This window comes from Amblyomma maculatum, chromosome 4, assembly GCF_055883805.1.
Source record: "Amblyomma maculatum isolate TAMU_Amacu chromosome 4, ASM5588380v1, whole genome shotgun sequence".
Classification (NCBI taxonomy): domain Eukaryota; kingdom Metazoa; phylum Arthropoda; class Arachnida; order Ixodida; family Ixodidae; genus Amblyomma; species Amblyomma maculatum.
This window is the reverse complement of record NC_139347.1, coordinates 181,671,775-181,815,953: the sequence shown is the minus strand read 5'-3', so window position 1 is coordinate 181,815,953 and position 144,179 is coordinate 181,671,775. Positions and strand designations below refer to the sequence as shown.

The window sequence follows — 144,179 nt, the reverse complement described above, 5'->3', positions numbered from 1 at the left end:
AGCAGATTGCTGGCACCATATCGCACCTGATTAGCAAAGAGTGAAGCACAGAGGAATGAAAGAACGCGACTTAGGTCGCCTCGTTCAAGCATTTGCCCTTAGTCGGGTGCTCTACACAACTACCTCTTCCGCTATCAAATCACGATATCAACGCTCTAAATAAACTCATTCGGAAAGCCTATAAGACCGCCCTCAAACTACTCAGAAACAGGCCTAACGAACGTTTCGCAGCTCTAGGCATGCACAAAAGCATTGAGGAGCTCATTGAAGCCGGCAAATATGGCAGTACATACGAATCAAACGCACATAAATGGGTCGCCTAATACCCGTCAATGAACCAGACCTCTTCCCTACCCCAAGCACATCCACAATGATCTTATTATCAGGCCCCTTTAGCGAAATATGCATCCCCATCTCCACAAACAGCGCCGCATAGCCCGTGCTAAGGCACTCCACCGACAGTACGGCTCCGACTGCGAAACCGCATGGGTGGATGCAGCATGCAGAGGCAAACGCGCCGCGGCTGCTGCAGTAAACTCCTCTCTCTCTACCCACTTTTTGAGCTGTCACTTCTACCAAACCTCACTTCCGACGAAGCCGAGGAAGCTGCAATAGCTACTGTCATAACGTGTACGAAAGCAAATTACATTCTCAGCGCCTCCAAACTGCTATTCAAAAATTTTGGCGATGCTGAGTCCATAGTCTAGCCTTTGACATTCTTAGCTCTTCTGCTGTGCAAAACCCTTCCCGCCAATTGGGACTGATTTGGGTGCTGGCGCACTCCGGGAACACCGGCATTGATGCTGCCAACGTTATAGCCCGAGGTACCACAGAACGGGCACAGGAAGCCCCCAACCTGGGATTCACGAGGGAGCGCATGTACACTTTCAGCGAGCTGACCAAGGCCTTTAGAGCTACACAGCAGCTATACCGTCCGCCTCACTCATCTCTAGACAATTGACCAGCCACCCTTTGGAGACGTTTCCAAACGCACACCTTCCCAAGTTCCCATACCTTCCATTACTTTCTTACCATCATCCCTTCTAACCTACACCCTCATGCACCCTCTGTCCCGAATCACACGATAATTCTCTTCACATCTTAATTTCTGCCAGGCCGACCCTCAACTGCGGGGCCTGGAGCACCTTATCCCCTAGGAGGACAGGGAGGCCCTGCTGCGCTCTACGGACCCTGCTGAGTAGAAAATTGTCACAAGCCGGGCTACCAGCGGTATGGACCTTCGGGGAATGAACGCTTGAGTGCAGCGAGGCCGTGCGGGGACCCAGGGATCTGCGAGTCCCAAACCTCTTTGCATAAATAAAGTTTTATCCATCCGTCCGTCCGTCCGTCCGTCCGTCCGTCCGTCCGTCCGTCCGTCCCTCCCTCCCTCCCTCCCTCCATCCATCCATCCATCCATCCATCCATCCATCCATCCATCCATCCATCCATCCATCCATCCATCCATCCATAATACGCACGAAGGATCCACTAAAAAGCGATCGACCACCTGCTTACTGTTGAACGTTATTTCTAATCGCAAAACACCGAAGTCCTGCACATAACTGAGCTCCGATTTGCTAAGCCTCTTCACGAGGTCCTCACAAAAGTAACGTTGGTAGCACCTTTCGGCGCAAGACAGAAAAGAAGACGTACGACTGAAGGCGCGCAGACGAGGGGGTTCCATAGCGGCAGCGCCGTCAGGCACCGCGCGCCCGCCGCACGAGATGTTTGCTACCTTTCTGCCAGAACCAAAGGGCGACAAGCTTACCGAGACAGCGTCTCTATCGGCAGCGATGAAACTCCGAGTAATCAGAAGAATCCAAGGAGGGTCTACCAACAGACATAAAAAAAAAATGGGAAGTGTCTCAGCTCGCTTATGCTAGGATATACGTAGCCGGAGGAACGTTTTTCCTGGCTGAGCTTGTGGTGGTCACTGTATGTTTAGCAACGAGAGATATCGGATATGCACACCTTTTATTCATTTTGCTTGACAGTGACGAAGACTGCCTGATGATCAGAGAAGTAGCATGCAGCGGTCTCAATTTTGCCTGTACTGTGTCTCCAATACTGTCTTTGGCTTCTTACACTCATTCTCTCTTTTTGAGCAGCCAGTGCTGGCGGCAAGCGCAGGATTTGAAAGAGTTAATCTTTTTTTGTCTATACTAGAGTTTAGCAGCGGCTGGGGCCTCCTTCTCTGAATCTATATCAAATGTTGTGATACAGCCGCCTATTTCACATCCGCCTTTTATGCGTAATGCTGCGCGTATCAAGTGCGGTTCGAGTGATAGACCGCGGCGCGGCGATTAAGCGAAACCTATAGTGCACAAGTAGGGTCTCCATGGTTACCGTGGTATCGGTGCATACGCACAGCTGCTCGTTATCGGAGCTTTATTTCTCTGCAAATACAAGCGTTTAGAATCATGACCTCTTCTTTTTTCAACGACACATCTGCAACATTATTCCAGTTATTCCACTTCCTTCCTCTCGAGAGATTACACCAATTTCAGGTCCTGGTCCTTCTTTTCAAGGACGTCAATAAATGTATATCCTTGGAGTTCTTCATTAAAATATAATCATAAATAATAGCGAAACGTGTGTTGCTCTGTTTCCTCTTACAGAAAACACGCGCTAATTTCGGAAAGCGAGAGACTTCTTTCCTTGCCATCTTAGCTTGGAATAACTTACATCCTTCACCGTAATCAGCCATGTCATTCCACACACCCCCCCCCCCAAAAAAAAAAAAAAAATATTAAAACAGCCCAAGTTTAAATCTTGACGTTTTTATGATTATTTTTGCTCCATCTATTCCTTAACCTACTGCTATGCTCTTTGTATATTCTGCTCCTCGTTCCTTTTTTTCCCTTTCTCTCCACATTTTCTGCTTTGCCTATCTTACGCCCTCCCAGTGCTGCGATCGGGTTTGTGCATTCGCTTATCACACTTTTTCAGACATTGCTTGGCGCGTCACTTCTTGTTATATTTATTTGAAAATGCCCTCAGGTGTTCTAATGCGTATGCATGTATTCTTTGGGTGCATCCACGCCCTGTTTCCGGGGCGCTGAAACTGCGCCCTGTATACACCCGCATTTTCGCGCACTGCGCGCTTCACCGCGATACTTTCCGAATTTTCCACCTTGAACTGTTGTGCTTGCCATCGTTTATTGTGCATATTTATGTAGCTATAAGAAGCCCTATTTACCGTTTCGATTTTTGGGCCTCCTGCAGTATAATAAAAAGAGCAATAAAAGCTACTCCTAAAAAAAAAAGACAAAATATGGCGCTACAAAGAAAGCGATAATGCCGCATCTCGCGACAACGATCATGAACAATACAACCCGTGCGCTACAATCAGGGATAAGGCCGCCTGCTGGCGCATGTTACAAACAACAACAAATAATGATTTCAGTGGTTCACGGCAAAAAGTTGCTTCTATTAAACTGAAAATGAGTATTTTTGAGTGTGCAGATAAATATGAAGTTTCAATAAGCTATGTTAAATGTTCCCACGGGAAGCACTGTTTGCATCGTTTCACGTTGTCACGATATGATATATGCATATAAAACGCTCCATGTGTTCGGAAACATTTTGGTCCTATTTCTGAAATTGTTTTAGCGTGCAAACGTCGGTCCTAGCTCGAATCTCGCTGTTAAGTCAGTTTCTCCCGTCTAAAGTATTCACCATTTCATCGAGGGATTCGTGTGCGAGTTAAAGGAAAAAAAAGAATTCATTATTGACTCTAGTTTCCGTTACAACACAGAATCGCTTTTTTTTTTTTCACAGCTTTTCCTGTTGCGTATGCTTGACCGTAAAACTACGTAGTTTGGACGTGAAGTAATGCTTTCGTTGTAATCTAAGGCTTGTGTTGTTCTAGAAGCCTTACAGGTGGACAGAGAATGTAAATAAGCTAGGAATAAAGAAAACATTATAGAGCGGCATAAAATATCTGTAGCTGCCTGTGCAACATCAACAAAACGTTATTTCAATTATATAGCGTTTCTAGCTTTAACGTTATAGTGGTCCTTACCAGCCAGAGTGGCAAACCATCATGTTCTAAAGACGCCGGTCTATACTTCCTGAGGCAAACTTTGTTCTACAAGTTCGCTGCTGGCGATGTCGAGAAGGCATGTCTTTGCCTTACCTACCGTTTTAATTTCCGCGTTTCGGATTTAAAATAGGCTCCTTTTCTTTTCTTTCTTTGCAGGCCCATCCCGTAGACTTGCTCTTCAGTTCAGTTCAGTCGTTCAGTCGTGTCCGACTCTGTGACCCTATGGACCATGCTCCTCATAGTCTTACTTTACCTGATTTAGTGATTTTATCTTGCAGCAAAGCTTGTGGACTCGATCAGCTTATTTTGACCTCGCTTTTATTTTGTTCTCCAAAGATGCTTCTGCTCAAATGTGAATGCTTTTGTTGATTTGTGAATATCAAAATTTTTGTCGAGCTAGAGCCTTCGTGATGCTGCTCTTGGTTTTTTTTTTAGATTCATTAGACCTGGAGAGAACAACAGGTAAATTATACGCGAGGAATAAATATTGCTCATTACGACCTCACTTTATACAGTGATGGGTATGGCTAAGAGAGTTTTTGTTGCTGGAAAAAATTCCCTTTGGGGGAAGTGTCACTATTTTTATTTACAAAGCGTCAAAATCTCCGAAAAAAGAAGCTTAAAAAGGAATTTATAACTTTGTATAAGACAAAATATATGTGTAAAATAAGCCAGAAAAGGAACTACTGAATAGCACAACATTGAGCTAGCAGCATATCTGTTAGAAAACTACTTCACCATCTTCAACAAAGAAAGGCGAAATGCTGCAATTTTATAAAAACAGCAACTAACAATCTCAATAGAAATAAATTTAAGCCGGTTAGTCCAGCAAAAAAACTGCAGTAAACAATCGTTATTTTGATATTGAAGAGTAAAGAAAAAACGCGCTATTTAGTGGATACTTCGAATTGTCGAATGAGCCTCAATAAACATTGCAAATTATTTTCAAGACGCTAATTTTATTTAATGCCCGCTTGTATATTGTTTTCCTACATTTGAAATGAAGGCCAAGTGAGAATGACGGTTTTTCTCGTTTCGTCAGCCGCTTTACTCTAGATAGGGAAAGTTGAAGGGCTCCAAAACAACCAAGGTCTTCCTTTTCTCAATGTGATGCAGTGCGAGCATACTGACGTGTTCCAAAACAGCTCCGTCGTAGGGGAAATTCCGGTAGTCTTCGTGCTTGCTATAGCGCGCAATTACCACACACTGCTCCAAGCAACTGAGGTTCGGGAATGCCTTTCCTATGATTGCGATGGCTACGCGGATTGTTTATTGACGCGATAGGTCGTTCTAGCTACCCGGAACGAACTCGCTCATGTACAGATTATTGAGCGCCCGACATTATAGAATAAAACAATAAGGCGTCATCGGCCAGGCCCGCGCTCCCAGTACGAGTTGTCCGAAAGTCGAATCAACGGGGTTAAAATTAATGAGATTGGACTGTATTAAAAACACTGCACCGTACAATTGTACAGTTATGCACTAGATAGCATAATAAAGCACCACGGTGACAGAACTGGAGAAAAAATCTTGCCCGCCGAAGGCCGGGTATAAATAAATAGTTATATTCAGATTATTTATTGCGGAAATGCAAGATTGCTGATAGGCGGAAAAATGTACAGGTACAAACATAGTCCCTTTCATGGATCACTGCCTTGTCGTGGCGGAGGGGCTTGCGAAACTCGATGAAGTCGTGAGCTCTGCTGTGTAGGGCCACCCAAGATAGACAGGTCACGGCAGAGAGTTCTGACAAAATGTGATTCACTGGAGAAGGTAATGGCAACCCACTCCAGTATTTCCTGCCAAGAAAACCCTATGGCCAGTCACAATGCCATTATCGATATGGCGCCGGAAGATGAGCCCCCCAGGTTGGAAGGCGTCTCACATGTTACTGGGGATGAACAAAGGGCGATTCCTAGTAGCTCCAGGACGAATGAAGGGGCTGGGCTAAAGCCAAAAGGACGCTCAGTTGTGGATGTGTCGGGAAGCGACCGGAAAGTCCGATGTTGCAAGGAGATATATCACATAGCAACATGGAATGTAAGATCTATGACGCAAGGTAAACTGGATATCGTCAAGCGAGAAATGGACAGATTGAACATTGATATCTTGGGTATCATCGAGCTGAAGTGGGCCGGAATGGGAGAATTTAACTCCGGCGACCATTATGTCTTTTATTGTGGACACGAATCCAAGAGAAGGAATGGGGTCGCTCTCATAGTAAACGGAAGAATGGGCAAAGCAGTGCTAGGATACAACCCCAAAAACGACCGAATGATTTCACTTCGGATCCAAGGTCACCCTTTCAACATAACAGTTATCCAAGTCTATGCACCGACCACTGCTGCTGAAGAAGCTGACGTTGAGAGATTTTATGCGGACCTACAATGCCTTTTAGACCGCACCCCATCATCAGACGTCGTTTTTCTCATAGGAGACTGGAATGCTAAGGTCGGGAGTGAAGAAATATCCGGAATTACAGGCAAGTTCGGTCTTGGTGAGCCAAATGAAGCTGGGCAGAGGCTAGTAGAGTTCTGTCAAGAAAACAACCTGACCATAGCGAATACTCATTTTCAACAGCACAAGAGGCGCCTTTACACATGGATTTCACCGGACGGTCTGTACAGGAATCAGATCGATTATATTATTTGCCGGCAGAGATGGAGAAGCGCTATACAAGCAGTAAAAACAAGGCCTGGGGCCGATTGTGGCACCGTTCATCAGCTTCTTGTTGCCAAAATTAAGCTTCGATTGAGGAAAACGCAGAAAACTAGAAGGCCTTTCAGGAATGATCTGGATCAGATTCCATTAGAATATGCTGTGGAAGTGAGGAATCGATTTCAAGAATTAGATCTCGAAGACAAAGAGCCCGAAGAGATGTGGACTGATGTTCATGATATAATACAAGAAGTTACTACTAAGGTAGTTCCAAAGCAAAAGAAATGCAAAAAAGCAAAATGGTTATCTGAAGAGGCTTTGCAAATAGCTGAGGAAAGGAGGATGGCAAAAAATATGGGGGAAAGAGAAAGATACGAGGTTCTCAATGCGGATTTTCAGAAAATAGCCAGGAGAGATAAGAATGCCTTCCTGAACATACAGTGTCAAGCAGTTGAGGACAACAGCCAATTAAGGAACACAAGAGCTCTGTATAAGAGAATCAAAGATATCAAAGGAAGCTTCTGTGCTAAGCTGGGCGTGATAAAGGACAAACGAGGCAAGGACCTCGCTGAAGCCTCAGAGATAAAGAAGAGGTGGCAGGAATACACAGAAGAACTGTACAAGAAGGACCCGGATGTGCAAACCCAACATAGGACGGTTGTGATTACTGATCTCGAGCCGGGTATCCTGAAAAGTGAAGTTGAATGGGCCTTAGCCAGCCTTGCTAAGAACAAAGCTAGCGGAATTGATGGTATTCCAGCTGAGCTGCTTCAAAACCTCAACCACGACGCTGTTAACACACTGCATACATTATGTCAAAAGATTTGGACAACCCTGCAGTGGCCACAGGATTGGAGGAGGTCAGTTTACATCCCCATTCCAAAGAAAGGCAGTGCCAAAGATTGTTCCAACTACCGCACGATCGCGCTTATTTCGCATGCTAGCAAGGTGATGTTAAAAATCCTGCAAGGTAGGCTGCAGCAGTATGTCAGTATGTGGATCGGGAGCTTCCGGACGTGCAAGCTGGGTTTCGCAAGGGCAGAGGAACTAGAGACCAAACTGCCAACCTTCGCTGGATCATGGAAAAAGCAAGAGAGTTCCAGAAACCCATTTACTTCTGCTTTATTGATTATGCGAAAGCGTTTGACTGCGTAGATCACAGCAGATTGTGGCAAGCTCTCCAAGAGATGGGAGTTCCAATTCACCTCATCTGTCTCCTCAGGAACCTTTATGAAGGGCAAGAGGCCACAGTCAGAACTGGGCATGGCCTTACTGATTGGTTTCCGATTGAGAAAGGGGTGAGGCAAGGCTGCATACTGTCGCCCTGCCTATTTAACCTATATGCAGAGTGCATCATGAGGAAGGCCGGTCTGGACGAGTCTTCAGCTGGAGTGAAGATTGCTGGAAAACGTAGCAACAACCTTAGATATGCGGATGATACCACTTTAATGGCAGAAAGTGAAGTGGAACTCAAGAGACTTCTGATGCGCGTACAAGAAGAGAGTGAGAAGTTTGGGCTTAAACTGAACATTAAAAAGACGAAGATCATGGCGTCTTGCCCTATCTAGTCCTGGAGCATCAATGGACAAGAAGTGGAAGCTTTGACAGATTTTCTGTTCTTGGGCGCCAAGATTACCTCGGAAGGAGACTGCAGCCATGAAATTAGGAGACGCCTGCTTCTGGGAAAGAGAGCAATGGTTAGCCTTGACCGCCTAGTAAAGAGCAGAGACATTAGTCTACCAACCAAGATCCGTATAACCCGTGCTATGGTCTTTCCAGTTGTGATGTATGGATGCGAGAGTTGGACTGTGAAAAAGGCTGACCGCCGAAGAATTGACGCGTTTGAATTGTGGTGCTGGCGAAGACTCTTAAGAGTTCCTTGGACTGCCAGAAGATCAAATCAGTCGATATTGTCGACCATAAACCCTGACTGCTCATTGGAGGGTCAAATTCTAAAGTTAAAGTTCAGCTACTTTGGTCATCTGATGAGAAGAGAGGAGTCGCTGGAGAAAGATTTGATGTTGGGAAAGGTTGAGGGTCGCCGGAGAAGGGGGTAGGCAGCGAACGCGATGGTTAGATGGCATTCTCGAGGCATTGCAGATGAAGCTATGTGATGTTAAGAAGATAGTGAGAGACCGGAAAGCGTGGCGTGACATGGTCGATAGGGTCACGAAGAGTCGGACACGACTGAAGGCCTGAACTGACAAACAAAGTATCTTCTAGAGCATTGTATCCCCATTTAGTCATTATCCCATATTAGGCGAAGACAGAACTGGATCGGTCTGTATTTTATTGGCTATTCTCTCAATGTTCAGCGTCTGACAACAGCCGTTAAAATACATTTCGCCCAGGGCAGCAACTCCCGGCACCTAACATTGGTGACGGCTCCTCATGGCACAGTTTTGCCGCCATCTCACAAAATAAGGCTCTGTTTGGAGCAGCATCAACAGCTTTAGGGAAACGGTGGAGATAGGTGCTTTTGGTTGCGCAAGAAAAAGTGCGCAATTATTATGTAAAAGCCGACAAATTTTCGGAGTAATCTTGCGATGCCCCAGCCAGGGCCGCGTAAATACTTTTATTCACCTGGTTGCTAAGGTTTTTACATTCATTCTGGAGACGTGAGCAGCCCATGTAGATAAGTTGAATGTCCGCTGTGATATTCTGACGGAGTATGGAGGTTCTGGCAGAGATAAATAAGCAATCTATTGCGATATGAAACCCATGCCGCGAGACAAAAGATCTGGGTGGATTAGCGGTGTTAAATAATGCGTGTTGCAATCCCTTCTTTTCTTAGCCTTGGATATGGGAGAGAGGCGCCACCTTGGCATGAGCTGCAAGAACGAACATTTGGGGTTGTGTCGTCCCTCGCTAGATGGCTATGCCCTTTAGCTCGCTAGAAACCCCGCAAATAGGAATTTTGGAGCGATGGGAAACGGGAGATGTGTTGCCTCGCTCTTCCCTGCCTGTTTCGGGAGCGTGATTTGGAGAAGTAAACAAATGAAATATGTGTCTAATTTCCAGTGTTTCATTTCCTCGATGAAGACGATGCGCGGTACCGGCACCGTGCCAAATATGGTTCGCTTGGAGAAAGCATCATGCTATGCTTAACAGATAATTGATGCATTTGAAGATATAACGTATAGAGGCCGCTCCGCTGAAGCACGGTGTAGTAGTAGGTATTTGTCGGCTCTGCGGTCGGAAATAATCGGAGGCTGTGTAAGAAATCGTATCGTGGTAATTTGGGCTTTTAGTGGCAATGAGGCAATGAAGGCATTGTATACACACACACACACACACATATATATATATATATATATATATATATATATATATATATATATATATATATATATATATATATATATATATATATATACATATATATTTATATACATATGATAAATAAAAAATAGAAAAATTGGGAAAGGAGGTACAAAGGTGTCAAAATGCTCAGAATGAATAGGTTATGCTAGTCGATGCTAACACAGATTACGGAGAGTGTGTAATTGAGCTATCTTTATTGGCTTGGTCTGTGGTGTTTAACGTCCCAAAGCAACTCAGGCTATGGGAGACGCCGTATTGGAGGACTCCGCAAATTTCGTCCACCTGGGGTTCTTTAACGTGCACTCACATCGCACAGAATACGGGCGCCTTGCTTTTCGACTCCATATAAAAGCGGCCGCCGAGGCAGGGATTCGATGCCGCGTCCTTGGGAACAGTAGTCGAGCGCTGTAACCCCTGCGCCACATGGCGGGGTCTATCTTTATTGAAATATGTAAAAAATGAAAATGCGAAAAAGGGGAAATAATAGGTGTCTGAATCTGAATATACTTTGAATCAGAACCACGTGATTGATATTGCTGATTAAGTAAAAAGAAAAATATGTAGTGAACCAATTAAGTGAAATAATTAAAGAAATAAAACATTCGAAAAGTAGGGTACAAATGTGTGAACATGCTCAGAATGGAAATCCATTGTTTCATAATGCTGAGTACCGATGTATAGAATATTTAAATCATAAAACATAAATAGAAGCATTCTCCCTGTGTGGGAAAAGCTATTGCGTCATACCTTTAGATGGGTTTCCAGGGGTTGATTCGACAGCACGTTCCGCTGAACGCGCACAGGGACATATCGAGAGTTCAAGAAGTGGCGTGCGAGCATATCGCTGGCTGGCTATCAGTGAAAAAATTATTAAATGAATAAACGAAAAACATTCCGAGGGCACTGTGGATTCTGAACTGCAGAAATTCGAAAGCCGAACCATTGCTGCACATAATCACGTTTGCTCTCATTATCATTATAAACTAAATGCACCGTAATTATCGTCGCTACTGTGATCCTTGTCATTACCACTAACTGCAGCTTCACTGACATCGCTACTATCATCCTCACCGTCGACAAGGAGAATAATAATGTGCGTTTCACGATGCAGGTCGTGATTGAAGATTGACCTTTCATTCATTTCTTATTTTCTGCGTTAATATTGACCGCCCGACATGACCATGAACCATTTGCCATGACTTTCCTACTTGAACTGCACGCATATGGAGAACGCGTATGCTTTGCCGTAATGCTAAACCTCTAGTTTCTTCTACTATACTCATTTCAGTCAGATTGTGCACCACCTGAAGACACAAACAGGATTTCTTCCCATTTTTGATGTGGTGTTTTCCTGTTCTACCGTTTTAGTGTAGTGTTGTTAAGATATGTTTTAATTGTGTGATGTAGTATATTGATACTGGTGTTGTCTATTGATGTGTTGTTTTCATTCTCACCGCTTTAGTTTTGGGTTAAGACATGTTTTAGGTGCGTGCTGTTGTATATGTCAACAGAACTTGTTCGGCTACAGGCTGAGTACTTTTAAATAATGCATACATAGTAATGAGTTTAATAAATACCATGCTGAAAAAAAAACCGTGCATGGGGAAGTTAGGTAAAGCGCTTGGCTGTGGATCCGAGGGGCGGAGGTTCGTTTCCCTGTGGAGAAAGGACTTTTATTTTTGTAATGACGTTGTCAGGATAATTGACAGCATTACATCGCGCCCAGCTCTGATGCACAGATCCCACCCACAACTCTCGCGCACGGGATTTCGTTCCATGAGCATTGAAAGGCTTTCACCCTATTAAAAAAAAATGAAGGGAGCAAGCATCATTCGTGAGCGCTTGCTATCGTGCCACGCCCTTATTGGTAGAGCTTGAGTCCTCTTAATTTTCGAAGTGCCATTAAGACGAACGCCTTTGATGCCTCTTGCGGTGCTGTCAATCATCCTGACAGCTACGCCGGGTACGTGACAAACGTATTTTAGTTTTCCTTGTTAGCGTCATGCCAGCGCAGTTGCCATAGGGACCGCCACCTCTAGTTAGTCGTAGATAGCAATTGATAGTGATAGTTAGTGGTAGTTACAGTGATGATAATGACAGAAAAGACTGACCACGAGGTGGTCACGCGGTGACGCAATGACAAGTGGTAACTTCATGACCAGATGTGACGTCTTCATGACGTCACATCCAGCCATGCCTAATAGTCGAAATTGACGTCATGATGAGATCTCAGCCGGTCATGACGTCACGATTGGTCATGACGGCACCAGGCGTTTCATGACTATACGAAGCTGTTCCCGACGGGCGTCCGATCCAGGCGTCCGTGTGGCGCGTTTCATTTGGCGAGCAGGTATCAGCGGCATTTCAAATTGGCTTACAGCAAAAAATGCACAATATCTGTGACAAATTTTACGCAGTAGCCAAGTAACTAGTTGGGATTGTGGTGAAAACTTTTATTGTCCGAAAGCGGTGACACCGGAGTTCCGGTACCGCTCGCAGGAGTCCAGGGAGCCCATAGTCACTCTAAGGGGCAGGGGTTAGTAGACGAATCGGTCTGCCGCTTCGGCTGCCTGACGGACAATATTGGCATGTGTCACCGGGTCTTCGCTATGAAGCGCGGTTTCCCATGCTTCTGCGTCCTTCAATAAATTGTACCCCGGAGAGTGACTGCACTCCTAGAGGATATATCGTACAGTTCCTATGTCATTACAGAATCTGCAGAATTTGTCCTCCTTATTTCCTGTTTGCGTGCGGAATCTCCATCTGGGAGACATGTGGTTCTTGGCTTGCAGGCTGCGTCAGGTGACTGCCTCTGCAAGTCACTAGTACCCAGTAGTCACAACAGCGGCGATTTCTCACTGCGCATTCCAGGCATCTGCGCGATGCCGTTCATTTAGCTCTTCCTAGAACGCTGCCCTACACAGTATACAGCATCAAACGCAGTACAGCATGCGTCAGCGGCGTTTCAAATCGGTTTGCAGTAAAGAAAATGCGCAGTATCTGTCACTATCCTCCACGGCCACCTTAGCTGAGCCGTAAAGGAAAGGAGGAAGTTCGGAGTCCAAAACGAGAGAAAGAATCGCCGTATTTGAGGCCTTTGGACCATCCCGCAATAGCGGCTTTCCCCTCATCGCAGTGTAGTGGTCAAAATGCCCCCTAGATTTTTTTTGCGGTTAAGAACATAGCTGACGTTAAGAGGCCGATATATTAAAATTATCGTGTTAAGACTCCAGCATACTCTGACTGAGTTAAAAGACTGCTAACAGCGCGTAAGCACACATAGTTCGTTTTATTTATCTCGTCTCCATTTGTCTTCGTTTCATTCCACACATGGTAGATGTATAGGTGGATGGATGGCCGGGCGGACTGGTGGATAGCTGGAAGGGAAGATGGATGAATGGATGGATATATGAATGGATTGTTAGGTGGGCTCACAGATGAATAGACTGACGAACGCACAGGTGAGTGGATAGATGGATGAATGCACGGTTAGGTGGGTGGATGGATTCTTACTTTCGCGTACTCAAAGTCCCGTTCACTCTACGTTCTAGCCTCTCTAACAACACAGCTCTCTTCATGTGCACTTATTTATTTACTTAATTCTATTGCTGCAGCCTTGGTGAGGTCGCTACAAACGTGAATTATATGAAGAAAATGCAGAAATCTCGAACAGAACAGAGCCACAAAAGTCGGAATATCGGATTAACAACAAGGAATAGCTTTAAAGCATATTGCATGAGTAACGGCAATTGTTTTCAGGCAGCGAATTTCGGAATTGTTATTCGTAATGAAGAATCTGCTTTTTACATATCAGTTCAATAATAAATAAAAAGCAAGGTAAATGTTTTGCGACCTTCAGTTGAAGGCTGGTTTGTTAAGTGTAGTTGCCTTTTTAAGGCCCAAATCGTTGAAAGCAAACCAAAATGTTCTTGGCTACAAACTAATTCTAGGGATTATGTGTGGTGGCTGTATGATAGTTGTCTTAGACCTGAAACCTCATCAGTCGTTAGAAGATGCCGCCTTGCAATGTACGGAAGTCTAAACTGTCGGGAGCAAAAGAAGTATAGAAGACTGAGTCGCAGACAGACCTCGGAAAAACTGCATTGAATGGACATCTGAAGAAGTCGTCTGGGAGTGAAAGAGCTACTATATAATCGTTTTAGAAAAACCAGAATGAACATTTTAGCTTTATTTGACATGTAATGCTACACTTTGTCAAAATGCTTCAACGTAATAGCACTTCCGCGTAGAGATGGTACTTATTATTATTCTTTTTTTAATTTGTGGTCTAGGCATGACGCGGCAACTGGCACTCGACGCACAGCCGTTTTACTAGTGCCACATGCTAAGCGCTGCTGCCGCACATTGCTGCAGTTCACTAAAGAGAAGCTCCACGCTTGAAAAGGAGCAATTGATACGACTGACGAAAAAAAAGGGTAAATTATTAGTTGTCTCGACGCCAGAGGCGATCGGGAGATGGCGCTGCGATGCACGTTTCGCGTTGCAGTTTTGGGATCCGTTAAACCGGACTCCATCTGTGTGACCAAAGGTCTTCGATATGGTTGTTCCCTATCACCTTACCCGTCTCGTGGGAGATCTTATCAGTTGAGCCATTGCTTTCAGCCTAAGATATACTACCGATAGGGTGTATAAAAGACGCCGCCTGCCAGACCAGCATTGGCATCTGATTTAATACTGACAGCGGCACGTCGACGTTACCTACAGATTCCGTCGGATATTTACGACAAAGAAATTACAATTCTTTGGCACATGCTCAGCGCCAAAAAATCGTCCGTCGTCCAACTAGCAGGTGGAAGTGAGGGCGACGCTTACCTCACCTACGGTGGAGTGACACCGAAGGTATGCACGGAATAAAAGTACCTCCCCTAACGAAAACATCATGCTAAGATTTATGTGTCTCATATTAATTTATGTGTTTCGCATATGTTCATATGCGATGACACGTGTACATATTGCTCGTATAAGATTATAAGTACTTTTCTATCAGTTGTATGAGCCGATATGCTTCTATCCTATCATTCATATGCGAGGATACGGGCCTCTTATACTACTCGTATGCTATAATATTCTCTCATGTCACTCGTAAGGGCTCATACAGGCCTGTTGCATCACTCGTATGAATATGGTTCCGGTGTCAAACACATGGAACCATATGAGCAGTGGGTGTTAACTTATTTCAGTCCCATTTCAGATTACTGTGCAGTTTGTATGACTTCTTGAGACATGACCACCACATTTCATTTCGCATCTTTCTATCAAGCTGTTCATTTGAGCTCACAAACATCCCCAAGTGGTTGAAATCGATGCCTCCACTGTGGTATCCTTGCGACATGAATCTTTTGGATATTAAATGCCACGCATATTGCCAGGGGGAGCTCGGAGCGAAAGACGTTGAAGTGGCACTTGGAGCGAAAGACGTCTCGGCCTATGCAGGACCTATCTGAAACTGTGACCGTGGACTTTCTCGTGTACCGGCTCTCTTAATCTAGCCCAGTCACCAACGCCGTGACAAATCTGGTGGAGGTGAGTTCTGATGTCCCGTACCCCTCCGCTAAGCAGTAGTGCTAGTCCTATATTCGAGGAAACGCCTGTTCACCGCACCAGCTACATGCAATGAGGTCTACCACTTGAGTCTTCCCCATCTAGCATGACTACCGGAAGACACGACGTCGTCGCAATGCCTGGCGCGACCGCCACCTACGTGGCGTTTCACAACCCCCGCGTCCCAAAGGCCTTACACAGGGACACCTACGAAGACGTCAACGACTGATTGAAGCCCTACGAAAGGGTAGCTGGGTTAAACCTCTTGGATGACGCTGCCCGGCTTCGAAACGTCTACATCAACCTTGACGACGGCACTCGGACGTGGTTCGAGAACCATGAAGAGCAGCTGTCTTCTTGGAGTGAGTTCAAGCGTCATCTTGCGGCAAATTACGGCAGCTCAGATCGCCGCGAAAGGGTTAAACGCGCTCTCCAATCTCGGGTCCAAATGCCTAACGAAACTGTCACGCCGTATATCAAAGACATGACGCGCCTCTTGAAGAGCGCGGACCCTACGATGTCCGAGGACAAAAAGCTGCGCTACCTCATGTGTGGCGTCAAAGAGCAACATTTTACTGGCCTGGTCCGCAACCGTCCCAAAAGTGCCGCAGAATTTCTTGTGACAACATCCACAGTGGAAACATCCTCCGTTTCTGCCGAGTTACTATCGCATGGCATTGACGCATCTGCGCTACGGAAGCTCGTACGTTTGATTGTGTGCGACGAACTCAGACTGCTGTATGGCGCACCTCAATCAGCCTCCGACACAGAATGCGCTAACATCTTCAATACGGCGTTCTCGTCAGTTTTTACCCAGGAGCGCCACCCGCCTACAAGTATACTTCCTACTAATGCCACCTCACCGATGGACGCAACAACTTTGTCTTCAACTGTCATCTCGTCAATAATTGAGAAAATGAAACTTTCCTCGTCAGCCGGCCTCGACGAGATAAACATTAAACTACTAAAAAACACGAAGTGCATTAGTGCACTGTATCTAGAATTATTGTTTTCGCGATCACTCTCTACAGGTCTCATTCCGGAAAACTGGAAACTTGGGAAGGTCGTTCCACTCTACAAATCACGTGACAAAAATTCCCCCCTAAACTACCGTCCAATTTCTCTAACTAGTGTCCCCTGCAAGATCATGGAGCATGTCATATACCCTCAGGTAATGGACTTCTTACACTCTAACAATTCCTTCCATCCATCCCAACATGGTTTTCGCAAGGGGTATTCATGCGAAACACAACTAGCCATGTTCCTCAACGACTTACATGCTGACCTGGACGCTAACCTTCAAGTTGACGCCATCTTTCTGGATTGTGCTAAAGCATATTTGATAAAGCTCCACATCAGCGATTAATACAAAAACTTTCTATTCTAAACTTACATCCTAATGTGCAAAACTGGATCAAGGCCTTCTTAACAAATCGTTTTCAGTCAGTCAGTGTGAACAACCACTCTTCCAACCCTCTCCCAGTAACATCCGGCGTCCCACAAGGCTCCGTTCTTGCGCCCCTGCTGTTTTTAATATATATTAACGATTTCCCACAGCATGTATTCTGCCAAATTCGAATGTTCGCTGACAACTGCGTAATTTACCTCCAAATAAGAAACACAACTGAGGCCATCCAGCAGGACCTTAACCAAATTGAACAGTGGTGCAAAAATTGGCTTATGACCCTGAATCCTAGCAAATGCAAGCTTCTTTCCATTACCCGTCGCAAAAAGAGTCATGCCTTCCATTACAAAATCACTAGCGAGTCCATAGAATCTGTATCATCTTTCAAGTACTTAGGCGCCACATTATCTAATGACCTAACATGGAATGCACATGTTGCTAACGTGATATCATCTGCCAACAAGACTCTGGGATTTCTTAAACGTCACCTTCGCCTCACCTCGCATCACGTGGAATTGCTCGCCTACAAGTCACGCATTAGACCTAAACTTGAATATGCATCCGCCATATGGGACCCGCATCATATTAACCTCATAAACGATCTAGAAGCCGTTCAAAACCGCGCTACAAGGTTCATTCATTCTTCTTACTCGTACGACGTCAGTGTTTCAGCCCTAAAAGCTAAATCAGCACTATCGCCTCTTTCCGTTCGTCGTCGCATAGCCACGCTATCACAGTACCACAAATTCTTTCACTTATCACTTAACCGTGCCCCCTACATCACGCCAGCATCTTACATTTCCCACCGCACTAGCCACACGCTTCAAGTGTTTCGCCACGTGCCCACGTGCCACTTTTTGAGCCTCCTTCTTTCCACGTGCAGCTAAATATTGGAACGGCCTTCCCCAGCATATCGTCGACATCACCTGCCCTTTATCGTTTGTTAGCAATCTAAACAACATTTTTTGTATATGATCACATAATTGCATTGTCTTGTACCTTTTCTGCTCATCCCACCTCTTATGTAATACCCCGCGAGGGGTCTTTAAGGTAATAAAATGAAATGAAACTCTAGATCTGAGTCGAGAACCTACCACCTCGTGGTACCCACAGCTCTGCGAGAGGGAATACTCTCCGCATGCCACGATGAACCAACTTCTGACCACTTGGGCTATTCTCACACACTTGCTAGAATACGACCGACATTCTACTGGCCCAACCTTGCCACTGTTGTTAAGCGCTCCTCATGCCCATAATACCACCACGTGCACCGTTTGATCAAGTCGGCCTGGATCGTATTGGTCCTTTTTCTCGGTCCTCCGATGGCAACCGTTGGATAATCATCACCACAAAGATTATCTGACTCGCTATTCCAAGATCAAAGTGCTACCTGGTGGTACAGCATCTGAAGTTGCCCATTTCTTTGTACAGCAGATCATACTGTGGCATGGTGCTCCTACCTGTGTTAATACCGATGGAGGGACTGCCCTTACTTCGCAAATGATGGCAGAAGTTTTTCATCTCAGTGGTACCCCTTACGGAAATGCCATATCTGGACTTATAAAAAAAAATCCAGATCAGGTATATCAGGAATTGGGCAGACATGGTATATTAGGACAGATCTAGGCCAGATAAGGCATATCTGCCCAATTCCTGATTTCGGGTACCAGATAAGGCAAATCTGGTTGTATATGCCTGATCTGCCCAATTCCTGATTTCGAGTACCAGATAAGGCATATCTGGTCAGATATGCCTTATCAACCCAATTCTTGATTTAAAGATCTAGCCCGCATGGCATATAGGTTTTGAACTATAGGTCTATATATCTGCATATCAACATAACACTTTATTACAACACACACAAGACAATTTCAGTATTCCAGCTAAACGCACGCTCAATCAAGTTTGGCAAGGGAAACCTGAATTTCCCCTTTTATTTCAAACCTTACAGGAAAATAGCTTTGAAACCACAGGTTTTCTTTTTTCCCTGCCTATATGGAATCACTCAAAGACGGACCTGAATTACGTGTGTATACCGAGGGTCAAAGACATGCTCATCCGTTAGTAAATATTGAGATTCTACTCATTTAGGCGCGATAATATAACAAACTAATGGGATATCTGAACAGAATAATGTCTACACGAGAAGCTAAAGTGAAAGACATTAACCTATTAAAGTAAATATTACATTTTTATTCTACTCTATTACACACAGAGCTTTAACCAGTAAATGCTTTTAGTTTGAGCTGGTTTACTTGCGCAGCGAAATAAAATAAACGGCTAATAATTGAACTAGACTATTGAAAGGGAATTTAAAGGTTTGTCGATACCCGGAAAAGGTACCGCTAAACCGCAGGGCGATAAAACACACACTGCTGGGACTGCTGATAATACCTAAACCTTAGCCAAGTACATATAGGCTGTCAGGAATTACTGGTGTTACCTTAAGCAGAGACTGCAGTGCAAAATGAGCGAACGCGCCTAACTCGTGGTTGCTTTTGAAATTAAGAGAGAAAAAAAAAGAAAAAAGCATGTCCGATAGCATTTTTCATGACATCGACAGCTCTGCCCCTAAACCAAATCAAGCATGAAGCTACTTAGGTAGTGCAAATATTAATAATGATAAACAACGAAGGACCCTATCCACCCACTGAAATTTGTTAAAATTGCTAGAGCGAAAGACAAATTAGCAACGAAATGTACAGGAAAAATATCACATGCTGGCAATTACCATCCAATTTACTGATTGGAAAATTTTTCCATCAAAATAATAAAGTGAACAATATCCTGAGGCTGGCAAGTGCTATTTCCCGACAAGAAGTCTCACGCTCACGGTTTTGGTGATCGGGCGTGAAGATGAGGCGGCACGTTGAGGGTGCGATCCGACGCAATGATGAAGATTTGGCTGGGCCACCCAGGGCAGAAGCCTCGAAAAGCTCAATCGACCATCAGGTTCGCTGCCAAGGCTGGGGAGGCAGCTTCCACCCGCAGTCGGACACAGTAATTTCCTCTGTGCCGACAGTCAGACTGAAGCTCTTGTAGGTTTGCTGTCGCATTTTTGTTGCATGCACACAGCTAATAGCGAACAGGCGCTGGCACACACACACCAGCATACACAACATGCAGCACGCCCGCCAGCCGCACCGAACTCCGATGTTTGCCACCGCGAAAGAAACGAGACAAGTGCTTAGGCGCACGGAGTTGAAAGGGGGAGGGGAAAAAGCCTTGATGTTAACACACAAAACGGAGAGCTCGCGGCCTACGGGTATAGAGCGTGGCAGCGAGGAGGAGAGATGAAATGCGAGCCCGCGACGCAGGGGCCGCCACTGTTTGATAGGGAAGCGGGGAACGCGGGAGAGGAGGAGTCGCTGTCTAGCCAGTGCGGCCCTCCACGTAGCAACCGCCAGCTGTCTCTGAGGGTGAGTCACCATCTAGACAGCTCGGAGGGGGCCGTATACTGAACTGCCATCATTTTCTTGATATTTTGAATCGCTCAACTTAACCGATCATGCGTTTGTGCACCGGACTGCCGCCGCATTTTAAATGAAAATGCGAGTTAGCAGACGGAAAGAGGAGCATGTAGCCATAACCCAGCGCCCTCCTGGATTAAGGAACACATGGTGTAATAATTATAGTGCAGCGAAATCTGCAGAATATTTGAAATATTAGGAGTCGTAGCTATTTTCTAAATTAGATACAATTAACACTAAGCATGCAGGCCATGCTGAGTGTAAAAAAATTGAAGCTCGACCACATGATGCCAATATTGAATATTTGCAGAAGGTAGACGAAAGCCATATATTGCTAATATACAATCACTATGGCGCATACATAATTAAGGCCCTGATGAGGTTATATAAAGTCCTGTTGATGCCAGGCATATATGGCCCTGGTCTGTCTATATAAGGTCATGACGATGCCATATATGCCCTTTATCAGGCCACATAAGGTCGCGAGGATACCATATATGCCCCTGATCAAGCCATATAAGGTCCCGTCAACCGTTCAGATGTGGATTATATGTTGCATGATATGGCCAAATCTGAGCCATATAAGGGCAACATTTTGCGCGTATATGATCTTATCTGGCCCAGATAAGGTCTTATTTGCTGCTTTATATATTTGTATCTGGCAGCATATGTTCCATATCTGCGCAGATATGGGATTTCCGTAAGGGACGGCGCATCAAAAAGTTACTGCTTACCATCCGCAGACAAACGGGCAAACGGAAAGGCTTAATAAGACTATAGCTGACATGCTGGCGATGTATGTCGACGCTGAGCAAAAGACTTGGAATGCTCTCCTACCATATGTGACATTCGCGTACAATACGGCAGTCCAAGAGGCGACAGGTTTCACGCCGTTTCACCTCGTTTACGGCAGAGAGGTTCGGACGATGCTCGACGGAACGCTCCCTTGCGATACAGATAGCGAGCTTTCTACTGACGCCGAGCAGTTGGCTCAAGATGCTGAGCAAGCACGCCAACTAGCACGCGTACACATCGCCCAGCAACAGGACTCATGCTGGTACAACCTCTGCCACAAACAAGCTTCCTACAACATAGGGGACCAGGTGTGAGAGTGGACTCCTGTACGACTCCTATCAGAAAAGCTAACTTGCAGCGACCATATAAAATCTTGCGGCGCCTCAGCGACGTCAACACCGAGGTGCTTCCGGATAGCCCAGAGCAAAGAGGCCGTCGGCTACCCTGAGACAGTTCATATCTTGCAAATGAAGCCGTATTTTGCTGGTAAGTAAAAGACGGCATCTGCTAACTTTATTTTTTCGTTTGCTTTTGTCCACTTGCGTGCACGTGTGCCTGAGTGCATCACGCTTAAGGAGGGAGGAATACAAGAGGGCGGCGAAAGACTTTGAAGTGGCGCTTGGAGCGAAAGACGTTGAAGTGAATCGGCTCCTCCTTCACAGGACCTATCTAAAACTGTGACCACGTACTTTCACGTGTACCAGCTCTCTTAATCTAGCCCAGTCACCAACGCCGTGACAACATATTTCATTTATAATCCTGATAGAGGATTTGTGCATGGCTATTTGGGTCTGCCATAGGGTTTCCTTGGCAGGAAATACTGGAGTCGGACACGACTGAACGACTGAACTGAACTGATTTAGTTCTGCTGTTTCGAAGCTTCATTTTGGATTGCATACATTCCTAAAACTATTTATGTATTAGGCACGTGTCACTAAATAAAAAAACAGTATGCTGTGGTATAGCTTATGGTTAAGCCCGGTGTTACGCAAAAGCAGTCTGCATGCCTACTTTTAGGTTCAGCTTCAAAGTAAACACATGACTTTTGCGTATAGAAGTTTACTCTATACATTCAGCTTCATCTCTGGCCTAGGGGAATCACTTCACGTATAAGCACCCCTTGCCTTTCGTCGTTGATCATTCTCATTCGGGTGTAGAAAACTCCTAGTGGTGTCACATCCTCTCTAAACCGAGCGCCTGTGCACACAGCAGCGTTCGAACGAACCTTCTGTCCTAGCAACTCGCTGTTGTCGTTCGCCTCTACAAACTACCGAGTCTTATCTGTCTTCTTCTTCTTCTTCTTTATCCTCTCACGGTCAGGCACCGACAGGCACGACGAGATGGCGAAACTGTGGCCAATGTAGCTCTCGCTACAAAACAGTAATCTATGGAGTGCAGAACATAAAATGACACCTGGAAAATGTGTCCACTGTAATCACGAACTAAACCATCGAACAAGAAAATAATAGAGGGACTCAGCGGTCGCTTAAGAGGATAATGGTGAAAGCTTACCCTTCGCGCTTATCATTTGCTTCCCATCGTTTATATCTTACAGGCCTTCGTTAGGAAAGGAAAGGCGAAGTATCTGTCACACTTTCTCCGACAAGTGTGCGTTTGGACTATACACCATCGCTCCTGCCGAGTGGCGTTCCTTGGCGCGCGTTCAAGTGTGGGATTGCAGACGGAAAAAACGCTAGACAAGAACACATCGCGGAATCTCGCTGAATTTGGTAGATCTGGCGCACTACTCTCGTGCATGAATTTCGTTTCATGAGCCTGGTCGTTTCAGCGACGGTGGCGTCGCCGCGCGGCCTGTTTTTGAAGCAGCGAGCCGGTAGTCGCTCTTCGCGGCGCGGGCGTCCGCATTGGTTTGAAGCGTGGAGATGCGAGCAAAGAACGAATATTTTTCCTATTCCGAGATGTACAAATCAATAAACTCGTTGACAATTGGTACATAGTCAGAGAATAAAAACCAGCCAAGGGACGAGGACGAAGAAAGACGATGTACACACGGAAGCTGGATCCGTGTGTACATCGTCTTTCTTGGTCCTCGTCCCTTGGCTGGTTTTTATTCTCGTTGACAAAGCAGATATGTCGTTCCTTCCACGGAGCAAATGTGTAAAAAGCAGAGTTTCGGTTCGCTGGGCCGGTTGATAAGGCATCTTGATTTGGCGCCCCATATGGATTCTGAGCGACGCATTTTGTTGACGCAAAAAGCCGCGCCGTCAGTGCATTCATGCTCGCGAATCGCATTAAATTTGGGCTTAATATCATGTCATTGCAGCTGCACGAAAGCGCTGCACTGTTTACACACCAAGTTGATATCAAATATATTGCGATATCTATTAAGGCGGACGAGCAAAAGAGAGAGCTTTTTATCTCATTAATAACCGCCTATATTCCTTCGCGCGTAGCTCTTCGTTACGGCCATTGTTCAGATTTGGTTTATTATGATTCGTCACCACTGGATTAATTGAAAAAAAAAGAAAAACGAATGACAATATTTGTAAGGAGGGCTTCCTAGCCATACCGCGTCGACATAACGACCGAACGATATGAAATGCGTACTTTTTTTTTTCAGATGTATTTTCATTTTCTCGACAAGGTGAGTAACGGGAGCGATATATTTGAAATGCGGTAACATTTCAGTTGTAATTAAATTTTTTGGGCGGGGGGAGCAATAGGTCTGAACAAACGCAATCGTTTATTTGCAGATATGTTCTCCCTAATTGATCGCGCGCTTTTCTTCCGACAATGCAAAGAGCAGAGATCGAGTGTTAATATCGGCTGTTCTATTAAGCTCAAATAGCTGTTTAGCTACTGTTTCGAGCATTAGTATACAGTAGCCTCTTAGACTGCCTCATGATATACGCTGAAGACAAAGCTGTTATATACTCGATATATGAGCACGTGACCAATATTTACACTCAATCGCCGCTCTAAAATATGCCATAAAACAAAAGACGACAATAATAAAAACTGGCGCTTAAAGAGTTTGTCACCCTTTAATGCGGCATGTTTGGTACGTGCGGAAATACTAACGGAGTTTTCACTTGCGAGCTAGCGAATCCACGCGCACTCGTATCAATGAACGTTTACTTTAAAACAAGTGTGAATAAACTCATAGATAGCTTTGTATTTATGACTGATATGACTTACTGCTGCTTATCTAAACGCCAAATCTCACACGAACGACGCCACAACATCAAGAAGCAGGCCGGCTTGTCAAAATATGCGCTATACGGCAGCGGCGCTATCACCGACTTAGCCGCCAGGTCGTGCTGCCGCCGCGCCACCTATAGGAGCTAAAGCGACCGAATAGAGAGGCTTTCACCTTAAGATTATTTGAAGGTCTAGTTAGCGAGGGTTCATAGAATTGGCTGAAGCACTTTGCCTTCGAAGAACACCCATTTGTGCGAGATATGCGTGTTCACTGATTTCATATTTTGTTTGCTTAGCCAGAAAACAAGCGCCGGAAATACTCAACGTGAACAAGGTGCCCGTGATCGGAACAGGTGTTTATATTACAATGCGGCGTGCCATACGAGCGCACGAACACGCCGCGTCCATTTTGCTGGCGGAATTTAGCAAAAACAACCCTCACAAAGATTGAGGGTCAACGGAGAAGGGGTAGGCAGCGAACGCAATGGTTAGATGGCATCCTCGAGGCACTGCAGATTAAGTTATGTGATATTAGGAAGATAGTGAGAGAGCGGAAAGCGTGGCGTGATATGGTCCATATGGTCACGGAGTCGGACAAAACTGAACGACTGAACTGAACTGACCCTAACATTAAGCAAATACCTATCCTAACGGGATGATGATGATGATGAAAAATATGTTTTTATATATACAGGGAGGGCACGAGAGTGGTCCTTAAGGGTCCGGCCCTTACAATTACAAGGTTGGCTTCCTCTTATGTGAGCCCATTGGCTTCGGCCCGGCCCGATCCCGCTCGACCAAGGTTCTTTGCGCCGTCAGGTCAGAACAGACGAGCAGGGCCGCCTCCCAGTTCTCCCGGGGGGTAGATTGGGGTTTTTTGACATACCCATACCATGCGGAAAATGTCCGAGAACCTTTCCTCAGAGTTCTGGCATTTCTCTGTACAAGCGGGATCCAGTTATTTTAATACAGTCGGGAACAGTAAAGTTTTGTTGTAAGCGCGAAGGATAATGCGCCCCTCCGCCTTTGACAGGCCCTTGCAGGGCTTGGGATAGATTGAATGTGTATGTGGATTAATACTGAAATATCAGCTGTGTTAAAAAAAGGACAAAGGGTATCGCAAATCGAAGTAGTGTAGACGAAACTAATGCTATCTGAACCAGTTTTATAACTAACTGTAACCTTTCTGTATTTTTGATGAGAAAAAGAATATAGAAATATTCGTTGTCTCCGGGACTGCGCGCCGTAAAAATATTATTAGTCACTGGTGAAACAGGCGTATGATAATACAACACATTTGGGACATAATGAACGACGCAATTGGCCAGCGGCCTAATGCCGCTACACTTTCTGAGACAGTTGAAGATACTGCTGAGTCATTCAGTGCCTATTTTGCCTCCATAGAGCGTACGATTGCTGCGCAGGTATACATTCAAAGTAAAGCACCTACCGCGAGATGCCGAAGCGGGTTAACAACACATTTGCACTGCCTGATATTGAAATGAAAGAAATAATCACAGCAGTCAGCAGTCCTTCAGCTGGCAAGACGTCAGGACCTGATGGAATGCCCGCCTGCCCCCCAACCGCCCGCCCGTTTGTTCGTCCGCACGTTTGTTCGCCTTTGGTCTCTTCGCTAACGCTGAGATGACTCTTTTGTAGACGCAGGTGCGCCCATTAAAGTATTTGTAGGCTCTTCAGATAACCTTTTTAGTGCCGCCATAGCCTCTTCTTTTACCTTGGGTATGGTCGCCGCCACGTGAGAGCGTTGAATAGCATGTTGACAAACAAGCGTATGATTGTTTCTGTTGCTCAATTGATTAGCGTTTTGCCTTGAAATAATACAGCAGTAAGTCGATTCATTGTAGTACTAAAACACACCTGTTTCTATTTTTTGTTTCGTTTGAAAACTGTTAGGTAACTGCATCTCAGTGATTTCTCATTTTGTTCCTTACGTATATTAGGGTTCATTCCCAAACCCTTATAGAAGATAATTACACCTTAATACTCACTGAAATATTTATTTTTTTGTCGTTTTCTTGTCATGAACGAAGAGTCATCTCCCGCTATTTTCCTTCCAGGTGGTATACTGAAATGCATTAGAGGCCGAACCGGCCTCGATTAGACTATGAAATATGCTGCGGGTTCAAACTATGTCTTAAGAAAAGAAATTACTCTGTAATCAGGCTAAACATGACCCTTTCTGACAAAACTATAAGCACGAGTACCTCTAAGGTTAACGGGCTCTAACTCAACGATTTGCAACTGCTGAGTAGATCCCCTCTTTAAGCCATTTAATCGCTCCCTTTATTGCAAAATTTGTCCGGCTAAACTAAAGTTGGGAAAAGTTGTTCCAACTTTTAAAGAGCGGTTCGTTCCAATCCATAAGGTTGCTATGAGTTGTTATGGAATCAATAGATTTCTTGAAAACGTATTTGGAGCACTCATAAAAACATTCATATCCATATATAACATCCTGAGACGCCCCCCCCCCCCCCCCGCGTACGCGCACGCGCACGCACGCACACAAACACACACACACACACACACACACACACACACACACACACACACACACACACACACACACACACACACACACACACACACACACACACACACACACGGTTTCTGACGTCATAACTCTCCCTCCACCGCTGTTTTTCCGATTACCGAAATGCTGATTAGGGCTCTGCACTAGGAAAAAGTGCGATCATTGTGTGTCTAGATATAAAAAAAGCCTTTGACACAGCTAACCAACAGATAATACAAAAGCATACAGTGCAAAAAAAAATTTACGCCGACATTTAAAAGTGATTTAACTGGCATACCACACGGTTCAGTTCTTGGCCCATACTCTTCTCACCTTACATAAATGATTTTGGCGCACTTTTGAAGTACTGTAAAACATATTTTAGTTCGACCACACGGCTCTTGCATTTGCTGGCGAGATTCTGCGTGAAATTTGATATAAAATCACCGCTGAGTTTGACAATGTTGTTATGTGGCTCACGTCTAACGTAGTAATTTTGAATATTATTAACACTAAGCACATAGTTTTTCATTACAGGACAGAACAGTTGGATACTGAAGAACGGAATGTATGATTACGCGGAATGAAACTACAAGTTGTCTTATACAAGCATTTAGATGTTTCCTTTAAACCTGACACGCTTAGGAAAACATAAATTACTCATATTTCATCGAAGCTGTCATACAGAAGTTGCATTTTACTTAAGGCTGGTGAATGTGTCGAATACACTATACTAGGTATACTTTACTTTTCCTTTATCCAGGATAACCTAAACTACTGTATAGAGGCAGGGGAAAGATATCTTTACGACTTACCTGGAACCTGTATCCCTTCTACAAAAACACACATTAAGAATTATTTCCTTTTCAGGGATATCCCAATGTAAAATGTACACGTATAATTCTCCTCATGTTCAGCCACTAAACGTACTGCAAGTATTCAAAATTGCTCATATAATTTGCAAAATCAGAGTAACTAATGATTCACTTCCCACCACTTTTATAAAATTTCGTTACTAAACACAAGAGCTGCCTGCAACAAAAAGTGTAATGCACCTCCATGTCCGAACTTATATGAAAATCAGCTCGTAGATTTTAAGGGCGCTCTTATTTGGAGTTTCTTGCCACTAACATTAAACCAGGCCCGCTGAAAAGAGGTTTCTTTTTTAACAAATATTGCAAATGAAAGGATAATCAGAAACTTTATATTCAGCTTTTTTATAACATGTCCTCAGCAACTGTGTTATGGATTGTGTTTGTTGTTTCATTTCCTTGCATACTGCGTTTGATTTCCTATGTTGTCTTGAGCTGATTACTAGCTAATGGCTATGATTCAGACAGTGTTATTTTTATTTCGCAAGGAATGCACTACATAATGAATGAATGAATGAATGAATGAATGAATGAATGAATGAATGAATGAATGAATGAATGAAATAAACTGCATTCATGTGAGACCTAGGATTAGTGTGTTTGGCTGAGGACCCAAGGGCCTAGGAGTGTCTGTTTGAATCCCATCTCATATATGCTGAAAGCTCCTGCTAATTTTGTTATGCTGGTTGCTTGGTTTGTTGCACAACTTTTATTTCGATAGGAAATGGGCATCCTTCATCTCCCCCCCCTCCCCCCCGGCACGCGTGCCGGGGAAGACGGGGAGTCATGCGCCCACGTATTAGAGGCTGGCAGGTAGCCCTTGGCTTGTTGCGGCCTCTTCCGCCTGATGGACGGTGCGCAAGGTAGCGCTATCGCAACTTCCTCCGCAGTCTCTATGTTGCGCCCTCTGATTGCTGCCGCGGATACCGGCACCCCTTGGCCACCGACTACCGAAGCTACCACCGCACCTGTTCTGCCACTTGCCGCATCAACATAGACCACTTCCATCGCTCCAATGTTTATGAACAGTCGCTCTAGAGCTTCGGCTCGTTTGGCCCTTCTTTCGACATTAAATTCTGGATGCATGTTTCTAGAGAAGGGGGGCACCCCCAAGGCATTCCTGCTTTCCCTACTAATTGTTACGTTTTTTTTAACTCCTCTGTTTGAGTTGAGGCCCACTTTTGCAAGGATTACCCTGCCCGTCTCGGTCGTGCTTGGTCTCTCTAATTGGGAGACTCGCACTGCCTCCGCCAATTCTGCCCACGTGTTATGCACCCCGAGTTCGAGCAGTCGTTCGCTCGAGGCACCCATGGGCAGTCCTAGTGCCTTCTGAACGCATCTTCGGATCAGGCAGTCTACTTTCTCTTTTTCGCCGACATTGATGTCCAGGTAGGGCGTGGCGTAGCTGATTCTGCTTGTTACGTACACCTGGATTAGTTTTAGTAAATTTCTCTCCGTGAGGCCTCTTCCTTTAGTGGTGACCTTCCTCAAGAGTCCGAGGGTTTGCATCGCGTAACTTTCTAATTTTTTCAGGACCTCTCCGTTATGACCGTGAGTTTGGATGATCATCCCCAGAATCTTGATCTGATCTACGTTTGGCACCGTTTTGCTCTCTACCTGAATATGAAACTCCCCGCTATTCTGGCAGCGGAGGTACTTCGGGTTATATACGAACAACTCAGAATTTTGCGGGAGCAAGAAAGTCCCCTTTCAGCCGCGTAATCGACAATGATGTCGGTCGCTGCCTGCTGGCGTTCCTCCGTACTCGCATCGCTCTCCTGGTTAATTCAGAGGTTGATATCGTCCGCATACATGCTTAAATTTAGCCCCTTGATTTGGTTAGGTTTACCCGGGAAACCTGTCATTGCCACGTTCAATAGAAAAGGCGATAGCACTGAGCCCTGCGGTGTGCCTTTGCTTCCTAACTCTATCGTAGGAGATTCTAACTTTTGAAATATCATGTAGGCTTTCTGCCCGATAAGAAGTCTTTTATGTAGTACGTTCTCTCCCCTAATCCGAGCACTTCGAGCCCTTCGAGGATAGCCTCTTGTCTGACATTGTCGAAGGCCTTAGTGAAGTCTAGGCCCAGAATCACTTTAGCGTCTCTCGATGGCAAGTCTATGATATCATGCTTTAGTCGGAGCATTACGCCCTGCGTGCACAAGTGTGGTCGGAAACCGACCATTTCGTGCGGCGACAAGTTGTTTTGCTCCATGAAGCACGTTAATCTCGTCTGTATTACGTGTTTAAGCAACTTCCCTACGCATGAGTTTAGGGAAATTGGTCTCACATTTTCCAATCGCAGGGGTTTGCCCGGTTTCTATATTAGTATTATGTTTGCCATTTCCATTGATCTGGCAACTGGCTCGTTATCCAAACTTTTCCAATTAAGAAGACTAATGGAGTTATCATCTAGATTCCTTATCATTTTATTGGTGATCCCATCGAGGCCCGGGGCTGATTTAGTTTTAGTCACGATTTCCGCCCTTACCTCTGCCTCCGTGATGGTAGAGCGCCTCGTTGAGCGTGCCACCGTAGCTCGGGAAGAGGGAACGCTGGTTGTCTGCAACGTACGTTTTTACTAACTGATTCATAAACGCCGCATCGTCTCCTTCAAAGCCGTGTTTGACTTTTGCCAATGTTATTCCCGATTGAGTTCTTGAATTTGTGGGGTCCAGCAGATGCCGAAGCATGCCTCACGTTTTGGGGACATTCATGCCTCCCTCCATTTCGTCGCATCTGCTGAACCAGTTTTGTTCGCACTATTTGATCGCGTAGCTTTCAATCTCCTTGATATGCCTCGCGAATCGTCTTCTAAGATTCTTGTCCCATTTTGCTTTTTCAGCCTGCGTTTTATGCTTTGTTTAGCATCCCACATGTGGAGCCGTCGGCTATCTGCTGTACTAGGAGCGTCGTCTCCTACCAGCGTCTCGCCAAACGCAGCCGCATGTCGTCACACCATCCACCGACCGAGCGGAGAAATGTGGCACTCACAAAGATGGACCATATCAAGCATTGACTTTCAAATGCCAGAGACATGATCGGGATGTTTTTTTCTCGCAAAGCCTACAGATTTACCAGGGAATGGTAACTTTTAGTCCGTATCTTGAAAAGCGATAAAAAATGTGCGCATTTGCGGTCTTGCCACGTCGACTGAAAGGAAAGACATACATTATTTACACCCGCGTGGCTAGGGCTGTAGTCTACTGAAGGTCGAGCACAATCGTTCTATACGGGTCCGGTTTGGAAAAGAGGAAACTCAAGGCGCTCTTATTTATTCATTTATTTATTCTTTTACCCACAGGCCACATGTGGCATTACAGTGGGGGGTACAGTTCTACAAAGCATAAGACAAAAACAGTTACAGAGATGATTCAAACACTTCATTGTCAGATATATGAACGCAGGATGAAGACAGAGAATTGTAACGACTGCTTTCACAAAAGTAAAACAGCTCCGATCATTGCGTTGTATGAAAGAAGATCCATGCTTTGTTCTCTTTCCACAATGCATGAATGCTTACTATCGCTCAGGATGACCTTTCTGGAACGGCGCGATTCAATACAAGAATTACGAAGAACGTATATCACAAGCATACCATATGTATCAGGTGACGTGACGTCCTCCGCTGATAAGAAGAATTGTAAAGTACAAAGCGAGTTATACACCATCGCCAAATGCCTAAAGAATATATTACATACGTCACTTTCAATTACCAATGAAGAAACACTTGTGGGAGTAGGAATTCAAGTGATTAAACATGACATGCGCTATGTTTCGCCTAATTTGGTAGTACATATAAGAAACTGCAAGGGTGAAAATAAACAGCACATGTGACTTCAAAAGCCGTTAGTGCGTTCTGTGCACTTTTATTCCGGCCGTGTATTTTCTAGCGGAAGAAATACCTTTACCATATTTCTGTTTATAAAGCAGTCCGTGTTCACTGTTTTGAATCATCTGATGGCTGTGGAATGCATTGAGTTCATGAAGCGCATATGTATATATATGATGGCTGTTTGTGGTAAAAGTGCCACCCACTGCATTTTGGTTTGCTATCAAAAACAAAAGTCTATAATATGCGTCTGGTGGTATTGGACTTGAGCCTTCCATTAACTTGGCGCCGAGCACACATGACAGAACTCAACACCAACTTTAATATCCATAACTACGGTCCGAGGCTATCCCGTGCTTCGGCAAATTATGTCCCTTATGGCATTATTCAAGCCAAAGAGTAGCTGAAATTATTTACAACGCTGAAAACGATACGTAAAAAAATGATGAAGGAATCGGTGTTCGGGTGAGCGGTTCGCTTTAGTGAACCATTACTTTCATGCCATTTCGGTCTTGCCTCGTATTTCCCTCAACCAGCCGTCCATTAAATACGAGCCACGAAGACTTTTTTTGTGATCGTAAACAGGCGAAACCCACTCGTCTGAATTTCGCTGTGTCTCAAATGACGCTATCATTCAGGCTCAAAGGATGGAAATACGGGCATACGGCCGTATTGAAAGCACTCCTTCTTTGAAAAATGCATGAAAGTCGTTTAACGGGGCTAGAAGCTGAATTCGAAACAGTGTACGTTGCATGTCCTTGAAGTCATCTTTATTCTCCCTTTTATGGTCAGTAAAATATATATAGCCTCAGAATGAAACAACCATTTAGCGAATGATCGAAGTAAGCTTCCACTTGAAGTGTAGTTAATGCGGTTCATTAATCGATTTGATATGGATCTTCATTGCAGAAAGTAGTTCGATCCTTGCAGCTCGGGATAGTTGTGAACATTTATGAAGCGGCGGGAGTCGTATTACTGTATTTGCGCCATCAAGTGCCGAAGCGCACAAAATTATCCAAAGCGTTCAACCTTCAGCTTTTTCGTTTTGGTGAAATGTAATGCGAGGCAATACGGGCTGTATCTTTTTTTTTTTTCAGTGTGCACCAATAAAATAAGGCTACACTGATAAAGACAGAGCAAGAGATGTTGAGCGGAATTATAACAGGTTTTCGCAACGTCAGAATTATGAATGGCTAGGTCGTAGACGGTGATGACATGACAGTACCTTCTGTGACAATGTAGTGTAGTGTCAGGCCAGAGCTTTGAGGCTACAGAACGCTCTGAACTGTATGCACCTACCCCAGCACTTCGACATGAATCATACAGGTAAGCAGGCCTACACTTAAGGTCACGTTGAATTTAAAATTGCAATTGAGGCTTTCTGACAATAACAGTACTTTGCCTGTTGAATGTCAACAAATTTAGGTTAAAGTTGGAATCAAGAAAATAGTGCACTTTGTCGTGACCTAAACTGATGCAGTTTTGCAGAAAGATGGGAATGCCTGCTTGTGTTTATAGGCATCGTTTTGCATAGTTTTATATAATAGATGCTAGTGTCTATTCCCATACTTATACAAAAATTAACTTCTGAAAAGAATTAGGGAAGACGATGACACTAGGGGCCATTCTAGGGGCAGCAAGGAAAAGAAAGCTACGACTAAGTAGTCACTGAAAATAAAACAAAATACAATCCTTGTGCCCGTTTGGATAGATATCTGTCGTGGAGTCTCACTTGAACGTTAAGAAAAGTACAGTTGCTAAGCTGATTTTACGGCTTCCTTGTGCGTACTCAAGAGGGTAAAGGTATTTAATTCATTTCGATTCCTGGTCAACGAATTCCTTAAAAATTAGCTATGTACCGCCTTTATTGATGGGAAAGAGCGCGCCAATTAGAGAAGTGAAATAAAGTAGACGAAAGTGCTTCAAAAATATAAACACCGAACTTTGTTATGGGGAATTATATTACACAAGTGTAGTGGGTGCACTGCGCACGGTTTCTCTTTTCTTTTTCCCCAGCTTTCGAGGATTTTGGACGGAGCAAGGATTGATGTCCATTTAGTTGGGCAAATGCCACATATCTCGTCCCTACCACTTCCACAAAACGGTGGGCGAAATTATTCAGATCGTCTTATGCACGCTATTCATGCTGAACTCAAGATTTCTTTCGGGAATAAGGCGTGAGCAGCCCATTAAACTTCGCTTCAGAGGTGCGCGCAAATGGAAGAAAGCGCGCCATGCTGATGTTCGCTTCGTTGCAAATTATGACACCAGCATGGTGGTTTGGTATATCAAAGAGAGGTTAAGGGTTTTTTTGGGAGGAAACTAAGATATTTATGAACGCCTGTTAGAAAGCATGGGCTGCATTGGGCCTCTGCACTGCTCTCCTCTGTTCTCACCACTCCCCTGTATTTTCCTTATGAAGTCCAACAATAATGTTAAGGAAAAGTACACAGTAGTAGACGCTAGTTCACTGTTAGATGCACACGATACACCGCACACCACAAAACGAAGTCAGCTAGCCTGATCGTCGTCTTCTTCCCAACTTCACATCAGCACGTCGTCGTCGTCTCCATACTGTGCTCCGTAACAGTACTCCCCGCGCCGAAGAAGCAGCTTCCCGGTGCGTCCTGCACAGGAGAACTCGAATGATTACGGTTAGACGGGCGACATGCACGAGTTCTGGATGAGGGGTTGTGGAAGGATTCTTGGGCTGTAAAGGGGCGATCTCATAGGTCACATCGGTGACTTGCCGCAAGACGGAGTAAGGGCCCACGTAACGAGGCAAAAGTTTCTCACACATACCTACGCGGCGAGCCGGGTGCCAAGGAGTACGAGGGAACCAGGAGGATAGTCGACGTCTCGGTGATGAAGATCATAACGACGTTTTTGAGAGCGCTGAGACGCTCCAAGACGCTCTCGAGCAATGTGGCGGGCGGCATCAGCGCGGGCGATGGCATCCGAAGCGTAGCTGCAGGAAGAGTCGTCAAGAGACAGCAAGGTGTCGAATGGGAGTAAAGGGTAACGGCCGAAGAGTAGATAAAAGGGAGAGTATCCGGCGGTATCATGGCGTGAGGAGTTATAGGCGAACGTGACGAAAGGTAAGGAGACGTCCCAGTCACGATGGTGATCGGACACACATAGAAAGCATGTCGGTCAGTGTGCGATTGAGGCGCTCAGTAAAACCGTTCGTTTGCGGATGGTAGGCCGTGGTGAACTGGTGACGAGTAGCGCATGAGCGGAGAAGGTCATGAACCACTTGAGAGAGAAAACAGCCGTCACGATCTGCGAGCAGTTGACGAGGAGCGCCATGAATCAAGATGACATCATGCAGGAGAAAGTCGGCAACGTCGGAGGCGCTGCTGGTGGGGATAGCCCTGGTTACAGCATATCGGGTGGTATAATCAGTCGCCAAAGCGATCCATTTGTTTCCAAAAGTCGATGTCGGAAAAGCCCTCAGAAGATAGAGGCTCACACGAGACAACGGCTCAGTCGGCACTGGAATTGGTTGCAAGGGCCCACTAGGTGGAAGCGAGGGTGTCTTACGGTGCTGACACAGCTCACAAGCGGCGATGTAGCGACGGACAGAGCGGTATAAAGCAGGCCAGAAAAATCTGCGTCGAACACTGTCATATGTGCGTGATACTCCCAAGTGTCCTGCTGTAGGAACGTCGTGAAGTTGGGCGAGGACACTAGAGCGTAGAGAAAGCATTTGACGCAGTTGAAACCTCGGCGGTGATGCAGGCATTGCGAAATCAGGGGGTAGACGAGCCGTACGTGAAAGTGCTGGAAGATATATATAGTGGCTGCACAGCAACCATAGTTCTGCATAAAGTAACAAAATCACCATAAAGAAAGGTGTTAGGCAAGGAGACACAATCTCCCCAGTACTATTCACAGCTTGTTTAGAGGAAGTATTCAGAGACTTGGAATGGGAGCAGTTAGGGATAAGGGTAGATGGAGAATACCTCAGTAATCTGCGATTTGCTCATGACATTGCCTTGCTAAGCAACTCGGGGGATGAACTGCAAATAATGATTGATGACCTAGACAGGAAAAGTAGAAAGGTAGGCTTGAAAATCAATATGCAGAAGACTAAGGTAATGTTCAACAGCCTCGGGAAAAAACAGCAGTTTACATTAGGTAGCGAAATACTGGAAGTAGTAGGCGACTACGTCTACTAAGGACAGGTAGTAACCGCAGATCCGGACCATGAAAAGGAAATAACAAGAAGAAGAAGATTGGGATGGAGCGCATTTGGCAAGCACTCGCAGATTATGACTAGCAGCTTACCGGTATCGCTCAAGAGAAAAGTATGCAACAGTTGCATCTTGCCTGTACTCACCTATGGGGCTGAAACGTGGAGGCTAACCAAGAGAGTTCTACTTAAGTTGAGGACAACCCAGATGGCTATGGAACGAAAAATGGTAGGGGTAACATTAAGAGATAGAAAGCGTGCAGAGTGGGTCAGAGAAATAACTCAAGTTGCCGACATTCTAGTAGAAATTAAGAAGAAGAAATGGACATGGGCAGGACATGTAGTGCGAAGAGAGGATAACCGATGGTCGCTGAGGGTAACAAACTGGATTGCAAGGGAAGGAAAGCGTAGCAGGGGGCGGCAGAAAGTTAGGTGGGCGGATGAGATTAAGAAGTTCGCAGGGGTCAAGTGGATGCAGCTAGCACAGAACCGGGTTAGGTGGAGAAATATGGGAGAGGCCTTCACCCTGCAGTGGGTATAATCAGGCTGATGATGATGATGACTAGAGCGTAGATGAGCCGGAACGACCAGTAAAAGGTCCGCGCTGTCTGGACGCATATTGCGTCTGTATAATGTCTCGTTATGGAGTACAAACATGCTGGCGAAAAGATCGGGGATGTTGCGCAGCTGGTCAAAGAGAACAGTATAGAAGGTCCAGTACTCAATGACATTTGAATGGCATAGTAGCGGATGCACAGGACCGCGTAATGTTTGTAATTTCTTAGAAGTGAATGGTAAATATAAAGCGATAGTTTACAGAATGTTCGTATTTTCATCATAACCACTTTTCTGCCGCCCAGCTTGCAGAAAATAACCATGTCTTTTCTTTCCGATAGGAAAACCTTTCTCTGGAACACACATACGAGTTTCTGCTATCAATGTAAGTTGCAAATCACTGTTATTTTGTGTATAACTGTAGTACCCCGTTCGTCACAGTAATTTCGACCTGTACAGAAAAATTCCTTTTTTACGTCCTCATGCGGAATAATTTGGTACATATGCTATGATATACGGGGTAATATTTAAATTTTAGATTACCTCATACAGGGTGTATCAGTGAAGGCTTATGGGAATTCGGGAAAATAAGCGTTTAGACAAAAAACTTCCTAATGTGCTGATTACCCGCGGTCACAGAGGTGTTAGAATAGAGCCTCCAAGTGCTAATAAGTGGCCATATAATCAGCGTCAGTTATAAAAGTTTTAATTAGGTTAGTACAGTGTTTCTTTCCAAAGAGCAAATTGCAGCGCCACACCGGCTGAGCTGGCCAACTCTTCGCGTACCGCATATCCCCCATGCGTTGCGCTGGGTGCAGTGTGGGTCAAACGCTAAACCTATTGGAAGCTTCATGTCATGGCCACTGTCTGATTAAAACTCCTCGCCCTCACAAATGTTACTTCACATCAAGAGCGTGAATTTCAGACGCGAGCCCCAAAATATAAGGAAGTGATTATTTTGATAGGTGTGGGAACCCGCTATTTGAAATTGTTTTGCGGAGTTCTGTGGCATTGGCAACCTTATCTTTTTCAAAGATTATCATGGCTGCAGCGGTGTTTGAGGCTTGTCGTGGACTATAGAAAATGCACTCGACACTTGAACTCGAAAGAGAGTCCAGTTGTAGCCGATATTCTTGTAGGTGACAGAACACCCGGACGGTGCATGTCGTCGCTTCTATTTTTCCAGTGTTTATTTTTTATTTATGGCTTGCTGCGCAAGTATTTATGAATATAGCGACATAGCGCCAAAATAGGACATCAGGGCTCAATGGCGCATCAAATATCAGCAGCACGCGGACGCCTGGCGGTACAGCTTGCGACAACGCGACGCAGAGTACAGTCCGGGCGACCAAGTGTGGGTTTGGACGCCGATACGCTGCCGTGGACATAGTGAAAGTCTCTTACAGCGGTACTTGCGGCCCTTACGAAGTTCTTCAGGGCATCAAACCGCCTCATTATAAAGTCATCCCCGACGGCACGACCACGTGTCAGCGGCCCCGGACGCGCCCATAAATCGTACTTATTTTGCGCCTAAAGCCTTATTACGAGCGCTAAAGACCCTAGCTATTTTAATTTCTCGTATTTTGTTTACTGTGTGAGAATCGAGGCGATGCTTTTTTGAGGGGGGAGCAATGCCGCGAATCATTCAAATCTTTGTTCTTTTTAGACAGCCGCTGGCACGCGGCCTTATCAATGCGAATCTAGCGCGTATCTATTCTGTGTTGTTTGCCTGTTGTCCCGAGACGATGCTGTATCATTTCATTGTCTCGCAAGATGCGCCGAGATGTTTCTCGAAGATTCCGACCACTCGCGTGTGTTTCTGCAATGTTCCAGGTTGTGCTAATCACCGTTTGCGGCTTTTTCTCGATGTTTCTTCACAGCCTTTAAATTGAGCGCTGATGAGTGGAACAGACATTCTTAGTTTGGCGACCGACGAGCAAGTTTGCTGTTATCGCCGCCACCGATTCGCTTAGTTCTTTTGTGGTCGCAACTCAGTTCACTACAGAGTTTCATTCAAGTGCAACACCAGTGTCTTCGTTTCTGGCGACCGGGCTTGTCACCACTACGTGACAATATACAGGCGGCTGGCAGGTGCAAGGCAATCGGCTACAGCGCCTTGTCAACAGATGAACTCAAATGGCTTGAAAGCTTCTGCCCTGCTTGCAGTGCATCTGTTCTTTCACAGTTATATAGTTTTGTGACAAATAAAAGAACAGGAAACATATTGCAGCAATACATGTGGAATGCTATAAAAAGTCAATATTTTTTTAGTATTTTTGTAATTCCATCTAATGGCAGTTAAAAACAATATAATTTTGTTTAGTACCTAATTACTCTGCTTTAAAACCCCAATAAGCCGTGTTTCACGCCCAAATTAGCATGTTCATAACCAAACGTCATATATACGTGAGCTTATGACGCTTTTTTACTAAATATAGATGTGGCATTTTATTTGCGTCTTCAAACAAATATTTATTAATTCCATGCAAATACACAAGTACAGGTTTCTAGGTATGCTGAACGCATGAATTGGAGAGCAGTTTTGGTTTCTGTAGCATAAATGAAAGTAAACAGTGATGTCTACGCTCCTCCGCATGCTGTACAATGCGACATTAGAACTGGGAGAAGATAGCACGGGAAAACATCGGCAGAATTATATCTGGAACCAGAAATTGCGCTTTCGTAGGAATTTATGTGCGCCAAAAACTGAGCATAAAAAAAAAGAACAACATGGAAGCATTAAACACTTCCTCAAGGCTCTGTCACGTGCAAGTGAACACGCTCGCCATTTTTGCTGCTATGTCGCAAAAACTTTTTCTGAGTAATTGCAGCGACTCAAGCTGGAAGAACGACAAGTTTCAAACAAGTTTGAAACATTTTACCATATCGCTGCCAGTTGTTGCGAAATTTGCTCACTTGCCTGTGAAATAGAAGTTACTGACTGGCTGCATCGACATAGAAAGCGCTTTGTATTTCTCTTGTGAACGAACGGTCCATCACCAACGTGCACAACAGATGACAGACGAAATGGTAAAAGTGGTCAAAGTTTCTAGAGTCAATATCAACAAAAATGATAGATGAAATCTTTACCCTCACTCGCTCAGCAGTGTTTTGCGCATGACGTCAAGCTAGAAAATTCGCCAAAAGAGTTGCTTTTAAAACGTTTTCCCAGCTTTTTGTTGCATTCTCTATTCATTGCGAACAAAACCCAACTGGCATATACTACATTCATTTCAGAACGACTGACAACGTAAAATGGCGGAAGGAAGTTGATACAAATAGGGCCTTGCAAGCCGGGTTTCTGAGGATACGCTGGAGCGGTAATGACGTGTCAAATGTGACTTTTGCTTCCGCAGACTATGAACAGCGTCATATATGAGGTCAATCGTGCGACCATGAATCTCTCTGGGAGATGCACTGACGACACGGGGACATGCTCGTTAACACAAAACAAACAAAACAAAAAAAGCTAACATTTCAATTACAGAAGGGGTAGTTGGCCAGAGACACGCACGCAGACTCAGCTTCTTTCTGCCGAAAACTCCCGACTGCTCGAGCTTCGAGGAGCAAAGGAGGGTTTCGGCGAGCTGCTCCATTTCCCTTTCTCTCTAGCGCCGCAGGCAGCGACAAACAAGCCCGATCTTGGGTTAGCAGCAGTAGCAGAGGCATGGTTCCCGATTCTCGTTCTGTTTCCCAACGGCCTTGAAGCCGCGCTCACGTGCAGAGGAAAACCATCGACGGTAGGGGAGAAGAGATAGAGGGCAAACAGACCACGAGCACACAGTGCGCTGAAAACACCAAGTTTGAACAGAATTCACAAAGCCATTCTCTTCCCTCACTCCCCCATCTCGTTCCAATGAAAAGAAAAATCGCATACACAATACGAATGGAGAAGGGTGAACGCGCGCGGAGAGGCGCACAGTTAGGCGACAGTGAAAACAGGTTCCGCCTCACACGGTGGAAGCTAGAACTCTTGTGGGAAAGGAGACCGGGAAAAAAAATGGGGAGGCAAAGTGTATGTGGCGGGCGTCTTTCCCCCATCCCCACTGCCATTGCTGGCATCTCAACAGCAGTGGCGGAGGAAAACCCGCGCTTTTAGCTCCTACTCATAGTCACAAGCAGTGAAAACATTGCGGGTGGTGGTCGCGCTAGTGTACAGAGTTTAATATTAATTTTACCCTTGTACACCCCCTATCACTCATCTATTTCATCTTACTGTCCAGTACCTCCTTCTTACTGCCGGCCGCGGATCGTGTGTTTGAGGCCGCAGCTCGCACAAACCTTTTCATTGCTGTTTCTCTTATCTTGAAATATATAACTGCTTGCAGCATCCACTTTCCGATGAAAAACGTGCAACTCAGCCACCTGTTTCTCCAAAACTGCTCCAAACACTCGCATATATGTGCGGCGGTGTGCTATGGCCTGTTCGTTCATTGAGGAATAAAAAAGCAACTAAGAGATAACAACACATAAAAAACCATGACTAAAATAATAATACAGATGCAGCCTCTCTGATAAACTATTACGTCACCCACTGACAACAAATCATTTCAATCTATTCATTTTCTTGCAGCTTGAACAAATTCTACCCTTCTGTACGCAAAACGTTTTGCAGGGCGGCCGAGTCCATCTGCCCAGTGGTGATCTGGGCTAGCTAGAAATAAGGCGAAGTGCTGTACGAGGCATTGATTCTAAATGTGCTGCAACACCACGTAAGAATAAGCAACAAAAAACCAAAATGACTAGAATTATAACTGATAACTACTTCACATTATTTATTCAATAATTAACATCTTTACAATTCAAGAAGTTCACACAAAAATAAAAAAATGCATGTTACAATGACATATGAATAAAAATTCCGCAAGAGTGTAATGATTTAGGCTGAAAAAAGATTTATTACATCGCCGTCGGCAGGAAAGGGAGGAAATGATTCACCAAAGAATGCAGGAATATGGGTTGTTACATACCGTGTATGTCTAGATAGAATTTTTTGCGCGTCACTGATCAGGTGTACAACTTTCCGTGCCTATACGCGTATTGCATGAAAGGCGCCAGTAAGTATAACTCGCTCTGTAGTTTGGTTGATTTGTGGGGTTTAACGTCCCAAAGCGACTCAGGCTATGAGAGATGCCGTAGGGGAGACCTCAGGAAATTTCGACCACCTGGGGTTCTTTAACGTGCACTTACATCGCACAGCCCACGGACGCCACTCTGTTTCGCCTCCATTGAAACGCAGCCACCGAGGCCGGGATTCGATCCCGCTTCCTTTGGGCAAAGTAGTCGAGCGCCGTAACCACTGCGCCATCCCGTAGGGGCCCCTTTGTAGTTTGAGCAATGTAGAACGCTAAATTAATTCGCTATCAACCGACTGACTGCTAATGTCATTGCGTGCGCAGTACACGTTTCAAATGTCGTCTCATTTATCGGACAGAAAAAGCTGCGAGCACCAAATTTCAGTCAGTTATGTAGTTCAGTCCCAGTTAATAGTAGATTGAAATTTGTGATATAAATTTCGCTGGGCACCACTATGCAAAAAACTTCTGAATCATAGCAGGTTTTAAAACTGTTTTTTTTTTTTAGATTCGGTATACGGACGTCTTGCGCGCTTTTCTCAGGAACCAAAGTGTAATAATTAAGGAAGCATATGAATATCAGCTGTACAACAAATTATGTGGCGCAGAACCGAAGCTCGGCGAGTACAGCAATGCTGTAAATGCATAGAATGCCATTCAGCTCAAATATTATTGTCACAAATGTGCAATGGCTTCTATATGCATGTTACAATCGTTACACAATATTAATTTTGTAACCAGTCATAGTCAGGTCTTTAACGTGGCGCTTACAATAGGGGGACAACTTGGCCAATCGTCTCCGGTTTTTAAAACAGCATGGTTGGTATCAGAAGAACACGAAGCAAGCTGTTCTATTGTATCTCGTTTCTAGAAACGGCACATCCGATATCGGGAGAACACGAGTAAGGTTAGTCCAATATCACCGATTTCTAAAGCGGATGTTAAGATATCTGGAGGACCCAGGACAAACTGGTCCTGTGTTGCCAGTTTCTAAATACGGCTACTCCAATATCGGGAGGACACAGGACAAACTGATCCGGTGTTGCTAGTTTCTAGTTATGGTGTTGCTAGTTATATATCGAGAGGGCACAGAACAAACTGGTCCAACGTTGCCAGTTTCTAAGTACGGCGAGTCCAATATCGGGAGGGCACAGGGCAAACCTATCGAACGGTGCCAGTTTTTTAAATACGATGAGTGCAATATCGGGACAGCACTGGGTAAGTTGGTTCAATGATGCCCGCATTTGAAAATGTTGGTACAGCATAGGGGGAACGTGTTAAAATTGGTCCATTATTAGATGCGTTGCATGCGTACTGAACTATGTCTGTCGGGAAAACGTCGGCGATCCTGGACCAGTGTAGGCCCATCGTTTGGTGATGAATTTCTGATATTGGCCCATTGTTTTGTTCTGCCTGAGCATTTAGGCTCGAGCTTGTTGCCATCTACTCCCCCTTCCAGCATTACCACCACTTTTGGAAAACCAGACATTTTACGTTATAACAGATCATAAGCCTTGGGGTCTTATCATAGGAGGTAGCGGCCAATTACTGCACCAGACCCCAGTTCGCAGGGGTCAAGTGGATGCAGCTAGCACAGAACCGGGTTAAGTGGAAAAATATGGGAGAGGCCTTCGCCCTGCAGTGGGTATAATCAGGCTGATGATGATGAGATCATAAGCCTTGGGGTCTTATCATAGGAGGTTGCGGCCAATTACTGCACCAGAGTGGCCAACTCCTGTTCTGGTGAGGGAGTGCGTTGCCGGAGGTGTTCACTGGCATTAGGTCGCACCCCAAACCGGGTTAAGTAGAGAAATATGGGAGAGGCCTTCGCCCTGCAGTGGGTATAATCAGGCTGATGATGATGATGAAGAAGCCTTTGGGTGAATGCGTTCTGTACAAATTCTTCCAAGTACGACGCCCGCGAGCTTCGTCACCTAGCCTACATACCGGAGTTCGCCACAGATATCCTGCACATCAAAGGCATCGACAATGAGGCAGCTGATGCACTTTCACGCATTGACCCAATTGGTATATCTACATCTGCTGGGGACGGAAAATGTCTTGCCAGGGCGCAGCTAGCAGACCCTGAGCTTCAAGCCCTGTGTGACCATCCCCGTGTCCTCTGTCTGCAGCTCGTGCCTCATCCGCTGGTGCTCGGATTGCTCTGGTGCGATTGTCATTGGCACTACCGCGCCCATTCATCCCGGAGGCCTTTCTTCGTGCTATTTGCAATTTACTTCACAATAGCAGCCATCCTAGTCACACAGAGCCTTGTTACCCAGCGGTACGTCTGGCCGAACATTAACACCAACGTTCGCCAGTGGGCCCGCTATTTCCTTGCTTGCCAGGACATCAAAGTGATACGCCATACAGACTCCACCCCAGTCTTTCCTGCCATCTGGTTGTCGCTTTTACCATGTTCATGCTGACTTGGTTGGTCCGCTACCTCCCTCTCATGGCTGCCGGTACATCCTGATTGATGATCGACCGCTTCACTCGTCGGCCCGAAGCTGTGCCCATTACGGACATCACTGCTGAAACAGTTACCAAAGCCATCGTTTCAGCATGGCCTTCCCGCTTCAGCTGCCCCGGCATTGTTACCAGGAACGCGGCCGCCAGTTCGAATGCACTTTTCACTGTCCTCACTCATCTGATCGGCACTAAACACTGCCGCACCACAGCATAGCATCCCAGTGCCTACGGCATGGTCGAGCGGCTCCATCGTCAGCTCAAAACTGCCCTCACTGCTCACCTGGATAGCGAGCACTGGATTGACCGCCTTCCTTTGGTGCTTCTTGGCCTATGCGCCGTTCTTCGTCGTGACCTTGTCTGTTCGGCGGTCGAACTCGTCTCCGGTGCACCCCCGCGTCTTCTCGGAGAGCTTGTGTCCCTTCGGCTTCCTCGTCCCAGTCCCTGCAGTACCTTCAATGCCTTCAGGACTGCATTCAACACCTGCGCCCAGTTCCGCCTCAATCATCTGATCCTCGGGTCTTTGTGCACCCAGACCTTGCATCCTCACGAATATTTTTATAAGGTGAGATGCTGTAAAGGTGCCTCTTACTCCCTGATACGACGGCCCGTACCTCGGCCTCAACAAGACGGCAAACTCGACGACTATCCTGCTGGACGATCGTGAAGAGGTGGTCTTGGATCGGTTCAAACCTGCATACCTGGAAACACTTGCCCAGGAGCTCTCCTCGTATGTTGCTTGCTTACCTGCGGATCTACTTGCCGCCGAGGCACTCTCATTTTCTCCATCGGCGCGTACACTTCGCCGTTCTGTCTGGGCGGGGGACCCTGTAGCGCACAGTGAAGCTTTAAAGCGGAGGCTATAAGATCGACGTTTCCAGCCAGCGAAAGACGATAATAAAGTCGAACGGCGCGTGCTCGAGGAGAAAAGCCGTCACAGGCTGTTCGGTTTGAGAAGCCTGCCACGCTGGTCCTCTTGCTTTGGTGCTCCGCTGCCACCGCGCAAATTCTTTAACGTAGTAACAAATTCTGACCAATTACCAAGCTAGATAGAACTCAGAATCTCTGAATCAACGCTTTATAGGGAGAGTCTGGTATTACCTGACTTGCTATGGAAATAAAAACAGTAGATGTAACGTTAATAGACAGGAAGCGTGCAGAGTCGGTGAGAGAGATAACTCAAGTTTCTGGTATTCTAGACGAAATGAAGAAGAAAGGGGCTTGGGCGGGGCATGTAGTGCGAAGAGGGGATAACCGATGGTCGCTAATAGTAACCAATTGGATTCCAAGGGAAGAAATGCTTAGCAGGGAGAGGCAGAAGATTAGGCAGTTGGAGGAGGTTAAGAAGTTCGTAGGGGTGAAAGGATTCAGCTAGCTTAGGGCTGAGTTAAATGGAGTAAAATTGGAGAAGGCTCGCCCTACTGTGGGTACTGTCAGGCTACTGATGCGGAGGACGATGAGTTTCTATCACGGGATTACGTATGTTGTGCGAGAGTTGACTCTAGTTAATCGGAGTGTTTTCTCTATATATAAAAACTAAAGTTGCTTTGACTTTAATGATTGAAACCACCAAGTAGTGGCGGTCCTCCTCCATCACGGCGGAACGCACATTTTTAGTGTTGAGCGTAGATGGTCAAAAGGGCAGATAGGTTCTTCTGTAACTGTACTCGCAGAGTGGTGCATGCTAACGACCATGAACTGTCTCTAATTGGTCTTTACCAGATCAAGGTTAGGCACATTTAGAATGGAGAAAATACCTTGGATTTCCATTGATGAATAAAAATAGCCCTGGAGGCAAGAAATAATATAGAAGCCCTGATAATAAAATAAATATTTCATGTCTGCGAAAAAAAGATTATACAAAACAAAGTTGTGTGTTTATGTAATGGGTGCGTATTCTCGCACACACCGCGTGTTCTCTGTATAACTCCTCTGAAACATTCATGAAGAATGCAGCCCGTCTTCGTAAAATATACGAACAACACGAAACTTTAAAGCCCTCGGTGTAGTAGCACTCACATCATATGTAAATGATGTGAGACTACATGATAAACAGAACAATAAAACAATACATCTCCTGGAATACACGGATTTGCTATAAAATTCTGCGAAAACAGCAGTATAACTAAATATTAGAGAAGCCGTCACAGAAACAAAGCGACGTGTCCAGTAGTAGCGCTTGAAGACTTTAATCGCTTTCTCAGAATTCGGAGCCCAAGGGATTTGCTCCTGAGGCACATCGTGAGGGTCGTAATGAATTTTCGATGTTGTATATTTCTTGAATGTAATATAACTTTTGTGCCCCCCCTCCAACAGGTACGCCTTTCCCGATCATAGCAGAGTCCATTACATGGTGTCTAAGCGAACAACCTTGAGTCTAAATCTTTGAGCAAGAATATGTCAACTTCAACGACTCTAGTGAGACCGCAATCTTTCTCACGAGAAAGGAATGTGGATCACAGTGCTCTCGCACTTTTGCAGTGGGCGCCATGGGCCATCCTAGATTTCTCTGGTGGAAAGGGAGGCCTGCGCATGTCAGGAATTATGGCAAAGCTGATCGACGTCCTCTCCGACGAAGCTGGATTCACGTGAGTGAGAATAAATGGAAAACACTGAAGGAGTGTGAGGAATTCCAACGTTTTTTTGTTGCTAAAATTTACTCTTACTATTACATTCACCTATCCGTACAAATGGTGTGAAATGCAACTAGAATGGTTCATTCCAGGTGGTGCCAAAATGTAGCCTCGTAGAGAAGTATTTTATTCGGCAAATATAAAGCCTGCGATGTTTAGAAAATAATGCGCAAAATTGTGCTCTGCGCCGCCTCACGTGCCCAATTACAGAGTTGGGCGATTCCATTAGCGATGAAACTCTACGTATTTCTGAATTTGAAGGTTTCATTACATATATTAGGTGGCGATGCTTAGATGGCCTACATGTGGTTGGTTTTGTGACATTATTATTATTGACAAGAACTTTCATTAACTTCGTCCCCATCTGTGATTATCACCTTTCGTTTGACGTGAACTTAAACGCATTTGTGATTGATCATCATCAGAGCAGAAGGAACTTGTGCACATTTATTGTTTCAATTTTTCAAAAACCTATAGGATCCAGATGTACAGGTCACGAGGAAAATATTTTATTTGGAGTACAAAGAAGAGTTAGGTAGACATATTTGTGATGTGCTGAGAAAGTCACAGGTTCCAAGAAGAAATGTTATAAACAGCTAATCTCCAATTAAACATATTGTGAGCCTTCTGTGGACCTTCTTTCATTTGTACTTGCCATCATCATCTTCTTTCATTTGTACATACCATCATCATCGTCCCGCGGCGCCGGCTCCGGCGTGCCTGGGTTGGTGATCGGATTAAAACGCTAGACAAGGCTTCGCTGTCCTTGCCGCCACGACCTCGCCGTCTTGACCTAGCCTTCTTCCACAATATTATTACTTTTTATTAGCAGCTGTGAGGCGCACGAGCTTTAAATGGAAGAAATGTTAAAACAGGGGCTAGCATCGCTACCTTGCTACATGTAAAGTTAAAGCGGAAGACTCACAGTTCTGAATATGACGTGCTTGAGCGTATCAAAAATCAAGGAAAAAATGTTCATTGCCAAATTTTTTAAAAGTTTGAGGAACAAGCGCAGACACAGTTACGATTTGCGTTCGCTATGCCCGAGTTGTTGGCTGAAGTAGATGATGCGAAACTGAAAACAGCCCCGACCCGGATAATATTCAGTATGAGGTATTTAAGAACTTTACTACCTCTGCACTACCTCAATACTAGACACCTTAAACAAAGCGTGGCTGGAAATCCGGCTGGAATCCTGGGGGCTGTAAATCCGTTGTCGTGATCCCTATTCCGTTAGCACGGAACCCTTCAACGGGCCTTGCCAACTTACGGCCTATCTTCTTAACACCAACAATCTGCAAGCTGGCAGAGAAAATGCTAGCTACATGACTGTCGTAGTGGATTGAGCAGCACAGCTTCTGTTACCCCGCTCAAATTGGCGTTCGTCCAGAGGATGGGTTGGCTTTCCTGGTATCAGCAGTTGTCATCTACCTGCACGCACAATGTGCATACTGTCGTAGCAATATATATTGAAAAGGCATAAGACTTCAGTCATACTGCCATCCTGAACTCGAGTGACATGCTCCAACTCATTCTGAGAGTTCCCCGCGGTGTATGGAATCAATCTTGAAAGTAAGAAAATTGGCAGTATGCCTCAGTGGTTAAGCGGCTTGATCATTTATTTCGCTAGGCGGCGTGCCCCAGGGATCGGTGTCATCACTGACATTACATAGCATCGCTTTCGTCCTGTTAGCATGACGCTTACAAGAAATCGCTAAAACAGAGATTTTACAATACGCAGATATGATATCGAGGTGGGAGCACTCATGAAGATCTGCTCACTGAGGACGCTACCTTGCCGATCAGCATTGTATAGTACCCCTAATCACGCTTCATGAATTGGCCACCATCATTTCAGCAGTAAAACAATATACACGTCGGTCGGGAGTGGCTGGGGACGTCTAAAAATTGCAGCAAGTCCGTTTCCCCTCTGTCGATCAGCCATCCCAGTAAATTAAAGTACCAGGATAAATATGATGGGTTTGACGATTCTCCGATCGCGGTCAGAAACTGCTCTGCTTGGCTTTCTGAAGCAAAAAAGCAAGCTGTTCAGACCTTGGGCTTGATTAGAATTCCTGGTTCGTTTGTTGCACGGCGATTGGTGAGGGCCATTTCAGCCACGTATTATTGTTTATCAAGCCAAGTTTCAGCTATAACAAGAGCACAGTGGGATCGCATTGAGATAATGACTGAGCCCGAGAGGCAATGAGGTCCATTACACGCCTTCAACACGTCAGACCAGTGGTGGAATTACAAGAGAGTGCGCAAAAGCTCAACTCCATCTATGACCGAGTGCAGCATGGTGTGAGGCTCACAGACCTAAAGGGGCGCCGGGAAGTTCGCCAGACCGCTAATTCCAGCCCGCCTTCTATAGGTTCGTTATATCTCCCCGATGCTCCAAAGCAATCATAACGGCAAAATCATAGCGCCTGATATTTTAATCCGTTGTTTAGGGTGTTGTACTGATGTGAGTGACACAAGACGGCGAAGCAGCAAAATGAAGGTGAAATGAGGGTAGTCGTTATAATACATGAAGGAAATAAGCCAGTAGTCGGCGAGGCCAAGTCTTTTTTTTTATTTTACTTCGGTAACCACATAAATTAATTATGTAATCTGTTTAGGGGAAAGATAAACACTAAGTAGAAGGAAAAACAACGTGCCGATGGTGGGGACCGAACCCACGACCTCCGAATATCGCGTCCGGTGCTCTTCCAACTGAGCTACATCGGGCGCTGTCCTACCTGCTACTTTCTTGGATATTAATGTTATCTGTATACGAACCTTGAGAGTGTTCACCAGCGCCGCCCTCAACCATAGCGGTGAACGTGGAACGTCCTGTGTTACCGCCAGCGTCACGTAGGACGTGATCAAGAGCGAGGGCGAAAGCTGTGCTAGAACCCTCTTACGCTACCTATGGCTTCAAGACTGCCACATCCGAGACCCCCGTAGGCTTCGGTAATCATATATGTGATTACCGAAGTAAAATAAACAAAAAGACAAAGTACAATCCCCAATGCTTTCCCTGGCCTCGCCAACTGTTGGCTTCTTTCCTACAAGACGGCGAAGTTAATTAACGGATGCGAGGTACGTTTCCTTCTCGCTGGGGCGCTGTTTCGCTCATTGATTGAGCACGCACATTAGATTTTACAATCGAGTGTTCGTCAAGTTTCTGTGCAGAGAACAACTAAAGGGTGTTTTAGTTTCACGTGTGTTCTTGAAGTGCTTGTAAAGATAGCTCCACTCCGGCAGGCTCCTTACATCCCAGAGCAGCTGACAATGTTCAGATCTCGGAGGTCGGCAAAATTGCTGGATAGTTTAAAACCACGTCGGTTGTCGTTTCTGCCGACACTCCACAGATGGCGCAAGCTGTGTCGAGATCGTGAAGAGCGCTCGCTACAGCACAGTCCGCAGCACTCCACAGCAGGCTTGCAGCGCACTGCCAGGGAGTTGCCATATAGTCGTTCCCGGCAGATGACCTCCTTGCTGCCCCTGTACATGTACATGGTAGGCTTCGCCTTAGTTCCTGTACGCCACTCATCCGTCTCCGCCTTCGCACTCGTCCTCGAACTTTCGCACAAGTAGCATTCGAGTGATTCGCGGTAGCACCTGCGGTGGACGCCAGCGGAAAGCCAGAACGGTGTTGCGGCCAGTTCCGCCGTAATGGCGAAATGGTCGATGTAAACAAAGGCTGGAATGCTAAACCCAACACCTCAGCAGTCATGCAATACACGTTATTGTTGTCACCATGGTAACGACGCTGCCAAAAAGTGCGGCTACAGGTCGAGTTGGACAGGCAACGATGGTGGAAAGCTTCCGATACGTCAGCAGAAAGCTGTTTTGATCATAGGTTCTGTCCAAGTCGGGCGCTGGACGAGCGAAATCGGGGAGGGGCTCCCTCTCACGCCAGCTCATACGCGCTGTTATTTCTTGATGGATTTAGAATTTTCAAAACCGAAAAACTATCTTTTTCGAGCGTCGATTTCTGTAATTATTTTTGAACTGACATCGGCATGGTGCAAAGAACCTAGAGGTTGGCTGGAATTAGTGGCTTGATGAACGTCACTGTGCCCCTTTAAAGCCAGTCTATCGCTGTCCACGCAAGCACTGATAGCTTATGCAGCTACACACTGCATTCTTTAGCCATATGTGTTATTTCTTCCTCACTGGAAGTTTGTGCAGCTAAGTGAATCCAAGCGAACAGGTAATCGCAGGCCTACGTCTACCATCTCGCTGTCGTCGCTTGGGCAGATATTGGGTGAACAAGAGGCTAACCTGCCTGAAGGGTGAATAGTTTGCGCAGTGAGGACATCAGTCTTCTCTCCGTGCCAGCTTAGCCTTAATCCGACCTCCACGTTTCAACTAACAGAACTACCTTCGTTGTTTTGTGCTGAGCTCTTTGAATTACAAATGCATTCCGCTCCGTGGCCACCACAACTATGCCTCCTGGGGCCAACGCTCTCATTCGTACTGACGTCCTGCAAGCAGTGTGGTTCCTTCCACATGTCAGCCACTGCCCACACAATATGCCAGGATATCCACCAGCTCGCGGCACGTTTCGCACAGCCTATGCGTATTGATTTGGTTTCACGGCAACTAATATCGTTTGAAACATATGCAGATTTAGTTTCCGGCGTCGTGCTCCCTGAGTCGTCATTACCTCGGTTCCGCAATCTGGACAACATTTCTCTCCTCCCCTCAAGAAAGGAACAGCTCCGGCTATGCATGTGTGCTCTTATCCCACCGTGTGCGGTAACTCTACCCATTGGTCTCACCCGTCAGATGAGGTTGCGCTTCGGATTATCCACACACACTCCTGCCATCACTCTGACGTGTCTTAATTTCCGGCATATCTATCCCCGCCCATGGTGTCCGATATGCAATTGCGAAAACAGTGAAGCCGACATTCCCCACTTGCTGTGCGGCTGCCCAGCACTGAAGGCCGAGAAGAACCAGGCACTCGACGGTAGCAGGTCTTTCAAGTAGGAATCCTGATGCATGTATGTCCCGCAGAGATCGCATCATCGGTCACTCTTGGACTTCATAAGATCAGCGAACCTTTTTCCGCTAATTAATTCATTTTATTGTCCTTCATTGGATAACACTGTGGTGTCCAGGGGCGATTATTATCGTTCATAAAATACCCAGGAGCGGATGAAAATATACAGAACTCTGTATTGTATTGTCTGTAAAATTGTTATCAAAGCTGAAACCCGTAGGTTCTCAAATATATTGACTAGTATCTGAATTAAGCTCCAGAAGTAGATACTGAAATATTCATTGTTCAAAATGTTTTTCGCATGAGATCTGCAGCGCGAAGTGCCAGAATTCAAGTTCACAATATTACAGGTTAATGCTTGTCTCTGACGTAAGCAGGCTTCAGCGCCCTATAGTTGGTGCGAGTGGCAGGTTGAGGAGACATCGGTAGGAATGTTTGTACATGTCCGTAGGACAGTTTGCATTGCAATTTTCTCATTTCGGGCAGAAACTATAAACGTTTCTTCGTTTAGCATCACTGAGTGCATTCTAAAAAAATAGGCTTAATTTATACGTTATTTGACAAAAATAAATATTTTTAAACCGCTCTAATATGTGCTTGCCAGAGCTGTGTTGGAGCTCCACATTTTGCTGTAGAATCTGTTGAAGGTTTCGTAAGAAAATCAAACTTGTTTATATTATTTTGTAGCACTTCTGGCAAGCAACATTGAATAGAAAATTAAGGACAACAAAGAAGCAAATAGCCTTAGTTTCTCGGCGAATATTAATGAGGGTGGTTATGGACGGACGAAAACACAAAGGTATGATCTTAAATACATTTTAGAAGCATGCCCACGAAGTATTTGAAGTCAGCTTGGTAGTTTTGGGATAGGAATCGGGCGAGCTTCCATGGCAATCACTGATATTTAAGTGTATATGGCTGGTTTCAACTATGAATGCGAACAAAAATGCTTCTGTCAGGTGAACGGCCGCATTATTGGAGCCTAAGCCTGGCGTACAAATGCCATAAATTATGCTAGATTTTCAGCGCCTGCTTTGGATGACGTGCATGCCTGATTACAGCGGAATGAATTAGAATGTATCGGTTTTAAACTCACCGGCGACTCAAAAGTACCAGGTTTTGCATAACTTAAACCAATGTCGCACTCAGGTATGTATAAGCGGAAAAATTGTATACCTCGAAGTCGCATTAATTAGTGGAGGTCTGAGCCAATATTTTTTTATTGGCCCGTTACGACAGGCGTTCTATATTGCTTTAGTAATACAGAAACACAAAACGTAGTTTTCGCAAGCTTGGCCTAAACCTCATTGTGTTTGGCTAGCTTCTGGCGAAAGAAAATGATGCAACGCTCTTAGAGATACGTCCTGGATGACGTCCCCGACATCAGATATGCGAGGAATACTTATTCTGAGTTACTAGAGCACGACTATGAAAACGATGCCGGTTTCTAAATAAGTATAGCCGAACCAAGCAATCACATAAAAAAAACGGCATTGGAAGTTGTGGATTGTCGCTGCTATCCGGGCAAAACTTGAGTGCAGATAAAAAAGCGCTTTAAAAGAAAGAACTTTGTGGTTGACATTTAGCTTTGCAACACTCGGTGTGTATAAGCGAATGGGAGTGAAACGTTCGGCTGTTTAAGCGATGTTAATAAAGAACACGAACACACAACAAAGATGCACAGGCGTACTGGACTGGAAATGCGAATGGGAGGCATCTGTTGAGATTTTGTAAATGAATGTAATGGCAATAATGAAGAGAGTGAGCCAATTTTTCGCTATGCAGGGGAAGTTTTTTATCAAAAAGATTGTTGTTGTCTCGCAATCAGTAAAGTCTGCCTTAGAAAAACAACAGGCAGCTTATTGCACGTTAGAAATATCATTAAATGAGTTTAGACACAAAATTTCATTGTGAATCATGCACGTAGAACGATATGCAGCACAGTACTAAACCTGAAAAGTCTAGTAGTTTGCATAACAAAGTGGTGGAAAATTATACCTGAAAATTTTCCCATGCACTGGTTAGGTCTCAGTTTCACCTACCGAACGACGGCAGGGTGGTCAATGACACGCATAGGCCTTGGAAGATGTACAAAATTGCAGTGAGCATGGTCACGACTTCCGATTCTTATGCATGCCTGCAAAAAATTGAAATTGTGAAGCGATGAGTAGACAGCGGTTATAATGCTTTTCAGATGACTTCAGTGATCTAAGCACGTCAATAAGGTCCCAGTCGTCGTTCGCGGCCTGAAGCCTAAGCCGATAGTGCAGGAGAAAATATTTATTATGTAATAGAATTGAAATTATCCATTTCTTCTGGGTAAATTCCACGGACACACTGCGCAACGTTTTAGAGAAGAAACAAGCATACAAATGTTGTTGTTGCACTCCTTACAGCCACAAAAGGTGGGCTTCCGCCAGGAGATCTCAGAATATAATGGTTGCTGCAGTAGCAATTCACATATAGGCAGAAAGTTCGTTCACAAGCAATTGCCATTGAAAAAAGTGGTAGGGCTAAGTTAGTGCCTTAGCGCATCAGCAAGCGTTGCGTGAGTCACATTGTAGGAGAAAGGTGTGGAATGTTAGAAGGTTCTGGATCTAGGCCGGGAGCGCAGGCAGCAGGATTCGCTAGCTATTCCTGCTCCTTACCGCAGAAACAACGCAGAGATGACCTCCCGCCCAACTAGCCTGAGGCAGAGCAGTCCAAAAAGTCGTTATGACCAGGGGAACGGTGCGGCTGTCTAAGCGAATTTGGTTACAGCTTGATCGATGGATGTCCACGATGCCTCCGCTCCTCTGACCTGTCAGGTTACTTGTGAAGGGAGTAATAAATCTTAAGCATCCATGCCAACACAACCATAGGAGATACAAAGCAAAGCTGCGCCACTTCATTAAAAAATTATTAGTTGAGAAAGCTACTTAAATCTACTTGTAGTCGTACGGCCGCTATCAGAAGGATGGTAATAAGTGTTGGCTTCTTTTTCACAAATCTCCTAAATCTTGGGGATTCCATTAAAATATAAGGCATTAGTCACTTCTTTAGCTCACATTTACTCCTCCCTATGTCTTCGTGGTCTTGCTTTGTGGCAGAACTGCGTGCGAATTGAACTTGATGAAGGCAGCCATGCAGAGCTCGAGAAAGTGTCTGTTTAACGCGTGCCATGTCAGACGGGTTCCAGTACTTTTTTTACCGTCTTATTTGCCTTTATTTCACCGAAAAAAACGTGTAGCCTTTCATTGCTTTGGTCAAGGAAGCTGGCCCACTCGGAACGCCGCTGGTTCGAATCACTTTTGCGGAAGTATACCATTTATATTTTTTATATTTATGAGCCCATAAAATTGTTTGAAACGTCATTCTGAAAACGCAGTCAAAGGGATTTGTTGCCGCTGTGCTTCATACTAGAAATTCGTCTGTGTGCTATATTTCGTTCTGCACATGCTCTATATAGCATTGCGCATGCAACGATCATAAGATCGCGCTACCGCTAATGCCATTTAGGCGTCTCTGGGTTTCTCAGCAGCTCCCCATTAATCTTTAAGAGGCGTAGCTCACGCTGAAAATTGCACTTCTGCACAATTTCTGGGGACGTACCAAGCGTTTTGAGTTGATCTTGTCGGCTTGCTTAGTTTATTTTTTTTTTTCAATTATTGGAACATTTCCTTTACTGAGATTTTTCTCTGTCCTTTTGCGTGCACTGGACTTCATCGGTATTTGCTCAGGTACGATGTGTCCGCACCAGACGACGGTGGCACAGGCGTGCTGCTCGAGAACGGGACTTGGACTGGCATGATTGGAGAACTGCACCGAAATGTGAGTTGCTTGACCCCGATAAGAAAGACAGGTTGCAGGAATCCTAGCAGATAGTATCAGAAAATCAGCGTAACGTCTTTATTTAAAGGAAAATTAGACGCAAAAGGACGTAAGATCTTTCGATGTGGAGAAGTTGCAGTGGTGAAGTTGCAGTGCTACATGAGGACTACGTTCTAGGCAGAAAGAGCGATGTCAGTGAGCACAGGATTTCCGAGCAAAGTTATTACAAGAGTGTGTTGCTAGGAAAAAAAAAAGACGTTGAGTTGGGACTTCTGGTCAGGCAAGGGTACAGAAATGTTAAAAGACCAGTTCTGCTACCGCATGCGCATAGGCTGGTGTACAGTTTGAAAAATTTGGCCAGTATGTATTATGTTGGGTTGCTGTTCTCGACAGCAAACGACTTCTCAAGGACATGTAACAACGCTAAGAATAAAGCTCAAAGATGATTCAAGAAAGACACATATGTCAGTTTAAACTTGGTGACGTTTACGTAAGTTTTCAAAGCTCATACTATTTTACGAAATGGTGTTATCTCGTGGTAGATTTTAGGTGCTGATAAAGCACGTGTATTATAGTATGATTACGGGTGGAAGATATGTCTTTAGACATTGGTAGATTTTTCACTGATTGCACTCTGTAAGGAGTGAGAAGGTTACTACGCACACGGATAGTGATTCAGCCAGGGAGGTTTTGACAATTCAAGTGACCAGGAAATTGTCACAGCTCGATATAACTTGCAAACTGCGTGACGAATGCGTAAGTCGAAAATCATTTGCATTAAAATAAAAATATTAGGCTGTCTAGAGCGACCATGACATAGACTGTTAACATTTTCGCTGATCTTGTGGCTTGCCCTGTTGGTGGGACTAGCTGTATTGTCTTTGTTCAGTTCAAACAACTTCCGTTTTTTTTTTTTGCGTATATCTCATCGACTCCAACGTCCTTGGTCCTTGCGCTGTAGACTAAGAATGACAAGTTACCAGCTTGCCCGGATATTCTCAGTTCTGCTATATGCAATATTTTGAGTAGATTACTAGACATAGTGAAGCCAAATCTGCCATGAAGAGTAAGTAGCCCTAATTTGAATATTTTGGCCTTTTTGATGGACTGCATAAATCATTTCTCTGGTGCAACATTGCGCCTCATGAGGCTAGTAAATTGTCCCGTGCTTGAAAAGCAAGGAGATGGAAGGCAATGTTTCCTACCTCTCCTTTATTGTTGAAATAAATAAAAAATATCACTTGCTTCAAGCGTGTAAACAATAAGCTTCACTGCCTTCTTGCACACTTGTACAAGTTATGCATTTTGTATGTGTAATTTTACAAAACGTCCACCAATAAAATCATGATACTTTCTGTTTACAGAAAAAAAATACACTTTCTTTTAGGCGTCCGTCTTCAAAACGCTAGATCTTACATTTCAACTTTATAAATTTACACATAATTTTAGAAGTTAAAAAAACGCAGTCGGTAAAGTCCTGTGCCAAGTGGGCCAGCTTTTTTCCAGACCGGTTATCTGCTGCAGACTGTTGCGTCCGTCACTCCTGTGGCCTCGATTACAGTGAAGCTTTCAGTGTGAAGTGCCTTCCGGTCGTCCAGATAAATCAACCCTGCGACATTTTTACTTTATTCGCAAAACTTCTCTTTGAATGTGCTAGGATACGACTGTGCGCTGGAATCCCCTCCTCCCCCCCCCCCCCCACACACACACAGACAAACACATAAACACACGCGCGCGCGCATACAACTGAAGCCTTTCAATCATTATACATGCAATCTCGAATTTATGATCAGTCTGCTCTAAAAGCACTCTACAGGTGCACCCAGAGTAAAACAATGATCGCCAGTTCAGAAAGAGTGCATTGCGGCGCGCTCTAGCTCGATTTGCGGCCAGAGGTGAAGGTGAGCTTTGAAGATCCGACTGATAAATGCCTTGGTTTGGTTCCTCACATCACAAGCCTCAATAGGAGTAGAAAGAGGGGCGTCGGTTATAATATTCTAACAATGGTAGACGAAGAGAGATGCAGCAGGACTGGAAGTGATAAGTTTGGATGTATCTTCATTGCTTCCGTGAGGCCACGCCAAGACATTTTCCGGGATAAACATTTCATCTTTATAAAGGAGGGGAGGCGAAATATCAAGTTTCGACGAGACCGAGGCGTAGGGTCCGCAAACATATACTTTGGCAAAATGGCACGAAACCAGATGTAAAGGCATCGGCAGCTCCTGATGCTATCGCGTTGGAAATGCTTTATTTCTGTGTCCCTGGGAACTTTTCTGGTCGTTACATCAGCGGCCTTAGAGAAGCGGCTTGAGATTTGCACAGCTCATGTCTCTGTCGTAAGGTTTGGTTACCTATACGTTTTAACTGCTGTTACAAAAACTCAAACTTCAACATTTTTATAAGTATGGAGGTGATCTATACGGACCAGTTAGCCGCTATCGACCAGAAATTTTCTCTTTCTCCGTTAATGCGCTTAAATCAGATCGGATGAATTGGCGTCTGGAAAACGGAACAAAATATAGGGGCCGTTGTTGAACGGTGAAAGTAGTAAAGCACTTCACATAAAATTGCGATTGCCTGTTAAAAGAATGACTTCAAGGAAAGAAAATCGCTACCAATAATCACATCATCAAGAGACCGAAAATAGGCGACGAGCAACATTGAAAGTGTGTCTCGACGCTCAGTGTGAAAAGAAACTGCTGGTCCTTTTACAGCACAGCGACACAAACATCAGAACACGGTGGTTTGTGATTCGGCTGTGGTACAGGAGAAGGAGCATCAGGCTAGCTGATGGAATATTTTCCCAGTAACTAACTGTTCAATTTCGCGACCTAATACATTTTAGCTGTAGACAGCAAGTGTGGTAGAAAATTATCAGGGTATCTTAAAAGAGCAATATAATAAATTGTTTTCTTTCGGCACGATATATCTAATATAGCCTTTAACCAATCCTCCCGTCCCCGGAAAAAAACAGAAATATGTAAAAAAAAGCCATTTTAAATGCGCGTGCGGTAGCTCATTCATCCGCTGGTTCCAATAAAAGTTCTACTCTCTTCCTTCTTTTGAGTAATTCTATGCCAAACGCATCCAAAGATTGCATGCAATAGAGTTCTCTGATTTCTTTCCATAAACTAGTACCCTTTAATGAGGTCTCAAAATTCGTTTTCTAAAGGATTTTGGCAAAACACTTTCCTATAATCTGAGGGTATTAGGAATCATTACGGCAGATGCAAAATTAGGCCCGATAAAAGATTGGAAAAACACATATTTTAGCTTCGTGTACTAAACCATTTTTTTATATATGCATTCGCTCATGAATGGCCCTATGCATCAAAAAGTAATATTTCCTAGAGGTCTTGTTGGTCCTTGAGTTTTGTTATTATTTCATACGCGATCCCCCCCCCCCCCCCCCTCCCAGAGTGTGCCCTCAATGGACTGTTAAGGCAAGCTCTAACCACACTAAATGTTGTCTAGCGCAATGTGATTGGATATACTATATTCGCTGCTCTATCTCTGCTCGCGAGCTCAGCACAGTACGTATTTGACACTGAGCTGGTAGTTTAAGTCAAAACGTAAGGGATTAGTTCTGGCTAACCAAGACGTCACGGAAAATATTGTCACAAACAAATAAAGGTCCAGCACATCAACGTAAGTGTTCGTACGGGTGTTGAAATGAGACTAGCTAAAGGATTAAACGCATGGCCGTAGAAATTAAAGTTTCTTTAAAGGAAGAAGGGACGAAAATATGATAGGTTTTTGCGCACCTTTCGGGGCCACTGTTTCGATGTTTTTTTGTGCAGTATATTGTGATAGCGAACAGGATTTGCCACCACAAGAAAGCATTGGGAGTATAGAGTTATATATCGCTTTTGACTTACGTTTGCAGAGGGCAGACCTTGCGCTGGGGCCAATGGGGGTGACATACGATCGCTCCAGGGCAACCACATTCACTACGACGGTCTTCACGGAATACATGACCATCCTGTCGGGTTTCCCCGACCTCATTGAAGTCAGCGCTTTCGGAACACTCATGGCCTTCGAATGGACGGTGAGCGTTCGGCTTGCCTCTTATGTTCTGAGCGCGTGACCTGTAGCATCATTACTGAGAACCCCTAAAGTGACTTGAAAAAGCAGAAAAGAAGTAGTGTAGTGTGAATGATTGATGACTGTGTACTCTGAAGAAGCCAGCAGACTGCGTTCATAAGACATCTTTGAGTCGTGATAGAATAGCCTCTCGCAGTAGATATGCCGAACGGTTTACGCATATGGCAGAAGTAGGGTGCTTGACTTAGGCTTGTACGTCTAGACGCTGGGCAGTAGATATTTATCGTTCGTATGAATGAAAATGACCTAATAGAGAGCAACGCTTTGCCCAAGCATTGCAAATCAAGCCTAGAATTGAAATATCATTTAAGCTTCTTATTCCCCAAGTGTTATTTTAGAGATTTCGGAACTCATGCTACGCGCACTTTTTGTTTAGTTGTTATTCTGAAAGTTGCTGTCTGCTTTGTCCTTTTTCGAACTGTCACTTTACGCTTTGCCAGTTCCTTTTTCCTTTATTGTTATTTCTCAGTGCTTACAAATTGTTAGATGTACCGATTTATTTTACTGGGTCACCCCTGTAATAAACCCCCGTATAATAATTTCATAGAGGTGATATAATTATATCGAAGATAAAATGCGCACAATAGTTTCACTGTGTTCATGTTTTTGATAAAACCTACTTCTTGGAATAGCACGTCATGGTGTGCCTTATGCGTTCAAGACATTATGTGCCCCGAAACACCAGCTATGCCGTGCAAATTGTATATCTACAACATGAATCGCACGTGAACTGATTCGTGGCCGGGCCCCATCCAGTTATTCGTTGAACGTTAAGCATAGAAATGAAGAGGGCTAAAATTGTTCATACCTTTCTTGCACTTTAGGTGTCACAAAAAGTGTTCATAGCAGAATAAGAGCGTCGCAAGGGATTAACGTGCGCAAAAAATCACCAGCAAGTCACACCTGTCCTAGCGCATTGTCTTTCGAGCAAAATGTTTGTGTCACGGATTTACTACGGTGTCATGAAGCTACAGTGCGTAGGCCGTAGCTGTTCCGTGCCACTATCTTCTTATTCTGACTGCCAAATGGCTAGCCACGATGCTTCTGGTTCACTTTTCAGCCTTGCCATTTCTGTCTATCCGACACTAGAGGACAGCAAAGAGCTGAATATTTCCGAATTGACTTTGGTGCTTGGGGGCAAAATTAGAAGAATCTCTTTGACAATTAAATGATGACACTGAATCGCGATGCAGGGATATGATCTGTGATTATACGTTCGGCATAATCACAGTATTTAAACAGTTTGTCGCTATGTAAACAGTAAGGCATCCACATGACATTGCGTTCTGGCGCTGGAGAGTTGGAAATTTTAGCGGCGTAGATGAAGTGAATTAGGTCTGATCGTCTGACTACGCATAATGCTATGAAGTAGTTACTACAGTGTTCGAAGTTAAGATATGCTCGCCCATCAGCTTCCTGTGCAACAACGCATATATATTTGGTGTTATAATAGTTATGACTCAGAACTTATTCGTGTATTCCTCCAATATGACAGACACCTCTGTCCTTCTGTGCTCTATTTCCTATTGTCTTGACACCTTATCAGTTACCTCCATGTGCATACCAGACAGAACGGCCTTGTCTCTATTTAGCCTGTGGTTTTTCAAGCCGGGCACCCATTCAAGCATATATCGGCAAACATTCAAGCTTTATCTCGGCCATACGTCAAGGACATTGCCTTGACGAAGACCGATGCTGGGCTGCCAGTGTAAGGGATGTATAGTAGCAATGTAGGGAAGACTGTGCATGGAAAGGCTGCAAATCTTATATTTCGAAATCCATGGTACTCTCACGATGTGAGATTCAGAATAAGTTTAATGAGTTAAAATTGTTTATGTTGCTTGTTTTAAAAAAAACATTGCAAAAAGAGGTATAGTATCTTCCGTGCACCAGAAAGATGACGAACCTTCAGCGTAATTTCCTCCGGGGTGAATACCGATCATGTTAACAAAAGCCTAGGTTCCTACGAAAAAAACAAAATGAAATAAATCCCTCAGTGCGTATATTTCGGCAGAGCGTGAAGTGAATAACACTCAGCAGGCATTCACCAGCTATATGAAGTTTTGTTCAGAATTTCTTAAGCTCCCAGAAACATAAATATAGGTTTTGCGTGCAATCCTGATGTTCTCAAGTCTCTGTTTGCAAAGAGTAAGAACATCACCATTCTAACCTGAAGTGTATGGTATGTGGTATGTTTGAAATCAAGTCTCTCGTAACGGAAGAAACTAGGTTTAAAATCCTAATGTGCTTTTCTGTTATCTTAATTTGTAGGATGGCGCCAAGCCTGAAGTAAGACGTCGCTGCGAAAAAAAAAACCCTCTGATTTGAGAGTTTTAGGAATTTCATGGAGGCGAACATTCTCCTTCGTAATCGATTTGAAGCCTGTGTAGGTAAGATGTGTATACGTTAATATAAAGAGACCACAAGATAAAAAAAAATTGGCAAGAGTAGGAATCGATGATCTACATTAAATAAGTATGCTAATTGAGATTAGTCGCTCATCACATTAATTAAGGACGTCTTAGCGAAATTGTGGACAGTCAAAGCCGTTAAAACATAATTGGATTGAAGTGACTAAAGCGAAAGATGAGTCATGGTATTATTACTGAGCGTTACTCTGCAGAAGATATACGACGAGAATTCATTATAGTGACTCATGAAAATTAATTCCTTAATATCATAAGAGACTACAAAACCTCTGAAGCGATACCTGCGGCAGTATTCTATTACAAGATATTCACAGAAGCGGTCTTTGTGAGTATTCAAGAAAATTTAAAATGGCGTAGAGATTCTAATTCACAAATATTTTTTTCAGCGATTCTGGAGACTACTCGCAACTTATTGGTTTGGAATCTCCCCTCGAACCAGTTCCGGTTGTCTTCAACTGGGGTTTAGGATTCGAGCACTCACTCGCTTAGAAATGACGCTGGCGAAACGGGGTGCGGTGTCATGTCGTGACACCTTGTTTTGCTCATTTTTTTTTTCTTGCGACCTGCCTGCACTGAGTTGATGGAGGAGAGGAAGAGCCTCATTTTTGATAGCGGATACATTCAGCGTTTGAGAAGCCAGTTTAAGATTCTTGCGTTACAGAGATGGGTGACAGATTTTCTGTTGCTCGTGCGCTTGTTCTAGTTCAATGAACAGTTTTTTTACCATCTATTTAAGATAGACTAAACAATAATAAAGGTGGCAGTGATTGAGCGAAGTTTCCTTGCCAAGTATAAGGCACCAAATTATAAATAGCTAGGAAACCGTCATTCAAATAGTAGATGACAACAATTTTTAAGGAAAATTCATAGAACAGGAACTACTAATCGCTTGGAGCATAAGACGAAAATATTGCTAGGGCACCTCGATGTCAGCGCCGCCGTTGAGGGTGGTGTCATCCTTTGACCGGCCCCACGCTGCCTCTTTCACGCTGCGACGCCTCGTTGAATCACGACGGGTGCTCGGTGCGGTCTTAGTTGAATGATTTAAGCATATAAGCTTGCGTTGTTCGAGGCTGCGATAGACTCGCTGGTGGTTGTACTTGTTTGATAGCGTTAGACCGCGTGACTTACGAGCTTGTCAGGTCCACAGAGTGAGCATTACGAGCGTTGTTGTGTGCTGATATGCACATGGTGAACCCGTAAAGGACTAAGTTGTTTTGATTTCCCCTGAGGCTCAAAGGGAAGATATAAGTGGGATCGACCGAAAGCAACTGAGAACTTATACACCGGCGAGGTAAGTTTCAAGACAGTTTTGATCTTTAATTCGTTTTTATAATTGTTTTTCTACACGTCCAGTGTCCTAGCTGATGCCGAGTCGAGCAAAGATGCTTTTTGGTAGCGATGTCTCGCTTATATCAAGTCAAGTCTTGAAATGTATTTCTTTAGATTAGTATATAATGAGCCGCCGTAATCGCAAGCGATGTAGCCAATGTTTTGTTTGCGGGTACGTGTTCTCAACCCGATACCTGCGACGTTCAATCCCGACCATGCTTCTTATTATGCTGCGGAGCAAAATGCCTAAGCATGATGTGCCATATGTAAACACGCCATCAACACGCATTTTGTTACTCAAATTATTTCCTGGGTTTTGTGGACCGGTATCTGTCGTTGTCTGCGCATTGCTTATAAACATGCAATTATCGGTAATGTGCAGCAACATTTTTACGAAAACGTTTTTTTCAGCACTTTGTACAATATATCTCAAAGTATTTTTTTTGTATCACTCTAAATTTGCTTCAGTAATCACTTTTGCCGTTTTATCTTGGTTTAGCACAATTTTGATGAGGGCGAGTTTGAGAGAAATCACCAGAATCGACACCGCCTGTCAAAGTTCAGAGCTTTGACCGTGCTCTTTTACTTGATATGTAACTGGAGTGTATTTTCTCAATTTCCAGGGATTCGAAACAATAACACTTTTTTATATTATTCATTCAGAAGCCGAGTAACTGTCTGCGAGACGGCCTGCCAAATGTACACCTGCTGGAGAGGAAGACAGCAGCTCCTCCTCAACTGTTGCTGCAGAGGCTGGCTAAGCGAGTCTGAGGATTCTGACGACAATTATGGCAGCTAGACTGTGCTGACGTCAGCTTCATGCAGTGCTTTGTTTTAACTGTTATGCCACACTCTACGCATCAGCTTTACTAGTATTTCTTGCCCGCTATTTCGTGGTTGACATCTTTTTTTTTTTAATCTTTGTTGCGAATGGTACTTCACACTGCGCAAATCAAAAGTTTTGCGCTATGTTTGTCACATAATTCGTGGTTTGTTTCTTTTTCACGTGTTCTTTTCTTATCTTTTCTACAAGGGCTACAAACAAGTGTACATACACAATATATACGTTCTTCTTGCTCGTTAATTTCTATTGAAGTTTGCATGCTTTTCCATGTTCGACTATGGTAAGCATTACAAAAATAATATGCAATTTTAGGTGAAAAAAAAAATCTACCGGAAACGACGCATTCATAAGAGTACAGGGGTGGCACTGGAAAATAAAAAAAAAAAACGTATTGAAAAATAATATTTAGTGCTGTTTTCAGCGTCATCCGGTGTACTTCATTTCGTTATGAACGCGTCGTTTCTGTTGTTTATTTTTACATAACATGCATCGACCGGATCAACAAGCTACGCTTTTTCAAATTCGCATCGTATTCGGTTTTGTTGCCTTTACTGTCTACTAAGGGTGAGGTTGATAAGCTTCGTTACATACATGTCTGTTGCAGCAATAAAGCTCAACCTTTAGGTGTCGAGCATTTATTTTCACAACAGCTTGACTGTTCAGCACCCAATCCTGTCGGCAGAAAATGTAATTCAGGCACAGCCAAAATGATGAATTTTTTGAACTAAACCTCTTACGGTTGCTTTTTTTTTGCAATAAATAATTTTTTTAAAGTCGGTTACTCTTATTTCGAATTTAAACTTTACAGAAAACAACACGTATAGTTTATGACGACCTCAAATTAACATTTTGTGTAGGTTCACATGCATAGTTTAATAATAAGTGGAGATCGCCTTGAATAAAATATAACGGAGGAATCAAAGTCGAGCAACCGGTGGACATGTCCATGGTGCAAGCGAACTCTGCATGCGAGCAAATTCACGGACTTCTGGCGAATGGGTGCTCATGAGAAAAACAAAACGAGTGAAAAACTTGCAAATCATGTATGCTATCAACAACTAGAGAAGTCATTTTCGCGGGCGCCGAGAAAACAAAAAAGGTTCTGTGGCAACGTTCGTATACTGTAGTTCACGCATCCTTAGTATATACCAGCGTCTGCCTGTAAACATTTAATTGCTCCTTGTAAGCAATATACGGCCGAGCAACTCGCCTTTTCATTCCGATAGATTAGAAAGCAGACCGACATCAGTTTCTGCGAGTACAACAAAGAGAAACAGCCCGCGCAACGAAAGCGAATTGAACTATAGGACGCCAGCGGCTGACGCGCGGTCGTCAACAAAACGAAGGATTAAAAACAAAAACAAAAAGCCAATTGAAAAACAATAACACGACTTCTTTCAAGCCGCATAGGGCAGAAGAACATGCCGGCGAAGGGATCTGTTTATAATAAAGATTTTTCAATTACACAGCCGCACAAGCTCGGCAACTTGAGGCCGTAAAAGTATGTCGTACAATTACGTGCGCGAGAATTGGATGTTAAAATGGCTATTAAGAGTGAAAATTCTTGCAATGCTATATTGATGAAAAAGACAATTTAAGCCAGAGTGCTTTGAAGCGCCGAAATCAAGAACGGTACTGTTAAGCATGCTAGCACACCGGATCTCATGTTCTTCAATATGGCGGCGTCAGCGAGGTTGTCTCCGCCCTAGACGGCGGTGCTGCAGCGAGGCACTCTAAAATATTGCTGGTAGATTGCATTTCGTTATAGTCTGATGCCATGATACCAGCGGTCTGGTGACTGAATCGAAGGGAAGGTTAGTGAAAACCTACTGGAAGATTGGTGGCTGAAAAACAAAAAAATTAGCATCAGTTCGTAGTAATAAAAATTTACTATAAAAAGTGACAAAATAGTAGATAGATTGATAGCCACATTAAAAAAAAAAAAACGGAACGAAATTATTCGACCTCGGTGGCAATAGCCACCACCCAATTTCGAAAGCGGACGCTGTTATATTCCACCCAGTCATCGTGTTGCCGCAACAGAGAAGAGTCAAATAAATTTAGCCAAAATTGTCTGTATCGCGCTCTTCCATTCTACATAAGCGGAGTAGAAAAGGTGTATGTCTTCGTGTGACTTTTAAAAGAATCACCGCTAAATGTTTTCGCACAGGTATGGATTGGACTCCTGTTTTTCCTCGTCGTCTGTGTGATGACCAACGCGCTGGTCGACACCGTTCTCGATTCTGCCAATTGGTCGAGACCTGCTAATTGGTCGACGGTGCGACGCATCATCGAAAGCAACTGGTGGCTTTACGTCTCTGCTATGTTCATGGAGTGTAAGTTTGGCTTTGCACCAAATAATAATAACTACGAGCTGACAGGCACTAAGGAATAGCGGAAACTCTTGGTTGCTTTTAAGATCAGTTTACATTTTTTTTTTATCTTACTGAAGTGGAGTGGTGCTAAAATATACTGAGGTGAACCATTCAAATCTTTTTTTGTAAGCAGCCGTCAGCATGTACCCTCATGAGTGTAGCGTATGCAAAGATTTTGTAATCTTTCTTCATACTCGCTGTCACGAGACTCGGCTTGATTTTTTTTTTGTCGCACAAGATGCACCGAGATGTATCTAGAAGGATTCTAGGCACTAGCCGCCGTTTCCTCAATCTTCCAAGTTTCCCTGGTCATCTTTCACCTCTTTGTCTAGATGCATCTTCGCAGATTTTAAGTTCAGCGCTGGCGAGTGTAACGGCCATTATTAAATCGACAACCGTAGAGCGCCATTTATGATATGCTGCCGCTGAATTGTTTAGTTTATTTACGGGCGCGAAAATGTCCAATTAAAATTTCATTCAGCTCAATGCCAGTCTCTTTGTTTGCCGCTATCGGCTTCGTCACAGTTGTCTCCTGACCCTCCAGCGTATAGCAGGATGAATTAAGTAAAGAAACAAGAGCTGCGGCCACAAAGGAATAAAAAACGAACACAAATCTACAATAATCTAGTAGACAATACTAAGAGGAAAAAAACCTTTTCATGACATAACTCAGGAAAGGAAGAAAAGGTAAGGTACAATGAATTTCTTCCTTCAAACTTTGGATCAAGGGACATGGAATGAAGTTGCGAAATGTTACGCGATTCTTTCTATGCAGCAGTGACCCCAAATGATGTGTTCTGTATTCTGCTAACGAGGCACTTCTGCTTGGCGACCATTTCCGTTTCTGACTCTTTAATCGTGAACTGTTAAAAGTGTGTTGCTAAAGCGCGGTCACTTCATATAATGGCGTCGACATGGGCGGAACCGTCCACGAGTACTGCTGCCGAGCGCCGAGAAAGCTGTTAGGCAGAACGCGATCGCCTTTCTTTATGGCAACACAACATGAGCAGCTGAATTTATTCAAGCAATCAAGGCGTAGCCGGATTGGACCGTTAATGTTTGCTCTTGTTAATTTCCTTAAGTTTTCTTTCTCCTAACTCACTTCTTGGTCGAGTACGTAGTCTAAGGTTCATTTTAGCCTCTTCCTCCTTGGCCGCGTGAGTGTTAGAAGACAAGCTTTAGAAACAAGCCCGGAAAAGGACGTTCCCTTTTGCGCAGCGTCGACACGCACGCCCCGCAGCTTAGCTGGCCGACTGGTCCTCGCCGTCTGGTGGCTGACGGTGGTAGTACTGATGAACGCTTTCACCGGACACATGAAAGCCACCATGATGCTCATACCGCAGCCCAAGCGAATCGACAGCGTGAGGGACGTGTCGTGCCATCCAGATCTCAGGCCCTTCGTTTGGAAAGGAGGCGCATACGAGGATCTTTTGAAGGTAAGAGCACCGCTGAACATGGTCAGAAACTAAAAGATTAAAAAACGCTCCGAACTTGTGTTTTCGGTTGCAAGAAATTCGCACTGTGATGTAGGCTCAGAGTGTTTCATTTTATTAGCGGTAGCAAGCATACTGAAATTAACTGTTTGAAATGTTATAGTTGATGGATATAATCACACTTAACGTCCGCATTACGTGAGTGATTCCAATTTCCCTTTAAACACGGCCAATCATGTCATTATGGCGCAAAATGCAGAGAGACATAAGGCTAGGTCATTCCTAATCAAGCTATTTAAAACCCTAGGCTCTTTTGATCCCCCGCCGCGATGGTTCAATGGCCAGGGCGTTGTACTACTGTGTGCAAGGATGTGGGATCAAATCTTTACCGCCGCGGACACTTTTGGATGGGGGCAAAAAGCCAGAGGCTTGTGCGCTCTGCGATGTCAACGCACGTTAATGAACCTCACGTCTTCTGAATTCTCCACTGCGGCACTTCTCAAAGCCTAAGCCGCTTTGAGAAGTTTTACCCCAAAATCACACCACTCCCATCCTTTACTCCGCTATACTACCGTGAAAAACATGAGCACTTGAACAGTATGTGTGCGGGAGTAACCGTCAGGGCTAAGCTAACTTTAAACACATAATCAAAAATATTGTTTCGCCATTAACACTCAAATGCAATCGAATATACGCACTTTGCCGCAGTGGTGGGCCGTCGCGAATTTTACCTTTGTGGTTTTAAGATTTGAACTGAAATAGCATCAAGAGGAACGGAAATGAATATCCCTAGGCTGCACGCAATTTTCAGAGATGTCGGGAAGGTATACGGAGGTGATTTTGCCCCCTTTTGAAAAGTATCTCATGAATGGAGCGCGAGAAGCGGAACCGAGATGAAGCAGAGCGGAAATCGAGTGAGGAATCGAGCACGTACGTTGATCACGCTTATCGAGCCAACGTTGTCTGCTTTGGTTTTCAGCTTCGTTTGTAGCGACCGTCACAAAGAAAGCCTTTGAGCGCATTTTTCTTCACGTTCTTTTAACGGCAGGTCGCTTTTTTGGTTTTGACTGAGGCGAACGAGTAAATATCTAAGCACGTTGCTCGGCCTAGATTGCATTAGCGGGTAGCGTTTCGAAGGCGTTTCTTTTATCTCAGCATGCCGATATTCAGGGTCCTCTATAATACCTGCTTCTAAGCAAAGATCGCCGCTGGAGAAGTACTTTGGTCTGGGCTAGCTTGTTCATAGCTGATGTTGATTCTCAGGACGACCTGAGACCAGTAGCGTCTGTTATATGAACACTGCATGTGGATGACTATGTTATAGGCCTTCGCGATACGGCTTGGGTGCTTTATAAAAATGCAAGGGTTTGCGCGAATAAACCTCAGTTGAAAGTTGGCGCCTGTCCTGGTGTTTTTGTGTTCCTCCTTTGTCCTTGTTCCTTTCGCGCCGTCCTCAGATTCAACATCATCGCAGCTGGGTTCTCTCTCGCGCTGCGTTATTTATCGAATATATCAACAGCACACAATATCAGCCGCACTATATGCAGCCGATTAAATAAAGGCCGTACCTGTTTACATCTGTTTATAAACACCTGTCTATAACGTCGCTGTAATCAGAACGGCCTATAGTAAACAACGCCGACGGCATCAGGAGGAATTGTTGGTGTGCTCTCGCCCTGCAGTAAAAGACATTTCGACGATTTGTCAGCACCGAAGGCATGGTCAAATTCTGGGAAGCAGTGCCTTATGTGCACAATATCAACACCTACACTTTATATTTCGGCACGTTTTGATCTCTTCTTCACATCCTACGATGACCTCCAGCTGATGCGTAAGCTTTCTATTTTATAAGGTCTATCAGTGGCCTTTCCTATACTATTTTACATTTCTTCTGCTAACGCTAAAAGAATATGTGCGTATCAGGCAATTGAGTTCTGTATTTGTGTATTACAAAATCTGAGTACATATATTTATATATAAAATGTATGATTTTAATGTGATGCTGGTTTTGCCGAAATGAGGGAGTATAGACCCGCCAAATGGTCCGAGGAGCGCTTTTCCCCCAAATTTCCCACCTGTATCTGATAGCAAATAAACATTTTCATTTCAATTTGTATCCAGGTGCAGTAGCGCCGAGTAGTCGCGCTCGCACGATACTTCTACAAAAGTGGCTGCCTTTATATAGGGTGACTAAAAACATTTAAGCCACAGCTAACAGGCCAGCTTTCTAGAAACTCGAAGAAAGGAGAGAAAAAAAACGTGAAATCGATCACTATGCGAAATAGCCTTGGTTACGGCTATCTTCCGCATACTTATTCTGCAAGACCCTATTTTCGGTTTCAATAGGTCTTGTATGAAATAATATGGGAGTATTCAGGTGCCGAAATGGGGCATAAGGGACCCATAAAGAAGCATTTAGGACTTGTAGGAGGACACTCAGGATATGCATATAGGTCCTGTTTCTCCTTTGCAGACTCCTTTAACTCCTGTATATCACATGCAGGATATATATTAGGAGTTATCGGAGTTGTGATTAGGTCCTGTGTACCATGATACAGGAGTTGGATGGGCTCCTTAATCACGATTTGTTTATGCAAGGTTGAAAAGACAAAGTTTGATATACGTATTAGGTGTCCCAGCTTAATTGAATCAAGAATTAAAAACAAGAAAGCCTTTTCAAATTTGAATGAAATGAACAGGAAAGTTAATTTTGCATTTCGATCTCTGCATGCGCTCCTGTGAGCGCATGCTGTAATTACAATCAACAATCGCTGCAGGTCTTCTGACCTTATGGCGCACGTTCATATCTGTAACTGATGACGAGTCTGCAATACGGAAGTGTAGGGAATAAATTCACCTTTCCACATGAACATAAGTATGCTCGAGCATGACTCAAAACACACGTCGCCGCCCACCGAACCATTCATTGACAGCTGCATATCAACAGCGGTGCTTATTTAAGGGTTTGCATATTCAAAAGGAGTGATGGGAAGTAAAATACTGCCGCCGCTGCTCCGCTGGCAGCATGTGAAGTTAAAAGGTCATATTATGACAAGCGGATCCGTACGAAATATCTCTGTAGTAGAAAGAAAAATGCGCTCTAACACGGCGAAACAAATAGCCAGTACGTAACATATTCGCATATTCGTATGTGTATATACGTGCAAAAAACTGATACGTTTGAGTAATAGATGATATTGAATGATAGATAATAGGAAAGAAAAAGGGTCAGCGCGTTTACACGGCAATCGTCGAAGAACGACCGGACTTGAGAAAAAGATGCGAAGTGCGGAACAGCAAAGTAGCAATAGAAAACGATGAATATAACCACTGAAGGGGGTGGAACTTTGCTATAGAAATTGTTCGACTCACCTAATTGCAAATGGCCGCCTATCAAGCCCCGTACCAATCAACTCTTTTGTGAAACAAGGCTGTCCGATGTCTCCGCTGCTTTTTGCTCTTCACTTGGAGCCACTCTGTCAGAGTGGTTTACATAACAGAAGTATCCATAGCTTCCCTCTCCTTGGAAATGAGGTTAAAGTGCTTGCATATGCGGATGATCTTGTGTTTTTCTACACAGACAAACCAAGCATAAAAAACGTTATATCCAGCATAGAACAATTTGGCATTGTTTCTGGTGCTCAGATGAATCACTCTAAGAGTTCCAGCCTTTGGTTTGGTTCGTGGGGCTCCACACCACCCCTATATGCAGGAGTTGAATGGTCATGTGTGCCCGCTAAATATCTAGGCGTTCCACTGAATGAATTTAAGTCAAGTGCAAATTACTGGAAAGAGCGCGTTCCAGTCGTCCAGCGTTATGCTAATACAATTGTCCCCTATCGGCTTTCAGTATTCGGTCGGGCTCAGGCCTGCGACACGTTTTTGGCGAGAAAACTTTGTTATGTGCTACAGGTCCTCCACTGTGCTAGGCATTACATCCAGCGTTTTCAGCGAATATTTATGACGTTTATTGGGTCATCCAAGTTTGAACCGATTCGACGTCATAACCTATTCAGACCTGTTTGTGCAGGGGGGCTCAGCGTAGTGCATCTGTATGTAAGGCAGTTAGTTGCCCGTTTCTTCTTTTTTTCGTGATTGTTCACATCCGATTATTAGAGAATTCCTACAAGTTAGTTTCATGAATCTGCTTTCCGACTTAGTGGTTTCTTCAGCTTTTACTGATCGACCACAGTTAGTAGGATTTATGCAGGAAGTTTATGCTTCGATGCGGTTTTTGACAGTACGGTTCTGGAATGAGTACTTATATTCTGTTTCGCGCAAGAGTCTATACACGAAATTGATAGCAATGCTTGTCCCGCCACCACTGTCTCGTTCTTTATACTTTGGCCTTAAGGGTCATGATGTGCTAAAGGGTGTGGGCAAGATACAAATTTCTCCTTGCTCGAAAACACTTTTTATTATATTACCCAACGAAACTCTTCCTGTAGGCACATGGCTCCACAGGAAAAATATTTTTATTTTCTGTAACTGCTGTCTGTGTAATGTGCCTGAAAAAAAGTGAGCACTGTTTCATTAATTGCAAAGACGCAATTCTTTTTTGGTATGTGCTGCAAAGAACTCTAAAGAAAGACTTTGTCCTAAACTCGTACAGTGTGTGGTATCTTGCTGTTACACAATCTGATTACGAACCATATGACATATTTTTCCTTATTGGGCTTCATAGCTTGTGAAAGACACTCATGTCGGATCACAACGCTGAGCCTGTTGTTCCACCTAGACTCTATTTTAGCAGAATGACGCTGCAACTGAAGGACACCTATGATGAAAATGACTTTCAACCTGATTGGTTTCCACTGGTGACACGGTGCTTATCTTTTCTGTTGTGCATCTCAGAAATGGCTGAGTGCATTGTAAATAGTCTGTGTACATAATCCTTTCCGTACATAACCACGTATTATAAATACCATGTCAGAAAAAAAAGAAAAAGAAAAAAAAAGTCACCATGGTATAGTGGTTAGCGTGCTGGGCTGGCATGCGGAGTCATCCCGTGAGATCATGGTTCGAGATTTGGCGCGGAAAGTTGCTTTTTTTCAAATTGTGTTTACGTACATTTTTTATTTACCTGAACGTCTTTCTAGCCTGCATCCGCATTTTCCCTACAACGAGGGGCGATGACCACATTCTACAACGCACATAACATGCGACTCCTGCGACTCCTACCACTCCCACAACTCCCATGTCCAATAACCAGATATGAATAGGTCTTATATATATATATATATATATATATATATATATATATATATATATATATATATATATATATATATATATATATATATATAGGTTTTTCAAAAGGGCAGTATTACAGTGCGAATGCGCCAGCTGCGTTTGCTCTGATAATACATTCCTGTGTATATTCTGGAAAGCTTGAGCAGTATGGTATAATGCAATAGTCAGTTATTCAAGGTCAGAGGAGAGCCGTGCGCACCTCACTGCCGTCGAGTGATACCTGGAGTGCGTTTACCCGATAGATATTGTTCTTATTTGCATAGTTGCTGTCTCTGCGGTGCTTGTAGCCGCTGAAATGGTGTTGTACGTTCCAACATAAATAAAGGACAGAATCTTGACTATGCACTCCACTTGGCATGTGAAGATGTTGTTATCTCGGGTATCAGATGAACAACTTGTACATCAAAAGCATGTTGCTTTAAAACTGGTTTCGATATTCACTCTCCCACTACTGAAGCACACGAAGCACTATGCTGAAGCCAGCTAAACACATATCGAAGAACTATTTGACAAATTCAGGCTTCCAATATAGGTCGAGGAAAAAAATTGGCAGTGGCTTAGCTCTAGTTAAGCCTAGTAAATTGCGTTAGCAATGGCGGCATGGCTACGCTTGTCTATTTGCTTGTGGCGTAGCTTGTGTGGTTCGATATTTTGGCTATATAGTAACACATGACACACAATGATTACGACTGTTCTTCCGGCGATTGTTCAGCGTGCTGTCTTCGTTTGGTGGCGTTGCGGCGTTCCTGAGCAATCATATCTTCAGTAGTAGCCGACGAGGTGGAAGGAGCACTCGGAGAGCTAGAACGCAGTCGCCGAACTTCACCATGTGCACGACGGTTAGCACGACGTTATTCCACTGTCTCTTGTGCACGTTGTCGCTTCCTAGCCTGAGCTTGTTGCCGACGCCTCTCGTTAGCAGCCTGCATAGCAAAGCAATCACGGCGAGGCCGAAGCAACCGGACGAGGCCGGAGTGACCTGAACGAGAAGGATACTGCGAAGGCAAAAAGAGCGCGAGGTGAGGTGTGCTTGGCTTCACCTGTTCTGACAGTGTCAGCTGGTGTAGTGGGCAGTGCCCGTGGTTGAACCAGAGAGTAGCAAGTTGGGCACTTGCTCCTTCCACGTGCGATCAGTTATGGTTCAAAGACCACCAATGGAGCACGCATGTTTCGCACTGGCCGGTATTGAAATGTCCAGAAAATTGCTTAGATCGAAAGTACAACTGAACATGGCCGACCTAACCATGAATCTTTTGTGAAGCGTCTGTAGAGCTCTGAGGAAAAACACTACGGACTATAAAGTTAAAGAAACAGCACCCATAAAAGTTTTTCCGTGCCTGTAACTCACACCCACAAGAAAGGATGCTTTAACCCCCAAATGCACCCGTTTGATAGGATCTCTGCTACTGGTTGTATCGGCGCATCAGTGCCTCAATGTAGCCTTTTTGGTTGATGTGAGTTGTAGACACCGAAAGTGTTGCTATTTTGTATACAGTTTAGATCGAGTCCGAACTCAAGAATAATATATCCCATGTAAAGAGAGTACGGAATCTGGCCGTTATCACATACAGCCACTCGCTCACGCTCTGGATTTGATGCCATCGTATTCATAAAATTGCACCGGTGCAAAAAGAATTCAATCACACCCCTAACACTGTTCCCTCTTATGGTGCGTTCAGCGTGAGGGACAGTTTCACTAATGAAGTTGATCTACACCCATGTTTCGCAATTAAAACATTTAATTAACCTACGTTTACAACATACTTGGCTCAGTCAAAATATTTAGATCACCACCATCAAAGTAAGGTTGAAAAATTTGTACATATCAAATCACTATGGAGATATGGAAAGTTTCGCATGTTATAAATTATTGGGCGCAGTAAAACTATCTCCAATTTTTTTTTCTTTTGTTTCCTCTTTATGTCTACAATTTTTCACCAAGCGGCCAGATAAACTGCAGATAGCCTCGGTTGCTGTCTATGTCAGGCCAGACATTTACGCAGTTAGTCTTTGAAATTGCAGTTTTTTCAGCACAGCAAGGTCATCCGTGCTGTTACCTAAGTCATGGAATGTACCATGTGGTGCACGGGGTATCCAAGGGCTGCTACTACAAAAGAGCAATACAGTGCCCTTCTACGTGCTTATATAGCAGTAATTTAGGCCACAGAATCGTCTTAGTACCGCAGCCTGAAATCTTCTTAAAACAGTTTATTTAGGTCCTTGTTGTGATTTGTTTATTTTCAACGCTAGCCGCCCGCTACCGATATATACTGGCAGTCAACGGCACCATTAATTTTTTTAGACTAAAGTTAGTTAAATGAACTGATCCCAGATAATGATTTATCACAAAAGAGTAGCAAAAGCTGCTGTGAAGGGGACATTGTTAGTGAATTAAACACACTACTTTAGAACGTAAGCAGACCTAGAACTACCAGAAAGACGATACGATTGTCAGCGTATATCCGAGGAAGTCATTTTTCCCAGATCAGGTCACCTTCGAGACCTTTTAACTAAAGAAATCGTAACTGGGTAAAGAAATTTGATGTGTTAAGACGAAAAGCTTATAATGGCTCATACGGTCGGTGTTCACTCGTTCGTTCGGTCCCATTAGAGCAGTCAGTCAGATGATGTCATCACCCGAAACCGAAGCTAACGTCATCAGAAAAATAAATACCTGGTCTCCACCTTGAATCGAAACTCCACCCCTCGTATGCCCAGCCGAGTCCTTTAACCAACTATGCCAACCCCGATATTTTTTTCTTTATTGCATGGAAGTAACTCAAGCAGATTTAACAAGGTACCATCCCGCAACATGTCATACACAGTCACACCAGCATCAAACTCTCACTTGGCCCACACATCAAAATTCCAGGAGACATAAACATCACTCGATTAAACGTAACCAGACAGGAAGTCGATCCTGCATAGCATATACCCCAGCATCATAGCACACTGTTCCCTACTTTGATAAGCGTGGTGGCTCTGCGCGGCGATCTGTCATGCTGCCCGAGATCATGAAACGCGCATACTAATTCTCCTTAGCTACCGCAAGTATAATAGTTAAAAATAAATAAATTAATTAATATTGTCTTCCCTGGGAATCGAGCCTCCATCTCTTAGATCCACAGCCGAGCGCTTTAACCAACTGCCCCACGCCCGTGATCACCAAATACACATCGTAATTCTCTTTGTCTACAATGAAGATAATAGTAGCGATAACACTGACGCTTCAATTAGCGATAATGACAAAAGATGGCATCACCAATGATAAGGACGGTATAATTAGTTATGTTGATAATGAGAGCGAACGTGTTGCTTCGTGTGCAGCAGCAATGCTCTCTGCAGTGTAGATTCAGCAGTGCTCTTGGAAGTTTTAAAAATAACACCCCTGATAACTCATAAAATGTTGTCCAGAAAACTTGCGATGAATGCCTGGAAGTGCTCGTGATTTTCTATAAAATTACACGCACCGGTGACTAAATTTTGCGGGGTAAGGTTAGCGACCCTAATGTAATAAGGTAAATCGCGGCCAATATTGCCTGCATTTGTCTGGTGGTGGAATGTCAAATATGAGCATCAGCTACTAGAATTTCATAACAACGGTTTCCTCCAAGCACACACCGTTCGTGTTTGACTAAAGAAAGGAGGCTTTAATATCAGCTGCTCCAAAAGGCGCCGTGAAAAAATGTCTTCTAACATTTTCAGCCCAAAACTGCGTACTCTTCGTTTGAGACTTTTGGGGAAACATGAGCTTTGCTTGACTGAAACGTGGGAGCATGGGCTGAAACGTGGAGGCTAACCAAGAGGGTTCTCTTAAGTTGAGGGCACTCAGATGGCTATAGAACGAAATATGGTAGGGGTAACGTTAAGAGATAGGAAAAGTATAGATCGGGTCAGAGAAATAACTCAAGTTGCTGATATTCCAGTGGACATTAAGAAGAAGAAATGTGCATGTGCAGGACATGTAGTGCGAAGAGAGGATAACCGATGGTCGCTTTGGGTAACAAACTTGATTACAAGGGAAGGAAAGCGTAGTAGGCGGCGGCGGAATGTTAGGTGGGCGGATGAGGTTAGGAAGTTCGCTGTGTTCAAGTGGATGCAGCTAGCACAGAACCGGATTAACTGGAGAAATATGGGAGAGGCCTTCACCCTGCAGTGGGAATAATCAGGCTAACGATGATGATGATGATGAGCCTTGCTTTACCGTCTGTGCTATTCAGCGCTTCTCGTGGTAACAAGAAACCGTTCGCTCCGAAGACCGTATGATGGTCAAAATAGTGTTGGAAACCCTTGTCGGATGCTGCTTTTGAGGGAAATTTTGAAGCTTCGTAAAACTTAGCGAATACGGTGCGCTGGCCTTGTTCATTGTTCTCCTTGCTGGCTTGCTACTGCATGGAGCCTACTGAGAGTGGTTCAATGCATTTTCAGAACGCATACGGTGTCGAAGTTTACCGCATCGTATGGGCTATGACTGTGGCGCGGGACGGCCTCCGCGACATGAACACGCTGTACGAAGAGGAGAACCTGCGCCAGGTGCTCGAAGGGACGGCGGTGATCATGAGCGACCACACCTCGCAGCAGTATCACATGTCACGTACCTGCCGCCGGCGGCTAGCTGCCGGTAGCTACTACTTCGGCGAGGAGAGTTCCTACCCTACCAAGCTGGCCATGGCCATGAGAAAAGGAATCGACCTTGGCCTCCTGCGTCTCATAGACAAAAGGTTTGATCGATCAGACTGCGGTGGAAATGCTGTCGCACTTGTAGTTTAGAATTGCAATGACGTAACGTGGCAAAGATTTAAGAGCCGAAAACGTTCCCTCTCAACCGGAAAACATTATCCATGCTATTAGTGCAGCGTTTAGCACCAACATTCAGCAAATCAGAGCCGGGTTGAGGCTGGAATTGTGCTATATGATTCCCTTGCCTCATTCCATCTTAGTCCCGCGTCTGAGGTGTTAGGTTCATATACACGATCGCCAATAATAGCAAAACCATCAAGGAATGCAGATAGTATATTCCCCGCAGATATAAAAAGCTTGTAGCCAACCACATACAAAGAGAAACCGAATACAGACAACTTTAAACATAATGAGGCAAATTCAAATGCGGGGATGAAGACAACTATCGCCACAGCCATCTTCCTAGCATGATGGAGTACAGAAGCTGGTTAAAATAGCACTCTCTATTGCTTTGTCTTAAGGCGAGTTCACTATCGAAAGTGGAGGAAGTCGTGTGAATTTTGTAACACCATACTTTGCAAAAGGAGAGACTCAAACTAACTCTACCAAGTGCTCAACGACCTCTTCCGATCTGTCCCTCTCTGACAAATATCTTTCGATACTAGCCTATGGCGATACCAGGGTACGAAAAGGAATACACGATTATTATAAATTATCTGGCTATACCCGAAAACAAACCCAGTTTAGGAACATGCTGAGTGCAGCGAAAGAAAATTTGAGAAAAATGATATAGGCTCAAACGTCTGCTGCTAATTGTGTCGCAGGGTGAGCTGGCTTGGAGAGAGTGGCATAATCCAGGCCTGGATCGAAGCGGAGCTGGGCGACTGGCAGTCGTGCCTGTCGGGAAGTCACGAGGATACCTACAACGCTCTCTCCCTGTTCGAGGTCCAGTCTGTATTCTTGCTGTTCCTCACCACCGCCGCCATGTCCCTGCTCGTATTCTGTGTAGAAATGGCAATCGCAGGTGAGCAGCAATAGCACGTTTGGAATGGAACAATTTTACTATGCTCTAAATGATACGCATTTGATTCAAGCGCAAACTTCCGTGAATGAGATTTCGGCGAGATCATCAATGATAATTTCGGGATAAAACGCTGCAGCCGAATTTGCGGAAACCAAAACGCTTATGGTCACTAACACAGCACATTCGAAATGAGCAGAGAGACAGGAAGGTGCCTCGGCCTTGTCCTCTTGGCTTCCCATTGTAATGAAATAAAAAATCTTGAAAATGACCAAAGTACGATCAACAAACCTTGCCGCAAAGTGGTAGATACCTGCGGTTGCCGTATTTGTTTAATGCTGTCTGGAGAATATAAATCATGAGTTTTCCAGCAGGCTCTTCACTGGTTTTATACGCACATTTCTCGAGAAATGTGGCACGAACTGGTATGGCGAACATTTCGCCAGAAAACGTGGCACAATTTTTTTTTTCACCCTAGATTGCCTTTACCTTGAGCACCACATTGTTGAGCATCGGGATGGTGTCCACTATGAGCTTCACCTGTCGTCAGCAGCGACTGTTCATAGGCATGGAATATAGCTCACTACGTGCTTATCACACATCTTGTTTCTCGGATCTTAACCTGGGAGACACAGAACACAAGCCAGCCACCAGCTAAGGCACGAGCAGAGGAAGACGTAGCGCACATATGAACAGCATGCCTTTTCAGACTATACTAGGCGGTGCAGGCCGTGCAATATTTGATACCTTTATTACCAAAAGTAAAGCCCCTCTTCCCGCTTTTTTTGCTGTTTAAAAGGTATTCGCGGCAGGTAGCAGTCACTTCAAAGAACCAGGGCTCTTCACAATTGTACCTAAGCTGCAACAAATAATTTGTAGCGTAAAACATCACTACGGGGACCACAGCTAAGTTTCTCTTGAGCCGCTCATTATGCGCATGCGCGAGAGCGGCCAAATTCGAAGCAACCTACCGGAAGTCTTATGCCCAATCACGATTGAATTTATGCTAATAAACTTTCTCTTCCACCGGGGAATGGAACCACCATCCCTTGGATCCCCAGCCAAGCGCTTTACCACTGCGCCACGCTCCGGATCATGAAACGCTCTTCGTAATTCCCCTTGTCAACCGTGAGGATAATAGAGGGATTCCGCGATTAACAGATACTGCGCCATTCCTTTCCTATAAACGAAGTATAGAAAACCGGAGAAATTTGATGGGTTCAATGAAATGCTTGTTGTGTTCGACAAAGGGCGCGCAATGTACCGTCACGACAAGCCGCTTTCCTAGAGCGGCCGAGAGAGGCCCGGAAGACTGAATCATTTCAGAGCCCACCACCGCGGGCGTTTACGCTGTACACTACGTATATCCAGACATAGCAGAGCTAAGCTACTGCCAATTGTTTCTAGAATCAGAAGCTGGTCGATATGTATTTCAGCTGATTACAGCGAGCCATGGATAATCTGGAGAGCGCTATGAACGCGAGACGGAAAACTAGATTTATGCCGCAATCCTGTGTTTATCTTCTGAGTTGAGCGGGAAGGTTTAGGTCGTGTGAATCAGTATTTAATTTCTGTAACAAAGTACATGACTCCGTTGCCACATCACATCTGTAACTGTTTTCTTGTTTACGGTCAGGTACAGTTTTCCTTTAATTGAATTTTCCTTTGGCCCTTGCCTTGTTCCAGTTAACTGATTTTGCCATGGTATAAAAGTGCACGTTTTCAGTAAAATATGTTTAGTAGAGAGAATGTGCCAACTTCTTTCTTAATTTCTCTGGTTGCCTCTTTTCGCGCTAAACGTTTGAGATGAATAGAAAACTCAGGAAAGTCGCCCTTTTGCTTCACAGATAAGGGTTTCTATGTGTACTATTCCAAAGACAGATAAGCCACATATGAATGATAGGGATGTTACACGACCTCATTTCGACAACTTAGAAGGCACGATGTTAAAAGCAATATTGGATATGCTTTGTCTCGCCCGTTCAGTTTTGCTAGTTCATTCTGCTCTTGCTGAAAGTTCTACGTACTGACTTGTGAGGAAAGCACAAGCCTTGTTATAACCTTGTAAACTCTGTTGCGTCATGTTGCATGCCGTTACATGCTATATATACTAGGTGTACCATAAGGAAGACCTGCCACTAATTTTTAAATGAACAGCTTTAAAAGAACAGTGCTCGAACTTCTGTGCACATTTTGGCGCGAGGCGAACAAGACTAGTCATAGCGCCGAAGGTGATTACGTGTTCTACATTATAAGGACATATATTTCTATTGCTGAAGTCATAGCGCCGAAGGTGATTACGTTTTCTACATTATAAAAATTTATATTTCCATTGCTAAAGGCTGTCTATAAACACAAATAATTGCTTTCAGAAACGTAACTACAATACCTAAAAATGTACTTTTGTTAAAATTTTTAGCGTGCTTCATTATTTGCCTGTTCTTCGATGTCCGCAAACATTAATATTATAGTTTCTCGAAGCTTTCCGTTTACCGCAAAAAGCCTACTTTAAGAAAATAATGGCTTCCTTGCATGAAAAAGTTGGTGCTTGTCACGTCATACGGTGGGGCGCAGCGAATTGGTGTAAATATGAATATACGTGCTGAATGCGCACACCAAAAGGGAATTACTGGGTTGCGGCGTTGTCAATTAGTTCTCGCTGGTCGTAAATGCACACAATCTCTTCTTCTCCTGGCTGCAACGTTCAATATAAGGATAAGTAATCATATGAGATTATCACTAAGAGCGTAGAACGAATATAGCGTGGTCAGAAACAAAGCAGACAAAGCTAATACCACACAATACAATACTTTTATTCAACATCATCAGGATATTGGGGGCGCCGGGAAAATGCCAGTAATGAGGCTTGACGAGGCCGACGCACCCAACAGAGGCAGTTTGGTAGTGGCACACATAAAAACCTAGTTGAAATAAAAAAAAAGCATCGGTTAACATTCAAAAATTGAGAACATGAAGTAGCACAGGTATCAGACAGTTGCTCATCAACTATGATTCGTCATTTAATAAATTTGGGAGAGTGAAAGGCGACATTTGACAGCCGTAATTTGTGCGCTTCTTAGGTAACAACAATTTAAAACTTGTTCTAGTTGAGTACAAATTATGTTTATACTGTAATCTTGACAGTTGTAACATTTAGGTAGCATTTGGTACCCACACAAAGTGATAAACCCGATTGCCAGCAAGAGCACTAAGCGTAAAGAAATTCCCACTAACAAGACGACAATATTATACCATTGTGTACAAGGACATTTGTGCAATAGAAAGTGAGAGGAACTTTTATTTACGGCGCAGTTCTGTTGCCAGGATATTTGAACCTTCTGAAAATGTGAACCGTCCTCAAAAATAATGATTTATCCGCATCACCTCCTCTTTAGCGAAGCCGGAATACTACAGCCAATGAAGAAAAAAAAAATAGACATTTCAGATGTTACAGTGATGTTTAACTGGTGGCTCATCATCTATTACATGCAATCTGTCCGTGCAAAAAAAAAAAGTAAATAGGAAATATTTCGTGCGCCAATATAAGAGCGAACATCGTTTTTATACCCTTCAGCCATAACATTTCTTATTGGTGTGCAGCTATGACGAAATAAGAAAAAACAACAAGAAAACCTATATTTTTATATAAACAGCGCGAAAGACGAGGACAAAGATGAGGACACAAACACAGCCCTTACTGTCAACTAAATTTATTCCCAGAGGTGTGCAAGAATATACAAGTGGCTTGAAGCGTGACAGAAAAAACAGATGCAATGCGCATGCCGAAGCCAAAGCCAATTATCTCGTTTTACGCCTTGCCAAGAACGCCAGCTCTTTGTCTGATAACGCAGGGGAAGGAGTGCTAACGCAAGGTCTCCAAGCTCCAAAATTTTTTCAGCTTCAATTTCTTCCTTGTGATGCGGTCTTTAGTGTTCCTGTAAGTATTGCATTTATCGAAAAGGGGTTTAATTTCTATTTTACGTTCCTCAGTGCATGTGAGGCAGTGAAGACGCAGGTTATGGTGCTTCTAATTTTTCAAACATTTTTTACCGTCCCGTTTGCCCTACATACACTTTGCCACATTACAAAAGAATCTCGTAGACTAGTTCCTCAGTGCAGTCAAGAAATCCGTTCCTAATTTTTGTCTTGCAAGCAAGGGTTGGCTTAGTCACGGGATGACTGACGCGATTATGCATTGGCAGTTTACACGGTGCGGAGAAGGCTACTCGTACCTGAGAACGCTGTGCTACCATTTTTAGATTATGTGACAGGTTATGAATGTACGTGATCACAACTGTCTTGTTCTGCTTATTCGAGTTATCAGATTGTTGGTTATCTTCGTTTCTCCGTTTCAGCCTTACAAAGCCTTCTGCAACGGAAATCTGCATATGAATCGGGTAGACTACGGCCGCTAATCTAGATGATTGCCGGGCGAAACTAAAGTCAGTTAGGTGCTTACAAGGATTTTTTGAACACATTCTTAAAAAGCGAGGTGACTACGGCTCTTTACCAGTTTAGAATGCGCCGAATGAACCTGCAGTAGTGGCTACTTGGAACGCGCTTCATACGCCAACACAAATCCTTCTCAGAAAATATAATTCTTTAAGTCTAAAAACCGAATTGCCCCACCTTCTGGAAGTTAGTGGGTTAAGAAACTCACAAAAAATGATGAGTGTAATTAAAATATCATGCTTGTAAAATCCAGAGTTGGTGTCTAAAACCAGTAAAAAGTTGTCTACGAATCTAAAAATTTTAATAAATCCCTCTTGACTGTCTTCAAGTATCCGGTCATATTTAGCTAATAGTAAGTCTCTAAGAATTGGAGCTATGCATGAGCCAATACATATGCCATTTTTTTGAAGGTAAAAACTGTCTTTCCATTTAACAAATGTTGAATTAGGATAAAAACGTAAAAGTTCTAAAAACCTATTCCTGCGGAATATTGAAAGGCTACCACTCCAAGTTCATCAATATATTTCTTGACATATTTTAACAAATTATCTTTAAGCAGAAGGTAATACAAATCCTTGATAGTAATTGACATTGCACTGAGACGGTTCTTATGGCAGGCGTTCATAAAGTTATCTTCGCACGTCTTAACCAGGAATGAATCGTTTACCCGCAAAAGGGCCAGTTTCTGTTGAAAAAATTGGGCTATTAATTTCTGCAGGATTCATTTTCTGAGATAACACGCAAATGGCATTCATGCTTGCGAGCTTTTGAGCAGAAGAATAAATATAAACAGATTTTGCTGTTATTTGCAATAGACTTTACCAGGCGTTGTAGGTGTAATCTGTCACATAATTTCTTTGCTTTAGCTTTGAGCTTCGACAAGTTAATATCATTGCGGCGTTGAAAAAATGGGTTCACCCACTTCGGAGTAACAAAAAAAATCAAAAGATAAAACAGTGAACCCACCCTCTTTGTCGGCGGGCACAGCCCATAAGGAATGTTCCTTGAGAAAGTAAACGACACGTCGAACAGAAGGTCGTGACATACCAGGCTTGCATTTGGCCACTACGTCGACGCATTGAGATTTGCACCGCTCTTTTTCTACTTCCTGAACTTTCTGTCAGGCTTCAAGCCATGTATATATTCTTGCACACTTCTGGAAATGAAATCAGTTTACAGTCAACGCTGTGTTTGTGTCCTTCTCATCTTTGTCCCCGTCCTTCGCGCTGTTTATTCCAAATGAGCAACCAACCAGCCTGCAACTTAACGCTTATAATGTGACTCTGTTCTATTTAAAAGGAATAGGCGGATGAGAAGGGTAGATTTTAATCAGTTCTTTAAAAGTTGCCCCATAGTTTTTAATGCCTGACTCTTAGACTTCATTACACTTCATCTTTCTGGGTTGGTGCTTTTTTTTTTCGAGACAGGCCATTTTGTACCTTGATTTAATGCGTGGTGTTCTATAAGGTAACCCGCAAGTGGATATTGTAAATTCAAGTTTCGTAGGACTAAGTATATGTTATGAAGTGAAGTAAGGTGCAGATTTCAAAGTGCATATGGGCGCCTGTAAACTAAGAGTGTTATGAGCAATGATTACATATGAACCGGTACGGACAGAGGCAAATTAAGAATTCCTTTGCTAATAAGTTCTCCATTGAAATGGAGGGCGAGACAGATATCGCAGCTACATTTCCCATCTTTAGAAATGCAAATCTGAGCGGATGTTACTAAGCTCACCTAAGTTTATTAGAACAATGTATACTGATCGCATTCAAGGTAACTTATACTTGATACCAGTTAGTTGTTAATAAAGAGTTTGATAGCAGATTTTGGCTTACATTCGCCAGTTCCGGTAGGGGAAGGTACAAAAGGAGCGCAGCTCTCTTTTGCTGCACTGCTGCATTTTTACTTATGTTCTGTTTAGGCCTGATGAGGCGGAAAAAATTCAGTGCTTTTACACCTGTTCTTTACTTTTGCCGTATGAGGTTGTCGCACCCGTGATGTCATTGCTGTCGTAGGTGAGCGTTTCTACTGTGCCACAGCCTGTCGATGTCATTCGGTCGAAAAAGCGCCGCCATCGCTGTTAGTTTTGAGGAAATCCTGTCGAAAAGTAATAACGCGAATGTTATTTGCACAGCGTTCAGAATGGTGCCGCGCTATTTTCTTCACATTTAATATCAATCACGTAGCCATGTTGGAGACAAGTATACGGTAGCAATTTAAACATTGACATAATTACTTCGGATTGCGCGCCATTCTTTGTAAATGCAAGTGTCCACAGAAAAATTGACACAGATGCTTCGCCTTCCTTTCGCCCCAAAACCAAATCAACTAAAGACGTTTAGCACTTAGCAAAATATTTGCTACACCTTTCCCAACATTTGAGGACATGAAACCCTTAAGCGCCCTTATAACATTGTGCTACAATGGTACCATCAGAATTCATTTTATCAACTATCAAAATTTCATAATAAATTAGATGTCTATACGACTGCTCATAGACATGTTCAGTTAATACAGAAAAGTTGTCTTGTGTAATGAAATCATTTATTGCCCTTTCCAACCCCTTTTTTCATTCATATGTTCATTTTATACCGGCAGTTGCGACCCATGCCCAGCTGATATTTGCATTTTCCATGCACAGACCATAGAGCCCTTCATAGGCGATGTGCTGAAAGCGCTGTGCTTTGAACTGCTATGCCGGTCACGACAGTAGTTTCTAACATGTGTTGGTTTCATTATTTTCAGCAACGTCGGCAAACATACAGAGAAAACATCGGCTGCGTCGCATCAAAATATTTGTCTTTGGAACAGAGGCTGAAGACAGGGTGAGAGCCTTCGAAAGATGGGGAAGAAAAACGGAAGTGGTAAATTGGTCGCGAGCCGCTTCTACACAAGCAAGCTGCTACAAAGAAAATATCAAAGACCGCACCTTCTCCAAAAGGAATAATCAGAATTGATAACCCTAAATATGATAATGCGATAACTGATGATCTTACACTTTTTACATCTTGTAGCCCTTATAACACACACAGTTCACGATACAAGTGTCTGGTGCGGCTAAAGAGTAAAACCGCCCTGTGGATTATATCGTCACGGAACAGAAGAACAGCAACAGCCTGTTAGGCAGCCCACGATCACCAGCGCACATCGGTCTCTGCATATTCCCACGAGGGGCCCCACCACTCTAGAATACACGGGGTATTACCCCCCTTGTCAAAAGATGAATCGTCCCTATCGTTAAGGAGACAAGGAAAATAATAACAGGTGAAGGACGAGCAGGCAATGTCAAGGCAGGAAAATAACGGCACGCAAAAATACTGCACTTAACGCGAGTGGTACGGTTTCTATCGGTTGATATGCACAATGTCAGTCTGAGGAGCACGACACGATGAGCGAATAATCCCTTAGGAAGGATTTCATAATCCACGTCACTAACACGGCGAAGGACCCTATAGAGGCCAAAACATCTATCTACCCAATAGTTTTTCGGAGTGACCGCTCTGTTGGTTGGGGGTCCATACCCAGACTTGATCACCGCGAGTATATTCGACAGCCCGGTGACGGATGTTGTATCGCTCGGCATCACGAGTTTGTTGCGACGAATGCGAAGCTTAGCCAGTAGGTAGAGTTTTCCGCAAGCTGGGCGAATTATTCGTCGTCGGAGACAGAGGTGGATGTAACATCTGGGAGAAGCATCGCATCTAACTTTGTAGTCACTTTCCGCTCATAGAGCAGGCGTAAAGGCGTACAGAGGGTAGTTTCTTGCACTGTGCTGTTATATGCAAAGGTGATGTAAGGCAGAATAGTATGCTAGTATTGTGGTCGCTATCTACGCACATGGATACCATATCTGTTAGAGTTTTGTTCAAGCGTTCCGTAAGTCCGTTTGTCTAGGGGCGGTAGGCGGTAGTCATCCGATGATCTGTGCAACTAAGCCGCATTATTTCCTGCACTAGCTGTGCATTAAATACTGTTTCGCGGTCTGTGATAACAACATATATAATATGGTGAGGCTGCCCAAAAGTAATGAAGAATAATACGCCTCTGCCTGTTATAACAATGTTATAGTTGTGTTAACTTGTCCTGGAGGGCGTCACAGGTGGCCCCTGTATCTGTATATATTGCCGCGACTAATCTATTAAAGGGGGCTTTTTCTTCGTCTGGCTACTGGCGTCGTGTCTGCTCAGCTGGTTGCATGTTCCGTTGTGCGCGTGCCATCCGGCAATAAACAGATGGCGACGAGGATGGGATCATCTGTTGTACCGCTGGGTGGCGCACGCACAGCGGAACATGCAACCAGCTGGCACAAATAACGCCAATAGCCGAACGAAGAAAAAGCCCCTTTTAACAGATCTGTCGCTGCAATATATACACATACAGGGGCCACCCGTGGCGCCCTTGTCACATTGTCAAAATCACACTCTATAGTCTGCGAACAGCGTAGGTTGCCTTCGCTCTCGCGTTGATTGCCCCAAAATTGCCGATGGTTCTGTCCTCGCTGATGATACTTCAAATGCGCTGCTTTATGTTGTAGACCGCCGCGTTTTCGTCTGAGGTGGCCGCAGGGAGTTCTGGGTTGCGCCGAACTGAAAACGTGCGGCGCCAGCGGGCACAACAAACTGCTCGCAACGAAGAAAATCCCTCCAGCGACAGACAGCTCGTCTCGGATGCGATGAAAGGGGTGTGCACCTGATGGCAGATTCTTACTTGGAGGCCATGAAGAGGTAGTCCACTGCATGACGCCCTGCAGTATTCGATCCTGCGAAGTTTCAGCAAAGAACTCTTCATGGCTTATGCACGACGGAGCAATGCATAATTCGTTATCAGACACTTTCGGCTCCATGTGCCCCAGGAGTGCATATTGGGGCATTCGTGACAGCGCATCCGCCACAACGTTTTCACTGCCCTTCTGAAACTCTATTGTGTAGTTATAATCGAGCAGCCGGGCATGCCAGGTTGCAATTCTGAAGGGTCTGCGACCCACACCTTTTGTTGACAGTAGAGTTACGAGAGCCTGATGATCTTTGCGCAAAATAAACGAACGTCCCCACAGATACACACGCCAATGTTTGCAGACCCATACTCATTTCAAGGCTTCCAGCTCGCCAGTCGAATACTTCTTTTCCGCTTCTGTCAATTCCCTGGAAACTAAAGCAACAGAAACTACTTCGTAACCCCGCCGTTGCTGCAGTACTGCTCTGAGGCCGATTACGGACGCATCAGTTGTAACGGTGGCCTCAAGGGCAGGATCAAACAGCTGCAAGCATCTGTAAGACAAAAAACGACGTACCATCAAAGCAAGGAAGTGCTTGGGACTGAGCAAGTTCGAACATCTTCTCACAAATGCTGCTCTGCTTAGTTGTACACGGTCAAAGGAACTGGACAAACGCTGATGTTAAGCGCAAGTTTGGCACTTCGAATCCCACTGGAACTCGGAATCTTTTCGCAGCAACTCGCGAAGATGGTCGACCCCCTCGGCGTATCGCGGAATGAACTTCGCGTAATAGCCCGTCATTCCAAGGAAGGAAGGTAACGTTGCCTTGTCCGTCGGCGCAGGTGCGTTCTGAATGGCATCAATGATGCTCTGCAGTGGTCGCACGCCATTATCGCTTACGAGATGACCGTGGAATGGAGGTTCGCTCACAATGAAAATGCACTTTTCATTTAACTTCAGCCAGTTATCACCGATGCGATGCAAAGCTTGTCTAAAGTTTGCGTTATGCATGTCAAGTGAGCTTCCAAAACGATAACGTTATCTACTTAGCAGAAGGTATTTCTGCACGATTGCAAAATCGTAGTCATAATTTTTATAAACGCTGCTGGTCGAAGCAAGTTAGAACCAAACACGTCGAAATCGGTACAATCCTTAGTCCGTAATAAACACTGGTAAATCTCGGCTTTCTGCGCTCACGGAACTTGGTGGTACGCTGAAGCTAAATCCAATCTCGGAAAATATTTTGCACCGTGCAGCTTATTCAGGAGCTCCTCTGTGTGTGGCAGCGGAAACTTTTTTGTAACAAATTGCCTTGTTGGGCTCAAGTAAATCAACACATAAGCGTATTCACCCGTCCTTTTTCCACACACTGACAAGCGGCGATGCCCACTTAGAGTTGTCAATTTTTTCAATGATATCCTCACGTACAAGACGGTTTAGTTCCTCGTACAGTTGGTCTCTTACTGCAAATGGTAATCATCGCAACTTCGCAACAACTGCTGCTGTGCCATTACGAACTCGCACCTTGTGAATGAAATTCTTATCCAGCCCGAGCTTCCCATCTAACAAGTGTGCAAAGTTGCCGAGCTATTCGCTGCGAATGCCCTGAGGCACATAGGAAGGTTTCATGTAGTTTAAGCAGCTGCCGTCGATTTGAGTCACAGAGCGACGATGACGTCTAACCCAAGAATGTTCTTTCCTAGAGAAACTTCATGGAAGAGCACATTTGCCAGGCGGTCGCGGAATACAATGGAAGCGACTAAACATTCCCGAAAAACAATGCGATAGTGTGAAAAATCTAAGAGGGTGGCTGTAGATGGTTGCAACGGAGGCGAAAACTTCCGCTTATCTTATTTAGTTGCAGACAAAATTAAGACCGCCAAGCCGGTGTCCACTAAAAGTGAAGTAGTGACAGTGTGCATTTGCATGTCCACCTGTATTCCTGTTCTATGGCTTCAGTCAGTCAGTTTAGTCGTTCAGTCGTGTCCGACTCTTCGTGACCCTATGGACCATGTCACGCCACGCTTTCCGGTCTCTCACTATCTTCCTAACATCACATAACTTCATCTGCAGTGCCTCGAGGATGCCATCTAACCAATGCGTTCGCTGCCTACCCCTTCTCCGGCGACCCTCAACTTTCCCAACATCAAATCTTTCTCCAGCGACTCCTCTCTTCTCATCAGATGACCAAAGTAGCTGACCTTTAACTTTAAAATTTGACCCTCCAATTAGCAGTCAGAGTTTATGGTCGACAATATCGACTGATTTGATCTTCTGGCAGTCCAAGGAACTCTCAAGAGTCTTCGCCAGCACCACAATTCAAACGCGTCAATTCTTCGGCGGTCAGCCTTTTTCACAGTCCAACTCTCGCATCCATACATCACAACTGGAAAGACCATAGCACGAGTTATACGGATCTTGGTTGGCAGACTAATGTCTCTGCTCTTTACTAGGCGGTCGAGGCTAACCATTGCTCTCTTTCCCAGAAGCAGGCGTCTCCTAATTTCATGGCTGCAGTCTCCTTGCGAGGTAATCTTGGAGCCCAAAAACAGAAAATCTGTCACAGCTTCCACTTCTTGTCCATTGATGCTCCAGGACTTGATAGGGCAAGACGCCATGATCTTTGTCTTTTTAATGTTCAGTTTAAGCCCAAATTTCTCACTCTCTTCTTGTACGCGGATCAGAAGTCTCTTGAGTTCCACTTGACTTTCTGCCATTAAAGTGGTATCATCCGCATATCTAAGGTTGTTGATACGTTTTCCAGCAATCTTCACTCCAGCTGAAGACTGTCCAGACTGGCCTTCCTCATGATGCACTCTGCATATAGGTTAAATAGGCAGGGCGACAGTATGCAGCCTTGCCTCACTCCTTTCTCGATCGGAAACCAATCAGTAAGACCATGCCCAGTTCTGACTGTGGCCTCTTGCCCTTCATACAGGTTCCTGAGGAGACAAATGAGGTGAATTGGAACTCCCATCTCTTGGAGAGCTTGCCACAATCTGCTGTGATCTACGCAGTCAAACGCTTTCGCATAATCAATAAAGCAGAAGTAGATGGGTTTCTAGAACTCTCTTGCTTTTTCCATGATCCAGCGAAGGTTAGCAATTTGGTCTCTAGATCCTCTGCCCTTGCGAAACCCAGCTTGCACGTCCGGAAGCTCCCGATCGACATACTGCTGCAGCCTACCTTGGAGGATTTTCAACATCACCTCTCTAGCATGCGAAATAAGCGCGATCGTGCGGTAGTTGAAACAATCTTTGGCACTGCCTTTCTTTGGAATGGGGATATAAACTGACCTCCTCCAATCCTGTGGCCACTGCAGGGTTGTCCAAATCTTCTGACATAATGTATGCAGAATGTTAACAGCGTCATGGTTGAGGTTTTGAAGCAACACAGCTGGAATACCATCAATTCCGCTAGCTTTGTTCTTAGCAAGGCTGGCTAAGGCCCATTCAACTTCACTCTTCAGGATGCCCGGCTCGAGATCAGTAATCACAACCGTCTTATGTTGGGTTTGGACATTCGGGTCCTTCTTGTACAGTTCTGTGTATTCCTGCCACCTCTTCTTTATCTCTGAGGCTTCAGTGAGGTCCTTGCCTTGTTTGTCCTTTATCACGCCCAGCTTAGCGCAGAAGCTTCCTTTGATATCTTTGATTGTCTTATACAGAGCTCCAGTGTTCCTTGATTGGCTGTTGTCCTCAACTGCTTGGCACTGTATGTTCAGGAAGGCATTCTTATCTCTCCTTGCTATTTTCTGAAAATCCGCATTGAGAACCTTGTATCTTTCTCTTTCCCCCATAACTTTTGCCATCCTCCTTTTCTCAGCTATTTGCAAAGTTAAAAAAACTGTAAGAACTCCAATGTCATCTTCGGCAGTGACTTCCCGAATAGCCAGGGACTGCCTGGGCTCCCCCAGACTTCTGCCCATACGTTAGAAATGACCGAACTTACCGCATTTGTTGCAAGTCTTTGTTCTAGCTCTGCGCGTTGAAGAACTTGCCATGTGTCGCGGAGAGCTGCAGCGAAAACAAACTCTAGAATTGGTTGTTAGGAGGCCTGCCGCTTGTCTTGAGACTGCTTAACGCTCTCGTGCAATACCGGTGATGCAGGACGCTTGCTTACGTGAACATCTGTACGCGGAGTTAGTTGCAGCGAATGCTGTTCTGTCGTTTCCATTGTTCTTGCAATGTCGAGCGCCCGTTGCAATGTCAAAGAAGAACCTTCTAGCAGCAGTCACTCCCGTACCTGGTGGCGGCCCGTCTTTTCTACAAGCTGGTTCTAAATAAATTCTTCCCCTTGAGTACCGAAGATATATGTAACAGAAAGCTCTCGAAAGGCTGTGGCAAACGAATCACTGATTCACTTGGCAGCTGAGCACGCTGGTGGAGCCGTTGTCGCTTAACAACGACATTAGTATTGGTAACGAAATAATCTTCGAGCTTTGCCATGGCGATGCCAAACTCATCTTGTTTCGTCGTTGTCGTAGCATCCGCTTCCTTGTCTTGCTGTTTTCCTGCTGATACGGATGTCTGTTATTTCGGCAATGCGTAGAAAATGCGCTGCCCTTCCACGCCCAAGCAATGCAGCAAGAGGGCTTCCTGTCGAGCATCAAGTTGGCCGTTGTTCCCCGAGGCCAGCAGATAATTTTCAAACATCCTTCGTCACTGCTTCCATGGAATTGCTGGCCTTTCCGGCGCTGGCAGGAATTCCGGTGGCTGAAACAGGTTCATATTGTAGCTTATTGGCGTCCACTTCTGTTTATCCTCTTCAATCTGTAGAAAAATTGGCACAGCCAGTAAAACCCCCGTTACAGCCGGTGGAGTTCCCTTCACGCCCGTGGAAGAAATTAGGAATTGATATCGCTGGCCTATTTACGTATGCAACTGAATATAACCGTTTTGCTATCACACTAATCGACTACTTTAGCAAGTGGCCCAAAGTCTGATTCACGGTTGATGTCACGTCTTCTAACGTTGTGTCGTTTCTGCGCAGTGTATTCTGCAGTGAAGTCTATCCCGAAGAACTTGTGACCGATCATGGGCCTAAGTTCACATCAATCAAGTTTGAAGAATTCCTGGAAGAAAGAAGTATAAAGCATACTTTTTCCGCTGTCTATCATCCACAAATGAATGGACAGATCGAGCGGTTTAGCCGTGTGCTCAAAAATTACGTTCAAGTATGTTTGCAGAAAAAGGGGCCCTTAAAGGATGCCATCATTGAGTACCTTGTAATATATTGGTGTACCCCACACGCAACAGGCGAAAAACCTGCCCTGCTTCTGCATGGTCATCACGTAATAACTAAGTTGGAATTAGACGGAGCTCCGGGTGGCCAGCTCTTTCAGAGGCCGGACATTGAGTTGTCAAGCACGTTGCGCTTCACCCAGGCTGACTAGTACTGGTCGAGTTGCAAGGGCACATTCAGAAAGGTGCTGTTAGGTATTCCCTGCTCCTCATTGTTGTTCAGCAGTGGCACCAAGACACCTGTGAACTGGAAGATGGCCGCAGGTGGAACTGTGAGCACTTAGTGCAATATCCTAGGGAGTACCTTGAGCATTTCATCTGTTGTATCGCCGGATGCCACACGTCCAGCGGAACATGTAGCCAGCTAAAACAACATGACGCCAGTAGCCGAACGAAGAAAAGGAAAAAGCCCACTTTAATAGAATAGTCGCGGCAATATATACACATACAGGGACCACCCGTGACGCCCTCCAGGACAGGTTAACACATCTATAACTGAAACAACAGGTGGAGAGCTGTGTAGAAGCAAAATGTTTTCGACAAAAACTTAGCAATTTTAGCAGCAGCACAACGCTGGAGGGGTTTTGTTTCGCAGAAACATGATAAAAAATCATTGGCAACAACAATTCATCATGGCCTTGAGATAACTTAGGAAACGATCCAACTAAGTCGTACCGACTTGTTGAAACAGATGTCGGCCGAGGAACAGCTTAGAGCAAACCGGCAGGCTTCAGAGGGTGGGTCTTACGGCACTGGCAGTCACGACAGTATTTCACATACTATCTCACAGTGGCCGCAGGTTTGGGCCAGTAATACTTCTGATGTATTTGTGTCAATGTGCGACTGAAGCAAGATGTCTAAAGGAATGTTCATCGTGACAGGTCGGCAGAAGTTTGGTACGAAGAGCAACAGTAATGACTAATAGATACATGGCCTGAGAGGCTGCAAACGTGTGTTTTTACAAGACATCGCTGCGTAGCGAAAACGAAGGCAGCGCTCGTGAGAATCGGCGAGGTGGTAGTGGCGTGTGGCCTTCAAGGTAATCAATAAGCGGTCAAAGCTGAAAATCTTCACGCTTGATTTCAGCAAGAGTTGATTGACGTTGTGACTGCTGCAAGGACCGTGCCGTCATCATGATCATCGTCAGCCATGTCGAGTGGCAGTGGTCCGTGCGAGAGACAGTCTTCGTCAGTTTTCCTTTTGTCAGTGTGCCACTGCGATATCTTGGAGCCGCAAATTCTATCGGGCAAAGCGTCCAGAGGGTCCTTGAGGTTCGCCAACCAATACAGGGGATGATGGTTACTGACGACCCTAAAAGGTCATTCGTAAATGTACGGTCTGAATGTAGCGAGCGCCCAAACCACCGCGAGGCATTTTGTTTCCATTGTCGAATATTTCTTTTCAGGACGAGAGAGTGTACGGCTGGCACAGGCGACGAAGCAGGCTGGTGGGCGCGGTGATGTCTACTACGCTGTTCACCTCAGTTGGGGACAAGGATTATAGATAGATCTACCCAGCACCTCTACCAGTTGTCACGGATGAAAATAGAACAGCAATAGCCATTTAGGTAGTCTATGATCAGCAATGCATTTTGACCTATTCGTCTTTCCACGAGGGTCCACACCACTTCCACAATACACGCGGCAATATTGTACTCAGCAGGCTCGAGTTTAGGATGCCTTGAGAGTATCCCACTTTTTGCAGGTTGTTAGTGTTTGACAGTGGTGGTTAGTATATGTAAAATGCCTGTCTAGGCACAGAATAGAATATCATTGCTACCTCTTACATGTAGTGAACACTCACAAAGGCGATACATATGTGCATTACACCATCGATCTGTACCAGCCTAACAGGCGGCATGTATGGCCAGAGTATGTAGCGTGATCAGTGTTAGAGTGCCTCTATTATACACTACTAGCTCTACTGATTGCCGCGATTGTACTCTTCCTTGCGCCATTTTACTACATCTCGGTAAGAATTATGTGATTAAAGTTCCGTCGAAACAATTGACCAGTATCGTTGTCTCACTGCCAATGTGAGCCTGCAAGGGCTCACGCACGAACTACGCTGTCTTGCACTTGGGAGTTTTCAACGCAACTTCTGCCGCTGGGCAGTGTGGCGTCCGCGCAAGTTTTTGTGAGCTGGGACCATATGACTGAAGGCAATTATGCAGGAACGGTCAGGTACCTCGCGTGAATATTGTCTGTGCGATTGTCGGTGTTTTACGGTGACGAATGTTTTTCCACCGAAGCAAGACAAAATCAAAATAGAAAGAAGCAGATACGCGACGTAAAGAACGACATTAGCGTCCGGCATAAAACACTTAAGGCGCTTAGACAAGCTAGAAGATGAAGCCATACATCGAGCAATACGAAATCACCAGTCGTGTGTAGGTTATATCCGAGTGGGTGGAACGCGGCTAGTCCAGTAGTATTTGGTTTCAGGCCGTAAGGCTAAATGCCGCTCTGGGGGTCGCAAAATGTATGCTCTTTAGAGCCTTTGATGACATCGACCTGCACATGGCGCATTTATTGCCAACAAAATGTCTTAAAGGGTGATATTTGTTAGTGACCGGCCTTATGGCGTTCGAAAAAAAGCAACACAAAAAACGTGACGAATAATATGCAACAGACACAGTGTTGATATTGCAGTTAGGGACCCATTAGAGAAAATAACTTTGAAGACACAATAAGGCCAAGTGGAAAAGTATGCTTTATCCGCGGAGGCCGTTTGTTAATCTTTAGAACCGGAGTGAAACTGAGAACTCCAAAGAGGAGGGGAAGAACAAGGAAAATGAGTGCGCAGTACTTACCCCTTGGAACATCATCCTAAAGGCCAGAAACTTCGCAAAAAAAAAAAAATGAGCGCAGCATTCCTTTGACATTTAGTGTTGCCTAAAACATTCGTTGCAATGCTCATCTTGACTGGTTGCGACAACCTTTCCTTCGGAAGGTTGTCGTAATTCCTTAATTCCTTAGCTCTTTAGTTCACGCATTGAAGTGCATTCGCTCCAAATATGGTTTTTCCTGTTTAAGAAGCAAAATCACATGCAAAAAAAAAGGATTGTCAGTGGAATTTAGGGACGCTAACGCTCATTTCCCACTAGACACAGACACACAAAAATAGGATTATGCTGCCCAAACATATATTTCCCCAAAAAGGCTAATGTTCTCCACCGAATTGCTCGTGACCTTGCGATGGTTGTCTACGTGGATTGAGTCAAGTTGTGATTGTTTGCTACATTTTATTAGCATTAGACATTAGTGCTGTTGACAATGTTGCATTTTTGCTTTTTTTTTGTTCCGGTATTATTTACCTTAGGTTCATGCAGTTACTTTTTAACATTCTTTCCGGCGCTGCAGATACTTTGAATATTGTGTTTTAAAGCTGCAGTCTTGTGCTAGTTTAAAATTACATTGACTTCCTCTACAATCAGTAAACGTGCGTCGTTTTTCTTTTCTGTGTGTGTGTAAAGGGGGAGGGGAATCTCTCAAGTGTGTGAATTGATTACTCGCAATATAAGTGTTTTTTTAGGGGTGTGCGAATAGTACTTTTTCCAAACCGAATCGAATACGAATAGTGCACTATTGCTATCGAATCGAATACGAATAATGTAGCTAAAAAGCGAATCGAATACGAATCGAATAGTGAAAGCAGCGAATCAAATACGAATCGAATAGTGAAAGCAGCAAACCGAATACGAATCGAATACTCGGCAAGTTATGTTCATATCATTTGTACGTTGATTACAAAACATTAAAAAGTGTCTGAAATTCAATTTTATTCAAAATGCTGTTTGATATATAGTTCACAACAATGTACAGCTGCGTCAACCTTGACTACAGGCGAGATAAAGTCTAAATATTTAAAAGCAAAAAGATCGCACAGAGCCATAAGCAAAAGAAAATAGCACTCAGTAAAGTCAAGTGAAGTTGGCAGGAGTTAATAAAATTACCAGATGCAACTTGGTTAGAAGTACAGCCTGGCACTACTAGAATGCACAACTAGAATCTCCTCTAGGGGGCGCAACTATTAATCTCTACGCACATTGTCAGTTGCTGGTTGTTTTTATCTACAACAATTACGTTTCAACGAGTTTATTTAGTGAACTAGATTGCATGATGCAATATATCAGAGATTACAAATGGCTGAGCGACGCTTTCGTCCGACTTGCGTGCGCGTAACCCGAGGCCATAGAGTTGCGCTTCCCCTGCTGTTGGCTCTTCGAACTAGTTATCGCCGAGAGCGCGATCTCCTCGTCGTCCTCTTCTTTTCAGTGACTTTCGTTGCTTTCGTTCTTTCTCAATTAGCTCGCGTGCTTCCCTCTAGCTGGCGCTAGGCTATTACAACTGGCGCTAGGCGACCTGAGATATATAGTGGAGAGATGTATGAGCATGAGCTGACAACATTCATGCAACTCTCATGTCATGCGCCACTCGCATAATAAACTTAACCTCAACTATTGATGATGAAAGTGAATGAAATTTTCAGGGAATAAACATGTAGCGTTACTTCTCGACAGATTAGAGACGTGTGAACTATGACACGACTACGAGAAGTTGCCTCCGCGATTCGTGATATGTCCAATCTTTAAGAATGTTTCCATACGAATGGACCGTGTCGCGGCCACGCTGAAGCATGTAGGCTCCCTAAAACGGTGATCTCTGCTTCTCGCGTAGGTTTATTGCGGCAGCAAGCTGTGCCTGCTCGGAGCTGACGCTGCCTTCGCGAGAATGGTCGGAGGTAACCGAGACGTTAATTCGTGCCAGTTATTCGAAAAGTATTCGAAAATTATTCGAAAATTTGCGAAGATATTCGAACAGTTTCGAATAATTTTCAATTTCCACTATTTGATTCGTTTAACACATCGAATATTATGATATTCGTTTCGATATTCGAAAATTTCGAATATTCGCACACCCCTAGTTTTTTTAATAGACTCATCCGCTTGTTCCGTCATTACCTTTCGCAGTGCACACACCCATTTTCACTGATTCCTGTGTTAATAAACTCATTAAATAACTCTTCACATCTGACGTTGTTTTGGCCACTATCCTTGAACACAGTGCAATATTGGGAATCTAATTCGATTAGAGTATTATAAATGGATGACGTGCACTGTAGAAGGCTATTAGAATTTCACATTATTGGCGAAAAATCTGACTTTAAAAAGGAAGCATTGCGAAGGAGCGTTGTTCTGTCATTGTTTCGGGTTATTTAAAAACCTACTAACAATGCAGTCTGTTTCGAGTATGTTTCACTACCAAAGCTACCTGCTCAAGACGATTGGGCACAAGAGATATCGTGCATCAGGAATCCTTACTCGAAAGCAGGCCTACCTTCAACGCAGGCAATGGAAAGGAAAAAGCTGGGAAATATCATTCTTGCTTCAAAGGCAAAGCTAAAGTACTCTTTGTAAAATGAAAAGACAACAGTAAAGCTGCAGTAGCAAGCAACTCGGATGGTATTGAGCCGATACGTATTGACAAAGGCTAGTCATCTAGAGAGCACGCAAAATTAGATGTTCGTCATGGCTTATAGATACAATAGCGGCCTGGGAAGCGTGAACGTTTCGGATCAAGCCTTGATAAATCATACGACTAAAATCAGGAGCTCTCCCACATAATGGGGACCGACTGGAAAAATGTAATCACCGGTGGGCAAGTGTTACTGGGCTTAGAAGTTTTATTAGACATTAAACATTCACATGAGCGGCGGCAAATTATCAATACATATTTTGCGCCTTGGAAAGTAGCAACCAGGCATTCGTAGATGTTGTTGTTGTGGCGGTAGGAAAAAGGGAAAGAAAATGCACGGGCCTGCTATCGGCTTTGTAGTGGAGCCACCTCTGCTGCCTCGTGCGGACAGAAGAGAGAAAGTAGAAAAGAAAAAAAAAGAGGGAGAGAAACACGCGCGACGGAACAGCTGTTTTTCACCAACTAGGCGGTGGTTGGTGCAATCTTCGTAGCTGCCCCGCTTCCATTGCACTTGATGGTTTTGAGAAAGAACACTTTCTGCACATACTAGAAAAGCAACTGCGATGTCTGTATTGCCACAATAGATCCATGTGGGCCTGCTAATAGTGCGACCTTACTTCCAGCAGAGCGTTTCGCTAAGTTTTATATCACCAAGTAGGAGTGAGTAGAACTAGTAGCCACTTGTGGCATGTTAAAGGGACACTGCAGCACGTTTTGCAAAAATCGAGATTTTAATGGCTTATAACTGTTTCTCACACCGCGAAATCGACTATTTTATTCAATTTATGCAGAAACAAGCGCCAATTGTTTTTTTTTATTTATTTAAAATATGCGACCGGCACTGCCGGCACCTCGACACACGCCGCGGACCACACCGCCGCCTGCGATTGGTCGAGCTGTCGTGACGCCGTAGTGAGGACCCGAGACGCTGCCGATATGCATCCTGCGCTGCGTGGCATGTAGATAGCAGCTGTCACAGCTCTCTGCGACGTTTGTTTTGATAAAGGCTGTTGCGGCACGCTAAAGTGACTATCTGGGTCTCTTGGTATGTATACGCACCCGATACGGCCGCAAACGGCGCAGCATCAACGAAGCGAAGACCAGTCATCAGCGTCTACTGGCATCGAAATGTGGCTCTGGCATATGTAGAACGGCATTCTGCAAAGGTTCATATGTTTTTATTGGCCAAAATTAGGTGTATGTGTGGGAGCGTTCAACGACAAAGCGTTTCTAACAGTACTTTCCGACTCGGAGGCAGATTCAGGCGTCCCTAACGCTCTGCTTGGTAGAGAAGTGACGAAACCCGTTGAGGTGTTTGCTTGTTGCCTGGCTAGCTGCGTGCCAACCGAGTACTCGGTGTATTCTTGATTGTGGTGTAGAGTGTTTTCGATTCCCTCGAGACATGGTGAGACTCATGATTCGGAACTGCATGTTCCAGCCACATATTTTGAACATCGCATCGCTTCCCGAAATGTTTGCATACAAATAACATTCAGTTACCAGCAAAATAGTGTCTTCGCTGCTGCGCTTGCCGGTATTGAAGCTTGGTTGCACTTTTGTCCTTGAAGGTTAGTGCTACAGCTCCGTGTTCAGCGAAAATTACGCCCAAGGTAGAGGAGCACCACTGAAGAGCCGGCGCTGGTAAATTTTCCAGCGATGTGTGTTAAAAGTATTCCACAGCACAAAATAGTGCGCATATACATCCAGAACATTAGTTGCAAGTCGTGAGAGCAGGCAGCACGTTCCAATGGGCAAGAATTTGTAATTGTTAGAACGGCAGCAATGGCCTGTGCAATTTAAAACATAAAGTCCCAATTTCATGAATGCGATTATGACATAATAAGAAAAATGTCTCAGTGCTGTCTGTTTTCGGCGTGGCCGAGTGCTTAGTGTAGAAAGCTTTGGAGCAATAGGTACCGAGTTCGAAGCGCACTAGTGGTGGAGTTTTCTTTTTTTTTTACTAGATTTTTTCTTTTTTTAGCTTTAGGTGCTTCGTTACTTTTCAGTTTTACTTTTTATCCCAGGCGTATTTTTTTATCCGAGCGACCAGTGCGGCGCGTGCCATTATGCTGCGCCCCAGTACGCACAGTCTCCAGCGTCATATAGGGCCCATAATCAGGTATGGCACTGGGGCGTTAGGACCCAGCGACACTGGTTTTTGGAATGGTGATGCGGCAGTGGAATATGCTATTTTAGCTTTCTTATGTACGTTGATCCACAGCTGTATATTCGAATATATTGCTTTTTATGGTTATGCTCGAATGGTAACTATACAGGAAACTTGAGGCAACAGATAGTCGAGGTTCGCAGCCGCTGGTGGTTGCCCTCCTTCCGAAAGGGAACTGCCCAAATTCGCTCGTGGTCAATAAAAAAAAATCGGGTACACTCCCGCTGCTTGTCTGCGATTTTTTTCGCGCGAATATTCGTATTTTCGCGTAGGACATTATATTCTTTCACAATAGGTGTTTATATATTGCTAGAAAAATGCCTTGCCAGGTGCATTGCAGCTGCTTTCAGAATACAACATACTGAATTCAGCAATTATTGCAGTTTGCATTGCCCAGTAATAAGATCGGCGTAAACTTGTCGCTTTCTACAGAAGCGACCCACTGCGCTGTTAGCATATGTCTTGCGGGAACTTGTGGAAACTGACACCGTCACGGCCCAATGTGCTCGTACACCAGAAGGCATAGCAGTACCGCATGTTGGGACGGGTGTTCAACTCAAGCGACACGTTGAACTTCCGCAACCTTGGAACACGAGCAACAACACATGCTGAAAACGCACTCGGGCTGCTGGGAGGGCCTGGCCTATCCTCTCGGTGACGTCACGCACGCCGGCGCGGGTGAGGTTTCTCTCCACCCTTCTCCTCTCTTGCACTGTCACGGGCAGCGGGAAGTTTGAACGATGCGCTTTCAATCGGCGATTGCTCTGGTGTTTTCGCAATAATCGTAAAAATAACTTCACATACCTGACCAACAATGAGTTTACTTCAGTACAGTGGAAGGTGAGCAAGTTTTAAAACCACTGCAGTTTCCCTTTAGAGCCCAGCGTACCGTAACAAATACACATATGTAATTATTGTACAAATAAATATTGGTTTTAAAATATACGGATTGTGTTCTGTTGCGTGAAGCTGCAGCTCTTAAGGATTACGAGGCTTTCCTGGGGAAACATGTGAAGGTAGGCGCTGCGTAACAATCTTGTTTTCTGGGCATGCAAGATGGTACAGTGCATTCACCGGCAAGAAAGCTAGTGCTTTGAGCAGGCGCGCGGTACCTGCCGCTCTCGCAGCGGTCGCGCTAGTGGCGCCATCTCTTTTCTGCAGCGTGCAGCTGCATCCCGTATAGGTATCGTGGTAGTAACAATATTTATTGCAGATAAAAGTGAAAATAAACTGAATAAAATCAATGACAAGAACATTTTTCAAGGGTGGTCTCCTACTTGTCTCGAAGACCATCGACTTCAGCTTCGCAGTGTGCTCGCTTTGCAGTTTTGGGGCTTGCCCGTTCAGCAACCCGTGGAGAGGCTTACCATACAGAATGGTTAGGGCATTTCCTCGGGTAATGTATGACAGTGGCCTTAGCCCCACAAGTTAAAAAGAAAGGATGAACAAAGTATGGCGGTAGCAACGGAGGCGGGAAGTGTTACGTAGAGGTTTTTCAGCGGTTGTTTTCAGAGGTCAAAATATCCTCAGTATAGACCTCCTCCATGTTACAAACAAACAAGGTGATCGAAGTGGCGCTGCAGTCGTCCGCCATCCCGCGGTAGGCAAAAAGCAAGAGAGCGGCACTGTGGCCGAGTTTGTCAAGAGCGTGTTATTGTCACAATCAGGCGCCTTTTTTGGCAAACAGAATAACCATGCTGCAGGATGATCTGAATCTGAGTTAGTTGGTGCATATTAAGGGTGGAAGTACAGCTTAACATGAAAACCCGCACAAAGGAGATAAGAAGACACGAGGCTGAACTAACAACTGATCTTTAATCAAAGGCGCAAAAGAATATAAAGGCGAAATGAAGAGGGAGCGAGGGGCGGTATCACGAAACACAAACACAAACAACGCTTTGGGAAGGCTTCTGTCTCAGCACTGCAAGCATTGCGAACTCATTGGATGTGACCCACTGCTGCACAAGTCCTAGTTCTTGACCAGAAAGAGCACGCCGTCAACACGGGAAGTGCTGGAAGCAGGGGCAACTAATGACTACGGAGAATTATGCATCAGCACCGCTTCAGTAGCGCTCACCGAAAAAGATATGAATTTTCTTGGACAGTTTTATGAGTTTTCAGCACCCTAACGTTTTCTTTTTTTATTTCGTCGTTGTTCTTTCACCCACGTCTATTCAAGCTTCGGTTTTAGCTTTTTAATGCTATCTGGTTGATCTTTTACACCACCCGCGTTCACTCGTTTCCTTGTGCCTTTTTTGCTCTTGTCCCATGGCGTTGACTTCATCTATTTCATCCTGACAGTTTGTGTTTCGTGTTACTGCCCCTGCTCCCTCTCCCTTTCGCCTTTATGTTACTTTGCGCCTTTGATGGAATGTCACTTATTCGTTCATCATCCTGTCATGTCTCCATTGTTGCTGAACCAGTGCTTCGCTACGACCGTCAGATAGAGACGACGTTACTCAGTTCCACTGAGTCATCCCTTTTGTTATATCTGCTGATTCGCTCATATGACGGCAGTCAATCGTCGACATCTTGGTCGGCCCTACAACAGATGAGGCAAGAGCAGCGCTAACTTTGGACGCCAATACAAAGGACCGTAGTTGGCGCTGTCGCCGAAGTCGAGATATCCATGGCTAGCACGGTGGACGCATTGGGCTTTGTATTTCACGGATCCATCCAGCGCCTTGCGTTTATTGTTGGTACTCATACGGATCAAGCTCCTGGTCTGGATCTTTCAGCGGAACGTTTGGGTAGTCACCTCCAGGAGAACAGCTAATTTCGTCGTAGAGTCCAGCGAAGCTCAGGCGGATGCCGGTGGCAAGAGCCTTGACTGTGAGTACACTACACGCGGCCTTTTTATTCCGCATAGACGTTTATTTAAGCGATAGTGGTAAAGTCCTCGTATCGCACAAAAGCCGGTTTAGGTGTTGTGGTTGCAATGCGAAAATTACAAGAAAGTACAGAAACAATAAAAGTTGTGCGGAAGCCCGCGGAGTCGAACACGGCTCCTTCACGGTGCGACGCAAGCACTCCGCCAGAAATTTGCGCTGCTTTTGTACAAATAAAGGTTTATTTAATGCAATCATTGCCTTATGAATGTCAGCTAATGTTTAAGTGCGTCATTTGAAAGAAACTAATTACTGAAGTAATAGTTGAGCGAGTAACAAAGAATATTTTCTCTATGCTTACTTCCGATGCGGCTCTGACTGAAAAAGTTTTTTCCTACGGCTTTGCTTAAAACAACGGCACTAATCATTGCCCGATTCACAGTCTTAGACATCCATCTATTGTCTTCAAAGCGTTGGTGTTTAAAGGAACGGACAAAAAAAGTAGAATATTGGTTTTAAGCGGGAAGAAATAATCAAACGCAGGTTATCTGATCGGTAGTTTGCGAGGAGGAAGCACTTTCAATATATAACTGCTGCCTTCTTCCAAGGCTTCTTCAGCGGCACCAATCAAAACACACGACCAGACCGCCCAAGCCACTGCAAATATATTATCCACACGGACTGATGGGAGAAGAGTGCGAATAACAACTAGGACAAGGAATAAACACAAATTGTCAAAAGTCACCGGGTCTATATGAAGAGAAAGGAGCCGGTGCAGATGCTTCCTGTCGGGTGGGAAATTTTGGCTAGGTATATGCAGGGTCGGAGTAGTGAGCCTGGGTAAGCACAACAGGCGGCTAATCGAGTGAATGGGGCCTGCTAGAGGCGAACTGCCTCAGATTGGCGTTATACGGTGGAAGCGTCAGGTTTCCTCGAGAGTCGGAGCCCAGCACGGCACCGAACGCACGTGTCGGCGATGAGCTGCAGTTAGAGAACAACCAGTCAAGCCCAGGTCCGATCATCCGGGAGAGCAATTGAGCCAGGGAAGGAGACAGCAGGCAGCCTCATGTGTGGACACCCGGGTCGTAGGGCCTTGTGGAACACAAACTATCCCCCTCTGCGGACGCCAGTTCGCCAATAATGCTGCTCCTTGGTTGTCTTCTTCTCCCTGGGTGCCTCGCGCCGTTAGAGCCGCCATGTACGTTCTACTATTCTTTCTTCTCTCTTTTTCCGAACCTAGCTTTATCTCTTCTTTCCTTAGTTTCTTCATTCCTCCATCTCACACACCCAGGTTCTTCGCAATAATGAACTCCTTTGAAAAATATTTTTTTCTGAAAACTGGGGTACAAGACACAGGCTCTCATCAGAGGATTGCGACAGAACACTGCTGCACACATCACGGAGCAGCTAAACCATGGATACCGTATGCTGGGAGACTGTTTCATGCACACAACAAAAATGCACCGAACACGACAGCCAACAATACAGCAGAGGAAACACAATTTACGCATAAATGCTGAAAATTCAGCAGGGTGGTTACAGGGTGACCCAGAATCAAGGCGGCCATATGAACTATATAAACTGATTGAGTAAAAGCTAAATGAAGACAGAAACATGCCAGTAGGCACTGACCAATGTTAATGTTTCATTTTCATTATGGGCACTCATGCGTTTCATTCAGGCGTATTATAGTTGCCATTTGTTAGTTGCAGTACTGAAAACATTCAATTAACTATGTCAACGACTAACCTTGCACATAAACACATCTTTTATCTCAACGCCACTCGCAAAGACAGTCATCATAGCAGAGACAATCTTTACTTCCTAAATAAATTCTGCTGCTTTAATTGTTCATGTGAGTTTCATTCTTCTCATTCAAGACGTAGGGTAGCTGGCGGCAGGAATCCGCACAAACATTATAGGCGTCTGTTCTTTCGTGCAGTAGAAACATTTGTGCAAGCTGCAAGCACTGGCTGTATACCGCCCACTTTTGTTAGTCGTAGAGTGTTGAGGAACTGGCATAGCCTGCAGTCTGACTCTTGCGTTCATTTGACTTTTTGGATGCACCCATTCGGTGAACAACTTAGGTACTCCGGAGCTGTAGCTAATTGCTAGCCTTGGATCCAATACCTATATTTAGCAGAACACTGCTTGTCAGAAGGTATCCTGGATAGATACCGGGTGCTGCTTCAGGCTTCATGCGGTATCCCTCGATGCTTTTCTTGTAGTACAACAACCGTACGTGAATGCTACCCATGTTACCTGTCCTCTCTCATGCCGCTGCCACGGAGGCTTTTTGTAAAATTCGTGAAAAACAGGCTTTCTTCCTTTTTTTCTGATGTCCGTGGCTGAAGAATCTTGGAGGGATGCACTTGTCTTACTATCAGACACGATAGGTTGGCATACACCTTATAATCGGACAAATATTTTCACGTTAGCCTGTACTCCTGCTCTGTATAAGTCACCGATCACCCTCACAACAGCTTTCCTCACAACTTGATGGCCAGCATATATTCTCATTTGCCTTGCACGAGAACCTCAGAGCACAAATGCTACAGAACGACCACTCTTTATAGTTTTACCCGGACAAACTTGAAAGCTCTATAACAAAACTTCGTCTGTCAAGCGGAAGGGGTGGCCCGCCTGCCCTTTTCTAGAATAGCTGTCCTGAAGTCTTCTGCGCGACACGTCTAAGCTGGTGTCTTGTTTCTTCCGGAAGATCGATCAAGATACTTCGAGCGCGGTTTGAGTGGCATCTAGACTAGGCTCCGAAACAATCGGCGCCAAAGCCACGAGAGAAGCTTTGGACTCTTCAGCCCTGGCAGGTATGGTGCTCTGGCTCGTCAAGGCTGTCGGAACATCGGCGAATGGTACGCATCCACCAGGAATATTGACGATTGTTACATCATACAAAAGCACCGGTTCTGACCTTGCACTTCCCTTGCCTGCAAAGTATGGCGACCTGGGGATCACCTCCGTCTTAGGAGCTTCGATGTTGGATCCATCCTCTGAAGGTAAGGTCGCTCGATCCCCAGTGTATGCAGACGCGGACACTAGGGCATGGAGCATCACGATGCTATTAATTTCAATGTCGTGCATGACTGACATTTCTTCTCTGAACATTTATGCGTGCTTCAGGGGCATGCTGGTAATTGGCGGAAATGGTATATGACTGAAATCTTTCTCTTGGACATCTAAACACGCTTTTCATGGTTGTCGACCAAGGCAAGAGTCTCGAGTACATATGCAGCATGCAGATGGCACCCGGTCACTTGAACCTCTGTGTCGACACAACTGTGTTTCATCTCTTGATTTGCGACAGACTATGCAGTAAGAGGGCTTCAGTTTTGTACACCAATCCGGAGACCTATAATGTCCAATGCTTTCACAGATGAAGCATCAAATCTGAGACTTGGGGTTTGGCGCCGCGTTCTCAAATTGCCCTGAATTCTGCTTGCATCGGTCGTCAAAAACCGCCAGGTTATTCTGTGGTTGGGCCTTACGAAGGGGCTCGGTGGCCTCAGTAATCTTGTCGACCGCTTTGCAGTCGGGTACTCACAAGAAGAGAAACATCACGGCAGTGTTTTAATCTGCTCAGCCAATATTATATCCCGAAATACTTCGGAGGTGTGACCTTGTTCATGTATCTGAATACAGAGGTAAAAAAATAAACTGCGCCTTTGCCTTCTTCTGAACCGATTATTATTATTATTATTATTATTATTATTATTATTATTATTATTATTATTATTATTATTATTATTATTATTATTATTATTATTATTATTATTATTATTATTATTATTATTGTTATTATTATTATTATTATTATTATTATTATTATGGCGTACTGAGAGGCTGTCTCGCCATCTTGCGTATTGCTTCGTCGAAATTTCTTTCTATAGCCGCCAGCCGTGAACAGGCATCTGCGAAGTACAGTGCGTTTCAATACTTCATACTTCATCGAGTCCTCAGGAGCGTGTTGCCAAAGACGCTTAGAGCTCCCCTCCCCCTCCCCTCCCCCTGAAGCATATTCTCAAGGCCGTGGCCCATTGCTCCTTCAGCCAACCTTTATCGGAGGCCACATGTTCAAAACACTTCAAGTATACGTCAAAATCATTTCGTTCCTCACCAAACTGTACAGTGAAGCCATGAGGACTTATTTAGAAGGCAGGAGCGGGTCATTACCGTGCTCAGCACTTCCAGTACTTGGATGATTTCCACTCATTTCCGCCAGTCGCATCCGCATCCGCATCCGCAACTGCAATTGCTTGGCTTAGCGCGATAAACGCTGCTTGGCAGCTTCGCATTCTGCAGCTCTTTTTTCCCATGCCTTTAGCAATTCCTACTATACCCACATGCGCAACTCAACTCCCTACGAACCCATATGTTCTCAAATGACGAGCAAGTCTGGAGCACTCATTTTAATCACGAATTCCGGTCGCGGGCAAATGCTGCTTGTCAGGCCAGGTCCTGGCGAAGATGCCAAACTTGTGAGGAGGTTCTGTTAAAATACAATGGCCACCTTCTTCAGCAGCTTCTTCGGGGGTCCTAATCAATACTCACGACCAGACCGATCAAGCTAACAACGAATATTTTTATTCACACACATTGACGGGAAGAGATTGCAACTATCAACAAGGACTAGGACTAAACACATATCGTCGAAAGTCACAGGAGAGAGGAGCAGATGCAGATGCACCTGATCGTGTAAACAGTGTTGGAGAGGTACGCAGGGTCCGCAAGGTGAGCCTAGCTAAGCCTAGCTAAGCCTAACAGACAGCTACGCGATTGGACGGTGGCTGGTAGAGGTGAGAGGCCTCAGATTGCCGTTAAACGGCCAAAGCGTTATGATTACTTTAGCGCAGGAGCCGACCACGGCGCCGAATGGATGTGCCAGCGATGAGCTGCAGACCGGAAACAAGTCGGCCACTCCCTGGTCCGGTCACCCGGGACAAGAACAGGGCCAGTGCAGGAGACATCAGGCAGGTTCCACGTCTGGTCGTAGAACTTGTGGAACACGAACCACCCGATGTCACAATTCTGGTCCGTGTGCAGGTCCAGGTCTACAAGATGAGGTGAACAAAATGCGAATTTATACAATATTTACAGTCAAGGTACAAGACACAACAGTAGCGGCACGGGGGCCAAATATCTTCGCACAGCGCCGGGCAGGTTGACTCCTCCTCGTCCACTCCAGGCGAACAGCACAGCACACGATGATGCTCAAGCTCACGACGTTCAGGATGGGTCACGCTCGACCACATGGTCAAGCGCCATTTTTATGGGGGCTAGAAAGACATTGATATTCGAACTGTCCAATCTGGATGCTTTAGTTGGCCGAGAGCCAAGAGGCCCAATAACGAGCGTGCTGGGTTCTCGCCGCGTTGCAAGGAGGCGGGAGAGGAGGGCGCACTTCTATTGTGCCAGTGGTCGTTGGTGCGGCGGAATGTCTGGCAGCTGCTCTGTCAAGTTCAGACATACCCGACGCCGAGGCGTCTTCTAGGTGCACCGGTGCCATGCGGAGCAGTACTCTGCTTCTAAGCGGGCGTCAGGCACTCGCCTGCCCCCGGTCGACTCCAGGCGTCGACCGCTGCAGGAGCCAGGGGAACCGCGGTTAGAAGCCCGATCACAAACCTGAGCTCCGCAGATGCCCGTTCAACAGTACTGGTGCTCCCTTGTTCTCTTCTGCTCACGCCTCCGGCCACTAGAGCCGCCCTGAATGTTCTCTTCTTTCTTCTATCTTTTTCCGAACGTAGCTTTTTTCTCTTCCTTCCTTACTTTTTTCCTTTCTCTATCACACACACCCAGATTCTCCACACGGGTAAACTCAAGAGAGGAGTAAAATCCCCCCCCCCCCTCCCTTCACAGAAAAACGTGGTGCGGCATGAGACGTATGTCGTCAGCCTCAAGTGCACGGGAAGGCGATGGGAACGAGGCCCGATAACGCTATCGCGTTATAAGCGATGCTTGAGTGTCCTCCAGTTTTTAATGTTGAGTTTGGGGAAAAAGACGCAGCATATGTCTCAATTCAAAGCCGACATGTACAATTACCTGAGATGCTATGTCATTGGTTCGAATATGTATGAGAACTAGCCTCCAGCTTGACTACAAGATAGAAAATGACAAAGGAAGCGGTTCAACTGCACCCCGGAACACTGCTTCATTAATGAGTGCATTCTAATTTTGATATGTGTTCACGTGCCTATTGGTGCTGAAAGATTTATCTGAATACTGGTTTGCGGGGACGAACACGCCTTTCCAACACAAGAGGCTGTAACGCTTGCCATAAGGTCTCAGGTTTGTCTGTGATTTTGCGGGGATCGATGCCTCCTTGTAGTGCAGAAAAAGGGGTGGCCTTCCATCCTGTGTAAACGTCTCATAGCGACGTTTCACGCGTTCAAGTCATGCTCCTTATCATTTAGGGAGCAGGTTTTGGCGCTCCAAAGCCAAATTGAAAGCTCCGGCTTTTGTTGCTTATCATCTTTCAAAGCCTGCCCCGTTGTGGTGGTGCAGGGGTTACGGCAAGCATCTTTTGTGAACCGAGGATGTGGGATCGAATCCTAACCGCGAAAACAAATCGCCCGTCGGCTGTGCCATATCACTGCACATTAAGAACCCCAAATTCTCGGAGCCCTCCACTACGGTGTCGGTCAGAGCTTGAGCCGCTTTGGGACCTTAACCCCTCCCCACCCCCACCAATCGAAACCAAGCCTTACAAAATCTGGTCGCTGTCAAGTATGCACATGATTATGAAAACAAAATTGGGTTATGGTTTTTTTGCTGCATGTGCTCCAGTGAGGTGACTATGGATTCAAACGTTTCATCGGATATACGCGATGCGTAATTCTTGTTAGAGATTTCAGCCGATACAGCACGGTAACAATTTGAACAGCAGTTTACGTAGCGAAGTACTAGAAGTAGTAGGCGAATATGTCTACTTAGGACAGGTAGTAACCGCACATCCGGACCATGAAAAGGAAATAAGACGAATAGAATTGGGATGGAGCGCATTTGGTAGGCACTCTCAGATCATGACTAGCAGCTTACCGTTATCACTCAAGAAAGTATACAACAGCGTCATCTTACCTGTACTCACCCATGGGGCAGAAACGTGGGGGCTAACTAAGAGGGTTCTACTTACGTTGAGGACAACTGAGAGGGCTATGGAGCGAAAAAGGTAGGGGTAACATTAAGAGAGAGGAAGCGTGCAGAGTGGGTCAGAGAAATAACTCAAGTTACTGACATTCTAGTGGAAATTAAGAAGAAGAAATGGACATGGGCAGGACATGCAGTGCGAAGAGAGGAGAACCGATGGTCGCTTAGTGTAACAAACTGTATTCCAAGGGAAGGAAAGTGTAGCAGGGGGCGGCAGAAAGTTGGGTGGGTGGATGAGGTGAAGAAGTTCGCAGAGGTGAAGTGGATGCAGCTAGCACAGAACTGGGTTAATTGGAGAAATATGAGAGAGGCCTTCGCACCGCAGTGGGTATAGTTAGGCTGCTGCTGCTGATGATGATGAACGGTTTGAAGGATGTTTCCGCTGGGGGACCAAGTTTTGTGGACCTACACACGAGGGAATTGATTCCTCGCTCCTTTTTCATTGCAGCACCTGTCCCATTCTATGATTAGATTTGACGACTACTTTTTTGAATCTGCTTCCCAGCTTTCTGCTTCCTGTAATCTTTCTAAACACCCCACTTCATCTGAATTTATGAGGTTAGCCTATACTTCGGTTTGTTTTGTGTCACATTTTCTACATATTAGTCATACTATTTTCAAATTGAAAGGAACACAGCAAATTGACATCAATACCTTCTTCTTCATCTACTTAATCGCACAGTATACTGCCGTCGTAAGGGCGAGGTATGTCAATACGAGCGCGGAGGATGCACGTTTCGTCTATCGGTGTATATGCTTCTTTAATTTGTGCACCGGAGCTCCGCCAGCCAAAATATGGCATCAGGAGAAAATATTTCTTGCTGTGAGTGAGCTGTCGCTTGCGTGATTCATTGAACATGGTCGAACACTGATTATATACAGGAATACATTTTTATATTAGGACGTTGTAACGAAGTACGAAGAAAATAATTCTCAGGGCCTTCAAAACAGCATGCGAAGAGTGAGTGCGAAAACGCTGACAAACTTGCGCAGCAGTATAATCGCCGCTGTCCCATCGTTATTCGCCCTAGCCCAACTTTATAAATTCCCAATTCACCGTTATCCGCCAGAACATGCAAATGATGCAGCTCATTCCTCTGGACTCGAACGCAATCCACTTTGGAGCAAGTTAATTTTTAATTTAACACAATCTACGAGAAATCAGCCGTATAAACACGCATTTGATGTAAAGATTATTCTGCCTCAATTATACGTCATCTAAAATTTATCCAACGCAACCCAATAAAATCCACCATTAACCCAACGTTATTCGTCCTTTCTTAATGCGATATATTCGATATCCTATTCATTGCACACATTCACTATCTAACTAATACAGCACTGCGATTACATGCAGAGTAATGTCGCGGTGATTTTTCAGAACCACCTTTGAACGTTCTAGCCATCGGCTGTTGTTGCCAATGGAGACAACGCTCTGGCTTCAAAACGTTGTTTTTTAATTACTACAACCTGCGGCCTGCCAAGGACACGTTTTGGGCAGCGTCCTGCCTGAGGACACCTATGAAGCAATTTGCCTCATGCCGAACTGGTTTTATTTGTGGATGTGCTCTCTCACCTTGCAACACATTTAGCGCATTGTACTTCTGCTTTTCTTTATTATCAAATTAACATAGCTCAGGCCAATACTTATGTCTTTGTGAATAATCACTGCATATAGGTCGTACGCATGTAATAAATATAATGCAGGAAAAAGCCTGCATAACCTAACGGCAGCATGCAATGGTCCCATGTTGGATTCCCATAATTTGCTCAGTTAATTTTTTTAAGTAGGAGAGGAAAACTCGAATAACAGAAATTGTGGCTCCTAATCATGAGAGGATGCTTCTTCTATTCATACCGCTCCAGGGGTGGTCGTCGCTCCTCTGCGCCCAATGAATTTATTAGCCCCGGCCGTGATTACTTGCTTCTGGCCTAGATCAGAGCGGTGCGATGCTGCCTACCAAATTTTTGAATTTGTTATGTGCAGCTTCTTTGATGGTTTCGTTTTTTCGCATGCACACATGATGTGATTGAGATTTGCATTCTACCCGCAAAGTAAGCATCAGAGTTTGTGTTCTTTTGTATGCCACTGTGCGAATATGTGCGAATTAAAGAACGTGTTCATCGGGAGGTACCCGCATTTTTATTTCCTTTGTAGGGTGGGGTTTGGAATAATTTAATTTCTTGGCTTATATATTTTCAGGTTCATTGCACGTGGAGTCACTGTAGCCAGCTGATCTGATCTCCATACGACGCACCTTCCTACCTACGAAACATCTTCTGGTGTTCCAATGCGTCGTGTAATTTCCAGAGTAAGCCGCATGTGTGGCAACCCACATGAGATTGATAAACAAATAAAAAACTTCAAACTTTCAAAAATTTGGGAGCGAATTGATGGATTTAACGTTTTAGGCAAATTGTAATTGCTGTTTTTGAGTGTCGAAAAACGACTTTAGAGTTCATTGTAACAACTACATGAAGTAAAGCTACATCATCGGCGACATGTCTTGAAATTGTGCACCCTTTGTCGTTGCTAGTTTGTGTGTCGTACGTGCAGAATCGACTAGTGCCATCTCACGGACTCTCATGTTTGCGTATTGCGCCGCGTCAATGCTCGTAATATGCTGTAAGCTATACCATTGTTTTTCTAATGCTTAGGCTCTCAATACTTGACTCTGTAGATACAGAATCGGGTGCATATATTCAGGTAATGGAAACTTTCATCTCCTATACGGAATGGGAAAGCGACATTGAGTGTACCCATCTCCGCAATATATGCCCGTCTTTGGAAATGGTTGTCTTATGATGGGCGCTGCGGTCAAATGACCGCACTGCACGGTGAGCTTTGCCTCGGTCATTTGTTCTAGCCTATAATGCATTCCCATTTGCGTACGTTTCTTGGTAGCCGTAATAAAAGGCAGATCGGATGCTGCGTAGAAAGAACGCCTAATGAAGGAGCTGATCGCATTTAATTATTTGGCCTGCAGTGAGGAATAAGTAGAGCATAGAATATTTACTGCGACTGTGAACCATGGCTCACCGCAATTACAGTGCACCTTTTCCATATTTTCTTTTTCGCTTCATATACTCTAAGGAAGCTCAAATTTATTCCTGATAATTGGAAGTTTATGAATTAATTTCATCATTTTGCCGTTTGACTAAATTTAGATACACAGTTTGTTTAGCTCAGCTACTTACGGCATGGTAAAGCCATCAACACATATATCGATGTTTGGATTGATGTTCTATACATTTCTGGTGTATTGAAAAAAAGTTCTTATTGATTTTTGAGGCAAGCGCTCTGAGCAAATTTTTTAAGCCTCATCTGCAGCCGCATTTTCTGCTTACTGCAGGCTGTGTTCAGTCATGCTGCCCTTAGCTTTTCTTGCGCTTAGGAAAATGTCGCAGGCATAGAGATAGTGGCAGATCTCGGCTTTGGATTGATTTGCGAGTGTATTGAAATTATACTGAAGAGTTGTTGTTGTTGCGGTTGTGGGAAGAAGGAAAAGAAAATGCACGGGCCTGCTACTGGCTCTGTAGCTGAGCCACCTCCGCTGCCTCGTGTGGACCGAAGAGAAAAAAGAGAAGAAAGGAAAAAGAAGAGAAAGACGCGCGCCGCAACAACAGCCGTCATCTACCACTGAAGCAGTGGCGGGTGGAATGACGGCGTACAACAGATGAAATTCGGTGGCATGGCTAGCCCCCGCTGTAAGTGGCGTTGACCTACCGTCCCAGCCCCGTAGGGCCAAGAACTGCCCCTACTGAAGAGACATGAGCGCAGCACTAAGTTGATTGAGGTGCGCCTGGTTTCTGTGTAGAATTATTCCTTTGAGAATCGGAATTTATTCTTGTTCTATTTTTACCTAAGCCTTTATGTAATCATACATGTTGACAGTAATCGGCTGTACCTATTGCCTTTGTGTGAATATGGCAACTGCACTAAAAACGCGAAAAACAAAAGAAAAAGACAGGACGCGCGCAGGGTCACAACGAAATTTACTTGATGAAAGATGACATATACACAACAAACAGAAACCGTGCTCGAGACGATAAATTCGTCTCCATCCTAGCCTCGCGTCCAAAACCACAAACATCGAGGATAATAGGATTGCTAACACACACACACACACACACACACACACACACACACACACACACACACACACACACACACACACACACACACACACACACACACACACACACACACACACACACACACACACACACACACACACACACACACACACACACACACACACACACACACACACACACACACACACACACACACACACACACACACACACACACACACACACACACACACACACACACACACACACACACACACACACACACACACACACACACACACACACACACTAAAGTTTGCAGGCATTGTTGAATACGGTGGAGTGCATAATGTGATCAAATGTGCATCGAATAAAAGTCCGACAATACACCTTTCGATAAGTTTGCAGGCATTGTTCAATACTGTGAAATGAAGGGGTGGAATATTTGTGATAAGGCATGGCGTTCATGGCTAGAGGTATTGGAACGTCATGGGAACTACTTCTCGCTTATTGTGGTAGAGTCTGAATGCCTTTTTAAGACCTTTATTGAGCGACTTGTGTCTCGAGAGAAAGCGGTCAAGCGTTTGCTACATCCTTGATGAAAAAGTGGAAAATTCTTGACAGTGTGCAGCGACGATGTATATGATGAAATAATTTCCTTATTCACCCGCGTTAAGCTTCATTGGGTTGCGAGGCAAATGGAGATCGAATTTTGTAACCTGGCTACTCATGCGAACGCAGCACAGAGGCAAAAAGGCTAAAGACTTGAGTCTATTCAGACGTCTGGCATTTTATTGCGATGGTTTGTGATGGGTTGTTTTGCGGCATGCACATATTTCAGTGTCGTAATATTTGGATTGATGGAATCTTACTGCCTTTGCATGACGTGTACAAGCTGACAGCTATTTGTAAACGAATCATTCAACAAATACACACGCCTTCATATAATAGCGTATTTGTAGAGTGCTGTCATTCATTCTTGTGGAGACACCCGCGCGTTCGGTACCACGCGGGCTCTCATTCGCTTCCATGGCCCGGGAAAGTGGAACCTATGGGCACATAGGGGCTTAAAATTTATCTTGTAAATAAATATATACAAGAAAAAAAGATTTGTTAACAGTACACGCTTTGATGTGTGCCTTTTTCATCTTCAATCTTCGACGTACTGCTTCTGGGACATACCACTTTGTACTATTATTGGAGCTTTATATTTCAACCCATTTTAAGGCTTTCTTGAGCAAAGTAGAGTTCTGGGCTAGTTGGTTCTGGGACATGATTACTGGGAGGCTTAGCGCGGAACAGACAAGGACAAGAGAGGCACACAGGACGAGCGCTCGTCCTGTGTGCCTCTCTTGTCCTTGTCTGTTCCGCGCTAAGCCTCCCAGTAAGGCTTTCTGTTCCACTTACTGCACCATGAGGCTGCTTGATCACTTCCGAGAGCCCACATTAAACGTTTGTTGCTTCTTCGATACTGCACTCTGCATTTGTGTTTTTTGTTGTGTGCGAGCACTAGGGCGCATTTATCACTCACCAGGCCAGTGCATGTCTGAAAAATGAAGGCGGATGTAAGCAGTGGTATAGCGTTACATGCTTTTAGATGAGTCGCACTGGAAGACACGGCCAACAACGACAGAGACGGAACAATGCTTGTACAAGTCGGCTAAGAATAGACGCTGTTCAACAACAAGACTTGGCTTAACTTGGAAGTCAAATTTCCAGTCGAGATAAATAGCGTGCCAGCTGTTATGGGGTCAGTTTTCTACCGGCCTGGCCGAGCATTGTTCAGTGGTCGTCATCGTTGGCCTTTCTTTCGTTATCTACAAGAAAAAGATTCGAAATCCATGCCAAGCATACGTCATTATGACGTCATCCTTTTTGTTTGTGTTTTATTAACACTAGTATTTAGAACAGTTCTCAGGGCGGCAAGGCTAAACTCATGCCTCACTCAGTCAGTCCACGGGGGCTCTATGCATGTTTCGCTACCACGGGATCTATCTTGGCTAGGGTGCTTAGCCGAGCTTAATCCGGGCTGCCGTGCGAGCGTCGGGACCAACGGGCGAAGGGTAGATGGAGTGGTAGCTATGAGCGCCGTCTGCTATCCGGACAGAAATGCGAAATCGCGCTTATAGTGCGCATACGCCAACATATATCTGTTTTCGGGACAAAAGCTCCACCCGTAACGTTTCTTCTGTCATCTGCCTGTACCCACTAGAATAAATCGACAATATTATGCAGACGACAATCCAAGAAACGAGATCATGGGTATGCAAATGGTGCAGCGCGTGGTACAGCAGTCGTGTGAAAAGCAGAATCTGCGTACTGTTGTTTCAATGCGGATCGTACGAAAGCACAAGATAGATCATGCAATATTCTGTTGTTGTCTGTAAATCAGGGTATTCGCAAAGAAAACGATGAGAAGGGTTCAACGCTGCTGAACCGAATGTGGAGTTAAGTTGTTGTTGTTGTCCAAATAACTTATGGCACATACCCACAGGAGTTAAGGCATTGCTGCAGCTGACCAAGCGTTCTTCTTCCTCTTCGTCTTCTTTGCGTTCTTTTTCTTCTTCGTCTACTTGTTCATATTTGTCTTCATCTTAATCTTCTTCTTCTTCGTCGTCTTCTTTGTCGTCTCTTTTTCTTCGTCTTCTTCTTCTCGTAGCTACGCCTTTTCACGATTAGCTGCGGTCACCCGAGGTCTCGCTTTGGCTGCCGTAGTGTTGCTTTCGCAACATACATTTGCGGTGATTTAGCTCGCGGTAAAATCTGGAGTTATGAGAGAGCTACCTTCATGGCTACGCTTAGTTTCGGCTTGAAAGCAGGCATGGCTTTTGCACATAAAATTTTATGGTTTCAGCTTTATTTATGCCATAGAGGGCACTTTCGACAACTAAAGTGCGATGAGGCGAAAGCCTCTATCGCGCGATGTTCCGAAGCCCTCCACTACAGCACTTGTTCCTCTATTTTTCATTCACACCTTCGCTATGACGCGATAGCGTAAGCTACCAGCTAACATATAAAGCCTCGCTTTAACCGAGCCGTAAGAACGCGCCTGCGTGGCCGATGGATAACATGAATGCAAGGGTTTTGGCATGTTGATTGTGATATCAGTCTCCCGAATGAAAGGGGAGGCCCGAGTTGGCAGTTTCTTTCAAACATACTGTCAAGAAGCCCTACGCCCAGTTATAGCTCGGCCATGTCAGCTGCCAGCTACCACATCCCATGATGTCTTTCGTACCGAGAGCCACATTCTCACTGTTTCGCCGTGTCTGTCCGTGCCTGCCCGGTGCCTGTCCGTGCCTGTCCGAAGAGCAACAAAAAATGTGGGAGGCGGTAGCTGGCAGCTGACGTGGCCGAACACTAACTGGACGTGGGGCTTCCCGACATTAGGTTTGGCAGGAGCTGCTCATTCGGGCTTCTTACGTATGGGAGGGTAGTATCACAGTACGCCTGCCAAAACCCTTGGATTCACGTTATCTCTGAGCCACGCAGGCACGTTCATACGAAGCGGTTAAAGCGCGTTTTTATATGTTGGCTGGTATAGTTACGCTATCGCGTCATCGCAAAGGTGGAAAAGTAGCTGTGGTTTAGCTTCCACACGCTCTACGGCTATGACAGGTCTTTTTTTCGGTTAGGGAGTGTCTTCTGAGGACGTCGCTATTTCGCCGTGCCTGTCCGAAGAGCGATTTGAGCCGAGTGATGACGTACGAGAGACAAGACGAGTGAGCGACGAGTGACCATGAATGACGCGGTGCCTGAACAGCAGCGTAGATGCTTGATTAGGTTTAACTAATCGGACCCTGAAGTCGTGGCTGCTAAGCTGGTTGCCAAGAAAAGCGACAAGGAACGACATAAGTCCAAAAGGGCGGTTGAAATGCCAGAGGAGCGAAAACATCGACTGGCCAAACAGCGACGCCAGGCGCAGGGCGGCGACAACGACAGGTGTTTGCTTCAATTGGTGAGCTGTCTTCCAAAGACGTCGCTATTTCGCCGTACCTGTCCGAAGCGCGAGTCGCGCCCAGTGACGACGACAAATACGTTTGAGAGACGAGCTATATGGCCAAAGTCTTGCCATTTCACCGTGCCTACTCGAAGAGCGTTTTGAGCAGAGGGGGGAGAACGACGACGACAACGTGCGAGAGACGAGACGAGTGAGACACGAGTGAACATGGATAACGCGGCGTCTGTACGGCAGCGTAGACAACGGAAGCGCTGATAGGGTAAGTGATACAGCGTGTGAAAAACAAGTCTGCTTAACCATTGCAGATCTTCTTTACAGGACCGCCCGGTGGTGGCAAAACGAGTCTCTTAGATTCGTCATGGATGCTTACAACCGGCTCTGACGTAAAAGAACCATCTCGTATGGCGACGGCCAAGAAAGTGGCGCGATTTATGCATACGTGGCCTGCACAACAACAGTAAAGGCGGAGCATACATTCGGCCTTCAAAATAGTAATGGCCAACAGACAGGAACAAAAGGCATTGTCGTCTAGTGACCAAAGCACATTTCGGATACTGTTTCGCAACTTGAGAAGCTTCATAGGGGATGAAGTCAGTTTGCTATCATCTGAACTGATGAGACATGTGGACATGCGGCTGCAAAACATTAGGCGTTCAAGGGCGACTGAGCCGTTCGGAGGGTTTTGATGTAATCTTCTCCGGGGCTTCAGGCAGCTTCCACCCGTGCGAGCCAGTGACGCATACAAGAGACCACGAGGCGGCTGTACCATATACAATACATCCGTACTCATGTGGCACCACCTCTCTTATCACCCCCCCAACCAAGTGGTCACACAGAGCGATGCCCTCTTCTCGTCTCTGCTCGCAAAGATTGGAGATGGAAAAGAATTGAACGAAGATGAGATTCGCATGATCGCTGAGCATTTCGTTAAGCGAAAGGTGACTGATATATTATGCCCCCCTGTTATCCGCCTCTTCTTTAGCAACAAACGTGGTTGCCTACAATAGGTTGGTTGCAGAGTCTTGTGAACAGAAGCATGAATGCATAGCATGACACATGGTGAGCGATCATCGTAGCAGGCAGGAAGAGCCTGGAGCACTTGCTGAGGGGCTTAGCTACGTTGAGAGTATTAACTTACCATCTGTGGTACCGTTCTGTCTGCACCGACCATATATGATACTAAAGAACAATGACTTAACCTATGGTTTGGTGAATGGTAGGTGGGTACAGTTATGGAAGTTGCACTTGCAATTGACAATACACCTAAGCGAGTTCGGCTGCAATGCCTCAGTGGAGCGGGAACGCTGACAAAAGCTAAAGTCAGCTACCGGACGGCAGTTAGACGGTACTCTTAATGAATTCCCATAGATTCCATGAGAGTGTCTTCCACCATTAAACGTAAAATTTTAAACATGTTTCCGCCAAGGGAACGCAGTTTCTCCTCGTTTCAGCAGGCGCCATGACAATACACAAGTCGCATGGCAGAACCTTTGGCGCTGTCGTTTATGACTATGCAACGACGCACCTACGCAAGCTCGCCTACATGACTGTCATTCGCGTCACTACTCGCATCTTGCATCTGGCTTGCATCTGACTAATCCTGAGCAAGAACACTGCTTCTACCATCGCCTAAACAAAGCAACCGCCGGGGTGGCGCAGTGGTTGCAGCGCTCGATTACTGTTCCCAAGGATGCGGGATCAAATCCCGGCCTCGGCGGCCGCTTTTCAGTGGAGGCGAAAAGCACGGCGCGCGTGTTCTGTGCGATGCCAGCGCACTTTAAAGAACGCCAAGTGGTCAAAATGTCCGCAGTCCTCCACTACGCCGTCTCTCATAGCCTTTGTCGCTTTGGGACGGTAAACCCCGCAAACCAAACCAACCTAAACAAAGCAATGCAGCTCTGGTCTCGGAGTTTGAGCGCATCAACAAGCACGCCCTGGATCCGGTATATTATCGCTGCAAAGCGCTGCTGGCAAACCCCGCCACGATTCACCCCATAGACCTATTCAACGTAAAAACACTTATTTGTCATATAGCGGAGGTTTTCGTTCACCCTCTTATAATCAAGGCTGATGTGTTGATCTTTACAAAGGTTGGTCGTGCAACGGAGTCTCAAACTGTCTCAACCCGCGGCTTTAGCCTGGTTACTTGCGCCAATCGAATTGAGCCTAACAAGAGCGCCAGAGTCTGCATCTACGTTCGAGAAGGAATCGCCGGCAAAGAAATGACAACCGTAGCTGTACCCAAAGGTGAAGCTTGTGCAGTCCAGTTGGAAGAACGTGGAATGATGTTTGAAGGAGTGTACGTGTCCCCAAATACTTCAATCAAGTAAACTATAGACGCGGTTGCCACCTGTGTTCCCAGCCATGGAGCTTCCGAAGAACTGAACGTCGTGGCGGGGGGACTTTCACAATACACCAGGCAGCCTCGACCTTCCCATGAAAGACGTGTTAGGCATAGACATTGCCAGCGATTTGGTATGTAGACTATGCAGTTGGGGACCATAACTGAGTTGGTGTACCAAGAGAATCTCTTCGTTCGCACCACTGTATCGGAGCCATTGATGCGGCTGCCTCCTACTTCACTGATCATAGAACTGTCTTCGTGCAAATAGAGAAGCAACAAGACGGCAAGACGTCGCAAAGAGAAGAGCAATGGTGAAAATAAAGAGATCTACACTTGCTAAGTCTTGTAATGCCTTTCATTAGCCAGAATTATGCATGATAGATTAACCAAAAGCATAGCCAAGGTATGGCAGTAGCTCCTGCTGCGCATATTTCGACATAGCTGAGCTAAGGCACCGCCAATTGTTTCTTACTTCGCTCTTGGGACAGGCAAGGAAAGGCACCGGACTGGTACGTGCCGGCACGGCGAAATGACGAGTCTGTGGCCAATGTAGCTCACGCTACAAAAGATAAATCGTGCCGTTTTTTTGTTCCAATTTTAGTATATGTACTTTAATGCCATGCATAACACATGACGGCTCTCATACAATGCAAGAGGAAACAGAGATGTGAACTGCATTGTCTACGTGCGGACCCGCAAACTACGTAGGAGCCATGGGGGCGACGTCACTTGAAAATTCGTCCACGTGGCACTACAAATTCTGGCATCTTTATTTTCCGTATTACACCTATGATAGCCTGGAGTGAACTTAATGAGTTGCTAGACCGGTCTCCCTGTTACATATATGGATGGGGGCACCCACTCCACACCCCCGGCAGGCAGGCCTAAAGGATGACGAACAGAGATTTTATATGTTCGCGGCCTCGGTGGTGAGGCCGATGGCTTGTTGCTGCCGAAAGAGGCGTTCGCTCCGTAGCAGGGCTTCCCCGCTTTCACTGCTATAATAACTTTCTGGACTCCGAGCGTGTCGACGGATTCCCATTACAATGTTCGAGGGTACTCCTATACGCTTTACAAACAGTATTTTATCATAGTATTTCTTACATAGTATTTCATCCAGTGGTGGAACGAGGTTTGTGCTTAGTCTGTAATTCTTAACGATTTCAGAGTAGATTTGCACGCGTTCATCCATGTTCTGGCAATCCAGTGGTTCCACGGTTAACCGCAAGCAGATAGCTCAGACTAACTCGTGTTCCGCCTCATTGCCGGGACCTGACGCATGCTGTGGGGTCCATATTAGACTGACTTTATGAGTTGAATGCTTTGCCTGCCAGAATCCTCGTCGTTTCCGGCGAGTATATGCCTTTCATGGAACCCCAGATAGCAGTTTTACTGTTGCTGACAACAAAGTTCGCTTCCGTTCTAACGCAAGCGAGCGCTATAGCAACTTCGACCACCTCTGCGTTGTGGCTACCGACTTCGGGGCTTCACGGCCGTTGACTACTGAGGCAGCCGCCACGCCTGACTTCATATTAGCCGCGTCCACGTAGCTGACCTATTCAGGGTTCATTTTTTTTATACGTTTTGTAAGCGCTCCCGCTCTCTTATTTCTCCGCTAGGTATTATGTTCAGGATGTATATTCCTCAAGAATGGGGGATAATTACTTCCTCCCCACATCTGGGGCGATGTTAGTTTGACGGTTTAGCTCACGGTCAGTCTGAAAGCCTGCCATCTGCTGGATGGCTCTGTTCATGGTGGTGCTGCTAGGTCTAACCCTTGCGTATCCTTTCTAGTTATTGTGCACTCCTTTGGAGAAACATTTCTCCGTAGATGTAAACACCGGGAGTCCTAGGACTTTCTTGATTCATTTTTTGATAAGAGATTTTATTTTCCTCTTTTCATCCCCTCTAAGATTTAGGGAGTGTGTGGCGTACCACACTCTAGTAAAGACGTAAGCCTACACTAATTTCAATAGGCTCCTCTCATTAAGGCCTCTACCCTTAGGGTAGAGGCCTCTACCCTAAGGCCTCTACCCTTCTAAACGTGGCTAGAACTCGTAGTCGTCGTTTTTTTTTATAACGTCCTCATTATATTCGTTTTTCTGCATAAAAAATCCCATGATTTTGATTTTGTCTGCTTTAGGCACGGTTTTACCTTCCACTTTAATTTCGAATTGTGTGACATTGTTCCTCCGAAGGAACTTAGGACTGTAAGCAAAGCGTTTCGATTTTTGCGGTCCGCACAAGAGGCCCCTATTGACGTTGTAGGCCACTACCGTGTCCGCCTCCCCCTGCAAGTGCTCCTCTATGCTTACGTCGTTCAGCATGGTTAATCCGCAGATTGACGCCATCTACGTATAGGTCGCACTTTAGAGCCTTAATTTTCTTGAGGGCCGTAGGGAGCCCTTACATGGCCGCGTTTAAGAGGAAAGGCAATAGGACTGAACCTTGCGGTGTTTCCTTACTTCTTGGCTCCAATACGGGGTACTCGATTTCTTTGAACTATTTGTAGACGCTTCTGTCTGATAGAAAGTCTTTTAGGTAATTGTAGGTTTTCTCGCCTACACCTATGGTGATTAACTCCTGGAGTGTAGCCGTGTGCTCGACGTTGTCGAACTCCTTTTTCAAGTCCACCCCCAAGATCATTTTAAAATCTTTTGACGTTGCGACCAAGATATCTTATTCTAACCTGAGCATCACGTCCTATGTACACAATCCAGGGCGAAAGCCGACATTCCATGAGGCCGCAAGTCATTTTGTTCCATGCAATTTGTGTGCCTAGCCTGCACGACTTGTTCGATCAGTTCTAGGCATGAGGTTAGGAAGATTGGCCTGAGATGTTCAAGTTTGAGGCTGGCCTGGCTTGAAAGAGTGGTGACATTACTTTATGATTCCTATGGTGTTGCGTACTTTTCACGCACAGTGGCTTACGCAAATGTAAGGTTTACCGGGAAACAAATTCGGGGAGAAAGAGCGAGCTGCGCACATATGCAGGCACCGTTATTATTTATTATGAGGTTTGCACTTCACACGAGAGCTTCAAATGACGTCAACCTCTTTTCGAAGGCGTGGCGTCTTTGCTTACAACAACACGAAAATTTCCTGGAGGTACACAGCTCAAATTATGTACATTTCGTTGATGGTAAACATTAGTGAGTCTTAATTACATGTTCCTAATCTATTTCGACATAAACCCGGTGGTTCTAACCCAAGTTCACGGTAACGTTATTGCTGTCGATGTAGAGGCCCCTCCGCTCCCTCAGGAGGACCTTAGAGGGCCTCCAAGGAAGAGGCAGCTTCGCAGGGGAATGTCTTTGGCAAAGAGGCCCCCCATTATGAACTTTTTGCTATTCTAAAGTCCACGTTGTTCACACGTCTTCAGGTCTATATCGACGTCCGCGCTATTTAGACGCAAATTCCGGAGCGCTGTACAGAAGCTTGTTATTTCCCTGACTACCACCTTGAGTTGTGGGTTGTGATTAACAAACTATTTTGAAGGGACCATTTTCCCACTTTTATAAGGCATACAGAGAATAAAATGAAAATGTGACTTATTCCGGAAATTTTAAAGAATAAGCAGTTGACTGGGAGAAGTTTAGGGAAGCCTCAGCATTGCCTTTTTAATCAGTTACTAACTTAGACGTTGATGAAAATCAGCTCTTGCTCATGCTATACATATAGAGGCTGCAGAAAAATACATTCCGCAAACATCAAGTAAGCCACGAAACAAACGAACATCCTTGTGAGACGCAGATTGTAAGACTGCTCGTGAAACTCAAAGCAAGACATGGTAGAAGCTACGCTGATACCTTAAAGCCGATAATCTAATAGCCGGTAAGCGCACAAAGGCCAATAGCAGGCGTATTCGATGCACCTCTAAGTGAGAAAGCCGGAAATTGTTCTTTTCGTCTGTGAACACTTATTCTGACCCACACAATGTTTAAAGCATAATGAGAGCACGAAAAGAAACAGCGGTCTCCTAACACCCCCTGCCAGCTGCAGTGGCGACTCGAACATTAAGCAGACACACTAGGGCAGCACTTTGAATGCATGTCAGTTCGGCACAAAGAAATTGAGGTGAGGAAACTTCATGACAAAAGACCATGCACAGGAGGGTACCATAGACCATTCATCCTCAAGGAGCTGAGGATTGCGCAATGTACACGTGGGAACTCAGCAGCAGGTCCTCACAGATTCGATATGGAGCACTTGAAATAGTAGTCGGCCTGTTTAATGCGATATGAAGCACAGGACACTTTCTGAAAGCATGGAATGAAGCCATCATTGTCCCATTAGTACCGCGCCAAGAAGCTACACTTTAAGCCAGCTATCGGCTGGTCGCCCTAACCAATTGCTTATACAAGCGTTTTGACAAAAAAAAAAAGAAATGTTACATCGTCGCCTCCTTTATTTCCTTTCGGTCAAGAGGAGTCTTGACCGAAGCCAAAGTTGTTTTAGGGCTGGGCGGTCAAGGGTTCTTCAGCTCACTGAATTTGAGTCTAATGAAAGGGATGATTTCTTACACAAACAAAATTGTTTGTGTGTTTTCATCTTGAAAAAAGCATATACCACATGGTGCAATGGTATCATTCGCGACCTCTTCTCTCTCGGCATCACTGGGAACTTGTCGAATACAATACAAAGTTACTGGTCTTTACGGACCTTCAAATTCATGTTGGCAATACATGCTCAAATCAGGGCATATAAGAAAATTGGACCCTAAAGGTATGTGTTCTCAGCTGTGTACCTTTCATAGTCAAAATTAGCTCTCTAAAAAGCGTGCTGCCGAAGATCATGTTTTGTTCAGTATATGTTGATGACGGCCAGACTTGCTTCAAATCGTGCAACTTTGCCATTTGTGAACGCGATTCAAATAGGTGTTAACAAGCTCTCTATGTGCGCTGATGGCAGTGGGTTAAAATTGAAATCTGAAGAATGCGCACTTTTCTCTAAGCAGTGTGGTATCAGAACTGACTCCAATATTACACTGTATGGTCAGAGCCTTGCCGATCATAACGAACATTATTTTTTTTGTGTAGTTGTTGATAAAAAAACTTTTGCTCATTGCAAACATAAAACAGTTGTGACTATAATGTCTGAAACAAATAAATCTAATAAAACTCTTTTTTACCAATGAGAAGAGACCGTGATTGCCTTCGGACCCTTCTAAATAGCGTAGTTCTATCACGCATTGACTATGGCTAGGTGGTCTATGCATCGGCATTATCCTCTGCACTGTAACTGCTCGATCTGGTCCATCACCATAGCCTACGTCTCGCCACCGGCGTTTTTCGAACTAATTCAATAGCTATCCTCTATGTCGAGGTCAACCGATGGTCACTGCGATGAAGAGAATTTATTAGTGTAATTTATGCTACGAAGGTGCTATTGTCAACTTAATCATTCATGCAAACCCGCCGGAGTCACGCCGTAGTTACGGCGCTCGACTACTGTTCCCAAGGATGCGGGATCGAATCCCGGCCTCGGCGGCCGATTTTCTCTGAGGCGAAAAGCAAGTCACCCGTGTGCAGAGCGATGTCAGTGCACGTTAAAGAACCCCAGGCGGTCCAAATTTTGCGGAGTCCTCCACTACGGCGTCTCTCATAAGCTGAGTCAATTTGGGACGTTAATCCCTACAAACCAAACCAATCATTCATGCCGCCTGCTCCTGCTTGACACGACTACCATAGAACTGTTCTCAAGAAAACCATTCTGCACTAACACCACCATACCCGATCCCAGTAGCCATACATATTGAACATCTGGACGTTCCGGCATCTCGTCTTCACGCAACATTAATAAGGGCATAATTACTCCTTGTAAGTCATCATCATCATCATTCGCCTGACTATATTTCGGAGCAAAGGCCTCTCCCATACTCCTACAATTAACCTGGTCTTCTGCTTGCTACCTACATCCACTTGACCCCTGCCAACTTCTTAACCTCATCCACTCGCCTAGCTTTCTGCCGCCCCCTGCTATGCTTTCTTTCACTTGGAATTCAGTTTGTTACCCAAGGCAACAATTCGTTATCCTCTCTTCGTACTAATGTCCTGCCAATGCCCATTTCTTCTTAATTTCACTTGTGTGTCGGTAACTTGTCATTTCTTTGACCCAATCTGCACGTTTCCTGTCTCTTAATATAACTCATACTATTTTTCGTTCGATAGCCCTCTGGGTTGTCCTCAACTTAATTAGAACCTTCTTTTTTAGCCTCGACATTCAGCCCCATAAGTGAGTACAGGTAAGAAGCAACTATTGTATACTTTCCTCTTGAGCGATACTGACAAGCTGCTAGTCATAATCTGCCAGTGCTTGCCAAATGCACTCCATCCCAATCTTATTGTCCTTTTCATTTCCCTTCCATAGTCCATATCTGAGGTTACTAGGTATATCCGTCTACTTCTTCCAGTGATTCGCTACCTAATATAAACTGCTGTTCCTTCCCGAGACTGTTGAACAATACCTTAGGATTCTGTGTATTGATTTTCAAGCCTACCTTTCTACGTTTCCTGTCAGGTCATCAATCATTCTTTGCATTTCATCCCCTGAGTTTCTCAGTAAGGCAATGTCATTAGTAAATAGCAGATTACTGAGGTATTCTACATATACCCTTATCCCTAACTTCTCCCATTCCAAGTTTCTGAATACTTCTAAGCAAGCTGTGAATAGTCCTGAGGAGATAGTTCCTCCTTGCCTAACACCTTTCTTCATAGGAACTTTGCTACTTTCTTTATTCAGATCTATGGTTGCTGTGCAGCCACTATATATATCTTGAGCACTTTCACGTACAGTGGCGAGTAGACTTGTCTAGAGCCCTCCAACTGTGCTCTGCGGAGCAAGTGAGCCACATCTATCGTTATGCCCTTGGTTCGATTACGCGTCTTTTGCATATGCACGGCCAAAATAGAGAGATGCTGGCTCAATTACTTTCTTGAACGTCACTGGCAATGTGAATTCATTATGTTTCGCCAAAGCTGCGGTGCCTGCACTTGCAACCCTGTGACGGCGGCCAGGACGCCGCCATGCCTCTGCGTTTCACAAACATAACGAGACGGACAAGCGAGGAAACCCGAGTGAAAGCGGATGATCGCGCGCTTCTGCATTCACGCCGCTCACCTGGGCCATAATGTGTATCGGCGTGCATCTGCGCTGTGTACTTAGTCTGAAGGACGGCGCATTTGGCGTCACTTAAGACTAGCCAAATTTTCTGTCTCTGTCCAGCGACATTAGGGCTTTTTATGCAGCTGCTAGTGCAACGGATTAAAAGACTCCTGAATTATATTTTGGCTGGCGTCTGTAAGAATAAACGCAAGTGCTTTTCCTCTGAACTTATGAAAAAAAACATGAGGTGACATAGACAGACTGAAACATTTATTTAAATGTTTGAAATCGGGGTGAGGTACTAACCGCCAAAAATAAACACACAGAAATGGGGGCGCAAATCATGAATAAGCGAATGAAAAACAACGCGGCTAGACAGTGATATAATGGGATAACCGGATAACTATGAACCAGTGAGAAGAGAAATTGAGGATAAACTAATGAATGCATGAAAACAATGTAGTACGCAACAGGGATAAATGACGATACTGATAGAACATCCATGAGTGGTCCAGGCGGTGACACTGTTGCAACTTGAGGAGTCGATCAATGTGGCCAAGTAATCTATCAGGTCATACCACTCAGTATGGTATGGCACCCCCCTTGGCCTCTTTAACACTGGAAATTCTGCCCGGTAACGAATCGTATAAGCGGTCGACTAAATTGAGCACGTTTCGTCGGCAATTCCACTCGGCCTGAATAGCTTGCCAAAACTGTTCACCTGTGGTGATACCGAGTCCAGCACCTTTGCATAATCTTTTTTTTATTTTCCAAATGTTTTCTATTATATTAAGGTCCAGACTGCGCGCTGGCCAATCCAGAGGCATAATGCCCAGCCCGTTCATGTGGTCTCGTACAGCTTTTGGCGCATGACTGGATGTCTATCTTGCTGGAAATGAAACAGCCAGTGAGGAAATTTAGCGTCGAGGACGTAGTATCGTTTCGAGTATCCGTGAATAGCTCGACGATGCCATTCTTCCTTAGATTCTGTGTATCGACCTTAGGCCTTGATAAGAAATAGCGCCCCTGGCGTGGAGTGTTGTTCTGCCGCTTGAGCGAATTCTTCACACATAACGTGGATCCCACCTGCAGTGCGAGAAAAATACCCAGCTATATTGCGGCGCTATACCAAGAGCTCGTAGATGTGCTCTATAAGTGCGAACAAGATACTTTAACGGGTGACAGAGAAAGCCGCTAGAAAGCTCCTACGATTTTTTTAACTGAGACAAATGAATTAAAAATCTAATACTTTGCTTACAGGATTTCTCATTTCAGTACTGGCCTTTCCGTACAGATGGCGTCAATCTGTTTGTTCTGACTTTGCTAGAAAACAATAAAATGATTATGAGGGCATCCAATTACATTTAGCGGTAGCATGTTTTACTTCATAGAAAATGGGACCTCAATTACAAAAAGAACTAAATAAATAGCAATGCGATTACCTATAAAGCCACATTTCATGCGAATGAGTTGAAAACACTACGAATCGCATTACTTCAAACTGCGCAGCTGACATGATACTGACAAAATTTTGACATCTATACAGGCAGTCATTCTTCGGAGAGGTATAAAAGCAACAAGCCTTTAAGATTTCACAAATACTATTTGCTAGGTCTGCAACAATAAGTCATTGACGTGCTCGAAACTGTAGAGAGAAAGGCAATTATCTGCAAGGTTCTCGACCACTTACCGGGAATTCACCGGCCGCCGCACTCGCTTTTTAGGGTTCAAGCGGTTGAAAAATAATGCCTCCTCACTGAACACTATGACGCGCCAGCTTGAAGGTGACCAACACGACCACAGGGACAAACTTCGTTTACTGATTCATGTGGCGCTACTCCAAAAGTGTCTTTTGGGCGGCGATGCAGGAAGTAACCCCTGCTTTACGCAGGCGCTGCATTATAGTGGTGGCGCTCACATTGTCCAAACTCAGCTCGCCCGGAATTTCTCGTGCACTCAGGAACGGATCGGCTGCTGCCGTCACAATCTGCTTGTCCTCTTCAACCGTGGTCTCCTTATAGTTTGCGGCACGGGGAGCATCAGCTATTCTACCCTCAAGGCAGAATGCTTGTAACAATTGGTTAACAGTTGCCAATGGGCGCCCTGTTAAAGTACAAATTTTTCGCGGCGAAATTGTCCTTCCCATCGCCACTATAGGTCACCGCTCTTCTGATATCGAACGGGGCGCCATTTGGAATAAAATGTATGTTCAGCCGAGACAGACTTCACACTTTGCAACAGGACCGATACTTGGCATCCTTCCTCTCACTGGCCAGTTGGGTATTTGTTTGTCAGTTTTACGTGCCATGACGAGGACAAGCTTTATCACGGCTAAGTTCTGTCGATGCGAAAAACGTGCTAGATATGATAAAATGCAAGTCGGCACATAGCAACCGAATTTGTAAATTTAAATACAATGGTGAAAAATGATGGAATGAGATCCTTTGTCACGTTTTTTTTTTTCATGTCAAAATTACGGTTTTGGTTTAGTTTATGAGGTGTAACATAACATACATAACGTACCATACAATAGCTAGCGAGTCAGGCTATGAGAAACGCCGAAAAAATGATGGTTTCATTTTAGCGCAGCCGCATAGGACAACCTTTATCTGCCCTCGCAGCATTGCTTCCTACGTGCGCGCGGAGTGCCTTGCAGAAGTGATGTGGTACTGCAAACCTGTTTTTAATGTACACGTGGGGTTTCTTTACATGCGCTGATATCTCACAGCCGTAAGGCGTTTTTGTATCTCATCTTCATCTAAATACAACCTCCGGCCATGGGATCAAACATGCAGATCTGTAATCTGCAAGCGAACGCTTCTGTGAGAATGCGAATATGTGAGCCGTAGCGACAGTTTCACAGCAGAATTTCGGCTAGCAAGTGGAGACGACTGGAGTATTCTACGGGACGTCTGAAACTATCCACTCGCTATACAATTCCACACCGCGCAGAATGGCTAGTGTAAAGCAATCGAGAATGCCCTATCCATCGTTAGAAGCGATCAGTAGTTTAGGCACTTAATTAGCACTTCAGTGGTACTGCAAAAACTAAAGCTCCCAACTGCTTCATAACGCTTTGTCCCGCTTTATATTTATTACACCTCCGGGGTTTTTCATTAATTCATTCTTACTTTTCTTCTTCCGTTTTCGCTCTTTGGTACAGCAAATATCATGTAAATGTATGTGCTGTTTTTTCTTAGAACACTTCTAAGTTTTTTACTTTCAGAGAAATCACTTGAATTTAGAGTCTTGCATGTTCAGTGACATCACTGAAACGACCTTAAAGGAGTCATTTATTTTTTATATGCTCGTAGCGACGTTAGCTGATACACCACTCTACAATCCACCTAGAGGAAGCCACGTTCCTAGGCCTGTACCGATTATACAGGGTTTTGAATATTTGGGGGCTGGAATTTAAAAAATTCCTACGCAAAATCTACTACCCCATTCGAGCTGAAGTAACGTTCACAAAGTATCAAAATATCGTCTACATTATCTGATAAGTGATTCAACATCGTTACTTGCCTAGATTTTCCGAAATCGAGGAAAAACTGCTCTCGGTGGCGTGCACAATTTTCGCAGAAGAGAGTCGAAACGCTGCTTTGGCATGGTGCGTCATCTGTCGAGCAGCGAGGCAAGCTCCATCCCGGCCGTTGGCGCGCTTGCCTCGCTGCCCGACAGATGACGCACCATGTCAAAGCAGCGTTTCGACTCTCTTCTGCGAAAATTGTGCACGCCACCGAGAGCAGTTTTTCCTCGATTTCGGAAAATCTAGGCAAGTAACGATGTTGAATCACTTATCAGATAATGTAGACGATATTTTGATACTTTGTGAACGTTATTTCAGCTCGAATGGGGCAGTAGATTTTGCATAGGAATTTTTTAAATCCCAGCCCCCAAATATTCAAGTCCCTGTAATTGCGGTGTGCCTCTTAGCTGATAACACAGCGCAAACACATCATCGAACAATACGCCTGCAAGACATGATGCATCGTTGTAATGAACAAACCTTTTTCGGTCAAGACGAAAGCAGACATCCAAAAACCAACTAGGCCCAATTCTCAATCACTCAGCCTGGTTGATACGCGACATCACCTGCTATCACTTGCACTTGCTTTTGAGATGCGCAATCAGCCGATATGACTTGAACTTGCTTTCACATAGCCGCTTCGTAATTCGCGCGAAACACGTTGGTTTTCCGGCCGCTGCTACACATAATTCAGCGCAGCTCTGGCGGCCCAAAGTGCGAGAAGTAAGTGGAAATGAGGCCAAGAACCCACGAGCAAGCTCCACTTTGTAGGCAGCGTGTGCGCACAGGACCTATAACGCAAACCTAGCCCAACGTTATATGGCACTGGCTTGCTCCACAGAGCATAGCTGAAGTACAGTGGTGGCGAAGGCTGATCCGCTGATCACAAAAGCTGTTTAGCGATACGCAGAGTAGCCACAGGTCGGGGGCCAATCACTCAGATTAAAAACTTATAACACTACAAAAATAAAAAGTATCGACCAACATAAGAAGAATAAATATTTTTGATAAATTTGCTTGTCAATGAGGTAAGGTATTTTATTAAGACATTCTTAATTTTTTAAAAATCTTTTAACGCTGGTCCATCGACGCTGGTCTTGCTACCTGAGTTACATGGACAACTCGCGCAACCGACGAGCGCTGGCCGCAATGCACTGGCCTGGTGCCGACGTTGCGTGTGACCCCGTGTGTGGCCGCAGCCAGAGCTACCGGCTTCGCCGACTCCCAGCCGCACCTCTCCGCCATGCGCACCATCATCCTAAATGGCACGGCATTTGAGCTCACCTTAGAGTTCACCTTTTTAGACTACGTTCCTGTTGGTAGCGCGTATTTTTTGTTTTTAATTTCTCTCGCTTCTACATGTTGCATTTCAATTTTCAGTGGGAAATTATAGGTCTTTCCGCGTGCCTCTACCGCGTGTGTTAATCTAATACTAGTCATCTGTCACACCTCACATATACCCCTCTTGGGAAATTCAATCAAACGAAATTCACATGATAACAATAAAATTGCAGAGAACGATACGTCAGATGTGGGTGCTAAGTAACATGATATATTCTGCTAAAGCAGGATACTTCGTAGTCAGAATTACAGAGAACACAACCGAAAAAGAGGGCAGAGAAGGAAGGAAAGAATTAGTTCCCCGTGGCGTCATAGTATGCTAGTTGCTTTCTTTGTTAAAGAAATCGTCGGCGCGCTTATATATCTATTTTCATGTCATGAAATGCATAAAGTCTGCATGATTTTGCACTTGAATTTTTTATGTGTTGATAAAAGTCGGCGTGCCCATTAAGGGGGATTGCACTATTTGTACACAGCGGCTAACAAGCTCACCGCAGTTGATGCTCAAACCCTGAAATTCGGCTAGGTTTATACCGAACGGCTCAGCACGCCGCCTGGCTCCACAGACACCAGGCGCCGTCTAGGCTTATAGGCGTGTCTGTTGAATACTAAAGTTTTGCCACTTTTCCCCCACTGGATTACACTGCGGCATACAATCTGGCTTGCAATATTTACATTCGCGTCAATAGTCAACCAAATGCGAGGATTCAGACCTTCAAGGCGATTTTTGATGTTAAACCCTTACATTTTGTTACGGATCTGAGGAGAGCGCTCAGGCCGAAAGCATGAACTAGATGCCAGCAGTACCAACACGGACGCACATTAATGATTGACACGATGCTTCACACTAAAAGACAGCGTTACACTTGCGAGCGTACAGTTCGAAGCGGGCGACGCGTTTCGTGGGTCCAGGCAATGGCATCAGCGTCGAGGTGGCTTTCGGCTCGCAATTAGCTCGTCGTGTTGGCCGCAACATACGACCTCCCGTTGAAGCGTGGGCTGAAGATCCGTTGGCATTCGTGGCGGTGTTGAGGTGAACCCACTGGGCGATGCAAGTGGACGGTGGTACGAACGTTGGAGGGGCCCCCAGGACGTATTAGGTGGCTGAGTTGTCGCTCACTCCCCGGAACCGGTTTGAGAACAGCAGGGAGTCTAGGGTGCAGCGCTGTAGAACATGAGGCCACTGGTACAGCAGCTGGCGTTGCTCACTCCCAGCCAAGGCGTCCCTCACCTTCCGGAGCCTGCGCTTCTCTGGCTTCCATCCCCTAGTCTCTCCACACTGCGCGTTTTTATAACGTCCGCATTGATACACGTCAGCCTTATCGTAGTCTTCGCCTTCTTTTCCCCAATCAGCTCTTGCCATGTCACCGACGACTTCTTCATCTGCTTCGTCCTTCGTTGGTCCAAGTAATCCTTTTCGCCGTAGTCGTCTTCATTGCTTTCGACAATAAGCCTCTGTATTTGGCCTCTTACATATGACAAGGGCCCACCTCTCTCGAGAGGTTTTCCTTGAAAACTGTTTACAGTTTCGCAGCCCTTACCAGCAAACCGTATATCTTCTTCCGCCAGTCTGGAACCAGCTAGAACACCTCAGTTTTATTGGACGCGTCCGAAGCACACCACTGACACTACACACAAAAAGTGTCTCCATAGAACATTATCACAGCACTATCACTCTAATCACACAACACACAAAAATCACCTTCATAAAATACTATCACAAAACTGTCGTTGTCCGTACAGTGTCCCCAATTAAACCTACAAACGCGCAACGCACATTTCATTGTATAAACACACATCAACAAACCGAGCAACTAACCCACAAAAAACATAATTCAAATCTAACTAGGCCTGATCGGCTCTACTCATGAAATCTGCTCCAATGTTGTCTCCGCCTTTACACTCTCTGCCTTTTTGTTTAATCTAATTCTGCCCTTTGGGATTGTGCGTTGGCTAACGTCGCACGCCCTTACAGAGTGTTTAACGTCGCTTTGAATGACTGGTCAAAAAGACTCCTCGGTGATTCTGGACAACGTCCTCTGAACCCCCTGGTGTGCGGCCATGATAGTGTCGTGTCCTAAACGTAAAACAGTCTCTCGCAACTCTTTCGGTAGCACAAGCTATTGGACCTGCCTTCCTGAGCTAAATATGCATTTCGTGTGGAGACCGTCTACCAATTGAAACTGCAACGAGGTACGACTCCGTCTCGTCTTCCGCATTTCTCCTACATTCTCAAAGGAAGCTTGCAAGCTCGAATCTTCTGTTTGCTTAGTTGCCATTTCGCCCAGTTTTACTTTCAGACAAATTGCAATGGGAGTAGAGAGCGGCCGCTACGTCACTCTGGCTGTCTCTTGCGCTCGTGTCTCTACTGGCGACGAAAATTGACTGCACCATCCCCTTGCTGGGCAGTCGTGCGCTTTTCCTTGTTTTGGTTTTCCCAACAACGATCATCCTCCACTAAGGATTAGATTCACTGACGCTTTTTGCACCCGGAATGTTTCCCAAGATGAGATTGTAGATTGGTTGCTCTACGCATTTTGCCAATAGCTCTCCGGAATAATAGGGGGTTGACACTAGAATCCTGGCTTCCGGCAGGTACCTAACAGTGCTATCCACCCGGGTGACAGCGGACGCTTCCCCTATTAGATCTTCATTCCTCACTAGGCTTCTACCAAAACTGTATTCGCTTCACTGTCTCTAAGTACCAATATATGACAGTCCGCTATTTGTCCAACCACCACTGACATTGTTTTTTTCGGCTTGGGCATTCCACTCTCCACTGCATTGTCCAGTGGCGTTTGCTCCTCTTTCAGCTGCGGAACTATGGCTGGTGTAATACGTTCTTTCTTTAAATCAACAACACATGCAGCTCGGTCCTGCGTTCCATATTGGCATTCTTCCACAGTATGCCCTCTCCTGCTGCAACGCCGACACACGACCTGCATCCTCCGGGCCTCACTGTTACAGTCATCTTAACGGTGTCCCACCCTGGAACAGAGGAAACATCTGATTGGCGCCTTAAACCCGGGTCTTGGTTTTGCTGAATTTATTTCTGAAACCTTCTGATTTTCTTTCTTCGCCTTACTCATATTCCTGAGACCTTGAGCATCGAGAAATCGGTCTGCATTCTCAGCAACCTCTTCTAATGAACACAAATTTCTTTCTTTCAGGAACACCGCAAGGTTTGCACTGCAGAATACTAGAACTGCTCTGTCACCAGTTTCTCATGCACGCCTTCAAAAATATTTATTTATTCAAAATATCTGACAGGGCCCAGAAGGACATTGAGTAAGGGGGGAAAATTGAGAAGTACAACAGAAAAAATACAGCGCGCAGTACAAGGCAGAGTAAAAACAATTATTATCATACAGGGTAAATATAATGACAAGACATACATCACCGTGAGAACAGTTTAGTAAAGGGTACATAATTGGAAGTTTGCATCGCTTGTGCCCAGTACACATCAAAAGAATAAGCAGAAGCCTTAACAAAAAATCGAATTGATGAACCAGCACAAGAAAGCAAACCATCATATATTAGTAACGATGAGAAAAAGAACTTATAGGACAGTAAATTCTATCAAATGAAACAAAGTCAATGAATAAAATATTTGTGCAGCTGGTCATGGAATGGTCTGTGATTGCTGATGTGTGCGATACTGTCGGGAAGATCATTGCAAAGAACATTGGCACGTGGAAGGACAGATGAATTGAAGCCTTAGATATCGTGTATGCGTTTAATACTCTTCTGGTTATGTAGGTGCGCAAACTGCGTGTAGGCTCTTCGATGGGCAAGGGAGATGGTCTGGTGCTGCGACGACATTTGTAGAGTAAGCATAAAAGAGCGATGGAGCGACGAATTTCTAAAGGTTCGACGGAGATATCGAGTTTGATCGTAGTTATGCTGAAAGGAGAACTGAACTTTGAGGTGATTACACGAGCCGCTCTATTTTGCACGGATTCAAGCAAGTTGATTAGGTACTTTTGATATGGGGACCACATAGGTGAAGCAAATTCTAATTCAGGACGCACAATTTTCCTGTAAGCCACTCTTCTCACGTTATCAGGTGTGTTTCGCAAGTTCCGGCGCAGTTACCCAAGTGATCTTGAAGCTTTGGCACAAATGGATTGAATATATGTGGTCCAGGAAAGATTATTCCGGAGCTGAATACCTAAATACTTAAGAGGTAACCTTGAATTTAGCTGAGTTGAGCATTATTTGCCATTTATTACACCAATTTGAAATGAGGTTCAGGTCAGTTTAGAGAGCAGGGTGATCATCTATAGAATTAATTGAGCGGTAAATGCAGTCGTCAGCAAAGAGTCGTATGGAAGAAGATATGTTAATAGGCAGGTCGTTAATGTATATTAGAAACATTAATGGGCCAAGAACACTACCTTGAGGTACGCCAGATGCTACATCACAGAGCGGGGAGGTGAAATTGTTAACTGTAGTGAACTGCTGGCGAAAGGAGAGGAAGTTACGAAGCCATGACAGTGTTAAAAAATCTACGCACAGATCAGACAATTTTTAGAACAAGCGGGAATGAGCAATGCGGTCGAAGACTTCAGCAAAATCTAAAAAAGATACAGTCAGTTTGTAGGTTAGCGTCCATGTTGAAATGACACATCTCGACATCTCAAGACAGCTGTCGAAATAATTGGCTTGCCCACAAAAATATGCTTAGCGATTTCAGAATCCTCAGGTTTCACGGTGCGGAATCTTTCGCGAAAACCCTCTGCTGTTAGCCTGAATCTTTAGAGAAGTGCCTCCTTCACTTTATCATAATCCATGGAATCTGACGCAGGCGTCCTACCAAACACATTCAGTGCTTCCCCGATTAAACGCATACTCAACGCTGCTGCCCATTCACAGCGCTCCCAACATTATCCTAAAGCTATCCGCTTGAATCTGCAGATATGCGTCCAAGCCATCTCTTTTGTCATCAAAAGGAGCCATCACCTTCCTCGGACAAACTCTCGTCGATCTAGGCGCTCTCATTCCCAGGCGCTCCTATTCTCCGAACAACTGCTGCTTTTTCCACAGCAAAAACTCCTCTCGTTCAATTCTTATTTCACGTTCCTCTGCTTCCCTCACTTCTTCCTTCTCACTCGCTACTCTTCTAACCTGGTGTTCCTCTGCTTCCTTTTCTTTACGCGCTATTTTTCTTGCCTCGCGTTCCTTCGATTCCTTCGCTTCTCTTGCTCTGACTTCTGCTTCTTGTTCCGCGGCTTGACGCTCATCTTCACGTGCCGGTGCTCTTTCATCTCTTATTCTTTTCACTTCTTGCTCATAGAGACTCATCGCCTCCTCTTTGCTTAGCCCTAGCTTGAGAGCCACCTCTAATGTCTTCACCAAGTCCACACTGTCTGCCGCCTAGAAATTCGAAAGATCTCAGACAAATAAAAAATAAACAGAATTGAATCCTGGCAGGCTCGCCACTTGTTTGTCACGGATCTCCGGAGAACGCTCAAGCCGAAAGCATGAACCGGACGCCAGCTGTACCAACACGGACGCAAATTTATTACACACACACAGACTATAACACGCAAACAAAATTAACATAAAATAACACCACCAACAAAGACTAATGATAAACACGATGTTTCACACTAAAAGACAGCGTTACATTTTCCAACTTACAGTTCGAAGCGAGCGACGCGTTTCGTGGGTCCAGGCAATGGCATCGGCGTCGAGGTGGCGTTCGGCTTGCAATTAGCTCTTCTTGTTGCCCGAAACATACGACCTCCCGCTGAAGCATGGGCTGAAGCAGTGTTGACGTTCGTGCGGTGTGGAGGGGAACCCCCTAGGCGATGCAAGCGGACGGTCGTACGAGCTCTGGAGGGGCCCCCTGGACGTATCAGGTGGCTGAGTAGTCGCTCAATCCACGGAACCGGTTTGAGAACAGCAGGCAGTCTACGGTGCAGTGCCGTAGAACATGAGGCCACCGGTACAGCAGCCGGCGTTGCTCACTCCCAGCCAAGGCATCCCTCACATCCGGGAGCCTCGGCTTCTCTGGCTTCCACCCCTTGCCTTACCATATCGCGCATTTTTATATCCTCCGCGTTGATGCACGGCAGCCTTATCGTCGTCTTCATCGTCATCTGTTCACCAATCAGCGCTTGCCATGTGACCGACTACTTCTTCATCTTCTTAGTCCTTCGCTGGTCAACGTAATCCTTTTCGCCATCGTCGTCTTTGCGTTCGCCAAAAACGCCTCTTACATGTGACACATTTACACAACGTTTTGTATGGCCTATATATGTTTTTGCCACAGGAACCTGGCAGCTCATTTACCACACCCATTTCGCAAGAGAATGTACCCCCAAGTGTGTCATGCCTTACACAATTTATTTTGGCTTCCCTATTATTCTGCTTACTAGGCCACACTCTTCTTCGAGTTTTTTTGCAGCCGAGAAGAGTATGTGTACGCTATAGCGCCTGTCCCCATTTTTAAAAGAATTGCTGTGATTTATCTTTTGCTACACCTTGTAAATTGCGTTAGCAATATATGCATGGCTAGGCTTGTTGTTCAACCTGCGATGTAGCTCGTAGTGTGACTTGTGGTGTAATTTAATGTTTGCCTATGAGTAAAGACATGGCACACAATGTTTACGAGTACTCTATTTTGCTTTTATTAATATTAATGAACACACTACGGTGATCCGTAAAGTAATAAAACTTTGTCTCAATATGGTTATTCACATGTTCTTCAGCCGTTTCTTCTGCACGTCGTTTCCGCTTGGTTTAATTACGACATTTTCGGACTGTCATTTGAGAATCCCCTGTATTAGACGATGCGGAATCACTCTCCGATATACCACGTTGACATCTCGCTGCATCTTGAGCACGGTGTTTTGGAAGACGCACTTCACGTTCTTCTAACAACTCTTGAAAGCGTTGTCTCTTTCTTGCTTCATCCTGTCAGCTTTCTCTCTTTAGCAGTTTCTATAACAGTATTCTATAACCGTTTCTATAACAGTATATGAGAAATAACTCAACTTACCGAATTCTAGTAGAAATTAAGAAGAAGAAATGAACATGGGCAGGACATGTAGTGCGAAGAGAGGATAACCGATGGTCGCTGAGGGTAACAAACTGGATTCCAAAGGAAGGAAAGCGTAGCAGGGGGCGGCAGAAAGTTAGGTGGGCGGATGAGAATTAGAAGTTCGCAGGGGTCAAGTGGATGCAGCTAGCACAGAACCGGGTTAAGTGGAGAAATATGGGAGAGGCCTTCGCCCTGCAGTGGGTATAATCAGGCTGATGATGATGATGATAACAGTATTCTCACAGACGCGAAGCACGAGTATATATATATTATGGAAAACATGACCTCCTCGCTCTCAATCTGTTCCTCCTATCTATCTGGCGAGAACGATCGACTACGCGCGCGGCAGCTGCGTGACTGGGCTGCAACGGTTGCTAGGCGACGGCGCGCAATCAGCTCAGCGCGGCTGCGGCTCAAGATCAACCGTGCCTGCGGCCGCGGCAACGCGACGGGCTGAAACCTGGCGTAGTATTCGTAATGCAATAAAATGTACGAACGTCGACGCTTGTATGATATCACTAGATTTTCTTCCTTTCTTTCCTTTATTGACATCTTTGTCGTTTTACATTTTGCCCACCGGATAAGGTTTCACATCCACAACTGAGTGCGTTGTCCTGTAGCCTGCTGCTATTATTTTTTTGCCTATTCCTTAAAATTTTTATCTATGGTATAAGTGCAGTCTTTACAAGGATTGAACATGAGAGTACAATGCCATTTGTTTTTACAAATTTAGTTGCATTAGGCGCTGTGTAGCAACGGTTTTTCTGATCACTGTAGATAGCTCGAAAAACATCGTTCTGGTCCAATGATAGCAGCACATATAGAAACTCATTTATTCCCGGCTGGTAATTAAAAAGTGGAGACGAGACCATGTCCATATTGTTGGGAGACCTTTAAAATAATCACAACACTTTCTTCGAAAAGTGCGCCGTCCACAAACCCCAGGTTGTCGTCCGCGCATATAAATACACGGAAACGCGTTTTAATTAATTTCAAGACATCTGTCCACACTACTGAGAAAGATGTCAATGAGAATGCTCACCCCACATGAACCACTACACACCGGACTCCTTCAAGTACGTTTTGCCTTCCCAACAGCATATCTAGACGAGTTATAGTGATATCAATTCAAGTAAAGATTGAACCGGGATTCTTGCACTATTTCTGAAACTTAATTAATTAGATTCAGAAAAACAGTTCTTCACGCTATGTATAAGGGCTGAGTGAGGTAAGATAATTAGAGGTCATTTTAAATCAATGCTTAATGCTTTGCCTCAGCCAGTATTAGACTTCAACAACACATCTCCCAGAGTATCACAGTTTGAAGCCAAAAATTGATCTTTAATAGGTAAATCGTGTATAGCACATTAGTAGACAGCTCGATATGCAATATTGCCACGTGTTTTTGTTTATATTCACCGTCACACAAAAACGTATATCCGACTGTGCATCTTTGCCGAAAATAACGTATCTAATGCGTATTTTACGCATTCGTGACTGCAGTCGCAAGACAGTGCAGGCTTATGCCATTTAGGCAGTTCAATATCCTGCATTTACCTTACGACGTTTTCTCGTCTACAGAATTAAAATTTATTTCGAAGGCCGCTTGCCCTTTGACTGCATGCCACATCTCAAGAACAATAACGAAGAAGCCTCCCTTTTCGGACATAAGTAATATATTAATCCGGCATTGACAAAATTGATTAAACTATAGCTATATGGAAACTTCTCTTCTTGGGCTCCAAGATTACCTCGGAAGGAGACTGCAGCCATGAAATTAGGAGACGCCTGCTTCTGGGAAAGAGAGCAATGGTTAGCCTTGACCGCCTAGTAAGGAGCAGAGACATTAGCCTGCAAACCAAGATCCGTATAACTCGTGCTATGGTCTTTCCAGTTGTGATGTATGGATGCGAGAGTTGGACTGTGAAAAAGGCTGACCGCCGAAGAATTGACGCGTTTGAATTGTGGTGCTGGCGAAGACTCTTGAGAGTTCCTTGGACTGCCAGAAGATCAAATCAGTCGATATTGTCGATCATAAACCCTGACTGCTCATTGGAGGGTCAAATTCTAAAGTTAAAGCTCTGCTACTTTGGTCATCTGATGAGAAGAGAGGAGTCGCTGGAGAAAGATTTGATGTTGGGAAAGGTTGAGGGTCGCCGGAGAAGGGGTAGGCAGCGAACGCGATGGTTAGATGGTATCCTCGAGGCACTGCAGATGAAGTTATGTGATGTTAGAAAGATAGTGAGAGACCGGAAAGCATGGCGTGACATGGTCCATAGGGTCACGAAGAGTCGGACACGACTGAACGACTGAACTGAACTGATATGGAAACTTCAGTGCATAGTGGCTATGAATTCTTTAACGAGTGCTATTTGCATTTCCATAATGAAATGAATGCAAGACAGATTTTTAACATGAATCTGGAAGTTTTCCAGCTTATATAGGGCTCACAGCATATTTGAATCCCGTAACCGTTCCGACTTTATGAAGAATAATGAGAATGAAGAATTTCGCTCGCAAGGTCGTACCCAAAAGAACGTAAATAAATAGAAAGTGAGTGTGACTTCAAGCTCAAAGTAATGCTGTATCTTGTGGAATGATGCCTAAAACAATGTGCAGCTTATTTGCTTGAAATCTCCGTTTAAATAAAATACGGGACTCGTTCCGAAGAAGCCGCGAGTTCTATGTGAATATTGTAATGAATGTCTGTTCTCTTTGCATCATTTGCTACACATTGTAAATCTGTCATGCTACATTTCTCTACATATGTACTGTTTCTTGCCTTGTGTCGTGTTTTTGTCATGTGTTTATACTGTACATGCCGGCTGACGTATCCTACGTCTTGCCTGTCTGGCATGTTCCTTTTTATGCACCAAGTGTTGACAAGATTGTATATGTTTTGTTTTTATATGAAGCAAAATACATGTTCATTCACACACACCTGGTGTCTTTTCTGCAATACTGTACTGTTTCGAAAATGCCATGAAGCAGCTGCAGTGATGTCCAGTCAGCACAATTGCAACCAAAGTTAGTTTTTTAATGCTGGGAATAGATAGAAAAGCAGCACACAGTAGAGAACACATATAATGCGACAACAAGGCCTGACAGGACGAGAGAACTTGCTTACATTCAAACTGTGCGTCTATGCAGAGTGCAGAGTGCAGCGCATACTGACCTTCAAACGGCGCGCCTTAGACCGAAAGCGCATGTTGCGTCACGTCCCGGCCGATTGGCGGGCTACAGCTCATTCGACCGCTGGGTCCTATGGGAGTGTTTGCTCATTGCCCAATCCTCTCCTTATGATGGTTGGGGAGAGCACGAGAAGGCGTCGATGTAGTTGTGCGTCCGGCCGTAGAGATAAGTGACACGAATATCGTACTCCTGGAGTCGTAGCATACATCGAGCGAGCGACCAGTGGCTTATTTCGAGGAGGACAACCAGCGCAAGGAATGGTTAATTGTTCGTGACGACGTCAAAACGTCGGTCGTATAGGTAAGGGAGAAACAAGGAGACCACTCAAATGATGGCTAGTCATTCCTTTTCGGTGACAGAGTAATGGTATTCTGCTTTAGTCAATCAATGACTCGAAAGACGGCGACGCATCCTTCAAAGCCGCGTTTGCGTTGAACAACGCCGAGGCCAACGACATTGCTATCGGTATAAATTTCAGTGGGAGAAATTGGATGGAAGTGCCATAAAAGGGGAGTTGCGATGAGGAGACAGTGCAAGGTTGTGAGCGGGCGTTGATAGGATTTGACTAACCGCTAAGGTGATTGTCGCCGTGCAGCAGGCTTATCAGAGACGTGATGATAGAGGCGACACTTGGGGGCAGAAAGTCGGAATGGGGAGCATAGACCGAAAAAGTGGCGAAGTTC

At 44.9% G+C, this 144,179-nt stretch overlaps 1 protein-coding gene and 1 pseudogene across 1 annotated transcript; one reads left to right on the top strand and one right to left on the bottom strand.

Annotated features, from left to right (window-relative positions):
* Positions 1 to 46,481: 46,481 nt before the first annotated feature.
* On the top strand, positions 46,482 to 86,518 carry LOC146193779 (glutamate receptor-like). The gene is made up of 8 exons (XM_084602821.1): positions 46,482 to 46,537; positions 55,298 to 55,388; positions 59,278 to 59,439; positions 66,271 to 66,436; positions 67,694 to 67,911; positions 77,590 to 77,882; positions 78,666 to 78,865; positions 86,063 to 86,518. Exons 1-8 carry the CDS (start codon positions 46,482 to 46,484, stop codon positions 86,272 to 86,274), a joined length of 1,398 nt encoding a protein of 465 aa, XP_084458947.1. The 3' UTR covers positions 86,275 to 86,518.
* Positions 86,519 to 135,586: 49,068 nt separating this feature from the next.
* Positions 135,587 to 139,354, bottom strand: LOC146193778 (uncharacterized; annotated as a pseudogene).
* Between the last annotated feature and the right edge of the window lie 4,825 nt (positions 139,355 to 144,179).

Excerpts from the sequence above, each read along its gene's own strand:
- LOC146193779 (XM_084602821.1), top strand. The coding sequence starts at position 46,482 with ATGTCAGGAATTATGGCAAAGCTGATCGACGTCCTCTCCGACGAAGCT. Across the intron at positions 46,538-55,297 it reads TCCGACGAAGCTGGATTCAC|GTACGATGTGTCCGCACCAG; the intron begins GTGAGTGAGAAT and ends GTATTTGCTCAG. Across the intron at positions 78,866-86,062 it reads TGTAGAAATGGCAATCGCAG|CAACGTCGGCAAACATACAG; the intron begins GTGAGCAGCAAT and ends CATTATTTTCAG.